This window comes from Notechis scutatus, chromosome Z, assembly GCF_049901735.1.
Source record: "Notechis scutatus isolate UNSWTSFEM ecotype Mainland chromosome Z, rNotScu1.2, whole genome shotgun sequence".
In the NCBI taxonomy this organism is placed as follows: Eukaryota; Metazoa; Chordata; class Lepidosauria; order Squamata; family Elapidae; genus Notechis; species Notechis scutatus.
In genome coordinates, this window is record NC_142025.1 from 77,478,830 (window position 1) to 77,604,239 (window position 125,410).

General features: G+C 37.8%; 1 protein-coding gene and 1 long non-coding RNA gene across 7 annotated transcripts; one reads left to right on the forward strand and one right to left on the reverse strand.

The window, feature by feature from the left end:
- Positions 1 to 34,484: 34,484 nt before the first annotated feature.
- On the reverse strand, positions 34,485 to 36,489 carry LOC148128937 (uncharacterized). Its single transcript, XR_015745599.1, has 2 exons — positions 36,152 to 36,489; positions 34,485 to 35,722 (listed from the first exon to the last, which is right to left on the reverse strand). It is a non-coding gene; the product is annotated as an uncharacterized LOC148128937 (long non-coding RNA).
- Positions 36,490 to 58,899: 22,410 nt separating this feature from the next.
- Positions 58,900 to 121,629, forward strand: VWC2 (von Willebrand factor C domain containing 2). Of its 6 annotated transcripts, XR_015745932.1 has the most exons (6): positions 58,900 to 59,636; positions 61,980 to 62,773; positions 66,871 to 67,049; positions 93,477 to 93,606; positions 115,173 to 115,321; positions 117,895 to 117,952. XR_015745932.1 is itself a non-coding variant. In XM_087947078.1 (4 exons), exons 2-4 carry the CDS (start codon positions 62,051 to 62,053, stop codon positions 95,640 to 95,642), a joined length of 864 nt encoding a protein of 287 aa, XP_087803204.1. In that variant the 5' UTR covers positions 58,908 to 59,636; positions 61,980 to 62,050; the 3' UTR covers positions 95,643 to 95,756. The 6 variants fall into 6 exon arrangements, 3 of the variants coding, with proteins under 3 accessions (XP_087803204.1, XP_087803203.1, XP_087803202.1); XR_015745933.1 differs by lacking the exon at positions 66,871 to 67,049 and having other exon boundaries at positions 58,908 to 59,636; XR_015745931.1 differs by lacking the exons at positions 66,871 to 67,049; positions 115,173 to 115,321 and adding an exon at positions 120,127 to 121,629 and having other exon boundaries at positions 58,915 to 59,636; positions 117,895 to 118,229.
- The last annotated feature ends 3,781 nt before the right edge of the window (positions 121,630 to 125,410 follow it).

A 125,410-nucleotide genomic window follows, 5' to 3' on the forward strand; every position in this document is an offset into this window, starting at 1 on the left:
GCCTTTGAAAATCATCCTCTTCTGCATATCACTAACTGGCAGGAAAAATATGGCACTACAGCAAGAATGAGTGAGTATTACTATTGGATTCTAACCATCTTAGCTTCCTATATCCTCATTCATTATAATCTTTATTGAAAAAAGTTTTAAAAGATCACTTTTATAAAGGGACATTTTTATTTAAGGGCTATTTGATCTAAGGGATCAATTCCTTTATTTTACATAAGTGCTGTCTTCCAAATTCTTCCATGCTCTGTTCAGGAGGAAATAGGAGCTAGTCCAGTCCTATTTCAATATTACACTATCCCATTGTTACAACTTCTACAGTTTTGTTATTGGAGCCTTGCTATAGTTACTGAGTTGAGGCACTTAGAAAATTGCTGACTGAGTTCTCTATTGCTATTCATAGATCACTAGCACAGAAATGCAATATCCAGCTCCTTAGAGAAATAATAGCACAATGGTGGCTAACCAGATACCAGAAGAGGATGTGGACACATCAATTTTACATGAATAATACCGTGTTTCTCATATAATAAGGCCGGGTCTTATTTTTTTTTGAGCCCCGAAAAAATGGCTAGGCTGTCTTTTCGGGGGTGACTTAATTCCCCCCCCTTGCATCTTTGGGCGGGCGGGCAGCGACAGCTTGGATGTTGACCTCGGCGTTGGTGAGGCACTTAGTATCGGGATCAACGCAGGCAGCAGCATATCCGGGTGTACAACAAAAGTACTTCCTAACGGCAAGCCCCCCCACCATTCCCCCCATTTCGCATGTTTTAATATAGGCCTTAATTTGGGGGGAGGGGCTTAATTTCATTTCATGCCTATAAAACATGCTAGGACTTCCTATTGGGGGAGGCCATATTGTTGGAGAAACAGGGTAAGCATGAATGAATGCAGAGAATGAATGATGCTCTTCATTCACAAAGTAATGTTGACATAGTCTGTTTACCATGGAACACAGATGCACCCAGATTGTACACCAGAGAGTTGAATAAGAGAAAAGAGCATAAGAAGTACAGTACATCTGAAAGAGACGGAAGAAGATATACTCTGAAGCTACAGTTTAGAAGACTTGCTAACTGAAATATCAAACTGGCCTACAAGAAAGACTAAATGAAGAATAGAAAAGAGACCTGGCAAGGCAAAATATTACATAGAATAGAATGGAATGGAATTCTTTATTGGCCAAGTGTGATTGGACACACACGGAATTTGTCTTGGTGCAAATACTTTCAGAGTACCTAAAAGAAAAGATATATTTGTCAAGAGTCAAGAATCATAAGGTACAACACTTAAGAGTCATAGGATACAATAAGCAATCAAATCATACTAGGAAACAGTCAATATAAATCGTAAGGATACAAGTGACAAAGTTACAGTCATACAGTCACAAGTGGGAGGGGATGGGTAATAAGGAGTGATGAGAAGATTAATAATAATAGTAGTGCAGACTTTGTAAATAGTTGGACAGTATTGAGGGAATTATTTATTTAGCAGAGTGATGGTGTTTGTGTGTAGTTGTTCTGGTGTGCAGTGTTCTATAGCATCATTTTGAGGGTAGGATTTGAAACAGTTTATGTCCAGGATTTGAGGAGTCTGTAAATTATTTTCACAGCCCTGTTTTTGACTCATGCAATATGCAGGTCCTCAATGGAAGGCAGGTTGATAGTAATTGTTTTTTCTGCAGTCCTAATTACTCTCTGGAGTCTGTGTCTGTCCTGTTGGGTTGCAGAACTAAACCAGACAGTTATAGAGGTGCAGATGACAGATTCAATAATTCCTCTGTAGAACTGTATCAGCAGCTCCTTGGGCAGTTTGAGCTTTCTAAGTTGGCAGAGAAAGAACATTCTTTGTTGTACGTTTTTGATGTTAGGTGTCCTTTTTAGGCTTTGAGATATGATAGACCCTATAAATTTGAAGGTCTCTACTGTTGATACTTGTCTAGTGTTGTCTAGTGTTGTAAGAGGTGGTAGTATGGGAGGGTTTCTCATCTTCATGAAGGCAAAACGATTACTGCATATAGGAAAAATATTTAATTTTCTTAGTTCTTGTGTGTGCCAAGTCAAAGACTTTCTATAATTGGGAGAGACCAGAGATCTGGGAAAATCATAACTTTATTCTGACATTTATTCAAACATAACATTTATTTTGATGACATGTAGTTCATCAGTTTAAGATTATTGAAATTTATCTTGCTGATTTCTGCCCATTGTTTTAGTTTGTCAAATGCTCCTGAATCAAAGAGAAAGTGTATGTGTGTCTGTTTGTCTGTGTCAGAATTTCACTAGTCTGTGATAGTGTTGTGTAGTAGTTATGTCAGCACAGTAACATGTTTCCATTACAGCTTGGGAAGCTACAGGTTGGGAAGTTTCTTGATACTTAAATTTAAAGCTAGGTTCATCATAATTTTGTTAAAGAGGAAAGAGAAGGAGAAGGATTAAATTGAGTATACAGACTATGAAAGTCTGTATAGTCTATCAAGTCTATCAAAGCAGTTGTTAGTAGTATGTATGAGGCACTAGAAAAGGTATAAGGATTTTTATTTACTATTGGTTATTGTTGTGGTTAGCCGGCAGCAGGTGCAGGTGGCTGAGGAGAGCAAGGACTCAGATGAGGGGCCAGGACCATTAGGGAGTGGACTGCTGCCTTCAGAGATTGTGGGGGCTGGCAGCAGTGATGAGTTGGTTCCCGAGCAGCCTGTGCCAAGTGTGCGTGCATGCAGGATTGCTCGTAGGAAAGAGCAGTTACAACAGCACGGACGACTCGGGAGTAAGGCTGCAAGGTAATGGCCCCTCTTTCAAGAAGATAAAAGCCAGCTGTGAAACCAACGTACTTTGCAGAAGGCAAAGACGTTTTGAAATTCCAGCCTCTTGGACTTTCCAGTAGCCTGAGCTTGTATTTGAAGACTCTTGTATTGCAAATTATTTCTTGTCTGTTATCTTTTGGCAAGTCTCTCACAGTTTGGCAAGACTTGTGTTTATCACAGCTAATTATTTTTCAGAAGCATTACAAGGTTTCTGTTCCCTTTGGATTGTGTTTGATTTGTTGGAAAAGGGTGTGGGTCAGAACAATTATACTCAATAATTAGGAAACAACATTTGCTGTAAATTTAACATGGCAGCTGTTAAATCTTGGAATTATTTAAAAGTGTTTTTATTCACATTGTATCTCCATTTTTAGTCTTTTTTAACAAACTAAATCCGAGGCTTATCTTTGTACAAATATTTCTTGTGGATCAAAACTTTTAACATGAATGTTTAAAATCTGTTATTATCCATGATAACAGCACAAGCTATATTTTCTAATTTTCTTTCTTTTTTCTTTTGTGTGCTTTCTGCTTTTTAAAAAAATGCTTCACTGAATATGTATATATATGAATCACTTTAAAAATGTGGAGTGATAATATTTTAACAATATACTGGATTTAATTTAAACATTGAGTGTAGCCAAAATAATTTTGGCAAATTTTTGCAATAGCTTTTCCCCTAAACTACTTGTTTTCAAAATAAAGATTTTTCTTAAACCTATATTGTGCAAAAGTAATTAGAAAATCAGTCATTATAAGGTCTATAGACCTTATTTATTTATCATAGACAAATTTTAATGTAACTTGTGCCATTAAAATGAATAGAGAATTTATATTTCTATCCTAAACGATGTAGAAATCATGAACATTGGATAATAACAAGAATTATGTGCCGTAGAAATTATAAAAAATAATAAAGTAGCTATTTAACTATAATTACTATGAGTGATTATAAATTCTGTTATGGTTCTTTCTTAAAAAGTAAACAAGCTATTAAGACCATGAAACTACTTTTGGGCTATTATGGGAAATAGAAAATTCTGTAAGGAAACCAAACATGAAAGAAGCTATAAAGGTACCAGGTAATTGAAAGACCGAAACGAACAGATTGGGCCAGAGCAGGCCACAAAAATGAACAACAAGCAGGGTACTCAGAGTCATCTAGACAGACGGAGCATTATTTTCAGCAAGAAATTTTCATGGGAATGCTTTAATGTCTATTACATTTTACTGTGTTGTAAGAGGATATTCTAAGGCAAGATTGGCCAATGAGAATGAAGGGAACATTTTATATATCCAATTATCATTTTTAAATTGTATATACCAATTTTAAACACACATTACAAAGGATTGGACTTTAGGAACAACTTTTTTCTAACCCCTGGAGATATTTAAAAATTTTAAAAATTTGAGCAGGGGATGACCCAAGAATCTTCAAGGTCTCTTTCAATCCTTCCACTCTATAACTTTAAATATTTAAGATTGCAAGAATCTTTTAGAGAATTGACATGACTCTAGTTCAGAAAATCATAGAAAAAGGGCGTTGGTACTTACCTGACATGCCCGTTCTCTTTGAGCTGTGAAGAGCATCCAGTAGTGGGAGGTGCTTCAGTCTCTGCATGTCTAGGCTGGACTTAATTTGTGGAATGCTCCTCCTCCTCCACAGGACTCCTCCCAGCGTTCCCCAGTTTTGGTGAAGATGAGAGAAATAACACCCTCATCCTCAATGCCCTAACATTTCACACAAAACAGGACCCCACCAGAAGGGGAAGGGTGGATTGGATGCTCTTCACAGCTCAAAGAGAACGGGCGGTCAGGTAAGTACCAACGCCCTTTCTCCCATGAGCTGTTCAGAGCATCCAGTAGTGGGACATACCAAAGCTTGGCCTGTCCTACGGGAGGGACTCCGTCTGGCTTGGACTCCCTTCCTGGTCCCTGTGGACCCGTTGCAGAACTCTTCTGCCAAAGGAGGCCTCAGCAGATGCAAACACATCTATTTTATAATGCCTAATGAAAGGCAATGGAGAGGCCCAGGTTGCGGCTCAACAAATTTCAGTTATTGCTGCCTGCATGGCCCATGCTGCCGATGTTGCGGCGCTCCTTGTTGAATCAGCTGTTATACCCCTGGGCACCTATAGTGATTGAGTCTGATACGTTTTCGCTATCACAGCCCATAGCCAATGGCCTATTGTGGGAGCTGAGGCCTTGCATTCCTGAGTGTTGGGCTGAAATGACACAAATAAAGCTTCTGTTTTTCTGAAAGTCACTGTGTGGTGAATATATATGCACAATGCTCGTCTCACATTAAGCCGATGCCATTGTAGTTCCAGCCCTTGGGATGGCCGGGGACAGAAATTAGGAAGTATCAGCTCTTGTGTCCTGTGAAAAGCTGAATTAATTTTGGGTATAAACATAGGATCAGGATGAAGGACCACCTGGTCAGAATGGAAGATGCAAAGGGCTTGTCTGATTGACAAAGCTGCCAGTTCTGAAATACGACAAGCGGAAATGATCGCTACAAAGAAAACTACTCTATATGTCAGAAATTGGAGACTTGACGATTTCAAGGGTTCGAAAGGGTACTTAGTGAGTGCAATGAGGACCTTGTTAAGGTCCCAAGTGGGATAACAGTGAACCACTGGTGGGTATAAATTTGTGGCTCCTTGAAGGAAACTCCATATGTGTGGGTGATGAGAAAGAGACAGTAGACCCTCACAAGTGACAATCGATGCCAAGGCCACCACCTGTCTTTTCAATGTATTAGGTGATAATCCCTTGTCAAACCCCTCTTGTAAAAACTCTAGGATTTGAGCCACTGATGGAGAGATGGGATCAATGTGAGACTTAGTACACCGTTTGCAGAAACTGGACCACGTGGCACTGTCAGCTTGGATGGTGGCGATAACCCTGTTGGAAAACTTTTCACTCTTCAGATGTCTCCACCTCCAGACGGTCAGTTGCAACCATTGAGGGTCCGGATGTTGAAGGGGTCCCTGGGTTAGCAAAACCCTGTCCAGCAGAATTCTCCATGGTGTTGATAAGGATAGACTGCGGAGGTCTGCAAACCACGGCCGTCTGGGCAGTAAGGAGCTACTAGCAGCAGCTCCGCCCTCTCGTCCAGCAGCTTCTGGATGACCTTGGGGATCAGTGGAAGTGGTGGGAATGAGTACAGAAGACCCTGGGGCCAACGGCAGTGGAGCATGCTGAAGTTCTCTGCTCCTTGTGAGGGGTACCTGGAAATGAATCTGGGGAGCTGAGAGTTGAGGGGGGAAGCGAACAAGTCTACCACCGGCTGCCCAAATCTCCTGACCGCCTCTTGAAACAGGGTCGGATGGAGGCGCCACTCTGATTGATCAATCGTGGCCCTGCTTAGCCAGTCTGCCTGTGTATTCGACAAGCCCGAAATGTGCTGTTCTGATGGAAAGCAGGTTGTTCTCCGCCCAATGACACAAGCACTCCGCTTCCCGCATAAGGTGTTTCGACTGTATGCCCCCTGTTTGTTTATGTGAGTTTTTGCTGTTACATTGTCGGTCAATACCAGTATGTGTTGATTGCATACCTGTGGAAGGAAGCTGCAGAGAGCCAGGTGTACTGCTCAAAGCTCCAGCCAGTTTATACTGCACGACTGTTCTTTGGAGGACCAGTGGCCTTGGGCTGTGAGCGATTGAAAGTGAGCTCCCCATCAAAACAGGCTGGCATCGGTGGTGATGGTAAGTCTGTGGGGCTCTTTGAAGAGACAACCTCTGTTGATGACTGGTCTGGTCCACCAGTAGAGAGATATGAGAGCCTTCGATGGTACCTTGGCCTTGTATTTGGAGTTACTTCGGCCGGAGCGCTGGTACAGGAGCAGGAACCACTGGAGGGATCTAGTGTGGAGCCGGACCCAAGGAATAATAGATATACATGACATCATCTTGCCTAACTATTCAATCAACTATTGAAGCTTTTTCTTATCCAATAATATATAAAAAGGAACAGTTAGATATGGGGAGATATTGAATGAAAAGGGTGAACTTAAATCTCTGCAAGCGTTGGAAGAACAAGGTGTAAAAATGAATTGGTTTTCATATTTGCAAATACAATCTAGATTTGATAAAGATGTTAAAACAGAAGGTATTTATGATAAGTTGACTGATTTAGATAAAATTTTGACAGGTACTGATGAAAAAGTAATTAAAAAACTTTATGGACATTTGCTGGAGTTTAAATTAGAGGAAGAGAAAGTAAAAGAAACAATGATTGCATGGGGGAAAATTTTTGGATATGGGATTGACCTAGATAAATGGCAAAAATTGTGGTCTCAGAATTATAAAATGACAATGTCAACTACATATAAAGAAAATTTGTATAAGATGTTTTATAGGTGGCACTTACCCCCGACGAGAATCACGAGGATGTTCAAGAATAAATCGGATAAATGTTGGAAATGTCATCAGTTCATATTACCATATGTAGTGGACATGCTCGGATGCAAAAAGATATTGGACTATAATCCACACATGGTTAGAAAAAATGATAGAACAACACATAGACTTTAAACCTGAGATATTTTTATTGGGAATTATACTGGAAATATACCGTAAAGAATTTAAATATTTGATTGTAAATGTGTTAACAGCGGCTAGAATTGTATTTGCTAAGAATTGGAAAAATGAAAAAATACCTATGCAGGAGGAAATTATTAAGAAAATCATGGACTGTGCCGAAAAGAGTAAATTGACATTTGAAATTAGAGAACAAGAAGATAAACAATTTTATATGATATGGGATTTATTTTATCAATGGTTAGATAAAAAGACATGGTAAAGAAATAGATTAGTAAGCCTTACAATAAAAGTTAATAGATTGATATAGAATACAATATAAAATATACAACCATTGGATGAATGTATAAGATTAAACCATAATGAAATTTAGAATATCTCGTATAAAATGATGGAAAAATAGTTTAGTCAAATGAATGTTTAATAATTGATATTATATAAGCACAAGCTAGATTGATAAGGTGAGAATTTATATAACTTGTGAGTAATGGTAAAAAAAAGGATAAAAGATTGTAACCAACTGACACACTGTATGTATATAATTGAAAGAGGGTTTTATGTTTTGATGTTTTGTTTGCATGTTTGTTGTAAAAAATAAAAAAAAATTTTTTTTTAAAGAATTAGCACCGGACGTGCTTTCTGGATTGTATCTGAGACAATACCAGAATAAGTTATTTTTAAGAAGATAATGGATATTGGGCAAGTTCCTGCAAATATCTTCCAGACAAGATTTTGAACAAATTCTGGGACAGAGCTATGCTTTTCTGATTAGGAGACTGACAATACCTAACCAGAAAACTAAAGACATTTCAATAGATTCTAGCTTGAATGAATTAGCAATTGTAAAGCAGATAAACGATTGCTGAGGGAGAAATATATTATTTCATTTATATACTGTATTATTCAGGAGGGCTGGGAGAGATACGATCAAAATAAAAACCAGCAGGAAATGTACTGAGGCAGAGATAGAGAAATGAGCACAGGAAGATGAATACTTATATCAGAAATTCCAGATTCCTTAGAATAATAGATTCCTTACAAAACAAAGAAAGAGCTTTCATATATGAATATGAAATATAGCCTAAGTAAGGCTACACCTGGAATATTGCCTCCAGTTTTGGTTATTATATTAAAAAAAAAAGTGGAAACTTTGGGAAAAGTGCAAAGAAGAGCAACTAAGATGATTAAAGGCCTGGAGACTAAAAAATATGAAGAACAATTGTAGGTTTGGCTAGTCTAGAGAAAAGACTAGGTGGAACATGATAGCAGTATTCCAGTATTTTGAGGGGCTAGCTTAAAGAAGAGGGTGTCAATTTATTTTCCAAAGCACCAGAGGGCAGGACAAGAAACAATGGATGGAAACTAATCAAGAAGAGAAGCAACCTGGAATTAAGAAGAAAGTTCATTTTTAAAAAGTTTTTTAAAAAGACTGGACAGCCATCTATCTGAAATAATATAGGTCTCCTGCTTGAGTAGGGGTTGGAGTAGAAGACCTCAAAGATCCCTTCCAGCTCTATTGTGATTGAATTGTGTATATCTATTATGAAAAGAAGGGCTGGGGGTAATATTATTGCCATGTTCCAATATCTAAGGGGCTACCACAAAGAAGAGGGGCTCAACCTATTCTCCAAAGCACCAGAAGGCTAGACAATAAGCAATGGATGGAAAGTAATTAAGGAGAGAACCAACCTAGAATTAAGGAGAGATTTCCTGACTGTGAGAACAATTAATTAGTGGAATAGCTTGCCTCCAGAGCTTTTAGAAGCTTAATTATTGGAGGTTTCTAAGATGAGATTGGAATGGTATAAGATTTCCTGCTTGAGAGGGGGTTGGACTCCCTTCCACTTTGTTATTCTGTTATATTTGCAAAGACAAAATGAGGAGCTTTTGCAAAAGGCAGATAAATGTGATGCAAAAGAAAAGCAATTTTAGAGAAATTGGTTGTGGAACTGAGTGTAACACCAGCTTCAAAAAAGAAAGTTCATGTCCAAGAATACAATTACTGAATCAACCAAGAAAAACGTCTCTCTCTCTATCTTGCTTGAAGACAAACAATTGTAATTTCTGTAATTTCAATCTATGTTCTACTTTCTCAGGAAAAATGGTTACTGCTATTATTTAGAATTACAACAATATGCCTTACATTTAGACCCACCAGATGGGCAAGCTTGGCAGCATATCACAACTATTATACTGCTGTAAAAGAGAGCAGGAGATGGATGAATAGATAGAATTATAAAGTTATTTCCTAGAATGGGTTGGGAAGATGTCCAAAACCATGCAAATGAATTACATCCCACCCCCACCATAAAGAACATGATTTTTTAAAATTTAAATTAAGCAGTCCCACATAGTGTAGCTGGCAATATTTCAGGGGAGGATACGCTATGGAACTCTTTAGAGCAAGAGCCATAGGCCACCAACATTAGCCATGGTATTGTTAAGAACTGGGCAGATGAACTGATTAGAAAGCTGCAAAGATATGCATATTGCAGGCAAAGCTCCAGATGTGGTAAAAAGATATATATAAAAAGAAAGGATGGTTTCAATAGAAACCTCAAAGGGAGTACCGCATACAAACCAATCACAATTTTTACAGTGAAAAAAATTCAAGAAGAAAAGCAGGGAACTTCCAAAGAGAAAACAGAAATTTAATACATATATGATGAAGGGCATTATAACTATCATGAGAAAATATCAATCCATTTCATGAGGCTTCCATATTTGATTAGAAAATCAAGGCATCTTTTGTGCACTCATATTTGGAGATTCATGAGGCAGAAGTCCATGATATAGGATAGGAATCAAAGCTCAGCTTCAAAAGGGAGACCAAGGTCCATAAAGTAATATCCAGATAAAAGGGAAAAGAGAATCCAGTCATGTAACTCAGGTTGTACATGGGTATGTATCTTATAGTCATTCTTCTTTTCTCCCCTCCCCTCCCGTTCCCCCTCAGAAGTTTCAAAAGGTGAGCCAATCAAGATCGAACTCTTGACAGTGGGCAGAGTTTGCCTGCAATACTGCATTCTAACCACTACTCCATCATGACTCTTGCATTTTATATTCTGGTATGGTCTCACAACAAGTGCTATAATTATTTTATATAACACTGCTAGTCTAATTGTGGGAATATCCCACAATAGAAATCAGAAATGAAAGAATAAATGTTTGTCAGCAAGTTAATAGCGTAGTGAATTGCAAGTGCAACGCTTAGTAAACCAATTAAGTACCGTGTTTCCACCAATAGGAAGGCCAGGATGTTTTATTGGCATAAAATCAAATTAAGCCCCTCCCCCCAAATTAAGGCCTATATTAAACATGCGAAATGGGGGGAATGGCGGGGAGGGCTTGCCGTTAGGAAGTCCTTTTGTTGCATACCCGGATATGGTGCTGCCTGGGTTGACTTTGGCATTGGTGGGGCACTTCGTATTGGGAGACCTTCCTCCACCGTTGCTTTCTCTTCTCCCTTGCTGCCGCGGCATTTAGAGCAACGCCACGGCATTTGGCGCAGCCACGTGCAGCCAGCCAGGGCTCCTCCCTGCAACTGGAGCCTCGGCTTCAGGCACTCCTGTCGCTGCCTTCCCTTCGCCTTCAAAGGCAAAGCCAATTCTTTTAAAAATGACACCCTATTACTGGTACGACAAAGCCTCCCCTGCCAGAGAGGGCAGCCCAACCCCATGTGGGGAGGCGAATCTCCTGGGGCCCACCCCGGGAGAAGCACCCAGCCACCATCCCTGCCTAGTGCTGGGCAGAGTGCGAAGAGCTTCGCCTGGGATGCCCAGTGCAGCTGACAGGCGGGCCCTCCTGCCCGGCAGCAGAGCTCTCGCCAATGCAGCAAGCGCCTCCCACTGGACCCTCTGCTCATCCCATCAGGGTCGCGCCAGAGCCGTGCAGGCTGGGCAGAGCCAGGAAAGCAAGCCGCAGGTGCATGCCTGCCTGCCAAGCGAAAGAGCTGGGCCGACCCGAGCTTGGCTTCCTTCCCAAGTCCCTCCAGCCTGAACCCAAAGGGGCCACCGGGAGAGGCTGCCCGAGGCAGTGATAGTGCCCACCCATCAGTGGACAGGGAGGCAAGGTGACGGCCTGCACCACGTCCCTCCTCCGAGCTGAGCCCCGCCGAGTCAGCGCCTCTGCCTAATGCCTTTTCCGCTGCAGTGTTTGAGCTGCCGGCGCATTCGGAGATGCGTGGGAACGGGGATGGGTTGGGCGAGGGTGGAAAGGACGGGCGGCTTCGGCTCTCTCCGCCGGGCCAGGAAGCAGCGCTGCCATCACCTTGCCTCCCTGTCCACGGATGGGTGGGCACTATCACTGCCTCGGGCAGCCTCTCCCGGTGGCCCCTTCAGGTTCGCACTGGAGGGAAGGAAGCCAAGCTCAGGTTGGTCCGGCTCTTTTGTTTGGCAAGCAGGCGCGCACCCGCGGCTTGCTTTCCTGGCTCTGCCCAGCCCGCACAGCTCTGGCGTGGCCCTAGCGGGATAAGCAGAGGGTCCGGCAAGGAGGCGCTCGCTGCCTTGGCGAGAGCTCTGCTGCCGGGAAGGAGGGCCCACCTGTCAGCTGCATTGGGCGCCCCAGGCAAAGCTCTTCGCACTCTGCCCGGCACCAGGCAGGGATGACGGCTGGGCGCTTCTCCCGAGGTGGGCCAATCCTGCGCTGCGGCCCCAGGAGATTCGCCTCCCCACGTGGGGTTGGGCTGCCCTCTCAGGCAGGGGAGGCTTTGTTGTAGTAGAGCGTTGTTTTTAAAATAATTGGCTTTACCTTCGAAGGCAAAGGGAAGGCGGCGACAGGAGAGCCTGAAGCCGAGTGTCTCTGCCGGGCTCTGGTTGCAGGGAGGAGCCCTGGCTGGCTGCACGTGGCTGCACCAAACTCCACGGCATTGCTCTAAACGCCGCAGCAGCAAGGGAGAAGGGAAAGCAATGGTGGCGGAAGGTCTCCCAATACGAAGTGCCCCACCAATGCCGAGGTCAACATCCAAGCTGTCGCTGCCCGCCCACCTGAGGATGCAAGGGGAGGGAATTAAGTCACCCCCGAAAAGACAGCCTAGCCGTTTTTTCGGGGGTCAAAAAAAAAAAGGCCCAGCCTTATTTTGTGAGAAACACGGTAGTTTGTGACTAATTGAACACATCTTATACAGCAGATGACACATATTAACCAATTGGGGCTTGGTCAACGATAATTGCATCCTATATTCTCATTAACTGCACAGTTAACAAAAGTCATTAGTTTCTAGGACATGGGTGTCAAACTCACCATGTCACATTGTCATCACATGACGTTTCGCAATGTTTTTCCATTTGTGGAGCTGGGATGGGTGTGGCCTGCATGTGATGCATCCGGGCCTCCATCTATACACGTCTGTCCATCAGAACAATAAATAGAAGGGACCAGATTTACTCTGATAAGAGAAGTAGACAAAAAAAAAAGATTGAATTGGAATGTGAGCTGGCAGAAAAACATCCTTAATATTTTCTTCAATAACAATAGCACTTACTGTATATACCGCTTCACAGTGCTTTACAGCCCTTTCTAAGCGGTTTACAGAGTTACCCCCAACAATCTGGGTCTTCATTTTACCCACATCAGAAAGATAGAAGGCTGAGTCAACCTTGAGCCTGGTGAGATTCAAATCGCCAAATTTGTGGCAATCAGCAGAAGTAGCCTGCAATACTGCATTCTAACCACTCCGCCACCACAGCTTACTGCATCATATTGAGCAGAGTCTCAAAATTTTATTACTGCCTCCACTCTAAGTACCCTTACTCATAGTTGAATGTCCTAAAGAATATCTAATTTTTAAATTTATTTTAATTTTAGATAGTGGTCTAAGTTTCTGTGCTACCTCAACTATTGATTCTAGGTAAGTTACATTCTAAAAACTTTAATATGAATTACTGAACTTGCATCCTGCTAATCTTCTGATTTATTTCTTATTCCTTTTCATGTTCATGAAAGAAGTGAAATTGCTTTTGAACAATTGAGTCCTAAGAATACAATTAAAATACATGGTGAATAATTAGCTCAGGATAAGCAGATCGGTGAAAATCAAATGTACATGCTATGTTAATGCTATATTTTCTTACAGATTTTCATTTCATCTTAATTTTCAGTGATTCATTTGAAGATAAATGTCTCAAAAAATCTATAGATTTTTTGGAAGATTTTAGTTAATGTAAATCAATATCCCCAATACTTTTGCAAGGTGATAGTTTTCTTTAAATTTCCATTTTCTAACTAGAACAATCCTGTTTTTTTAAATTCACAAATGCATATGTTTTAGACATTTATATACATAATTCCATGGATTTTTATTTCTTTTTAATTTGGGAAATAAGGGATAGCCTTCATTGCTTATATAATTATTGTCAGTATAGCTCTTTATTTCTATCCTGACATTGCTTAGGAAGTGATAAGCCCTGCTGCATTTTTAAAACTTTCAGTTATTGATCATCCGATTGAAGCATTTTTGTGCTGCTTATTTTATCTCAATTAAACTGAAACTCCATAAAAGAAGGTGTGATGTTTATTTTAAATATATATATGCATCTTGGATAATATCTGAATGAAAATTCTTGCAATGTGGAACTGTCATTACAAAAATCTAAGCTGAAAATTAACAGGTACTAGAGTACAAAAAGTTTTTTTGTTAAAGTTTTATTCAATTTTCACATATTACAGAAAAAAAACTTTTTTCAGTGAACAGCATGATTCCAGGTTGACACATTTCCATTACAAACTTGACTTTTATTTCCTACTCATCTTTCACATTTAATAACTTGTCTTAATCTTACTTTATATATTTTCTTTAATTTTAATCATCAAGCTTTTTCCATCTTATTTTATGAATTTTCCAATACATTACTTAATCTATTTCTTTAAATAGTGCATCATTGTATATCTTCATATTCATTGTATTTTATATTCTTTTCTGTCAGGTCTGCAATTTACTCATCTATACTTAATTCATCATTCCAAAAATTCACACATTTCCATAGAAAACAACAACAACAAAGCAACACCCCTATTATTGCCAATTTCAAGATATCATCCCTGTGGTTAACATATCACATAATTAATCCTCCCCTAAGATTCCCATAATTTAATTTTGAGTTAACACTTGTTTAAAAAAAAGAAAAATACAATATTAACTTTCTAATAATTACTACATTACATATGTCTCTTTTAAACCTGGGTCTGCAAGTTCCCCTTCTTATTACATAAAAGATATATCCAAATTAAGAAAATTATAAACAAAACAACATAATTAATCCCATCATTTCATAAGAACTAATATTGTTTTCCCTTTAACATTATTCCTGCTTTGTTTGCCATAGCTTATTAATTCATTTAATATTATTAATATCTTTATTCTGGTTACCTCTCTTAATTTTGTACTATAAAGAAAAAACAACAACCAATCACTACAATAATAGAACAATATCACTTCCTATCTCTCATCTTAATAATCTATATTCCACTATTTTCTAAACAAGCTTATTATTTCTTATTTATTTAAACGAGTCCGTATACACTTGCAGAATCCCCTTCTTTTAAATCTCAATCAACCATTCTCTCTGTGTCTTTTAATTAAGCAATTCCATTTCATTTGTATGTGCTTGCCATATTTCTTTTTTTTTCTGATCCTGTTTCATTCTTACCCTCTTTTTATCACTCCAATTTCTATCCCCTTCCTTTTTCATTACTCCCTTCTGAAATTTCCTTTCCTGATGTTTTCTCTCCTTTTGTTCGGTTTTTGACTCCTTTTTAACTCCTCTTATTGACTCCTCTTCCAATGATTTCCAAATTAGTTCCACTTTTCAATATCCATAGATTAAAGTTATGCTTCAAAAACACCAAACAATTCCACAATTTCCCTTTGTTTTCAAATTTCACTTTCACTTTCCAGAGTCCCTATTTTGTAATATCCTAATTCCAGTTATTTTGTATCAAGTAGGTCTTTAACGGATCCAAGTTTTAAAATAGAAAGCAATATATATAAACAATTCCCTTCTCCACTAGATGGCATTCTGTGCTGTATTCAAAGTCAATCTTTTTTCCCCCCTGCTTTTTCTCACTCATTCAAATTTTAAAGTTCTAATATCAATAAATCCAAGCATCAATTTTTTCCATCTTGACACAGCCCAGTCCAGCTTTAATATACCTGCTTGGTGTCAGGGTTATATATTTAATTATTTCAAGCACAAGCTTCTTCTTCCAACTTCTTCCTTTAAGGTACAAAGCCACTTCAGCTATCACATATTTTCTTTCTTAATTTCTTTGTCCGCCGCTTAAATTCACTTTCTTCATGATTTTTTAAAATTTAAATCCAGGGTACCTTATGCCAAAATTATCCTGGTTTCTATCCTGTCCTATTTCAAAGTCAAGTCTTACTTTACTGGCCACCGCTGCAGTTGTCTTTGGAGAGGAGTGGTTGTGAAGCCAAGGAGGGAAGATGTGGCTCCCCTTGACACAGCTGGCTGTCTCCCCCTTCTTTGCCACCTCTACAAGGCAGCTCTGGCCTCCAATCGAAACGATTGGGACCCTCTGATGGAGCACGTACCAAAACTGCACATGATCGTGGATTTCGGTTTGTCTTCGAGGCAAGCCAAACCGGAAGTCTCCCAAGAGTACAAGAAGTTTTGATCAGTAGCTTTTTATTGTAGAAAAACTTCAAAAGCTTTTATGACAGAATTCTAGTAAGGACTATGTCCTGTATGCAAGTCCTATTTAAGCTTCATATCCTTATGACTCTTTCTCCCACTTATGATATAACAGAGTAGAAGCCAATCTCCTCTGAGAGTGATGGTTTCCATTTATTTCCTGTTTTGGTAACAAATTGATTTAGTATCAGTCAAACTTCTGACACTGGTTATCACATAATTCCTTTTCCTAAAGTTAGTTGCTTTTCTGAGATATTTTTTAAAATGTGTTGCACCAATTCCTTGATATTTCAAAGATTACTTCTAGCAATGAGCATTTTAATAACAAAAGGACAATGTAGACTTTATAACTCCAGAATTCTAATTAAATAATATTCTGTAGACCAGATATTATTTTGCCAATTGAACTATCAGCTTCAAAATGCTGTTACCTTACATGGGAAATCAGAAAATGTTCACTCTTCATTCTCTCTTAACCAAGGTTTTTTTTATTTCCCTTTAAAGATTAACTGCTCCTTGTTATTTTTCTGTAGCTGTCAAGCTTTTAGTAATACTAGATCATGCTATTCATAACAGGAGATACTTCTGTTGCTTCACAGTCAGAGTATTTCGGAACAGAAACTGGTCTGTATATAGAGAGATTGAATATAGAGATTTCATTTTTCAGCCTTCATTTATCATCCTTTCCTAGCCTATTCCATGTCCAGTTTTATTTATTCTCATTGTTAGTGCACCAAATCTCATCTCTGCTGACCCCTTCAAACCAATCATGAAATTAACTTCATTGAGTTTGTAACCCATTAGCTATGGAATGTTAACATTGAGGGAAGCATTGAAAACTGTCTTGTAGTGCTAATAATACAATATAAACTCATTCTACCTAAGTATTCCTTTTCCCAAACTGCTGGCTGCAATCTATTTATAGAAAACGAACAGAGGCAGACCAGTCCAGCTAATGCATCTGATTCAAGCAATCGCCTTTTAAGAATCTTCAATAAATTTCTTAAAACATACAGTATTACCGGCAGGATAAATACCTAAATTTTTGTAATGCAACTAAAACATATAAATATTTAAAATAAGCCAAAGCAAAATAATTATAGCATTCAATTGTTAACCACACTTCAAGCTGCATGGCTGATCTAATGTAGCACTACGAAAGTGATAAACAGCAAAACTGATTGTTGTTGTCAACCAATATAATGACATAGTAACATTTGTTGTTGAAAAATGTAAGCCATGGAAAATATATTGAATATACCTGACATTAGAGAGTTGGGGTATTTTATGTATAACATTAACAAAATATTTTGTAAACTGAAAAAGCTATCCAAAAGATGTACTGTCAATTTACAGACATACAGCACATATACACATATATCAAAATTAAAGCAATGTTGAATAGGAGGACATTTTATTGTATTTAACAAATATTTATAGCCGCTTATCTCACAAACAAGTAACCCTGGGCAGTGGCATATTCATGACAATGTAGCAACAATGGTGCATTGGAAGAACTGCAAGAAATACCATTTATCTGCAAGCAAGAATTGCTAGAACCATAAAATAGAAAAAGTAATAGAAAATGAACAAGCCAAAGTGGTTTGGGAATTTAGAATTCAGACAAGCATCTGCCATATAACACCTCAGACTTAACAATTGTTGATAAGAAAGACAAAAAAAAGACTGGATAGTGGATGTGGCAGTACTAGGAGACAGAAAAGAGAAAAATTGCAGAAAATAATAAAATATAAAGACCCATAAATAGAAATAGAATGCTTATGGCAAAAGTGGTACCAATAGTAATAGAAGATTTGTGTGTAATCCCAAAACAACTGTAACACCATCGACATTGACAAAAATCACTATAAGCCAATGGCAAAAGGCAAGTTTATATGGAACAGCTTTCATCCTGTGAAAATATCTTTAACACTATCAAACAATATCCACCTATTCCAGGTCTTAGGAAGGAACTAACAGGTAGACAAAAATGCCAAATCTAGTCAAAACATCTAGCTATGTGATGAATGATAATAACAACAATAAATATGTCTCCACCATAATATAAATCAGAAAAATGCAATAATTGTGAAATTTTATTCAATAAATTAATTCAAAATTTAGCAACCAAGCCAGTAAACAAATGTTAAGACAACAAACACAATAACTAAGCATAATTTAACAGAATAATAATAACAGAGTTGGAAAGCACCTTGGAGATCTTCTACTCCAATCCTGCTCAAGCAGGAAATATCAGTCATGCCCTGAGCTACGTACATTCTCCTACTATTACCATTAAAGCTCCAAAACTACTTCGTGTACTTTAAAAGGCACCTTGATAATTGAAATATTAGACAACACTTATCTTTTCTGGCACCTCGAAATTGAGGATTTGTTTTTCATTATCTCAGAATATACAGAATGCAGAGTAACAAAGTTGGAAGGGATCTTGGAGGTCTTCTAGTCCAACCTTCAGCATAAGCAGGGCAGCCTATACTATTCTGGACTAATGGTTGTGGTACAGTCACTTCTCGAAAACCTGCAGTGATGGAGCAACCACAATTTCTGAAAGCAAAGCGTTCATTCTACTAATTAATTGTTCTCATTGCCATGAAAGTTTTCCTCAATTCTAGTTCTCTTTGATAAATTTCCATCAGTTACTTCTTATCTTGCCCTCAGGTGCTGTGGAGAATAGATTGACCCCTTCTTTTTTTATAGCAGTCCCTAAAATTTGGAACATTGCTATCATGTCACCACTAGTCCTTCTTTTCACTAGACTAGCCCATACCCAATTCCTGCAAATGTTCTTCACATATTTTAGCCTCCATTCCCCTAATCATCCTTTGATGTTCTTTTCTGCACTCTTTGAAGTATCTCAACATCTTTTTTAATATTGTGATGACCAAAATGGGATGCTTCATGTGATTTTGAGTCTATCCCTCTATAAATGTAGCCTAGGATTGCATTGGCCTTTTTTGGCTGCACACTTTTGGCTTGTATTTAACTGATTATCCACTAGGACTCCAAGTTCCCTCCACAGTTACTGGTATTCAGAAAGTTTCACCTAGTCTGTTCGCAACAGAATACCCTACAGCACCAGACTTGAGATTCTAGGCTTAGACAACCTTGAACTACGCCGACTAAGATTGGACTTAAGCATAGTACATAAAATCATATGTTACAATATCTTACCAGTTAATGAATATTTCAGCTTTAACAACAACACAAGAGCACACAACAAATATAAACTAAATGTAAACCACTCCAAACTCGATTGCAGGAAGTACGATTTCAACAACAGAGTGGTCAATGTCTGGAACTCACTGCCTGATTCTGTTGTTACCTGTTCAAACCCCCACTCCTTTACCCTCAAACTAACCTCTATTGACCTCACCCCATTCCTAAGAAGTCTGCAAGGAGCATGTATAAGTGCATAATCGTGCCTACCGTCCCTGTCCTATTGTCCCCAATTATTAGTTCTTATTTCTTGTATTTAAACTTATGTTTATTCTTGTTTCTGTTCTTTTGACAAATAAATAAAATAAATAAATAAAATAAATAGTCTGTACCTGTACAAATGGTTTTTCTTACCTAAAATCTTACTTTTATCCACATTGAATTTCATTTTGTTAAATAGGGCCCAGTGCTCAAGATTGTCAAAACCCTTCTGTATTTTCTGGAGTGTTGGTTATTCTTGCTAGCTTGGTGTCATCTGCAAATTTCATGAGTTCCCTTTCTATCCCCTAATCTAAATTGAATAGTACCGGGCCTTAGACACAACCTTAGGTAACCAATACATACTTACTTCTATGTATTACTTCTATGTAGATGTAGTTCCATTAAACTACGCTGAGTGTGGTTGGTTAGCCAGTTATGAATGGTGATGCTATCTAACCCTTGTTTTTAATCTTACCAAGTTGGAATGTGACAACTGAATGTGGTTGCCTGGCCATGCCGGCTTCACCTTGGGCCCCCCACTGCAGCCAACTTACTTTGGGCATGCTGGCATTTCCCCCCATCACTGGTTGCCCATTATTTGTTCCTGCCCCTTGTATTGGGCTTTTTGCAGAATAGTCTTTGTGTCCAGCCAATTGGCTGCACAGGACAAATAGGCAGCCAATCTGCTCACTGAAGTGTGAGCCTCTGCCTTCCCATTGGATGTGGTGGTGCTGGGTGAGGGTCAGGCACTGGGGAGTCAGTAGTTTCTGTGCAGGGCAACTAGGCCACTCCTCTCCATCAGTGAAGAAATAGTATAAGGTCTCCTACATGAACAGGGGGTAGGAGTAAAAGACCTCCAAGATCTCTTTCAATTTTGTTATTCTGTTATTCTAGGGATGGGATTCAAGCAGCATTACTACCAGTTCGGTGATTATGTTTTGCCTGACGCACGCTGTGCGTGTGTGTAAAAAACCTTAAGCTGTGCTGCCCAGACAACTGAAAAGCGCTATGCACAGGTGTGCAGCATTTGAAAAGCCACTTTTTTCCTGCTTTTTTTCCCCTGTGCCACGCAAAGCAGCTGAGATTGAAAAAGCAGGAAATAAAGGACAGGTAAGAGCCCGGGCAGGCGGGTGGGCCAAACAGCAACAAACATAGAACCGGATCGGTGTCTGCTGTTCTTCAGAGTTATCGGTTCTATAGAGCCGGGCAAAACCGGTAACATCCCACCACTGGGTTATTCTCTTACTTGCTATGGCATATACTTTAAAATAGTAATGTAAGGTAGGAGGCATATCCATAATTAAAATAAATGAAGTATTAATCTATGATATTTCAAGGTCAAATAATGTATTAATTACTCTATCTGTGCCAATAACCCATAATTTAAATGGGGACAAACATGTTACTGGCTGCAGATAAAAGAGCCTGTAAAGCTGCTTTTAGATTCTTCTATATAAATGCAAAGCTATGTATGACATAAATTCAACCTTATGTAGAAAAAAAAAATCTAGCTCTGCATTTGAGGAAAATATTGCAATTGGAAAAAAAAACTTGCTGATTCATCAGGATGTCAAACTTCCATTAAGGCATAGTTTCTAGAGAGAAATGTGCCTCTGGGTATATAGCAATTACAGATGTTCTCCAGTTAGAGAAAAAATTCAGTCAGTAGCAAATTAGGACACTTCTAGACAGATTTTTAAAGATAGATCTAATATGACTAATATTTTAGCTGGTTATAACTATTTCCTGGAAACATGTATTGTGTTGTTTTAGATCAGGAATGTCAAACTCAAGGCTGCAGGCTGGATCCAGCCTGCGGAGTGGTTAGATCTGGCCTTGGGCCAGCCTGGAAATAGCAAAGGATCGGCCCACGGTGACTCTGCTAGTGAAAACTGGGCATCGGGGGTTCCACAGGTCTTCCCCGGCCCATTGCTGGCCAAAACAGAGCCTCTGTGGGCTGGATCCAGCCCTCCAAGGCTCTGTTTGGCCCTCCACAGGCATCACCTGACCTGTTACAGGCCAAAATGGAGCCTTGGAGGGCCTCCCCCAACCTGGTACAGGCCAAAATGGAGTCTCCATGGGCTGGATTCAGCCCTCCAAGACTCTGTTCAGCCCTTCGAAAAAGTATTTACATCTTCAGACTATGCCTGCTTTGCTAGCATCTCAGATTCCATTTACTCCTCTCCACCCCATTTCCCATAGCTTTACTGTACTTACTTTTTGAAGAGCTCTAGAAGAGGCTGCCCCATGTGGCAGAGGAGCCAAAGTCTTTAATTCAGAAGCCCGTGAACCTGTAAGAATGTGAGATGTAAGGAAAACAGCTTTTCCTATCTGAATAAAAGACTGGCTTCTCTGCCATGAGGGCCTGCAGGCTTAGTTTGGCCCAGTCTGGCCAGCCTCCTGCTTACTGCTGACTGGCTAGTTCGAATAAGCAGCTTCAGGGATTGGGGCGTGGCAGCCCATCAGCAAGGGGATTGCAGTTCAGTCTGATGAGACAAAGGAAGCAAGCTCCTTGTTGATTGGCTGCTGTTGCTGCCTCAGTCCCTTAAGCCAGGGGTGTCAAATTCAAGGCCTGTGGGCTGGATCTGGCTCAAGGGGTGCTTATATCTAGCCCAGGGGGCCAGCCTGGAAATATGAAGAGACCAGCCCTCTGCTGGCTAAAACAGGCTGCAAGTGGGGAGCCCTCACCTCGTTTTCACCCTCCATGGCCTCTTGCAGCAATTTGCCAGCTGAAACTGGGCAGAAAAATGGGCCAAAATGGGCAGAAAACAGGTGGAAAAACAGGCTCAAAACAGGCAGAAAGGTCTAAAACAGGCTCAAAATGGGCCAAAAACAGACTGAAAACAGACTGAAAAATGAGCCCTAAACAGGCTGAAAAATGGGTCCCAAACAGGCTTAAAATAGGTCCAAAATGGGCCCAAAACAGGCTAAAAATGGGCTGAAAATGGCCAAAACCAGCCCCAAAATAGGCCACACAGCCTGTTTTGGCCAGCAGGGTGCTGCAGGAAGCATCTGTCCTGCCTCTCCCCATCCCGCCGGCTCACAGAGGAGAACTTCAACGCTGATCTGGCCCTCAGAGAAATTCAGTTTGACATCCCTGCCTTAAGCTGTCCTGAAGCAGGAGGCTGCTGTGGCCCTGCCCAGGCATTTTCTACTACCAGAGGCCTGCTGCCACATGGCCCCAAGCCAAAGTCTTTTACTCAGAAGCTGGCGAAAATGTTTCCCTTAGATTTCACTTCTTATAGCTTTGCCATCATCTGAATAAAAACTTTGGCTTCTCTTGGACCAGCTTCTTCTAGAGCTCTGGAGATCTTCAAAAAATAAGTAATCCATGGGAAATGGGGTGGGAAGGAGGAAGTGGAATCCAGGATGCTAGCAAAGCAGGCCAAGTCTGTGGAGACCCGGCAGGGCAGGATGTTGGGGGAAGCAATTGTGGAGACCCCAGGGAAGCATGAAGTATCTCAGTGGATTGGGGGAGGCCTTGGATGGCCTGTTCCAGCACTAGGCCCGCATGCTGTTGAGATACCTCATGTGCATTTAATGACCTGAGCATTCGATTATTTGGAAAAGCAGGAAGTGATCATGTTCATTTAATGTGATTCAATCAAACAAATCCACAGCTTATCAATGTAATTGGCAAGCTCTATTACAGTTGTAACTCAAGGATTACCTGTATAATTAGAGTGAGTGAAGGTCTCAGGGAAGCTGGGGTAAGCGTGACATAGGACTCACAGGTGACCCTCCCTATGAATCCCATGTCACGCTCACCCCAACTATACTCACCCCAGCTATGCTCCCCCAGCCACACCCCAACCCCCCCAGCCTTCCAACCCTGATGCGGCACTCAATTAAATCAAGTTTGACACCCCTGTTTTAGATGATAGATAGATAGATAGATAGATAGATAGATAGATAGATAGATAGATAGATAGATAGATAGATAGATAGATAGATAGATAGATAGATAGATAGATAGATGGATGAGACAGAGACATAGATTGTATTCAATGTACATTTTACAGAAATACTAAATGCAAACTATTACTCTGAAACCGGGTCAGTGTTTTAGCTGAATAGGCTAAGAACCTATTGCAATATGTTTTGTTTTTTTAGATATAGCTTTATTAAAATTTTAAGAAGAGATAAACCAACAAGAACTAATATGTAAAACGAAGAGAGGGAGGAAAAGAAGGAAATAAGAAAAGAACAAAGTCAAAGGTGCAAGAAAAAAAAGAAAAAGAAAATATAAAAAATGACTTCTGATTTTATTTTACAACACATACTACTATAAGTATAAATTAAGCACTTACTCTATGATTATCCCATTACTTAACATTAATTTTATATTCTATTTTTTAAAAATATCATAATTTTATTATTTTTTCTATTTCATGGAAAATGGGGGCAATTTCCCATCAGCATTAGACAATGTCTTACTTCTAATTAAAACTCAATTTGGTCATCTCAGCAAGTTCCATTACCTTAACCCTCCATTCCTCCATCATAGGTACAAGTAGTCCTAGACTTACAACCATTTATTTAGTAACCATCCAAAGTTACAATAGCACTCAAAAATACCTGACTTATGACCATTTTCACAACATATAACCATTGCAGCATCCCCGTGGTCACATGATCAAAATTCAAATGCTTGGCAACTGGTTCATATTTGTGACTGTTGCAGTGTCATCTGATCACATTTTGAGACCTTCTGACAAGCAAAATCAACAAAGAAGTCAGATTCACTTAACAACCGTTTTAATAATTTCAGTCCTTTCAACCAATATTCTCCCATTATTCTATTTCTATATTATAATCAAAAATTTCAATCTATTTGGCCATATATTCTTTCATTAATTCTTCTATTTCAAATTTCAATAAAGGTTTACATGTTCTAGCAATAATCTGTTCTTATTCTACACAATTCTATTTCAAAGTCAAGTCTTACAATTTTGAAAACCTAAGGTTATTTTACCTAATTTAAATTGTACATAAGAAAGCCATTGATATGTCTTTACTTCCATCTTCAGCATTTTTCAAGATTTTATTCTGACAAAAATATAGTATATCAGATATATTTATGTTGACATTTCTCTTCCATAAAATGCTTCTAAAATTGAAAGTCACAAAGGTATTTTTGGATATATCCTAGATTTATATTTGTTCTATAATTTCAGTACAGCATGTCTAACAAAATTATTTTTAAAATCTAAATTAACGTTAGCTTTGTCATTTCATACATATCCATGCCATCCAAATCTCAAATCATGTTAACTTGCCCAAATAATAAAGGGTGTTACATCAAAGGAGTTGCATGTTAGATTTGGTTTTTGTCTCATGGCAGTGATACTGAGAACTATTGTGGGAAAATGTTACCACTAATCTGTTGCCACCTTTCTTTGGTTTCCCTCTGGCTTATTGGACCACCTGTCATACCTGGCTCAGCTTGGTCCCTTAGGAAAGAAACACTTTCAACTCCCTTTGTAGCCAAAATGTTACTTTTACTAAAGCCAAGGGTTTAGAGGAAGCAAGGCCAGAACTAAGAGTTTGCACATGAAGATTCCCAAGTTAACTTTCCCTTCACCTGTTATGCAGATCAAAAAGTATGGCTCTGTAAAATAAAAGACAGAATCCAGGTGTATGTAATGATAAGCTAATGAGTTTATTCAGCTGAACAAAGATGGATCCCTCCAAAAGGAAGGAATGCAGAGCATAGTGCAAGGCAGTTATTTATACATTTCTTTTATTTTATTTTATTAGCTAGTATGCATCTGGCATCCTATAGATAAGATATGGAAAATATAGAAAGCATAAAAATAGTCAAGTATTCACTTGATCTCTCCTAACCTGGAGACAGTTCCTGGAAGGCAGTAAAATCCCATTCGAAGTGTGACATCACAAAAAAAATAGAAGAATTGAAGACTCCACAGAAGCTGTGTCCTAAACAAGGACGTGGGCTCAATATTTCAATCGCTTCAGCTTCACTCTCCGCTACATATGGTGGTTATCTTCTTGGTAGATGCTCTCTTCCACATGCCACAGTACAACAGTACCCCACAGGAAGTCATCAGCTCCATCATTCCATCCCATAAAGGAATCATAAAATTGTCCTTTCAAAGAAAAATCAAAGGAAATTATTTTATAATGGAACATTCCCAACATCAAGACTGAAATTTTCTGAAAGGTTTGTGTTGTATTTATATAGCAGGGTTGTAGGGTTGTGTTTTTGTTTTTTTTAAGAAAAAACATAGGTTCTTCAGCTCCCATTACATTTTATTTAGCATCTTATCCCAAACCATTCATCAAATTTAGACTCTGCATTAAATCACATTCTGTTGGGAACAGTGGCAGGTCTCTATATATATCCATTCTTTCCTGACTCTCAGCTTTGTTTATTACAGAGCAGCTGGTAATACATCTTTAGACTTGACAAAGGTTCTACTATAGAATTCCTGTTGCTCTATGTAGCTGATATACAGCTGATGTCCTGTTTAGAAGGAAAAGTTTTGTTCTTATAAAAATAGCAATTTTTAAAATCTGGATACTTTCTGCTCAAGTCCAATCTGGTAATAAGGAGTGGACTCACCATCCTTCATTCACGACTCTGTTAGCAAGTGTTATGGAGGTTTCCAAAATGTCATCATTAGAAAAGAAAATTTGTGGTATATCAAATAAAAGACTAAAATTATTAGATTCATTTCATTGCTATTATGTAAATTAATGCTAATATTGCATATCAGTTCTGAATGACACTTATCCACTCATCATTTATTTCTAATGTAAGGTCCCAAAATGTACTTGAGTCACCAGAATGCCAAAGAGAGAGACTCAAGAAGAGGCTTGAAATGTAAGTTTTTATTTTGCAAAACAAAATCCTGGGTGGACAATTTTTCACCACATACAGGCAAAAATCATGCAAGAAAAAAGGCACACTTTGGGGAAGGCATGACATACTTACATATCTTCAGAGATATCAGCCTACTACCCAATTCTGCCCCCCTGGCCCATGCCTTCCTTGTAGCCCTGCATTGGCTGTGCAGCAAGGAACAGGAAGGGCTGGGTGCTTAGCAACACAGATCAAAGATGTAAGTTAGAGATGAGGTGTCAACAAGATACCCCATATGTGTCCGCAACGTGAACCCTGGCGATGATGTATGCAGCTCAGTGGTGGGATTCATACTTTTTTTACTACCGGTTCTGTGGTCATGGCTTGGTGGGCATGGTGTGGCTTGGTGGGTGTGGCAGGGGAAGGATACTGTAAAATCTCCATTCCCACCCCACTCCAGGGGAAGGATACTGCAAAATCTTCATTCCCTCCCCACCCCACTTTCCAGCTCCATTCTCCTGTTCAGGACAACAAAAGAAGACCCAGCCAACCAGCTGGGACTCGGGAGACAGAGAATAGATGGGGGCAGGGCCATATAGAAGTGGTATTTGCCAGTTCTCCAAACTACTCAAAATTTCTGCTGCTGATTCTCCAGAACTGGTCAGAACCTACAGAATACCACCTCTGATACAGTTCCAACTTAAGACAGATGACAGGCTCAGGATGATACAGAAAAACAAGATAACAGAAATTATGACAGAGGCAATTTCAATTCTTACAGAAGCAAAACAGCAAGTCAAACCAATTCTACTGAATCTATTATTCTGTCCCACTAATTCTACTTATTCTATTATTATGTCTGTTGAGGTATTCCTTGTTAGGAAAATGAGTGCACTCAGGGAAATGTAGTGAGAGTGGTGAGGAACAACACACAACCAGCACACAGATACACAGAATAGTAAAATGTAGGTTTTACTTCCTGTAAATGGGTAAACAAAGTCCAACAAACAGTCCAAATCATACACGGTTAAAGCAGATAGTATTCAATACAATCAGTCCAGGGATAATCCAAAAACGAAGTCCAGTATCATAAACAAAGTTCAGTAAATGGAGTTTGCTAACAGTTTGCAAGACTCACAGCAATCCAAGCAGAACGACGATCAGGCAAAAGGCAATAGGGAAATGCAAGAAGAACAAACCAGGTTTCTGGCTCCATCTTATGGCCATCAGAGGATGGCCAATCACAATTACAGCATTCTCTTAAAGATACAACAGTATTAAATAACTATCCTGGTTTATATATTGCCAACACAACTGTTAGGTGACTATCGTTCCTAACATTCTCCCCTTTGGGTAGGACAATATATAAAACCTTATAGTTTAAGTCCATATTCCTCACAGCAAGCCTTATGTTTTACAGAGCCTTGGGCTTTTGTAAAATGATCTGCAATGTTATTATCTGACATGCAGTACTCCAGTATAATCATTTTACTTTGAACACATAGTCTCACATTCAGATATCATAGATCTGTGTTTTGATCTTGTCTTTACAGCGAGATTGGAAGCCATCTGAATTGCTTATTGGTTGTCTTCATATACAACAATAGGTTCCTTTACATTACTTCCCATGTCTATCATTAGTTGTTTACAACATACTAAGTCTGTACATAATAGAGACAAACATGAGAATTCAGCCTCCATTGTCGACAAGCTTAGATGTTTTTGTTGAATAGACCGCCATCCAATTAACACCTTTCCTAGTAACACTACAGTACCTGATGTTGATTTACATGTAGGTACATCTGTAGCGAAACTTGCATCATCATATGCAGTTAAATTTAGTTCATCCTTAGGCTGCAAATATAATGCATAATGCATCGTTTGTTTAAGATATCTCAACCCCAGCTTAGCAGCTTTCCAGTGCCTTTCAGTTGGCTCAGTATTAAACCTGGCTAATTGGTTGACACTATAAGCTATGTCTGGCCTAGACCAATTACTAAGATAGGATAAGCTACCAATCAATGATTGATAAATGTCTTTATCAAAAACAGGACTTTGCACATCACTGTGGCTAAACTCCTTGCTCATTGGCGTCTTAGTCAGCTTACAAAGTTCCATTTTAAAGTTCTTCAGTGCCTGGTTAATTTTATGTGTCTGTGAGATTATGTAGCCTCCCTTAGTTTTATCTATTTTCAAACCAAGATACTGTTTAATCTCACCTAAATGTTTTATTTTAAATTTCTTTTCTAACAGTGAAATAATCTCAGTAGCTTCTTGCTCAGTCTTAGTGATTAATGCTATGTCATCAGTAAACAATAGCAACAATGAAACTACACCAATACTTTCCTTTTTGAATAAACATGGATCAGCCATGCCAGCTACAAAACCTATCTTTGTTAATTCCTTCACTATGCATTGGTTCCATTCATAGCCTGATTGCTTCAAGCCATAAAGACTCTTTTTTAATCAGTTTTGTTATCAGTTTTTATCCCCAAAGGCTTCTTTAAATATATAGTATGTTGAAACGCATGAAGATATGCCGTCTCCACATCTAAATGGTTTATTGTGTATTTATTTTTTTAGCTGCCCACACTAATGCTGCTCGTAATGTGGTAGCCTTCAAACTAGGAACAAACACCTCATTGTAGTCGTTGGCTGACTGATCGAACCCTTGTGCTACTAACCTGGCTTTATGGGTAACAGTCCCATCCACACCTGTCTTAATTTTATAAATCCACTTACACCCTATGGCATGCTCACCTGGTGGTAACCTGACATTTTCATATACCTCCTAACTTTGTAAAGATTTCAGTTCCTTATCCATTGCTTCCTGCCAAGCAGCCTGATCCTTAGCAGGATACAGTTTCAGCTCATTATAGTTAGTAGGAACTATATTTACTTGGCATACTATACTAGCCTGATATCTATCTGGTCGTCGTGTTACACGGGTTGAACGTCTAGGCAACTCAGGGCTTACTGGTGGACTCTCCTGTGCCACCTGCTCCTGTTCTACTACCTCCTCTTGTGCCTGTTCTTCCTCTTTAATGGCAATTGATGGTTTAACTACCTCATCATTAGGGACTATTTGGGTATTGATAACAACATCATTGTTGGATTCTTGTTCTAGTTTATGCCACCCAACATGCTCAAGAAATTTAGCACTAGTGCTACAGTAAACATTAGCTGTGCCTGGATCCCAGAATCTAAACGATCTATGGTTGGCCTCGTAACCTATGAAAAATAATTTCCTGGCTCTATGTTGCCCTTTAAGTCTTACTTGTGGGGGTATATGCACCCATGCTGGAGCTCTGAATGTGTGTAGATAACTTAAATTTGGTTTTCTGCCATGCCAACGAGTGAATGGCAATTCACCAGTTGTTGTGTTCACCACATTGTTTAACACATGGTTGCTACACATTATGGCTTCACCTCACAGTGTTTCAGGCAAACCTGAATCAGATAACATAGTTCAAGCCATGGCTTGTAACGTTTGCCCTCTTTGTTCTATAAACGAATTATGTTGTGGCCTGTAAGGTGCAGAACGCTTATGCTCGATACCAGCCAATTTCAACATCGTTTGGAATCTATTATTAATAAACTCAGTTCCGTTATCTGTAAATAAAAGTAATTACCTTATGTCTCACTTTCCTTTCTGCAAACCTTAGCCAGTTAAAGAAATGTTGGAACGTTTCTGTTTTGTTTTTCATTAGATAGCAGAAACTGTACCGTGAGTAATGATCCATTATAGTATACTCAAAACATAGCAGGCACCTCCCAAACTGGGTTTTTTTAGGACCAATTATGTCAGCAAAAACAACCTCTAAAGGTTCTTTGGTCTTAAACCCATTCAATCTGTTTGCTGAAGTAACCTTGCTTTTCTCCTGATTACAGGCATTACAGTTTAAGTACTTGCTACAGGGTTTTAATTTTACTCCCAATTTAACAGTTTGTTTCAGCATTTTGAAATTAATGTACCCCAGATGTCTATGCAGTAAATGTATACATTCGTCATGTGTCTTGACATTATTATAAACAGAGTTAGCCATCTTCAACTGGTCATCATGTATAACATATAAATCATTCTCTAAAGTAGCAGTAACACTTTTACCCTCTTTCTCTATTATACAGTTATCTCCCCTAAAGGTTACTACATAACCAATATTAACTAAAGTCCTTACTGATAACAAATTAAATTTCAGTTTAGGTACATATAACATAGATAAATGCTCATTTACATGAACAATATGCAGTAACTTCACCAGATGCTTTCATCTTCCATCCATTTGCCAATGATACATGTTGCTTACTTGTGGACATTTTTACAAACCTCTCTCTATTTCTAATAATGCACTGCAATGCTCCATTATCAACAACCCACAAATCATGGTTTACAGTTGAATTGCTAGACATAGTTAAATTAACATTCTTCTTAGCCTTCTGGTGATTACCAGTATTCCGTCATTTTCCCTTCTTACAGAATCTAGCTATATGCCCCCTAGCTCCACAAGAAAACATTTTCTAGCAGTATAGGCAGTCGAAAACAAATCCTCTTCTTGTGGTTGTTTCTCTCTCAGTTGGTCTCTATCCTGCCTTCTTCTTGCCTCTTCTAACAATCGTCTGGTTATGTCAGTCAATGTCAGTTCATTTCTGGTCAGGACTTCCAGTGAAGATATTTAATCATCATAACTTTCATCCAATGAAAGCTTCACTAGAATTAACACAAACAATATAGGTTTGGGGACAGTTAAATGGACAACAGAAAAAGAGGTTCTGGCAATTTATACTAACAGTTTTGTAGCTAATGTCAAGCTGCAAACTCTTTCATTCATAGTCCAAGCTCAGATACAGAATACATGTTTCCTTGCCTCAAACAGAGAATCACATCTTCCTGGAGGAGGTATGCCTCCAACTCTTCCTTCTCTCCTAGAGAATGCTTTTAGAATGAGGCACCAATTCTTGGACCAAGGCTGGAAAGTAAGTGCTACATACCATTTTCCCAGACTCTGATAAACAGGTGAGGAACAATCTAGAGCAGAGTCCCCTAACCTTTCCACCATTGCAAACTGGCTGGAAAAGAGATGGAGGGATGGTTCTTCATGACTGGTGGGAAAGCACATATGCATGCAGCTCCACTGGCACAAGTGGTGGGCACTGCTTATGTAAACGGAGTGCATATGCTCACCCCCTGCTTGCACAAGTGGAGAGATGCACATGCACACACATATGCTCATTCCCCACTTTTGCAGCTCGGTTCCGAATGGCTCATAAAAGTAATTTGGAATCTCTGCTGAAATTCTAGCTGGAAACAAGCCATTATTAGCAGATGGAACAATTCTGCTTTTATTGTTTTGGATTTTTTAAAAATCTCTATTTGCAAATCTCATTCATTTACCTCCACTTACTATTACATTTTTTTGCATTTAAGTACTAACTTAATAACTTACTTAAGTTGTGAATCTTAAGCAAGAAGGTGGGCAAGGATATGAAGAGCCAGGGGGTTTCTGACAGAAGAAATAAAAAAATTCTAGGGAATTAGCTGTGTCTACTATAAGTGTTAAACTGAAACTCACTCTAGCGAAGTAACCTGTTTTTTAAAAGTCTTTTTTCACAAGCAAAATGGAAAGGGGAGAGTTGAGGAAGGTTATAAAGAGAGACTTGCTTTGTTTGACCTTTCTTCATTACCAATGATTTGTAGGTTTTTCTTTGTGTTCACCTTATTTATCTTTATATAAAAGCAGTTCCAAGGACTTCTTTAAGTATTTCCATTCCTTATTGCTTCCTACATTTCATACTGCCACTCTACTTAATTATTAATACTTTTCCATTTTAATATATTTATTATAATTTATATTTTTGGCATAATTTATTCATTAATCCTTATGAGAAGTCAGGATTAATTGGTCTATGCCTTTGAAATATATATATATAATTTGATTCCTTTTTTCTGTGACCAAATTAATGCTTTGGGAGTAAGGAGAATGGATTAAAATGTTATAGTATACAATTTTGTCATACAAAAGGTATAGAAGGCAACTACAGGGCAGAAAGTGACATTTCTGGGTCTCCACTGCTGGGTTGGCCTGGCCATGTCTACCTGGCTGGCTCATCATTGCTGGGTCTCCACCACCAGTCCGCTACTGTCGAGTCAGCTCAGTTGGATTGGCCTGGTTGAGCTGGCCTGGTTGGGTCCCCCTGAGCAACTCACTGTTGGACGACTCACCCTGGGTGACTTGCCCTGTGGGACAACTCATCACAAGTGAGACAATTTTATTAGGGTTCCAGTGTCTCATCACGGACTGGCAGGAGCAGGCATCTCCCTTTGCTGCCTCCTCCTTTTTTTTTTTTTTTTTTTTTGTAAATTTTATTTGAGTTTTCACAAAGAGAAAAAAAATACAAATAAAACATCTTTTTTTGAAAGCGGCATAATCCCGGGTTACATTTCTTCGTACAGACACAAATTCAGGTTCATGCTCATTTTTTATATTCTATTCCATATCTTATTACTATTTTATATTTTCTGCATAGCTTCTCCCCTCTTTTAATTTTCTCAATTTTATTTTAATTATCTCATCTCAATTCAAATCATTATATTTATATTTTTTGTCTGTCCTGTTTCAATTATCTATTATCTTTTCTCATTAAACAAAATTTCTCCTGTAATTACTGATTGGAGTATGACGCCTTTATATCTTTTCCCTAAAGTTGTAACATTCAATATAATATATAACTTCCATTCGGATTCTGCTTGGTACATTCTTAAAATACACACTGTATTCTTAAAAAATAAAAAAAAATATAAATGTATATAATTAAAACAACATTCCATTCCAATTCAATTCTATCATTAATATTAATATTCATTAAAGTCTTAACATCTTTAACATTACTTTTCAATTAAATATCATACTTCTATGGGAACAATTATAAGCTTTCCATAGTTAATTCCCCCTTCACTTATATTTTATAAAACATTAACTAATTAAAATGTTCCCGTTCCTTCCTAATTCAGTTTTCTCTCATTTATTTTATTTCACTTATTTTATTCACAAACATTTCACTAAATTACACTATTTTATCCCTCATTTTAATCATATGTTGTTTCCAATTTTCTAAAGTTATTTCTATTACTAATATAACAATACAATCTTATGTACCTTTACAGAATCCCTTTTTCAGTTAGATTTTCACCCATTATCTCTAAATAGATCCTGTTTCTCTATATCTTACTCCGGTCCTTTGTAACTTCTTTTCCTTTCCTTCTTCCCTCTCTTCTTCTCTCTCCCCTTTTTACCCCCTTGTCTCTCTACCTCTATTTCTCTCTTCTGTATTCCCCTTTTCTGTTGCTTTCCAGTATTATACTTATTTTTCAAATTATTTTTCTTTTCTTTGGTTGTTTTTTTAAGTCTTAAATTCTCCATTCTCTTTCCCCCCTTTCCTTTTTCTTCCCCACATAGAATTACTTGTTCATTAAAGATTGTTAAGTTTGGAGAATAATGGAGACCAGACATCTGACCAGTGACTTCAACTCTTTAATAACAGCAAATAGAATAGAACAGAGCAAGCTATGGGTAGCAGTAACCCCTTTTATAGGGTTGGCTGCTACCCTATTAACCAATACTAAGTGCATCAAGTTCAAACTAATAACCAATAAGAAGTGTCCTAAGCTTGGCCAATCAGGGGCTTGTTATGAACCAATCCTTGTTCATTGTTTAAGGACCAATCAAATGTGCAGGCTTCCAAAACCTGCTTTGCATTTAGGCTTAGTAATTTTATTCATTCACAACAAAGATGGCTTCTTCGTTGTCCCAGTCTTCTTGTTTTGCAGTCTTTTCTTGTTGTTTCTCATAGTTCCAAATCTCAATTTCTAAGAATTGAAAAATGAAGCCAAAAGAACCCTTCCCTTCTGTGCATCTTCTTTGTACTTTTTAGGTTCCATTTTCTTTCTTTTTTTTAAACAGACTTTATTCAGTTTTCACATTAAAAACAAAAATCTCTTTTTAGTGGACAACATATTTCCGGGTCATCATCTTTACATACAAATATGACAGAAATTATACATTGATATATGCATACTTAATTCTATTATTACCTTTTCCATTCCAAATTTTCAGTAAGGAGAGAAACAAACACATTAATTCTAGCCCCTTTCATTAATTTCAATCAATTTTGTTTCATTTCAATTATTTCAAATATAATCCTTTAGTATTTGTTTTTAAACATAAAGATAAACAATATATATTTGCCTAATAAATAATAATAAGGTTTAATTCTAAATTCTTTCATTAATCCCAATCTAAACATTTTTAAATTTCATTTCAATTATTTCAAGTATAATCCTTAATATTTATTTTAAAAATAAAAATAAACAATATATATTTGCCTAATAGTTGTAATAATGAAGTTACCAATGTCTCTCCTTGCTTTTAATAATCTATATTAAACTTATTAAGCTTATTAATTTAGCTGGTTCTTTAGTCTGTCACATTCCCTTTCCATTACACTTTTTTTTTATAAATTCTAAATTAATACAGATCTTAACACACCCACACAAAAGAAAAAAGAACAAGTATAAGTTTCCCCTCTTTTACTATTTTGAGTGTGACACCTTAATGATTAGAATATACCTTTATTCCCTCATCTTAATTCCCAATAAACCATTAGTCATTACATCTTCTCAATTGGATTCCACAGCATATTTCCCCCCCTTTAATAAGAGTTATCAGTATCTATATTACCCTATTTTCTAAATATTTTTAATTGCAGAAATATTCTTATTACCCCTTGTCACCCTGCAGAATCCCCCTTTTAATTCATCAACCATTACCTCTGAAAAGGCAATTTCTTTTCAACATTTTACTAGTTCTGTGTTTCTCTCTTTCACATGCGTGTTTCTTACTGCTTCTCCTCCCTCTCTTTTCCCCATAACGTTTCTCATTCCAATTTATCTCCTTAATATCTTCCCTTCCCCTTTTCTGCTGAATCTTCCTGCCTTTTCTAACTTCACAATTATTCCCTCTTTTAATTGCTTTCTTGAAATTCAACTTTTTTAACCTTCCTTCTTTCCCCACTTCTTTGTAACGTTCTTTGTGTTAATTGTCCATTCAAAATGTCTTCTCCTTGAGTCAATTCCTGCTCCTCTGAGAATCTTTCTTCTTGTTCTTCAATCGCCACTTCCATTTTTTCTAGCACAGAGCAAAGTGATTCGCCTCTTTCCTGTAGTAATTCTCTCATATTTTTAAGTTCCATTTTTAAATCCCAGAGAGATATCATCATTCTTATATTTTATGATCCTTAAAGTCCACAAAAAGAAACCACTTTTACTTTCCTTCTTTCTTCTTTCAATTTTTTAAAGTTCTCAGCTATTCCAGTCCAGGGTTTATACCAAAAACATCAATCAGTCCCACAAACAATCTTTCCTTCCTTGCTTTTTCCTTTATTCTGGTTCTACTTTCACTTTCTAAAATTCTTACTTTGTTTCAATATTTCTGTAATGTTATATCCATATCAGTTCATTCAAAAACAAAATGTTTTCCTTTTTATTTGAACTAAATTTTTATCAAAAGGTGACACTCTCCATTATACGAAGTCTTCACTTTTTCCCCCTGTATTTTTATTTAAGGTTTTTCGAACCTCAATATTCCAACATAATCCAGTCTCCAATTTGTAAACTTTATTATTATTATTCTTTGACAATCTTAAGTCCAGCTTTAATTTTATACTTGATTATTTCCAAATTATTTTAGTCCAATTTCATTAAATCTTTAATTCCAGCTTCTTCCTTTCCCGGTTCGAAGCCCCATTTAGCTGTCAAAAATATTTTCCTTTTTTTCTCTGTCTCTTTGTAATTTCGCCGCTCACTTTTCTTTTCTTAAAAATTCTATGTTACCTTAATCCCGGGGTACTTTTATTTGGTTATATTGCCCAGTTGTCCCGGTTCAGATGTTATCCACCTCTTTCTTCCCTCCTGCACAAATCTTAGTCAAACTGAGTCATCCTCTTCAGGATGGCCATTTTAGACCATCGCTGCAGTTGTCTTCGGGAGGAAAAAAAAAAACAAGCCCGGGGGGGGGGGAGATGCGGCTCCCCACAAACAGGCTTGCTGCTTCCTCTTACTTCGCTGCCCCTCCAAGGCAGTTTCAGCCCCTAATCAGAATGATTAGGGCTCTCCGACGAAAGAGCACAAACGATAGCCGCAGAGAGTTGCGATCTACCGCCTGTCAGCGAGGAGGCTCCGCCTTCTTCCAGCTTTTTAGGTTCCATTTTCAATTCATCCAGAAGTGGTGCCATTGAATAAATTTTTAAACAACCACCCGATTGATTTTAGTCATTCAAATATAATAACCAAAAATCCAAAGATCACCAAATAATCCAAATACACGCAAGCTGTTTCTTTTTCACTCTTTTTTTTCACTTTCTCTTCCTGGGGTTACTATTTAGTTGCAAAGTTTCAGTTAAAATGTATCTTGTTGAAGTTTTACTTTAGATTCTTTTTAATTCCAGGCAGTCTCCTCCCTCTTCCACATCCTGCCCTTATTCTTTTTCTCTCCCTTCCTGCTTATGAAAAAAAAAGTTTTTAATATCCAGAAATCTTTATTATCCCTTTGGCACTTTGTTTTATTTTCAGCTTAATTGCCTATTGATGTCAAAGCGGATTTTTCCGATTTCTTATTTAAGTCTCTTAGTTGTTAGTATAGGGAAGGAGAGAGAAGAAGAAAAAAGCCAAACCTTTCCCTTTTCACTTTCCTTCACTGCTTCCAACTCTTCTTTGGGAGCAATGTTATTTTTTGTAAGTTTAAATTCCAGGGTACCTTGGTTGTTGCTTTTACAATTTAACCCGGTCAGCCAAAACTTTCACTTCTCATCTTCCTCCTGCACTTCCTTTTCCGGTCGAGTTCTTCTTTGTGGTGGCCATTTCTGACCACCACTGCAACCACCTTTGGGAAAGGGAGTAATGGCCAGCTGAGGAGGAGAGATGTGGCTCTCCTCGACCCTGCTGGCGGTCTCCCCCCTCTTCACCACCTCTACGGGGTGGCTTAGCCCCGAAACCAGCCAGATCAGGGCACTCCAGTGGCAAGGCCAGATAGAAACCACGCATGATCGCGGATTTCTGTCTGTCGCCGAAGCCCTTCAAAACGGAAGTTCCTGCTGCCTCCTCCTTCTTGTCTTCCCACCACTGCTGCTTTACTTGGGCCAATAGCAGGTTGGCAGTGCAAAATAATGGTGGACCAAACTCTGCTCTTGGGGGCCAAAGTGGAAAGAGGATAGGTGGATGAGAGGCATGGATAGGTAAAAGCCTGACTGGCCTTTGCTGCCTCAATCTTCTCCAGACCCTGCACCAACCAATTTCCCCAGGGAGGGGAAGCTCCTGAAGAGAACCTGTCATCTGACCAGAACAGAGTGCAATGTGAGCCCAGTGGAAGCCTTCCTTTGCTGATGGCTTAGCTTGTAATCCCTCTTCCATCAGGCTCACCTGGAGCTGGAGGTGGTGTAGCTGGAGACTACACTGGCAGATTTCCCTGGGGAGGGGAGCTCTTGGAGCAAGAGCCCAGTACCCAGCCAGTTTCTCTCTGAAGTCCAAAGCCTCGCAGTGTCAGACTGGACATCAGAGAATTGGAATTGACAAAGGCATCAATCAAGATGCAGCAGATATTTTCCTTCATATCAAAGGCTGAAGATGGAGCTAAGCTGGGTTGAGTCCAGAGCGGAGTGATGACACTAGCCTTGATAGGGCATTTCCTATCATTGGCAAGACAGGGAGGGGACGGCGCAGTCAGCAAACCAGCTGGAAATTAAACATTCTGGAATTTTTCTTCTGGACCAAATTTCTCTCCATTCAGCAAAGGCAAGCCTTTGTTTTTCTGCATGGACATGGCTTTCTCTTGCACATAAGAAATATCTTAACGTACGTGCAATATTTATGCTTTCTGGGCTGTGGAGTAACTGCTCTTCCCCCCTACTTTAAATCTAATGTCCCTGCATCTCTTTCTCAGGCCAGTCTACTCCATGGGTTTGTTATTTAGGAAAACCAGGAGGAAATGTTACTCTCAAGTACTTGGGGTAGAGGCTCAGTGGAGTGGGTAGACCCCTAGCTCCTGGTCAATAGCACTTCCTTTTGAGGGAGAACAGGGATGTATCTTGGCACCTTCCCTTTTCAATCTTTACATTGATTCCACGACTGACCTTCAATCTTCTTAATTTAGTGCAATGCAAAATCTTGATTCTTCTTTATGTTGCTGATGTTGCTACTATTTCTCACACACGCAATTTATTTTGAAGAGTCTTTGGAAACTATACAAACAAAATTCCTTTGATCTGTTTTAGGTGTACCTAGCAGAACATCAAACATCCAGGTGAGAACTGAGACAGAAATGTCTCAAATTCAGGTACGGGCATGGAAAATGATGATAATTTACTGGTTGAAAATTCAATTGTTCTCAGAGGGCTTGACCCCTTTAGTCCTGAGAGATAACTTCCCCTCTCCCTGAAAACAGGCATAGAGCACAAGCTTGCCTTCTATGGGCTTTCCCCACTGTTTTTAACCACCCTAGGCTATGATAAAGCCAAGCAAGTAGTTACCAATAGTATAAGATACATGGAGTTCCATCTAGCACTCCATGTCTCTTATTCTAGCAGAACATTCTTCAAAGCAGAAATCAGATTAAATAGGGGTATGTGGGAATCAGCAAAGTATCAGAAAGGCCTGCATTTTCCTAAGGGCAGGTATGATAAAACTCCAACAGCTGAGCTAGTGTATATGTGGCAATGGGGAAGTTGAATAACAGAATAACAGAGTTGGAAGGGACCTTGGAAATTTTCTAGTCCAACCCCTTGCTCAAGCAGGAGACCATTCCAGACAAGTGGCTGACTGGTCTCTACTTAAAAGCCTCCAGTGATGGACCAACCATAACTCCTGGAAGCAAACTGTTCCAATGATTAATTGTTCTCATTTTTAGGAAATTTCTCCTAGTTCTAGGTTGTTTCTCTCCTTGATTAGTTTCCATCGTTTGTCTTGAATTCTGGTAATTTGGAAAATAGGATGACCCCCCTCTTTTTTGTGACAGTCCCTCAAATATTGGAAAACTGCTATCATGTCACCCTAGTCATTTATAGATTATAAAAGCCCAGTCCAGCACAATACACTGAAAAATCTGACAAAGGTTCTATCACATAATTCCTGTTGCTCTATGTAGCTAATGTACATTCCTGTTTAGAAAGAAAAATTCTTATAAAAATAATTTTCTAAATCAGGATACTTCCTGCTCAAGTTCAAACTGGTATTAGATGTTCATAATGCTTTACAGCCCTCTCTATGTGGTTCTCAGCCAGTCCTTGAGTATTGAAGATTTGTCTTTAAATGAATCCAAACTCCAGCTCCTCTTTAGGACAATGATGGTTTATTCAATATAGCATCAAACAACAAATACTCTAACCAGGCAAAAATGGCTAAAAGCCAGGCAAGGTTAGAGTTGGGTTTGAGTTTGCCCCCTTTCCTTTTATCACCATTATGAGACACACCCTACCACACTCAGGCCTATACTCAGTTCTAATTCTGGGCATGCCTAACCCATTATCTCTAAATGCTATTAATCCTATAACATGTTTACATCCCTATCCTATTCCGACCCTCACTAACTGATCCCTACCTGGTGCCACCTTCATCATGTTTTAACCTAAGTCCTAATTACCACCTATATGTGCCCCAGCCCCCTTGAACAATATGCACCACATCAATAAAGAGCCAGTTCCAGCAGCCCCGCAGTTGTTGCAGAATCCATCCTCAGCTCTGCTGAGTCATTCCAAAGCCATCTGCCAGTACACAAGCAGAAATACAGATCTGACAGCAGCAGAGATAAAGTGACATGGCCAGCTGACTTGCTGCGAGGCATATTCAGAGCTGATGGGTTCTGGGTAAACTCGGAGCCTGACAGGGGTTTACTGAGTCAGCATATTGCTCCCAACAATCTGGGTACTCATTTTACTGAACTCAGAAGGATGGAATCAATCTTGAGCCAGTCAGGATCAAAATCCTGGCAGTGAAAATTCAGTTAGCATGCAATATTGCATTCTAACCATTGTGCCACCATGGCTCACAGGATCTTGATTTTACCCCTCTGTTAATGCAACCTAGAATTGCATTGGCTTTTTTTGCCATTGCCTACACTGCTGCCTCATAGTTATTGTCCACTAGGACTCCAAGTTACTGCTATCACGCCAGGTTTCACCTAATGTAACATAATAACACAAAATAACCTTGGAGATCTTCTAATCCAACTCCCTGCTCAGGCAGGGAAGCCTATATCACTTCAGACAAATGGCTGTTCAATCTCTTCTTAAAAATCTCCAGTGTTGTAGCACTCACAACTTTTGGAGGCAAGACATTCCACTAATTAACTGTTCTAACTGTCAGGAAATTTCTCCTTAGTTCTAGGTTGATTAGTTTCACTCATTGCTTCTTATCCTGCCTTCAGGTTCTTTGGAGAATAGATTGACCTACTTTTCTTTGTGATAGCACCTTAGATATTGGAACACTACTATCATGATTCCCTAATCCTTCTTTATATTTGGTTTCCTTGCTTAAATGTACAAACCTGCTTTTTTCTACATTAAATTTCATTTTATTAGATAGGGATCAGTATTCAAGTCTCTCAAGATCCATCTGGGGTGTTGGCTATTCCTGCCAATTTAGTGTCATCTGCAAATTTGATGAGTTCCCCTTCTATTACCTCATTTAAATCATTTATGAAGATGTTGAAGAGTACTAGGCCTAAACTGAACCTTGGGGTACTCCACTGCTTACTTCCCTCCATGTAGTTGTAGCTCCAATAAGGACTGTGCACTGAGTATAGTTTGTCAGCCACTTATAAATCTGATGGTGATGCTCTCTATCTCACATTTTTCTAGCTTAGCAAAAAGTAGGTTGTGGTCTACTTTGTCTTAATAAATGCCTTATTGAAATCCAAGAATGTTATAACCACAGCATTTCATTCATCCACTAATTTTGTCACTTTTTCAACAATGAAATAAGATTTGTTTGGTGTGATCCATTTTTGATAAATCCATTTTTGCTTCTGGTTATAATTTTGCTTGCTTTTAGGTGTTGCAGATCTAGCAGATCTGTTGCTTGATTATGTTTTCCAGGATCTTCCCAGGCATTATGTCAGGCTGATTGGTCTGTAATTTTCTGGATGTTTCTTTTTCCTTTTTCTTTCTTTTCTTTTTAAATTTTAAAAAAAACTTTATTAAATATTAAAAAAGAATATATTCAAAAAGCAATACAACTCATTAAAACAGAAAATAGTATCAAAAACATTATAAACATTACAAATTATTTTGATGGTGCTTACATCCTTATTATTATTCCAATACATATTTCATATTTCTGGTTATTCTCATACATTTATCCTTTTTAGACTATTCCTTCCTTATTTATTTGTTCGCTTATTTCTGTCATTTATCCATTTGTACCAGTTTTCCCACACTGTATAGTACTTTGAGTTTTCCTTTTCCTTTAATTTTAGAGTAAGTTTATTCATTTCAGCGCAATTGTAGATTTTTTTTATTATTAAATTCTCCTTTTCCAACATTATGCAAACACCAGTCTTGCTGCAGTGACTATGTGTAAAATTAAATATTTTATCTCTTTTGTGTAGTTTCCTTTTATTATTCCCAATAAAAAGATTTCTGGTTTGAGTTCTATTTGGAGGGTCGTAATTTCTTTTATCCATGTTTGTATTTTTATCCAATATTTCTTAATTTTCAGGCAAAGCCATCAGACATGGAAGAAGGTGCCCTATGCTTGCATTTCCAGCAGACTGGGCTTAAATTGGGGTATATTTTAGCTAATCTTGTGGGGTCAGATACCACCAATAATTGGTTAATTAATTAGTAATATTCTTTTGTAAATTGATTAATAGGGTTAGATACCAATAAATAGCAGTCAATAAGAATATAAATATAAATAAATAACTATCAATAACTTTTAGTCAATATATGTCTATAAAGAGAAAAAATAAACATATTCTATATTATTAACGACAATAAATAACTATCAATAAAAATATAAATATATAACTATCAATAAGTTTCAATGTATATCTATATAAAATAAATATATCTATATCTTTAAATAACAATCAACAAGCCTATGATTATATAACTATTACTAAGTTTCAGTCAATGTATATATATATAAGAGATAGATGTAAATATAAGTAAAAATCTAAGTATAAATATAGGTGTCAATATGAAAATTAACTGAAGAAAAAGTTGATTTACATAGAAAATTTCAGTTAGTTTATATAGTTTATAAAGTTCAGAGGTAGGCAGTTCTTTAAATCTTACTGTGGGGTTAAAGAAACTGACAGTCAGCTGTTTGTATCTTCAAAATGGCAGTCTTATTAAACTCTCTTCTGCCATTAGAGCACCAAATGCTAAGGGAAGACATTTCAGCACCTTTGTTCCAGTCACACCACTCTCTCTCCATCCAGCAGAGCACTTTCAGTTTATTCTATTTCACTTGTCTTATCTCTTCCTCTCCGTATCTCTGCTTCTGGTCTCTTTCGCCCTCCGCCCTGCTCTTCCCTTCGTTTTGCCACCCATTACCACTCAGAGCTGTCACAGCTGTTTTGATGCTCCTCTTCACACCTCCTCAACATTGACAATAAACTCCAGACTCGAAAATTTATTCTTCTCCCACCGCTTTTACTGCACTGTTTGCACTCTCCTCTTCCTTTTTCTGTATTGCGGGATGTCAAGCCTCCAATTCAGCCATGAAGGCTGGCCTCTTTGGCGTCAGGATTGAAGGTTTCTTCCTAGTGCAATGAGGGATTGCACCTCCCCATGTCACCTCCAAAGCTTCCCTTCTTTCTTGCCGATCCTCCCAGAATCGGACCTCGCCTTGAAAAGCCACTGATCGCCCAAATTTGGGCAACCGAGAACAGACCACTGTTTCTCTGTATCACTCCGACTCCACGTCACCACTGGAAATCCTTTTTTCTTTTTCTTTTTGATAATGAAACCAGTTCATCTCTTTTCTAGTCCTCTGGTAGTACCCTGGTGCTTCAGGATCTTTGAAAGATATGGTTCAATGGTTCCAAGATCACATCTGTCAGCTCCTTCAGAACTCTGGTATATAATCCATCAGGTCCAGATGATTTGAACTCATCTAGAGTGTTCTTTTACCATTTTCTTGCTTACTTTACTTTACCGATCAGATCGTGAAATCCATAATGGTTTTTTTTGCTATCTTCTATAAAAAGTCCCTACATCTAAAAAACATCCAAGTTATCCAAGAGCTTGCTATTCATGAGACCATCATCTGTGAACTGTCCTTAAATATCACATTTCGGTTCTTACTATGTTACAGAGCCCCTAATTATGACATCAAACATGCAAACAAGCTAAATACATTACTAAAATGGGCACCATCCTGCCCACACGCTTTTATCTTTCTTGGTGACTTCAATCTACCTCATATTAACAGGACCCTTAACGAATGTACAGCTGAACCCACACATGCAACTTTCTACAATGCAGTAACAGACCTGGGACTAGAGCAACTAGTAACCAACAACACTAGAGTTAACAACTGTCTCGATCTCATCTTCTGCAATAGTTTGAATTCAATTTACAGAATACAAATTAAAGAACCCTTTTCCAACAGTGACCACAACATGATTGACTTTTGTCTCAACATATCTCCACACAAAAATCATCACGACAGAATCCCCAATTATAACTTCAAAAAAGGCAACTCTGATCTTATAAATAACGATCTCTCATCCCTTGATTGGCAATTTCTATTCTCTGGATGCAATACTGTAGAAGACCATGACAAAATATTTTTACTTGAAGTCAAAAGAGTCATCAAACTATATGTACCATTAACAACTCCCAAAACCAGAAAAAACAAATTACCCAAAACAATAAAGAAGCTTCTGTTAGGAATGTAAGTCACCTAACAGTTGGGTTGGAAATATATAAACCAGGATAGACATTTTAAAGGAATGCTAAATTGTAATTGGGTGTGGTTCCTCAAATGGCCATAAGATGGAGCCAGAAACCTGGATTGTTTAGTTCCGTCCTGTTGTTGAGAGTGTTGCTGTTCCTGCATTTCCCTATTGATTGTTGCTGATCATAGTTCTTCTTGGATTTGATGTAAGTCTGTTACTGAACTGTTTTTGATACTGGAGTTTGTTATTGGATTATCCCTGGACTGAAAACTGACTGCTATAACCGTGTATGACTTGGACTGTTTATTGGAGTTTGCTTAACCATTTACTGGAAGTAAAAACCTACATTGTACTATACAGTGTTTCCGTGTGCTGGTTGTGTGTTATTCTTCACCACTCTCACTACGTCTCCCTGTGTGCGCTCATTCTCCTAACGCGGAATTACCTCAACAGCTTCAATCCAAAAAGAAATCACTTTGGCGGAAGAACAAATCTGGTCACGTTGCTAACTTCAAAAGCCAATACAAAAATTTATGCCACCAGATAAAAACTGAATGCACCAATTATCACATTAAACAAGAAGAAAACCTTCTACGCACCAATTCCACCTGCGCTTTCTACAATTTTGTAAACAACAAACTAAAAGACTCAAGGTCCATCCCACCCCTGAAAGGACCTAATGATAAAGACTGCAATGACGACACTATTAAAGCCAACCTCTTTAACACATTCTTTGGCTCAGTATTTGTAAACAGCAATGGATCATGCCCAGTATTTCCTTGTTGAACCACAGACAACTACAATGATCTAATACATATCGATTTTACAGAAGACAATGTTGAAAAAGCACTGCGCAATCTAAAACCATCTCTATATATTGGACCGGATGGAATATGTGCCTACTTTTAAAAAAAGCTATCCACTGCCATAGCCGAACCTCTAAGCATAATCTTTGAAAAATCTTTCAGGACCAGCTCTTGCCAAAACTATGGTCACAAGCCACGGTCATCCCCATCTTCAAAAAGGGAGGCCCCAGCCTAGTTGAAAATTACAGACCAATCTCTTTATGCTGCGTCACCTGTAAAGTCATGGAATCAATTATTAACCAATCCATCATCCTCCACTTAGAAACAAACAACCTACTCTCTAATAAACAATTTGGTTTTAGGAAAAAACTATCATGTAATCTGCAACTCTTACACTGCAAAAACATATGGACTACACAACTCAATCAGGGCAAAGAAATAGACGCAATCTGCATAGACTTCTGTAAAGCCTTTGATTCAGTGGTACGTGACAAACTACTCCTAAAACTAAAGTCTTACGGTATCTCTGGACACCTGCATAACTGGATAGAAGCATTCCTGTCAAACAGACAACAAATGGTCAAAATTGGGAGCATCCTATCAAATTCTGTACCTGTCAACAGTAGGGTCCCCCTAGGCAGTGTTCTAGGACCAACTCTTTTCATACTCTACATAAATGACCTCTGTGATCATATCAAGAGCAACTGCGTTCTCTTCGCTGATGATGTAAAGCTATTCAACACCACAGACAATACTGCTGCTCTTCAAAAAGACCTTGACTATGTATCAGAATGGTCAAAGAAATGGCAACTTCAAATCTCAACAAATAAATGCTCTGTCCTACATATTGGCAAAAAAAATCAGAAAATAAAATACAAGCTGAATAGTCAAGACCTTGTTGATGATTCAAACTCTGTCAAGGATCTTGGAGTACTCATCTCTAATGATCTAAGTGCTAGAGTCCACTGTAACTACATAGCCAAAAAGGCGTTAAGAGTTGTTAACCTAATCTTACGTAGCTTTTTCTCTGGTAATATTTTACACTAATAACTAGAACATACAAAACGTTTGCTAGACCAATACTCAAATACAGCTCATCAGTCTGGAACCCACATTACTAAATTAATGTGTTAATCTAAAATTAACACAGTTGAGAAAGTCCAGAAATATTTCACAAGAAGGGTTCTCCACTCCTCTACTCGTTGCAGAATACCTTATGCCACCAGACTTGAAATTCCAGACCTAGAAAACCTAGAACTACGCCGCCTTCGGTCCGATCTAAGTATAGTATATAAAAATCATACAATGCAATGTCCTACCTGTCAATGAATACTTCAGCTTCAACCATAGCAACACAATAGATACAAACTCAAGGTTAATCGTACCAAACTTGATTGCAGGAAATACAACTTCAGCAACAGAGTGGTCAATGTCTAGAATACTCTACTTGACTCTGTGGTTTCTACCCCAAACCCCAAAAACGTTAACCTTAGACTGTCTACTATTGACTCACCCCTTTCCTAAGAGGTCTGTAGGGGGTGTGCATAAGCACACCAACATGCCTACTGTCCCTGTCCTATTGTTTCTTTTATTTTTTATTTTTCTTATATATGTATCCGTGTATTCATAACTATGTTTTTACTTATACCTATTATCTTGTAAGCAATTGACAAAATAAATAAATAAATAAGTGTATGGTGTGTATGATTCTGTGGGTGTTTTGGATCCTTTCCTTGATTGAATCCTGTGGGGCAAGGAGCAACTATAGTTGGCAAACCTTGTTACAAATTGGACGGAAATGTGAAAAGGCTATTACGGACGATTTTATACATTCTCATAACATACCAAAGGAGGCAGTTAGGCCCCTGGGGGATCACGATCCCTGTAGAAAGGAGGAAGAGGTAGAGAAAGAAGCACAGGAAGAGGAAGAGAAGATGCCGTGCTGGGGTTTTCTTTACGCTGAGTAAGTTTCCATACAAGCCTTCAATTCCAAGTATATTTCTTACCAATGCAAGATCTCTGACTAACAAAATGGATGAATTAAGGCTACAGTTTGCAAAGACTAAATTCGTCAAGAACTGCTGTGTTTTGCTAATCACAGAAACTTGGCTTCATTCACTCATTCCAGATGCAGCTGTTGAGCTGGAAGGCTACATAGCTCACCGGCAGGACTGGAGTAGAGATTCTAGCAAGATCAAAGGGGGAGGTTTAAGCCTTTATGTGAACAAAAGCTGGTGTATCAATACAAAGACTGTAGACAGCCACTGCTCCATGGATCTGAAGTATATGACACTTAAATGTAGACCCATATATCTTCCATGGGAATTCAGCCTGGTTTTGATTACTGCAGTCTATATCTCACCTGATGCCAATATTACCATAGCTTTGGGATTCTTGTATAACATTGTTAGTAATCAGCAGAATAAGTATCCTGATGCTGTGCATATCATAGCGGGGACTTTAATCAAGCTGATTTAAAAGAAGTGCTGCCTAAATTCTATCAGCATGTTAAGCGTGCTACTAGAGGAGCAAACATATTGGACAAAGTATATACCAACATCAAACATGGCTATTAGGTTATACAATTACCACATTTGGGACAATCAGACCATATGTCACTGCTTTTAGCACCAGCTTACCAGGACCATCTCTTGGGAGATGGGCTCTGCCTATAATAAAGACAATGAAATCTTGGCCAGAAGATGCTTCCCAACAACTTCAGGATTGTTTTGTGAACACAAATTGGGACATCTTTTACCACCCTGACCTAGAGGTGCACACTGCCATTGTTCTGTGCTATATCAAACACTGCACAGATACTATCACTGTGGATAAAGGTATTAGGATCTATCCCAATCAGAAACCCTGGATGACCAAGGAAGTCCAGAGCCTCTTGCGTGACAGGACCAAGGCCTTTAGGTCCAGTGATGGGGCAAGATACAGTGTTGCCAGAGCTAATCTGAAGAAAGGTATTCGGAAGGCCAAGACTGATTATAAGAGGAAGATTGAGGATAATTTTTATAGCAATAACATGAGGCAAGTGTGGCGAGGGATTCAACAAATTACAAACAATCCACTGACCAATTGGCAGCGGAACTGAATCATTTCTTTGCTCGCTTTGAAGTGGAGACATCAGAGACAGATAAAACACAACTACCAGCCAATTGTAGCCCCTACCTCATTGTGGAGGAACAGGAGGTGAGGAGCATTCTGAGGGCTGTGGACCCTAGGAAGGCTGCTGGTTCTGACGGTATCTCTAGCTGAGCGCTTAAAGACTGTGCTGATCAGTTGGCTGGTCCTCAATCGGTCTTTATCCCAGTCCACTATTCTATCTTGTTTGAAGGCTTCCACCATTGTTCCGTTGCCAAAGAAGTTCCCTATCAATAACCTCAATGATTACAGAGCAGTGGCACTCACTCCTATCATCATGAAGTGCTTTGAGAAATTGGTCTGCCGGCACATCATTTCTGGTCTTCCGCATACATTTGATAAACACCAGTTTGCATACAGAAAAAATAGATCTACAGAGGACACTATAGCCATCACTCTTCACACTGCTCTGACTCATCTAGAACAGTGGGAGGGCTATGTGAGGATGCTTTTTGAGGATTTTAGTTCTGCATTTAACACAATTCTTCCACATAGACTAGTGTCTAAACTTCTGGACCTTGGGCCTTCAATCTGCTTTTGGATTATGGATTTCCTGTCTGGGTTGTTCACAGAGGGTCAGATCAGGTAATCATACCTCTTCAGCCCTTATTCTTAACACTGGTACATCACAGGATTGTGTGTTGAGTCCCTTACTCTATACTCTTTATGTGCATGACTGCACTCACGTTAGTAATACTATTGCTAAATTTCCAGATGATACAACAGTGGTAGGACTTATCTCTGGGTGGGATGAGTCTGCCTACCGAGATGAGGTGGACTGGTTGCTTTCGTGGTGTGGGGACAACAACTTGGTCCTCAACACCAATAAGACCAAGGAGTTTATAGTGGATTATAGAAGGAACAGATCAGACATCCAGCCCTTGCTTATCAATGGAGACTGAGTGGAGCAAGTGGCCAGTTTTAAGTTTCTGGGTGTTACCCTAAAAGAGGACCTGACCTGGGGTGCCCACATTGCAGCCCTGGTCAAAAGGGCCCAGCAGAGATTATACTACCTGAGGCTTCTCAGAAAACAACAACTGAATGAGAAACTGCTGGTGATCTTCTACCGCTGCACCACAGAGAGTATTTTAACATACTGCACCTCTGTATGGTTTGCCAATTGCACAGTGGCAGATAGGAAAGCACTCCAGAGGGTTAATGTCATTGCCCAAAAGATCATTGGTTGCCCTCTCCCCTCTTTGGAAGAGCTTTATAGCTCCTGCTGCCTTAAGAAAGTTCAAAACATTCTCAAAGATCCATCTCATCCTGGGAACCTTTTTTTTGAACTATTACCACCTGGCAGATGGTACAGAATAATAAAAACAAGGACAAATAGGCTGAAAAACAGCTTCTATCCCAGGGCAGTAGCTCTTTTGAATTCTGCTGTATAGTGCAGTGTTGGTGTGGTGTCGGTGGTTTCCGGTTCAATGTGTGAAGAGTGAAGGATGTATGTTTATTTTCATGGTCATGGTGTGCACTGAAGATGGTGTTTGATTTCGTTGTACGAGGTGCAATGACAATAAAGTAAACTAAACTAAAATATATCCTATCCAGAAAAGATACACTATACTCTTAACTATTAAATATACTGAACCCTTCCATCAAAATATAATCTTGCTTGACAGAGATTAATCATAAATAGTATTCAGTGTACTACTGTGCCATTGCTATCTCACCTCGACTCTGTTATATGGGATGAGCCATGTTGTTACTATGCTTGACCTTGCAGGTAGCAGATGTAGTTTTCATTGTTGGAAAAATAATTTAAGTACAAGGAGACAATTATGGAAAAGAATTTACCAGGCAGGATGTGATAAAAACCAAGCAATGAAAGCAATAATAATAATAAAAGGTTTAAAGAACATGTGATTATTTTATCAAAAGATTGCTAGGAAATTTGAGTTAGCATATATAATGTACTGTTTTGATTGGTTACTTTTGGTTACTCTACATGATTACCTCCATTTTTGCCTTCCTTCTTAGAAGGACCACCTTTCCTTTTTATTTAGAAAAAATAAATCTTGCTATAACCATTTTGATTTAGTTCTTAACTCTCCAGGCTAAATAGACTCAATTGACAAATCCAGGCTATGTGCAAAATGTTTGAAAAACTATTCAATCTAAATTTTTCCTTAGTAGTAAGAAAAGAAGAGAAAATAAAAATTCTAAGCCAGCCACTTACATGCAAAGACAGCAGCTCCAGGACAAGCCTCCCAAAACCTTTCTTTGCTTAACCTCTCCCCACCCCAGACGCTTTTCCTAAAAATGCCCCAAAAGGTTCAACTCAAAAGAAAAAAGCAGTTATAACACAAATATGTCATGACAGAAGCTATGTCCAAGGGAGACAGACAAGCAGTTTTTTTCTTCAGCTCCTCAAGGCAAGCAAACAGCAGAAATTTTTCCTTTGTAACCTACAAGTAAGTTACAAAATAACTTATTTTATCTTGCAACTTAGATAACTAGCTTACAGATTTTATCATCCTCTTGCCAGGCAGGCAGTATATTTAACCAATTAATTGGTTGATAGGGACTGAGATTGGAGGGCAGAGGTAGGGAGTAAGTTTTAGCATCTAATTGGAAGTGGTGGTCGAAGAAATATCTGCAGGTCTGACCCTCCCAGCACTTTTTTTTTTCTGCTTTCTTTAATGAAGTGTGGGCTTCTGGGGGAGGTTTAAGCAAGGGAAGGATTTGGGGAAGCTTGTCTTGAAGTTGCTGCCTTTTGAATGCAGCTTTTAAAGACAGCAAAGTTCACATTCCAGATAGAGACCCCCATTGGTTTGAAAGAGGGGTAAAAGAAACCATTTATGTGAACGTTTTGCAGCTCACTCTCAATATAGAGGGAGGGATAAGATGCCACTTATCTCCAATCTACAACCCAGCCCTTGCAGAAGAAGATTCCACCCCATTTGCACTCTGATACAGGTGACTCTGTATCAAAGAAATATGATCCTTCCAACCCCCCCAACCCTCATCCTGTCAAAACTAATCCTTCCATCGCCCCCACCATCCTGCCAGAACTGATGGAGCTTCTTGGATGAAGCAGGACATAGGCCCAGTCCACAAGCATAATGATTTGTTTGGAAGCCTCTCTGACACTGGAATACACGCTAGGCCCTAATCTAGCTGGGCTCCCCCCCACTCCACTGGGTTGTTTTTGACTTTACAAAGCTTTTTTCTGTCTTTTATGGACCAGCTGGGAGGCGGGCTTCCCCTACCCATGAGGTACCCCATGTTTACTTAATGACCTGTGCATCTGTTAAATGGTAGGAACAGGGAGAGACTGTCTCAACTTAATGGTTGTCGCTACATGCTACCATAATGGGCAGGTTCACTATGTCCCATAATGAGTAGAACATAGATTGAGGACTATCTGTTTAACCTACTGGCTCTAACCCTGCTTTCTTGAAGAATATGGAATGTGTCTATTCATTTTTCTATGTAATAGTTTTTCAACTATTTCAAGACTGCTGCTGTATCTCTCTTCAGTCTCCTCCTCAACAGGCTAAACATAACCAGGTCCCTTAATCATTACTCATAGCACTTCCAACAATATAGTTAAGCCCTATATTCTTATTTGCTCCAATTGTATAAAGATAGACAGACAAGACCAAATGACATGATCTTGTTCACCTTCTATGTATTATCTCTACACAATGAACATATGGTTGAATGGTTTATCTGTAAAACACTGGCATAAACCTCAAGCAAAAATTATTAAGAACTGAGAATTAGATGTCAGAATACCTCTATTGTTTTCGGACACAGGATGACTAAAATGGCTTTAATCCCAAATTTAGATTTGAGATAAAGGTGTGATGCAGCAACATAATTATCAATGTCTCACAAAAGTCTTTTAGCCTTTTCATACTCTTTAATATCTTGCTAAAAATTAAGAAGAAAAATAAAAAATAGAATGAGACAAAGACACTGGCCTATTATTGCCAGATTAACAAGATTTAAAAAGGATTTCTTGAAGTGAGAACTGATTATTGTTTCCTTCAAGGCATTTAGAAAATCCCTTGAAAAGATATATTGTTCTGACTATGTTTGGTAGCACTCACTGGTCGGTGAATTATCAAGGAATCATTCAATTGAAAATGTTCTTATTCTATATATTTAGACTGAGTCAAATACATGATCAGGATAGAAAACTAGAGTAAAGCATATCTGAGAGAAAGATGTCCAACTTTTATATACAAAATACAACAATGATATGTCCACCATATTTCTTTTTAAAAAAAATACTTTATTCAATTTTCAAAATTTAAAAACATAAAATAAAACTTTATACATCATTATACCAATGTCAAGACATCTTTTACATTTCCTTATCATCTTTCTATATATATACTTTACAATTCCATTACCATTACACATTTCTTTCATTATTCAATTTGAAATTAATATATAAATAAATATAAATAGATATGAATATAGATATAAATGTGTTGGAAATAACTCAAAGCCAACCCCCCAAAAAGAGGATTTATTAAAAAGAAATATTAGACGGTTTGCAAAGTGCCGGTGGTCTTTAGAACCTCAAGAAACAGGTTCAAATCAAAATCCACACCTTTAGAACCTCAAAACATACTTTATATACTATATATTCATCACCCAAGTTCCCTCCTTCTTGAGACTCATTCCCTCCCAAGTTCAGACTCATTGGATTTGCCCTCAGGTGTTGCAGCTAATCCCAGGATGTCTCCAGGGAGAATTGCCTCCTTTCGTTATGTTCTCATCTGTACCCCTCCATACTTTGGCTGCCCACGTGGCATCTTTCCTTAGCGTTAAGGAATGTAGAATCCCCTCATCAGGGCCTCTTTCTAAGCTCATCATATACTACCATTTTTCCAAAGAGATTATAAAAAAACCCCGAACATAATAATTATATAAAAGGCATATACATAAGATAAAAATATAAAAAGGCTCAACAATGGAGCATGTCGAAAGTATAAAAGCAAAGCATGTATATACAGGGATACATATTTCATTTGATAACAGATTAATAGAATTGGAAGGGACCCTGCAAGGTCATCTAGTCCAACCCCCATTTGTGAAATCTTTAAGATCTTATATACCATTTTATTTTTGAATTTACTTATTTCTAACAAGTATTTACATAGTTTCTTATTCTTTACTTAATTGCCATCTTGATTTCTTTTTATTCTTAAACCATTCATACCAGGCATCCCTGACATAGTATATCGACTCTTCTTTATCTCTTAACTTCATTGTTAGCCTGTCCATCTCTGCACAGTTTAATTTTTTTTTTAATAACAACACCCCCTGATGGTACATTTTCCTGTTTCCAAAATTGTGCGTAGGAAATCCTAGCAGCTATTAAGATATGTAACATAATGTATTTGTCTTTTTTTATTATATTTTTCTGTTATTATGCCTAATAAAAATAGTTCTGGTTTGATTTCAATTTTCTGTTTTATTACTTCTTCGAGCCACAATCAAATTATATTCCATTTTCTGTTTTATTACTTCTTCTAGCCACAATCGAATTATATTCCAATATTTCTTGACCTCTGGGCAGGTCCACCACATATGAAAATAGATACCTTTTTCCTTCTTACACTTCCAACAATTTGGACTTAAATTAAACATTTTTGCTAGTCTAGCAGGGGGAAGGTGCCACCTATAAAACATTTTGTATAGGTCTTCCCTGTATGTTGTAGACATAGTTAATTTGTAATTTAGTCCCCACATTTTTTCCCAATGTTCCAAATCTATATTGTAGCCAACATTTTTTTGCCCATACCACCATTGTCTCCTTTATCACCTCCTCTTCCATCTTAAAACCCAATAGAAAATTCTATATTTTGGATATCATTTTCCCCGGTTTCTTGTATAATTGCATCTAATTGAAATTCACATATTTCTTGGTGATGTTGTTACATTCAGGGAATGTTTCCTAATAACTCAACTAGAATCTGACTTTCTATAAATTAAGTGGATTATTCCACTTAACTATTAACTATATTGGATGGATGAACATCTGAAAGGGAACAAGAAGCGTAGGCAATTTTGAAAAATGAGATTATAAAAGCACAATACACTGAAAAATGAAAATAAACGATCCAAGAAGAAACCAGTACAGTTGCATAAAGAGCTCTCTGATAAACTGAAAGATAAAAGGGACAAGTATAAAAAAATAGAAAGAGGGATAGATAATAACTAAGGCAGAATGCCAGCATATGGTCCAAATCTCAAAGATGTCAGGAAAGTTAAAGCTTAACAGTACTAACAGTGGATTAACAGTACTAACTGTGAAAGGGATCTAGGAGTCCCAGTGGACAACCACCTAAGCATGAGGAGCAGTGTGCTGTAGCTACCAACAAAATCAATGCAGTCTAATGCTGCATCAACAGAGGAATAGTATCAAGAAAATGTGAAGTATTAGTGCTGTTACACACTGTGCGTGTCCACATGTCAGGCTTGCCCAAGCTAGATATCTACCGTAGGAAACAAAGACCTTCAACTCCATTTGGTTGAAGTGACAGGTTATTTTACTAAGAATTAGTGGTCGCAGCAAAAGCAGGTTAGAACTAAAGTTCCTGCACAAATAGTTACAAACTTTTCCCCTTCATCCTGGCCCTCTCCCCTTGATTGATTTGCCTTTGATTAGTGGTGTCCCATAGATGTGACATTCTGTCCCCCTTTTCAGAGATGTTAGTCCTGCAGAAAAACCCAAGCAGGAGAGGAAACAGAGAGATACAAATACAAATGCAAATTAGACTGATGTTCAATGAAGTGTTCCAGGTATTGTTGGTGGAACTTTTAAAAGTAATTTAGAAACTCTAATGTGTTGCGAATCCACCCATTCTGTTTCAGATAGTGGACTTTCCATTTCTCAAACTATTGGGTTTTCCCGTGGTACATGCATGACTCCAAAATGTCTTTGATTTCAAAATGTTGCTCCCCTTCAATACAAAGGGATCTGGAGGTGGTTTAATTACTGCATGTAGGAGAGGTGGTTGTTGGTTTTAGTAGACTGCAATGAAATACTGAGTAAACACATCTGAGGATTTTGGCAATTCAAGCTCAATAGTCACCAGGTTAATAACTCTTATTATAGGGAAATGGCCAACATTGGACCTAGGTTCTTTGACAATTGTTTAGAATCCAGTCTCCTGCTTGGGCAAGGGGCTGGACTAGAAGACCTCCAAATTCCCTTCCAACTTTGTTACTCTATATTTTCTATATTCTGAGATTGTAAAGAACAGATCCTGAACTCCTAAGTAACAACTTTCCAGGTACCAAAAAATATAACAGGATTGTCCAATATATGAATTCTCAAGGTCTTTTTTTGAAGTACACAGAGAGGTTTTAAAGTTATGATGGTAATAGTATATAATACACAGCATATATAATAAATAAATTTACCTATTAATATTAATAATTACTATTATAATCAATAATTATATTTACTAATAAATATATACTTATTTATAATAATATCACACACACACAATTAAAAAAACTATAGTAGTGGCAAAAATGAATTGGTGGTAGATGTTCAGAAGAAAAATGTTTCTTAGATGAAAATCAAATTTTAGTACGGTTTAAAGTTATCATATTTTATTCAGTAAACAACTGCTATAAATATGCCACAGCAGGTGGCAGCATCTGCTAACCTTGGCTGTTCCTCCCCAAAAACTAAATGGAGAGGAGGGAGTGTTGGATACCAGGAGTCAATTTAAGCTCAAGGGACTCTTTAGGATAATAAATTAATGCCTGTTACTTCCAGCTTTTTTCTTGAAATAATATGCTTATTACACAACAGCTGTTTTCTGTTTTTATCTGCAAAAGTCTAAAGCATGCATATAGAAATGGAAGAATGGTATTTAGATGGAATTCCCAATGGTGTGCAGACTGCTACCACCAGTCTGAGGATCAGGTGCTGGGGACCCCTATTGTCCAATATCAATAGAAGCTACGAAAATAAAACAGAATAATAGAATTGGAAGGGACCTTGGAGGCCTTCTAGTTCAACCTTTTGCAAAAGCAGGAAATCCTATTCCATTCCAATTCCAAGTGTCTCTCCAGTCTCTTCTTAAAAAGCTTCCAGTGATTTCAAAATGTTGCTCCAGTCTCTTCCAGTGATTTCAAAATGTTGCTCCCCTTCAATATAAAGGGATCTGGAGGTGGTTCAATTACTGGATGTAGAGGAGAGGTGGTTGTTAGTTTTAGTAGACTGCAATGAAATACTGAGTAAACACATCTGAGGATTTTGGCAATTCAAGCTCAATAGTCATTATTTATAATAATAACTTCTAAAGGCATGACATTCCACAACTTCTAAAGGCATGACGTTCCACTGGTTAGAAAATTTCTGCTTAGTTCCAGGTTGCTTCTAGTTTCTTTTCATTGTTTCTTGGCTTGCCTTCTGGTGTTTTGGAAAAATAAGTTGATCCCCTTTTCTTTGTGTTTTCAAGTTTGCAATTGTAACACAGATAGTTTATATATTTACTAACTAAAACTAAAACTATCAAGATGGAGCTGCAAGAATTTGAGGAACCAGCAAAGGGCAACACTGAGATTATTTTCTTGGTACCACAGAGTGGCTATCTGGATTTTTGCAGCTCAAACCTGGTAGCATTGAGCAATCTAACAAGCATATTAAATTTGTGTAGATAGATTCCATTGTATCTTGGACAAAACAAAAAGTAAATTTGGACCGCACAACATTTTATTTCCTAACTTACATCATCAATCCACATCTTTATTTTTTATATCTTAGTGTTTATAATGTAGACCTTGCACTTCCGAGAACTAGTAAGAGCAGATCCTTTTCATTCAGATTTCAAAGCACATACTGGCCTCTATTGGTCAGTCCTATAAGCTAAAATGTTTCCAGATATCAGTTTTCCCTGAACATCAGTCTTCTTAAACTTATATATCTGACATTTTCATTTAACATAGGAAGAAACAACTCCAAATGATTATTTTCCTAATCAATCTTAGTTTTTTTCACTAGAGTGCCTAAAATTAATTTAAGTTTTACAATGTATGTTCATCCAGGGAGATAAAACTGTTTGCATAATTAAATATATCTTCTTATGTGTATATTTTTTACTAAAAAATGATTCTACTGCTCAAAGCAGAAAACAAAATATGGGCCTGATATAATGGTTGCTTCAAAATTGGTACAAGCACATGTTTCCCCCATTATCATTAGCTCTAGCATAAACGTGCCTACCGTCCCTGTCCTATTGTTTCTTCTTTTTTCTTATTCGTATCCATTTCATGTATTTATAACCATGTTTATACTTATACCTGTTATCTAATAATTTTTTGACAAAATAAATAAATAAATAAATTAAAAAAAATCCTTAAGTGGCAAGTATTGCTACTCTAATAGATACAATCTTGTGTTAAAACATTTGGATACTGTATAACTGAAATTTAGCCAAAAACTATGTTAAACTCAACAAACCTACACAGAGTGGCTTGAAGCAGAATCCCCACTTAAGACTTTTTCTGCTGCTGAATGCTTCCATCCTTCCATCTTGGAGCTGGAAGGAACCCATCAGCTGACACCTGACACCCCTATTCCTCATTCTACCCTGCTTGATTTAGCAATAGCAATAGCACTTAGACTTATATACCGCTTTACAGCTCTCTCTAAGCAGTTACAGAGTCAGCATATTGACCCCAATAATCTGGGTCCTCATTTTATCGACCTCAGAAGGATGGAGGCTGAGCAATCTTCAGTTGGTGAGACCCAAACTGCCAAACTGCTGGCAACCGGTGATCAGCAGAAGTAGTCTGAAGTACTGCATTCTAACTACTACGCCACCACAGCACTGCACCACCACGGATTTCAAGGTAGTAGACATTAAACTCTAACATATTTTTACATTTTAAAGCTGCCTTTGCAATTGGGAAAATACTTTGATGAAATTATGAAGACAACACTAAGTATTTCCAGAAAGTATTTGTGCTAAAGGTATAAGCAGGGTAAGATTCACAATTTAGTAACATTTTAACTATTTTGATCCAACATTAACACTTACTGAAAAGTACACCCTATCTTAAAATTGAATTGGGAAAGGTAAGGAAAGTGTACTTCTCTACACCTGTTTTCAAATACAGGTAGTCTTTGACTTACAACAATTCATTTAGTGACTGTTCAAAGTTACATTACTGAAAACAGTGACTTATGACTATTTTTCACAGTTATGATTTTTGCAGCATCCCCATGATCATGTGATTAAAATTCATGTGCTTGGCAACTGATTCATATTTATGACATTGCTGTGTCCCAAGGTCACGTGATCCCCTTTTGTGACCTTCTGATAATCTGGGAAATCCAAATTCACTTACCAACAAGGTTACTAACTGATCAGCTGCAGGGATTCACTTAACAACGGAAGCAAGAAAGGTTGTAAATGGGGCAAAAGTTGCATAACAAATGTCTCATTTAACAACATAAATTTTGGGCTCATTGTGGTCATAAATCAAGGACTACCTGTACTTGCATATTCTTCCCAGTGCAAAGGAAGGGATTAAAGCAGGAAAATTACATTACCTGCTTTCCCTACCCAACACTCCTCGTTCACTTGGGGGATATTTGGTTATTTTTTATTAAATGCAAAATATGGAGATCAGCATAGTTTTGTCCTGAGGGTAGACTGGGTTAAAAGAGAGCAGAATTTAAAGAAACGAATGAATTGGGATTAGCATTTTACCTACAGTACCATCTGAACTGTTATATGCAGGTTAGGTGGCAGCACGCGTGTTTCTCATACTGATTTGTCTCTCGCTTCCAACACAATGTTCCTTCTTGCAAAAGCAGTAGAAACGCCATTGTCCGGGCTACCTCCTTTCTCACATTTCCTTCGGGTCATCTTGTGCAAAGCGCTGTATAAATTAGACGACGATTTTATCATCGCCAAAAGTCCCGGCCAGAAATAAGCCTCCTCCTGCCGCTTCACGAAAGCGGGAACAGAGCAGGAGATAAGGAAGTAACCACACAGCCATTGCAGTTTGAAGTCTGCTTGCGAGGACTCTCTCACCCCTGGCAACCCCGGCCAGTCACTCTTCCATGGGGCAAAAATGACGTTTCGGCAGCAGGCAGCAATTCCGGACGTCGGGCAAGTGTCCGAGAGAGGGACGGGGTCACTCAAAGCGGAGGAAAGCGCGCTTCAGGCTACCGTTTTTATGCGGATCAAGGAAGGAGGCGGCAAGCGTGGCTGCGAAGAAATCGCAATGTGAAAACGTAAGGGAGGAGCCCGTCTTTGCGGTCGGGTAACAGGGGTTGAGGCTTCGCTTCTTAAACGAAGAGAAGTGAGCAGAAAGCGGACCCAATCGCTGGTCTGATATTCTCCCTTCCGGACGGAGGATGGAGACAAAAGACGAGCTGCTTGCTTTCTCGAGCCGAGGAGCAACCGGCTGACAGGTCTGGAACGAGAGGAAGGAAAGGATCTGCCTAGTAAAGGCTATGCAGTGGAAGGTAATAAGAGGAAGAGCTCTTCCGGTCCTTTGGGGCGCCAGTAGTAGCGGGAACTTTTGCACTGGGGACAGGGAAGGAGACTGGAAAGTTGCAGTGTATGTGTACTGTATGTGTGCAGCGATGGAGGCAAAGCGCAAAGCTTAACCAAGAAGAAGCTTATTGCTGCAAAGCTATCATAGACGGCTGTATCCTTGAATTGTTTTACGTTAAGCTACAATCCATGTAACTGCACTGATATATATTGTTTTCCATTTTATCCTTGACTCTGTCTGTTTGCCCAACCCCAAGCTTCCTTGAACTAAGTATTTGGTGGTATTTTTGTTTTAATTTTTTGAAAATGCCATGTCGATTGTGCTTTATAATGAAGATGAATACAAAATGGAGGGGGGAATCTTCACAGAGGGTAAGACATGAGCATTTGATTTATATTATTCGCTAGATTTTCTGTCCTGTTTCTATGATAATGAAACACACAGTACCTAGTTCTCAGATAAAAATCAGCAGTCTGGCAGAGTCTTTCCAGAATATGCATTTTACTACAAGCTATAAGCTTTTGAGAAACACATTGCATTTCCTCAGGCACTTGCAAAATCCAGATTTAACTTCAGCAAATGGCCTAGATGTTAGCATTTGAACATAGATCTTTTTAACATTTATATTTTTTGTGTTTTACTGATCTAAGTGAAATATTAATATATTTTGCTAAGCCATGTATGATATTCCATATATTATTAAATAAATAAATAATTTCAGCAAAGTGGTTGGTTTATATTTTGTGTGTGTGTTTGTGTGTGTGTGCATACGCGTGTACATGCTTATTGTTACAATATTTTATGATCCTAACAAATATGGATTATTTCAATGTTTAGGTGCAAATTTTTCTGTCAAATCCATGAATGTTCCACTAATTTCCCCAAGATATTTCTCCTCAACCCCCTCTTGCCTTTGAAAAACTGAATACCTCAGTTTGAAAGACTTGTTGAAAATAAAGACTCTTTGAAACTTCCTTCTTCAGGCTAGGGAACTGTTTTCACACTGCAGTAAATATTTTTGTCTTTTAAGTTTTTGTTTCTGCATATAGTTGCTTAGGAATAAGTTTATGGAACAATATAAACAATATTAATTTCTGAGTACATGATACTATATAATGCTGAAATCTAGAACTTGAAGATAACATTCTTAAATGTAGTACTATTTACTATGATTATTTAAAATCATTCCTTGTCTTTTCTCAGCATCTATTTATATGTAATAAGGTTTGCTTCCTTTTTTGAATGTTAGACAATAGGATTTTTCTGTACTAAAAGACGTTTTGTGGATTTTAAAAAATATTTATTAACTTAGATGTTCAATGAGAATCTATAGCATAGAGTTTAGCTATATAGTGTAGAAAATATTGCCAATATTGATTCAAATGATTATTTTTGAGTATATTGATTTTTTTAAAACATATAATGAGTTTTTGAGGGGAACAGTTTGAAATAGTCTACCATGAAAAGTAGTGAATAAACCTATAGTTGCTTTTTTATTAAAATATCCATTGAGATAATTGGTTTTAGAAGAAAAAGACTTAAAGTTTTATGAACTAAGAAATAGTAGGGTGAAATACATATAAAATCAAATATTTATTTTGCTCCTTGACTTGCATAACGAGGTGGGGGGAGAGAGATGACATTTCATAACTATGTTTTGGAGTTTACAAAAATCAATGCACAAGCAGAAATTTTAAATATTGATGAATTTATGGTGCAGGTTCTAAATTCTTCTATGCTCTGGATAATCTTGTTTCTTTGTTGTTTATATACAATTTGCAGAAAGGCAAATGATTACTTCTCTCTCTATCTCTCTGTCCCTCAAACACACACAGACAGACACAATAAAACCAATATTTCAAAGATAAGCTCATAATCTTACTTAGAATTTACTACTATTATGAAGCAATTATATCCCTTCCTCTTCTCTCAGTTAATATACTTTTTAATTTTTTTGTATTGACATCTAAGTATTATATTGATTTTCTTCCCCATTGATTTATAATCATTAAGAGGGCAAATTTCTCATCATGCTTCTTTTAAAAAAGTTATTTAGTTAGCTTAAGTTATTTATGTGATATAGATCCTTATTCTGCTCTCAGATAAGCGAACTGAAATTGAAAAGCATCAGTTTATTCAAGAATGGCCAATATATCCATAATTGGGCTATAATTTGAAACTGAGTCTCTAAGATCCAGTGTTTTTCTTGGCCTGCTTTTCATTTTTACACATATTGGATAAAGACTATATATACTGCTTTCTATATAAAAATGCAGAATTATTTGAAGTATCCTAACTCATCTCTTCCCAGGGACTGTGTATTGACTGGCCGACATCCTTTGATTTGAATGAAATATGTTTTGTCCATCTGAGATGTCTTAGATGATGCCCAATAATACTGCAATGGCAATTGGGGCTCTTTCTAGTTCCCTTCTTGTGACATGCTGCCTGATGGTTGCTCTGTGTAATTCTACTACACCATTGCAAAAACTATCCAAGGCTCAAGACAAGCAGGAGATAAAAACAAGTGACGAAAAGAAATATCAACTGTCAGTCCAAGAAAGACAGAATCATGGACCAGGGAAAATGAATGAAAATACTATGAATGGGAGAGAAGAAGGCACCAGGGACTGGAAAAACAAAGGGAACAGAAATTATTCTAATAAAGAATCTTGGACAAAGCAAAAACAAGTTTTGAGTATTCAGGCAACAAGTAATAATAAGTTTGGGAACCTTGAAGCTCATAATCAGATCAAAGATATTCAAGAGGAACTTCCTGCTGCTGAAGATTTCTCTGTCTTAGATATTATTGCGGGTACCACATCTGAACCCCCAGAGGAATATGTTTATCCAGACTACCGTGGAAAAGGCTGTATGGATGAGAGTGGCTTTGTTTATGCAATTGGGGAGAAGTTTACTCCAGGACCCTCTGCATGCCCTTGTCTTTGTACTGAAGAAGGCCCGCTATGTATTCAGCCAGAATGTCCTAGACTCCACCCTCGCTGTATTCATGTTGATACTACTCAGTGCTGTCCACAGTGCAAAGAACGTAAAAATTATTGTGATTTCCGTGGGAAAATCTACCAGACACTGGAAGAATTCATGGTAAGACAATATTGATTGTGATGAATTAGAGGCTGTTCATTCATTGTTGATTGGTTCTTCTTGTTGACTTATGTATGAGGTTACCTCAGTTATGAGGTTATTATCACATCTTTCTCTTTTTGCATTTTAAGTACTACAGAAACAACATACAATGTTAAATGAAATAATATATTTAACAAGGAAGTTTGTAATCAGTTTCAATTACTTGATTTTATACACTACCAACTACTGAAGTCACATAATTCTAGATATGTCATTCATAGTAGTATCAGTACCTTATAGAAGTACCAGAATTTGTTTAAAAGTATTAAAACATATTGCTCTGGGAGGAGAATTTTTTACTTATTCTAGAAATTTTACAAATATTCCACAACAATTTCCCACAAATAAAGTTGTGGAAAAAATGTATTTAGATAAACATTATATTGATTTATTTTATCATTTTCTTCATAGAATATAGAATTCTTTATAGAATACTTTATTGGCCAAGTGTGATTGGACACACAAGGAATTTGTCTTGGTGCAAATGCTCTCAGTGTACATAAAAAAAGATACATTCGTCAAGAGTTAAGAATCATAAGGTAGAACACTTAATAATAGTCATAGAGTACAATAAGCAATCAAATCATACTAGGAAACAGTCAATATAAATCGTAAGGTCTGGGATGTGAGGGGTCTATAAATATATTCACAGCCCTCTTTTTGGCTCATGCAGTGTACAGGTACTCAATGGAAGGCAGGTTGGTAGTAATTGTTTTTTTGTTGTTGTTTTTTTGCAGTCCTAATTACTCTCTGAAGCCTGTGTCTGTCTTGCTGGGTTGCAGAACCAAACCAGACAGTTATAGAGGTGCAGATGACAGATTCAATAACTACTCTGTAGAACTGTATCAGCAGCTCTTTTGGCAGTTTGAGCTTTCTGAGTTGGCACAGAAAGAACATTCTTCGTTGTGCTTTTTTGATGATGTTTTTGACGTTAGATGTCCATTTTAGGTCTTTTGATATGATAGAACCTAGAAATTTGAAGGTCTCTACTGTTGATACTGTGTTGTCTAGTATTGTAAGAGGTGGTAGTATGGGAGGGTTTCTTCTAAAGTCTACCACCATTTCTATGGTTTTAAGTGTGTTCATTTGCTCCAGTTACACCACGAGGCAAGTTACACCACGAGGCATCTGTATGAGGATTTGTTGTTGTCTCGAATGAGATCAGTCATTGTTGTATCATCTGCAAACTTCAGTATTTTAACAGATGGATCATTTGAGATGCAGTCATTGGTATATAGGGAGAAGAGAAATGGAGAAAGCACACAGCCTTGGGAGGGCCCTGTGCTAATTGCACAGGTATCAGATGTGATTCTGCCTAGCTTCACCTGTTGCTTCCTGTCTGTTAGGAAGCTTATGACCCACTTACAAGTGTGTTTAGTTGGTTTAGTTTTGGTTAGAAGAATGTCTGGAATGATGGTATTGAATGCTGAACTGAAGTCTACAAAGATGACCCTTGAGTCGGTATTTGGAGATTCAAGGTGTTGTAGGATGTAGTGCAGAGCCATATTAACAGCATCATCTGTTGATCTATTTGCTCGGTATGCAAACTGCATGGGATCTCAGCAGATCCATGATGGTTTTCAGGTGGGACAGCACTAGCCTTTCAAAGGTTTTCATAACTACAGATGTTAGAGCAACTGGTCTGTAGTCATTCAGTTCCCTGATGGAGAGCTTCTTTGGCACTGGATGTTAGTAGAGCGTTTGAAGCAAGAAGGAACATAGCACATCTCTTGTGATTTATTGAAGATTTAGGTAAAGATGGGGGCCAATTGGTCAACACAGACTTTTAAGCAAGAAGGAGTTATCTTGTCTGGCCCTGGTGTTTTTCCTGGCTTTTGTCTGTGAAATAGATCTTGCACTTCTTTTTCTGTGATCACCAGAAGTTGTGAAGCCAATGGGTTGGGGTCAGTTGTAGGAGGCTTGGCTGTTTTTGTTGTGTTTGAGATGGGGGTTGTGGAGATAGGTGGTGGTAGTTTTCTTTCAAACCTGCAGTAAAACACATTCAGGTCATCTGCTAGTTGTTGATTTCCTTCTGTCTGGGAAGGAGGTTTGCTGTAGCCAGTGATGTTTTAAAGAGTTTTCCACATGTTCATTCATAAATGGGATGGCAGACTTTTATAATCTCTGTCATACTTATTATGGGGTTTGTAGTAAATATTACCATTAAACTGAGGGAATATGGAAAATATAATCAAACTCAGCATTTATAGCTAGTAAAACTTTCTATAGAGACAGTATTTTAATTATCCTGGAAAAAAATGTAATCTATACTTGCAGGCATACTGAGTGATTTCGATTTGGGGTTCAATCAGAAACATATTTTAGGTCAAACTGTGTTCTTAGGTAATCACATTATTTAGTACTGGAAAATATAATTTGTTTGTAGAGAATTGTGTTGTATGTAGGTTGCTTTAAGGGCATGCATCTAAGTTTAAAACTATATATACTACCCTATTTTTTTTAACTAAGAACAGTAATGGAATGACCAGTCTTAGTAGATTGCAGCAAGGGGAGAAACTGCTGAGCTCTAAAGAGCAAAGGAGCAATTATGGAAGCACAAGAGTTAGAAATGGACCAAGGAATAGCAGACATGTAAAAGATGGATTGCATAAAATACTAAAGGGAATGAGAGAGGGAGAGATTCTGGAATAATGTAGAGTACAAGTATCAAAATTTGCTGCATCATTTCTTCCCTTCACGGAACTGGGGAAGGTGTGGCCTGCATGTGACATAGTTTGACACCCCTGGTCTAGAGGGAGAAGGAATAGGGAAAGTTATATGTTTACATGATAGGGAAATAGAATGCATGATGATGTCTATGTAAAGGGATGGTGTCAATCATGGTATGATGTGAGAAAAGCTCTAGCCTTTTTTTGGGGGGGGGGCAGCAATTCTGAGAAATCCTGAGAAAGAAAGACAAGAAAAACTTGAAAGGTAATCCCCCAAAAGTAGTATTTGTATTAGACAATTCTTGGAAATAGTAGTGAATGAGAAAAGGAATTTATCATAGTTTGTTTACAAATTCTTAATGGAAGATAAAACACTCTAGTTGGGTGATCTTGAGCCAATCTTGAGTAGAATGGTTGTCAAAGTAGCTTGGTTTTATTGAGTCTATTTTCTGTGAAATATGTATCTAGCTTAGCAATTCATGCTTAGATTCAGCCGCCACCTTAAACCTGTTTTCCTCAGCATATATTTCTCCTTAAGAGATCAGAATTACTTATTGCTGAAGAACTAGCTGACACTTTTATTGTGAAGATTCTTCCAATATAACCAAATATTTTTTCTGATGAATTGTCAAAGGTGCAAACAAGAAATGTGTGAGTTTTCTGAAATGAGCAATATTAAGGAAATAATGAGACCCTCTTTACATCAGTTTTCCATTTTTGTGAATTATAAATTACATTATATAATTTAGATATTAAAGGCATAATATGAATTACCCTCTGTAGGAAGTGAGAAGAATGTGTTCAGTAGGAGCATGGTAAACTTGATTAGAAAGTTTTAAAACTGAATGCTGTTGGAAGTTAAAAAAAAATAAAGCAAAACCTCCTAATATTGCAGAAGTAAAGAAGAGTGATGGTACTAGAATCCATTAATGCTCTTCTTAATTTTTCATTGAAGGATTTAATTCAAAATTCATAGTCATTTATAGTGGCTTCAATATATGGAATATAAACAAGTATCTATTAAAAAAATAATAAAGCCAATTTAGTGTACTGGCTAAGGTTCTCCCACCTTAGATAAGGAAAACCAGTTGGGTGACTGTTGATCAGTCATTCTCTCAGTCCAAACCACCTCTCAGGGTTATTGTTCTGGGGAAAATAGGAGGAGGAAGGAGTATTGGTTGCTGCCTTGAATTAAGTAGGATAAAAATCTAAAAAAAATATTGATCTTCATTATAAAGACTAAGCTAGATTCTAGAAAGAGAGATGGATGAAACTGGCTGTTTTGTTACTCCTGAGAAAAAATGACAAAGTTAGTGGATATGAAAACATTCAAAGTAGTTGAAGAGTACAAAAAATGGCCATAACCTGTTCTCTGTTTTCCCAAAGTACAGGACAGAGAACAGTGGTCAAGTTACAGGAAGGCAAATTCCAGTTGAGATCAATTTGACAATGGAACCAGTTACTGAGGGATATGGTGAGTTCCATTTCACTGGATGTATTCAAGTGGAGGTTGGACAGCCATTTACTCAGGATTCTCTAAATTGGATTCATTCACCGAGGCAGAGGTAATATATATTATAATTTGTCAGCTTAGGTCAGATTTTCATTAAGAATATAAACAGAAATAAACTCAAATTAACAATAAGAAAAATGTTCAGTAATTATCTAGAAAGCTCATAATTTGTATAACTGAAACACTTTACCATACTAAGTTTGTTTTGAGATTTTTGAGTTCTAAGAGAAATCAAACTGCCTAATACAGGGGTCAAACTGGATTTCTTTGAAGGCTGGATCAGCATTGTACTTCTCTGTGGGCCAGCTAGGGGGGAGTTGGGAAGGAGACGGGACGGACGCCTTCTGTAGCATTCTGCTAGCCAAAACGGGGCACGAGGTGGCGCACATGGCCTCCCATGCCACATTTTGACTGCCAGAGGCACCGTGGGCTGGTCCTTTGCTATTTCCAGGCCGATCCCTTGGGCCAAATTTAAGCACCCTGTGGGCTGGATGCGGCCTGCGGGCCTTGAATTTGACATCCCTGGCCTAATAGATGTGACAATTGTTTCATACACCCAATCAGTAGATGAACCAAAGCACATGGGGCACTTTTTTTTTAATGATATTGCATGCCATCTATTATTTCTGTTCAGCTGTAGATAACCTGCAATATTGAATTGTTTGGTATTAGTAAGAATTTGAAAGTGCAGTAGCAGCAAATTTTTAATTTAGAATTACCATCTTGAATAAAGAAAAATATATATGCTGTTTTAAAGAAAATAATTTAGTGTCCAATATTATCATTATTTGCAATCACTCTTCATAGCTTCTTTTCCACTACTAATAGGGTCACTGAGGCAGAAGTTGAGGATATTTCATTGCAAGGGTGGGATGCTACTGGTTCGGCCCAGTTCTATAGAACCGGTATCTCTGAAGAGCAGCAGATACCGAACTGGTTTGGTGTCTGCTGCTCTGTTTCGCCCAACCGCCCGCCCGGGCTCTTGGCTGTCCTTTATTTCCTGCTTTTTCAACCTCAGCTGCTTTGTGCAGCACAGCTGAGGCTGAAAAAGCAGGACAGAGGAGGAATTTCAAACACTGCGCGCCCATGCGCAGCACTTGTTAGTTGTCCGGGCAGCACAGCCAAGGTTTTTAGGAAATGGTTTACAGGCGTGTACAAAACGTAGTCTCACTAATGGTGGGATTCTCCCTGCTGGAGAACCAGCAAATTGCGCCACTGGTTGGACCCGGCCTGCCCACTCACTCTTTACCTGGCATGCGCACCATCAAACTTTTCTTCTAAGTTATCATTTTTCTTTTCTTTTTTTCCCGACCATCAGCTGTTCTTCTGTGCTGGGTGATTTAGATTTAGATCGTTGGATTTCTTGCTTTCTAGCTAATCTAAAAGCAGAGCTGAGCCTGAAGCTTCTATTATTCAATGCAGACTCAGGTAGCAGATGTCAGAAACACAGATTAATTGAATCTGTGGTTCTGTGAGCAATTCAATTTGCCTGCCTGCTCTGCCTGATTTTGGCTAAAAGTTGCACCTTTTTTAAATAAAAAATTAAATATTTACATACATTGTGTGTTGTGAGTTAATTTTGTGAGTTTGCTTGCTAGCAAATTTTATGAGTTTGCTAGCAAACAAATTTTATGTGACAGACCCAGGTAGATATTGCAGAAAAATAGATCTCTGAATGAATCTGTGATTCTGTGAGCAACTCAATCTGCCTGCCTGCTTTGCCTGATTTTGAGTAAAAGTTGCTCTTTTTTAATTAAAAAATCAATATTTATTTAATATTTATAATATTTACATGCAAGCCAAGCCCAGCCAGTCACATGATCAACAAGCCATGCCCAGTCATCAAGCTACGCCCAGCCAGTCACAGGACTAGCAAGACACACCCACAAATTAGGCCAAACCCACAGAACCAGTTGTTAAGAAATTTGAATCCCACCCCTGTTTCATTGTCTTTGGTTTTGAGAGAGAAAGAGTAATTTGGTATATGGGAGGAATACTGTATGTAGAATACATGAGAAAATGAAAGGCATATGAGAGAATAAAAGGAGATTCTATGAATTTTTAATTTGGGATGATGGTTATCATAACTAATAAAGAGTCAAAATGTTTCTTTACTGTTAGTTTTAATTTTATTTTAATTGCATATGCTTAGATTTTTTTAGATTACTTTATATTATTTTCTTCCTGGTAAGCTAGAAAAATGAAGGATAGATAGCATCATTACCAGATGGATTTGTAACTGGCTGATAAATCACACTCAATGAATAGTACTTAATGATACTATATCTACATGGAGGGAAGTAAGCGGGGGGGTACCACAAGGTTCCATCTTAGGCCTAGGACTCCTCAATATCTTCATTAACGACTTAGATGACGGGATAGAAGGGGAACTCATCAAATTTGCAGATGACACCAAGCTGGCAAGAATAACCAACACCCCAGATTAGAACCGGGCTGTGGAAGCGGTGGGTGCTTGCGCTCGCATGGGAAGCTCCAACTTTATTGTTCTATATGCTGTAGTTCACTTTTGTGAAATAGAAATTATGTTACTGAGTATGGATCAAAAATACAACGGCTTGATTTTTATCAAGATTTTTAGTATGTGGATAAATTTTGCATTTTGTGTGGCACAAAAAGTGGTTTAGATTTAAAACATTTTATGTGATACTGTTCCCATCAATCTTTTGTGTTGCTAGTGGTATAGGTAGTCCTCCACTTATGACCACAATTGACTCAAAATTTCTGTTGCTAAGCAAGCAGTTGTGAAGTGAATTGCATCCATTTTAAAACTGTTTTGCCATAGTTGTTAAGCAAATCACTACAGTTGCTAAGTTAATCATGCAGCTGTTAAGTAAATCTGGCTTCTCCCATTAACTTTGCTTGTCAGAAGCCAGTTGAAGAAATTACAGCTGATGATCAGATGAACCCAAGATGCTGCAAACATCATAAATAGAAACCAATGGCCAAGTGCCAGAATTTTAATGACTTGACCATAGGGATGCTGCCACAGTTGAAATGAAAACTAGTCATAAGTCACTTTTTTCGATGCTGTTGTAACTTTGATTGATCACTAAATGAATGGTTGTAAGTTGAGGACTATCTGTGTAACTTTCCAAATTATTTTTTAGCATTTTTACTTTGATCTCCAGCCAAATGAATGATTAGTGAAGAAGCAGTGTCAAACTCTAAAAATAGAACTTAAGAGGGGAAAGTTATGAAGATATTTTTTGACAATTACATTTATGAAAGTTCTAAATTCTAATTCCTTATGCAAAGAATGATGTGGTAAAATTGAAAAGCAAGTTGGCTGGATGTAAGGGTCTCTTTAGATAACAGATATAGTTGGCTCTATCTTCTTGTCCAATCTTTACGACTCAACTGTGTCCCAGCCCAACTATGAACCAGTGACTACTGACTGCATGCTTAGATATATGTATGAGTGCAGGTATATATTTATGTATGTATTTAGCATATGTATATGTGTGTTATGTATATGTTTGGGTGGATATATTCTTTCTCTTGAGAGCAGGCAACAGAATTTCATTTTTAATGCGGGGCCAGTGTGATCACAATTTTAAAAATGGCAATAAAGTTAGCTTATCTAAATTAGCAAAGATTTATTTCTATTGTTATGCGCTCTTTCCATATTCATTGTTGGCTATAATTCCTAACTTTGTGGAAAATCTGCTTTAATAAAGAAGATTAACATGCATAGAAATTATAAGGGTATCTCTATACTATATAGTGTAAAAGTGGACCCTCTGTTAAACTGTCTCCATCGTCTCTAGCTGTGCTTACTGGGAATGGGGTTTCTTAGGATATGTAAGAAGAATCTGAGTAAAGAAAGAACTTGGGTTAAAAAGTAATTAGATGTGAAGTATTTGTCTTAAACAACAGAAACAGATTTGTGACTCTTTGGCTAATCTAACATTAGCAGTAAGATCCCAAAAATTTAAAAGATAGCAAAATGACTGAAATAAATTTAATCCTGTAAAACAAGATTTTAGGAGCCATTTTCTGCAAATAACGCTCAGTATGTGATCAGGAAGTAGGGTAATACTACTGTAGTTAGTCAGCATTGAGGTGGGACAATGCAATATATTTTGCTTTCATGAATGCCAGTTTGGTTAAAGCAGCAGACTAGAAATCAGGAGACAGTTCTAGTTTCACCTTAGGTAGGAAAACCAGTTAGGTGATTTTGGGCTTGCTGTTTTTCTCAGCTGAACTCACCTTTATATGATTATTGTTGTGGGGAAATAGGAGGAAGGAGTATTAGGCATGTCAGGGTAATGATGATTTAATAGCTGACCAGCTGCTGTAGTGTTATAATACTGTAATGTTATGATGATGCAATGATAGCAATCAGTGAGCAGGGTTATTCGACTGCTACTATTTTAAGAGGCTGTAATATAAGAGAGACCATGTGAGGGTGTATCTCTCTCTCCATGTGTGCTTCCGTGGTGTAGCTGATTACTGATTGCTGTTTGTTCAAGGCCTGTATCGAAGTACTTGTGCGTGTGTATGCTTTTGTAGGGATAAAACCACTATATGTAAATACAAACCTGTGTGCTCTATTTGCTCCTGGGTTGTCTCACCTAGTCACAATGTGTGCACTCTGGCAGGTTATGGGCCCAGTTCAGAGAGAAGCCCAGAGTGACTAGAGAAACCAGAGAGAAGAGAAACCCAGTGAGAACTTGCACCAGACCATAGGGCTTCTGCATCATGGTTTATTAATGGTTATTGCTTGTAAAAGAAACAAGCAATATGGTTTCCTTTGGCATAATGGAAAGAGGTGTCGTGGTGTCTTGGCTGAATGAGACAAACTACCTCTCCTGGAGTTTAAAGATGAAGGTGTACTTGAAAAGGGAGGAGTTGTGGACAATAGTTACTAATTCACCAGCAATCCTGGATGATGGGGACTGGAGAAAAAATGAAAAGGCATTAGCCAGCATAATTCTGGCTTTAGGGGACAATCAGCTGATACACGTGAGGGGTCTCCAGTCTGTGAAAGAGTTCTGGGAGGTTTTACGTGGTGTGTATGTTAGAGCGACTGCGGGCAGTAAAATGTTGCTGACAAGGAGACTGTGTAAAGCACAACTGAAGTCGTGGGAGAGCATGTCCACACATCTGCAGGCTATGAGAAAAACATTCCTTGAGTTAGAGGAAAGAGGAATGATGTTTACTGAGGCACACAAAATATATGTGGTCCTCAGTTCGTTGGACACTTCATGGGATGTTCTTTACCTTAGAATCCATGCAAGAGAGGGACTTAACCATGACATATTTGACTGGTTGATTGTTGGAAGAAGAACAGAAATGGCTGGAGAGTCTACTAGGAAAGGGAGGAGATAATGCTCAGTGCAAGCCAACACCTGCAATATCCCAGGATGCCGGTAGAGCAGCTGAGACTGTTTACACAGAGGAGAAACAGAGGAGCAGCGAAACAAGGATGTAGGGCTATTCAACACATGGAGAGTGGTTCTTCATCGTCGTCATTTTGAGTTGTTCGGAGAACTGGCAAATACCATCTCTCACTGGCTGCCTGCTTGCCGCTCACCCCGCCCATCAGCTTGCCCCACCCTGCCCCACCCTGCCCTATATATCTCACCTTTGCCATGGGGCCCAGCTAATCTCTACGCCTGCTTTGCTCACAAAAGGTAAGCATTCCCCCCCGTTTCACCTTTGGTCGGGGCCCAGGGACATGCCATTTCCCGGCTCCGGCCTTGCCCCAGAGCCTCCGCTCAATCGTCCTTCACCTAGGAAAAACAATAATAAGAAATATATTATGTAAATGTATGAGAATAATAGAAAGTGTAAATGCTAATAAGAAAAAAATAAAGTTGAAATTTCAAAATCCTCTATTAATAAACTTACTGTGATCAACTTGTAAAAAATTTACCAAGGTTTCAGTCCTCAATCATTCCAAATATTCATCCTAATCAATACTGACACCCAAACACATTTGTTTCTTTATAACATCTCTTATCAATTGCTGATTGATTAAATACCATAAGTCAAGTTTCCAAACCAATCTATCTTCCCCCCAAAAAACAGATAAAATTGTTCCTCAATTAGATGCATTTCCCACTGTCCATCAAACCCCTAAAAAAAATTGCCACTCATCCACTCAGAAAATTCTCTGCTATTATATAAAAGCACAGTGTTAAGCTTCCAGAAGGCGTATGTAGTTGGCTTTATGATTTCTGAGTCTATATTACTTCTTGGTCAGATTACACCTGAAAAGAAATCTTCTTGATGTTATTTGTGTTATTTCTGTGCCTATATTTCTTCTTCACAAATCTGCTTTGAAAACAAATTCTTCTTATAGATTTGGAATGTTTAATATTTGTTTTTTTAAGATGGCTTGCGTAGATTTTATAAGTTGATGGACCCTTTTTGAAAAAAATCATCTGAAGATTGCATCCCCTTGGGTGTCAGCTTCCTCCTTCTCATTGTAATACCATCTATTGTTACTTAAAGCAGGGAGAGAGCAGGGAGGCAATGAAGAAGACAAAAAATATATTTCTGAGTATTTTGATCCAAAAAGCTTTTTGCTAATTAATAAAATACAAATCGGAAGTCATGCCATGTTTTCATACGGAGAGTAAAAATTGGTAAGAGCAGTCAAATAAATCAAAGGGAAAAAGCAAAACACAAAATAGAAAGAATCCAGCAGGTATTGAAATAAAACAGCATTCAGCCAGCCAATTAACCTTTAAAAATATGGGGAAAAAACAAAAATTCAAAAAAGGAACTCAAAAATCCCAGCCATTCTAATGATAAAGTGCTGCTGGTCAGAGGATGGCAATGCCCATTGACTTTTCAGCTACTTCCACAGGAAGCTGCAGTCTTCAAGATTTCCCCTCCCAGATGGTCAACAGCTGTCCAAAAGTTGTCTTGGGTCAATCCTAAGTGCCCGTTTTCAAATCCAGGGATAAGGCTGCCAAAAAATCAAGTGTGGGAGCAAACACAGCAGAAAGTGAATAAGGAGGGGGGGGGAATCCCCTTACAGTACACCACAGCAGCCATTTTGGGGAGGACTCTTTGTTAAAATCAGAGTTTAGTGTATCTCATTTTGATCATGAAATTAGAATCTTATCTGTTGTCATCATCAGTAATCATACTATCATCTCACACATTATATTTGTTTACAAGTGATTTTCGTTGTATTTTAAGCACATCTTTAGTCAGGGAGATCGGATTGTCAAAGAGCACTAATGATGGCTGACATTGTCCATGGCCAGTGTCTGAATGTTTAAATATACAGATAGTCCTAATTTAGCAATTACATTAGTGATGAAAAAGTAATCTTACAACTAATTCTTGCTGTTACAACCTTTGAAGCTCTGTAAAGCAAATGAAAGATGAAATGAGATCATAAGCATAGTCATTGTTTTACAGACATGAAAAAGCTATCCATGAAAGTTTCATTGAAATATATTATCCTGGAAGATGGATTATGCTTGTTTTATGGCTAGCATTGAAAGGAATACTTTGTAGAGAGAGTAAACTGCTAACACATCAGTAAATATAGTTCAAACTCTTTAAAGTTATTGCCTAGCATAACATTGCTTATTTATTCAGATTTGTTACAGCTGCCTAACCGCAATAGTGTATAATAAGATAAATATCTCTAACACCTAAATCTATAAAGTTGTCTATAAATAAAATTAATTTCATGTAATATGATATAAAAGTTAATTCAAATTTGCGGTTTTAGACATTAATAAAGATATTACGTTGGTTATATTCCCCTTATGATTTATAATAATGAAGGCCTACATTTTATCTCATATTAAAATAAAGTTTATGATATAATATAACAATAGAAACTATAAAACTAAATAATTCCAGCTAAATAATTGGAATTACTAAACAACCATATTAATGTAAGTATATGATCTAATTAATAAATCAAATATTTATTGTCAGATCAAAACAAGACATGAAATGAGTTGGCCTGATTATAATAATTATAATAGAAAGGTGAGATTAATTATGGTGCTGTGGTAAAATTTATCTACCCCTAACTAGTCTACAGCAATTAATTGTTCATTGATTTTGCATGCTAATAATGCAGATTTAGCCACAACATATGTTATTTTCAGGATCTTGATCTAATAATAGATGTTGAATATAATATTAAGACAAATTAAAGGACTATCTTGACCAGGGATTCCACTAACTTTCTAAATTATAGTACTGCATAGGAGGACATGAACTAAAGATTCACACGGGATAAGGCTGCCTTTATCTGTACCAAATGTAAACTACCAGAAATTGAATTACTCAACAAAAACATAAATGATCTAGAGCAGGGGTGTCAAACTGGATTTCTTAAAGGGCCGGAGCAGCATTATACTCCTCTGTGTGCTGGCGGTGGAGGGTGGCAGGGGAGTGGAACAGATGCCCCCTGCAGCACCCTGCCAGCCAAAACAAGACATGAGGGGTCCATGCACAGTCCCCCTGCAGCTCATTTTTGCCCTCCATGGCCTCCTGCAGCACTCTGCTGGCCAAAAACAGGCTGTGTGGCCTGTTTTTTGGCCATTTTGGGCCTTTCATTTTAGACCCGTTTCTTGGCCAGCAGAGTGCTGCAGGAGCCCATGGAGGGTAAAAATGCAGTGGGGGGGCGCAGGTGGCCCATTTTAGCCACCCGAGGCACCATGGGCCTGTACCTTGATATTTCCAGGGCGGCCCCACAGGCTGGATTTAAGCACTCGGTGAGCCAAATCCGGCCCGCGGGCTTTAAGTTTGACACCTCTGGTCTACAGGCAAGTCTAGTCACTCTGAGACTCAAACAAGATACTATAATTAAAGGAAGATTGAATACAACAAGGAACAAAAAATTGCCATAAAGAAATAACTTTTAGAAATAAACCAGTTGCAATATCACTTATAGGAAAAAAAAACATGATAGCAATACCCCTGCAGTCCAGTCCAGCCCCGCTGTAGCTGAATAATTAATTTCATACCCTTCCTCTGAAAGGAAGTGTGCAGACATCTGAAAAAGGGACATCATCAAGTGTACCAGTGACAAGGAGAAAACTAGACCAGACTTCTCCAAGGGAAAAAAGTATGTATTAGTGATAGGAGACTAATTTCTCAGAGAACTGAATCAGCAATTTGTAAACTAGACTATCAAAGAAGCTATTCTGCCTCAGGTATAGGTACACAGGTGGAGTTTTCATGTATTTCCAATAGAATGTCAACATCCAATGAAGGAATGGAGCATTTCAAAAGTAAACCACTGGCTTAAATAACAGTGCTGTTGAGAGAATTTTGGATTCCTAGACTATGGTCTACATTACTTAGATGAAGGGCTTCTGGCTAAAAAAACAACATATAAATTCGCAACTGATTGACACACATTCAACATGTAGTCCTCAATGGAATTTCATCTACATGGAAGGAAGCACACAGTAGGTTTTCTCTTAGGCCTTCAATATCTTCATAACTGATTTTTACAAGAGAATAAAAGGAGAACTCATAAAATTTGCAGATGACACTAAGTTAACACTTTAGAAGGTAGACTAAGGATTTAGGATGATCTTGACAGGCTTGAGCATTGCATTATATCTAGTAAAATGAAGTTCAGTGGTGCGAAAAGTAAGGTATTGCACTTAGGAAGGAAAAACCAAATGTGCAGGTATAGAATAGGTAGTTCGTGATTCAACAGTATTAACTGATAGGTGTTATAGTGGACCACCATTTACCAGCAGTGTGCTGTAATTGCCCCTAAAGCTTTCCTCGTATGCATCAACAGAAGTATAGTATCAAAATTACAAGGAGTGATAATACCACTCAATACTGTACTAGTGAGGTCACACTTGGAATACTGCATTCAGTTCTGATCACCATGATACAAAGATATTCAGTCCCTAGAAAGAGTGCAGAGAAGAGCAACTAAGATAGTGAGGAATCTGAAAGCTAGACTCTATGATGAATAGTTAAGGGAAGTGGGTATGTCTAACCTATCAAAGAGAAATAGTAGGGGGTACCATGATAGCTGTTTTACAGTATTTGAAAGATTGTTACAGAGAAGAGGAGGTTGACTTACTCTGCAAAACACCTGAAAGCAGGACTAGAAGTAACAGATGGAGGATGATTAAAGAGCAATTCTATCTAAAACACAAATGTCAAACTCGCTGCATCATGTTGCCATCATGTGATGTATCACAATGTTTTTTCCCTTCACAGAGCTGGGTGGGCATGGTCTATGCATGATGTATCCGGCCCACGGGCTGCCAATTTAACACTCTGATCTAGAACTATGCATACATTTTCTGACATTGATAACAGAAATGACTTGCCTTCAGTAGTTATGGATCCTCCATCCTTGTAGATTTTCAATGGATAACCATTTGTCTCAAATGGTATAGGGTCTCCAGTTCAAGCAGGGGATAGGAGAATCGTGTTTCTCATATAATAAGGCTGGGTCTTTTTTTTGAGCCCCCCAAAAAATGCTAGGACGTCTTTTTTGGGGTGAATTAATTTCTCCCCCCGCGCACCCTTGCCTAGAGCACCCCGCGGGCAGCCTTGCCTTGCCACCAGCCACTCCTAATGGCTGATCATGGCGGAGGGCTCCCTACCCCCTCCAAGCACCTTTGCTGCAGACCCGGGTCAGTGGGCGGGAGGTGGTGTGGATGTCTGCCGGCAGTATATCAGCTGCTTCTTGGGCAGGGAGCCGCCTCTGTAACTTCCACGGTTCCCACCGCTGCTGCCGCTGCTGTTGGAGACGGTGCTGGTGAGAGAGGGACAGCTGCAGCTCAGCCTGGGCATGCTTGGAATGCAGGAAAGAGCTGCGCAACGGGATTTTTGGAAACTTGCAGAGCCCGAGGCTGGAGCATCAAGGGTAGCAGCAGCAGAGACACTCGCTCGGCTCTCTTCTCACACCCAACCAGCCGCTTGGGATTAAATGAAAACGGATCGTGCAGTGCTCCCAGGTACCTCAAAATGGTTTTTTCCCTGTTATTGCGGGGATGGGGGAAAAAGCGGGAGTGACTCAGATGCTGTTGTTGGAGATGGCGCTGGTGAGAGAGGCATCTGAGTTTCAAAACACCTCAAGTTTCAAAACAGACTGAAAGACATCCCAGTATAGAGTACATTGCAGCAGTTCAAACTCTTGAGGGCTCGTTAACAAGTTAACATTACAAGGTCCATTTCAGATAGGACTTGGAACTGATGCTTCAAGAGAGGTGAGCAAGGTCTTTTCTTCTCTCTACCACCTCCCGCTGGCCATGGCCTCCATATATGCAAGAGGTAGTTGCAACAAACTCAAGAAAACCCCCTTGTCACAGATTTACTAGAGAGTTACATATTTCTTTAGTATACAGGCCAACCTGAATCTCAGCATAGCAATATGTTGCTCCTGTCACCATTTCAAAATCTAATAATAAAGAATCAAAAAATTGTCAAATGTGATGTTTTATCAAGGATGCGCTGTACAGACTGATCACAGTGGCTAGGTAGATATCTGCATGCTGCTCTTTTCCAAGCAGGGAATTGGTAATTTTTTAAAAAAAATTATTATTTTTTATTTTTTTTAAATATTAAACATAAAAATTTAATGTCTACATAAACAGTGTTTTGTTTGGGTACAGCTGATTTTGAGAAATAATAATAACAATCATATTCATAACAATCATAGTCACATAATAATAATAGTATTTACTTATCTATTTTAGTGAATCTTCTATGTACTTAATCATTCTCTAATGCTTTTAAATTTCCAATTTCTATTTCTCTAATTAGCCATTGATAAAACAAATCCCATGTTAAGTAGTATTCACTTTCTTCCTTCTCTTTAATTTTGAGTGTTAGTCTATCCATGTCTACATATTCTAATATTTTTTTAATTACATTTTCATCTATAGGGATCTCTTCATTTTTCCATTGTGGAAAAATATGCAAACACAATTCTAGTTGCTGTTAATACATGTAGAATTAAATATATATTCCCTTTATTGCATTTTTCTGGTTTTAGATCTGTATGTTGCTTTACTATTTTTTCTAACCATATGTGTATTTTTTTGCCTTTGGACATGTCCACTACATGTGATAATACAAACCCGGTATTTGATTACATTTTCAACACTTGGCTGCAGTGGTGGGATTCAAATAATTAACAACTGGTTTTCTGCCATAATGACTGGCTGGGTAGGCTTGGCCAGGTGGTCATGTGACAGGGTGGGCATGACCAACTCAACATCACTCATTACACCCAGCCCCGGCTCCCGGCTATTCTCGACAATATGACTCTGTGAGTTTGATAACCCTGGTCTGACATGATCTGTTTTTGATAAACCCATGTTGGCTTTCAGTTATGATTTTGTTTGCCCTTAGGTATTATGCTGATTTGTTGCTTATCTTTTCCAGAATCTTCCCAGGTATTGAGGTCAGGCTGATAGATGTAGTTTTCTGAATCCATTTCTTTTTCTTTTTTGAAGATGGAAACTATATCAGCTCTTTTCCAGTCCTCTGGCAGTTCTCCAATGCTCCAGGATCTTTGAAAGATATAGTTCAGTGGTTCTGAGATCACATCTGCCAGTTCCTTCAAAACCTTGCAGTGTAATCCATCTGTTCCTGGTGATTTGAATTTGTCTAAGGTGGATAGGTGCTCACTTACCATTTTCTTGCCTATTTTAACTTGTATTCCTAATCTGTTGTTACAGTACTGTTTTGATAGATTGGACTGTTTTTTTCTTTTGTGTAAAGACAGATGAAAAAACAAGTTAAGCACAGTTCTGCTTTCTCCCTGTTGCTTGTCACCTTCTTGCCATTTTGTCCCATTAATGGACCAATCATCGTCTTGACTTTTTTCTTGTTTTTTACATGTTGAAAGAACCTTTTTTTTTTGTTATTATTGACTTTTTGGCAAGCCTTAGTTCATTTTGAGCCTTAGCTTTCCTCATTCCATCTTTGCAGGCTTGAGTTATTTGCTGATATTGTGCCTTGGTTATGTGCCCCTCTTTCCACTCTTCATACTTGTCCTTTTTGTCTTTTAATTTATCAGAGAGTTCTTTATGCAGCCATGCTGGGGGGAGGGTTGATAGTTGTTATTTTTCTTTCTCATTCATATTGTGTTAGGCTCAGCTTTTATAATCTCACTTTTCAAAGTTTTCCAAACTTCTTGGGTTGGTTTCATCTTGAGGATTCTCATCCATGGGATCCTTCCCAAGCTCAGTCTAAGTTTATTGAAATTAGCTCTCTTAATGTCCAAAACTCTAGTATGACTTGGTTCTATTACTTGTGCTTGCATAATGTTGAATTAAATAACTTCTTTCAAACATATGGTCATCCATGTGGCTGCTTATATATTTGAGTCAAGATTATTTGGGACAGACCCATAGTCATAACAACAAACAACAAATTATTTCAAAAGTTCATTTCCTGAAAAACTTTTGATTATTGTTATAGAGCCTTCAAAGTGACAAATATAATTTCAGAGTAACTGTATTATGTAGGAATCTTCAGAAATACAAAGTTAAGTTTTAATAACTGTAATGTTTTTAGTTACATAATATTTCTGGCATGCTGCATCAGTTCAAGACGGCCAAAAGTGTTTTGCTGCTGATTTTCATTTGTACTCAGTGTCTGATACATCTCACTGCAATCGCCGACAATAGTCAGTTAGCATTGGTAGATTCTAGTAGCCTCAACACTGTTTTTCCATTGTGACAATGTCCTGGTGAAACCTTTTAGTGTGTTTTTGTCACTGATTGAAACTACATTTTCAGGAACGAAGTCCCGGTAAATGCAGAAAATGAATCTTCAGTGATATGTTGCACTTGATGGTCTTGTATGGTATTAGAAGTTTGTCAACCAGCTGAATGATTTTGTGCTAAGAAAATTCTTAGCAACATCCTTGAATGCTTTCCTGACAATTTTCTCTGGCCCTAGTAACAGATCTTCAAACCATTTGTCATTGATGTCATATCTGATTTGTGGACCAACAAAATACCTTCCTTAATCCTGGGATCAGTTACTCTTGGAAACCTGGGCTCAATTAACGAAAACCTTCACTGTTCTTATACACAAAACTTTTCATCAGTCTGAGTTTCATGTAAAGAGAAGGAAAAATATTTTTGTCAGGTCAACAAGTGGTTCATATGCTACATTTTCTGTCCTGGAACCAAATTCCTTCTTAGTAATTTCTTTTTAATGTAATGTGACTCTCTTGCATGTCTATCTGTTCATGTAAGTAGCAACAGTACATGGTATATCTGAGCGGCATCCCAAGCAGCAGAGCTACTACTTTTAGATCTCAACAGATATTCATTGTACTTGGCATATTGCACATACTTCAACAACCATTCCATGTTTTTGTATGTTTCTTTCATGAATGCAGCATAGCTAACAGATACTGAAGGGTGTATACTGCCATTGTATAAAAACAGAAGACTTTATACATGGTATGTGATAAGTTAAATTAAAGGTTATGTTTGTGATTAGCAGCCAAAAATCTATACACCCCAAATTGTTCAGAAAGCAAAATCTTTGTGGTCTGGTATAATTAATATCATGAAATCCCGCACTCTTGTCTTCCTGCAGGGCATGGATGTTGAAGTGATTCAGTATGAAAAGTGGTGATTTGACATTAGCTAAGGGATATTTTGAGCAGGTATATAGGCAACAATTCCACTGAGCAGCAGCAAATTTTCCAACTTGTCTTTGCTGCTTTATTTAACATATTTGTATTTAACATACAGGTATATGTTTTCTTTCACCACAACCTCAGACGCAGAGATCCTGGTTATAAGGAAATTTTCTCTCAAGATCACTGCTGCATACCCCCAATCTTAGTATTCAAATTGCTGAAGGACCTGAATACCTAAAGAGCAACCCCAAGAGAGCAATATTACGCTTATCCATAAGATTACCCTCATCTACCAGGTCTGCAGATTTATGTATTATCAGGCTGTGAATTAACAAATTCATATTTTATACAGTTGTTGTTGGGATCACCAGCGATCCAATCATAGTGACATTCAACATCACTCTCACTATGTTTCCCTGAGTGCACTCATTCTCCTAACGGGGAATACCTCAACACTGGTTATGGGCCCAGGCCATACGAGGCTCAGATAACTGAGAGTTAGTGTGAATACACAGTACCATATACAGACAGCTGTTTATTGTTTAATTGTGGGTTACTGTCCTAGTAAAGATGGCACAAGACACATCAACAAGTCTGTTGAGGTAATTCCCCGTTAGGAGAATGAGCGCACACAGGGAGACGTAATGAGAGTAGTGTAGAATAACACACACACAGCACACAGCTACACTGTATAGTAAAATGTAGGTTTTTACTCCCAATAAACGTTTAAGCAAAGTCCAAACAAGCAGTCCAAGTCATTCACAGTTAAAGCAGTCAGTTTTCAGTCTAGGGATAATCCAAATAACAAAGTCCAGTATCAAAAACAGTTCAGTAACAGACTTACATCAACTCCAAGAATAACAGTCAATAGGGACAGCAACATTCTCCAGAACAGAACAGAACAAACCAGGTTTTTGGCTCAATCTTATGGCCATTTGAGGAACCACACCCAATTACCATTTTAGCATTCGCTTAAAGAGACAGTATTAAAATGCCAATCCTTTATATATTTTCCAACACAACTAACTGTTAGGTGACTTACATTCCTAACATTCTCCCCTTTGAGTAGGACGATATATACAACCTTACATTCTAAATCCATAATCCTCACAGCAAGCCTTATGCTTTACAGAGCCTTGGGCTTTTGTAAAATGAACTGCGATGTTATTTTCTGACATACAATATTCCAGCTTAATCACCTTACTTTCCACACATTGTCTCACATTTAAATATCTTAAATCTGTGTGTTTTGTTCTTGTCTTTACAGCAATATTTGAAGCCATCTGTATTGCTGATTGGTTGTCTTCATAAACAACAATAGAATCTGTTACATCAATTCCCATATCAATTAATAGTTGCTTATAACAAACTAAATCTGTACATAATAAAGATAAACATGAGAATTCAGCCTCCGTTGTTGACAAACTTAGATGTTTCTGTCGAATAGACCTCCATCCAATCAACACCTTTCCAAATAATACTATAGTACCTGATGTAGATTTACGTGTATTTATGTCTGTAGCGAAACTTAAATCGGCATATGCAGTTAAACTAAGTTCATCTTTAGGCTCCAAATACAATGCATAATGCATTGTTTGTTTCAGATAGCTTAACACAGTGGTCCCCAACCTTTTTTGTACCAGGGACCGGTTTCAAGCAGAAACACTTTTTCAAGGACCGGGGAGGAGGCTTGGTTTCCTCCCGCCTCGTTCCTTTCTCAGTCAGCTCTCTCGCTGCTCCACCAGCCCAGGAAGAAACAGCCAAAGAGCCGGGGGTGGCGGCTTTCCTGTCGCTGCAGCTCCTCCGGCGCCCGTTTACCCCCACCCCACCCCGCCGCCCACGTGCGGTTCAACCCAGTGCTCGTTCTGCCTGCCTGCCTTCCTGCCTTAGTTTCTGGTTGTCTGGGAGCAGCTTCGCTGAGAATAATAACTATTCGCCTCTTTTACTCAGCCGAAGCTGTTCCGAATCAACCATTAACGAAGGCAGGCAGGCAGGCAGGCAGAACGGGCACTGAATTGAAGCGCACGCAGGCGGGCGGGGTGGGGGTGACCGGGCGCTCGGAGGAGCTGCGGCAACAGGAAAAGCCACCCCCCCGGCTTCTTTGAAGCAGTTTCTTCCTGGGCTGGTGGAGCAGCGAGAGAGCGACTGAGAGAGGAACGAGGCGGGAGGAAACCCGGCCGCTGAGCCAGAGAGCAGGACAGGCTTCGGTTGCTTCCTCCCTCCCTTCTTTCATTTGTGTCCTTGATCCCCGATCCCAGCAGCATTCACAAAGGCGAAGAAAGCCGCCATTTTTTAAAAAAATTCTTTCGGCCCGGTACAGAGTGCTCCACGGCCCGGTGCACGGTCCGCGGCCCGGTGGTTGAGGACCCTGGCTTAACACACGCTTAGCAGCTTGCTAGTGCCTTTCATTTGGCTCAGCATTAAACCTCGCTAATTGGTTAACACTGTATGCTATATCTGGCCTTGACCAATTACTAAGGTAAGCTACCAATTAAAGATTGATAAATATCTTTATCAAAAACAGGACTTTGCACATCACTGTGACTAAACTCCTGGCTCATTGGTGTTTTAGCCGGTTTACAAAGTTTCATTTTAAAATTCTTTAGTAATTGGTTAATTTTTATTTGCCTGCGAGATTTTGTATCCTCCCCTAGTTCTATCTATCTTTAAGCCAATATATTGTTTAATTTCACCTAACCTTTTTATCTTAAATTTCTTCTCTAACAGTGATATTATATTAGTAGCTTCTTGTTCAGTTTTGGTGATTAATGCTATGCCATCAGTAAACAATGGCAACAATGAAATTACACCATTACTTTCCCTTTTGAACAAACATGGATCAGCCATGCCAGCTACAAAACCTATCTTAGTTAATTCCTTAACTATACACTGGTTCCACTCATATCCTGATTGCTTTAAGCCATAAAGACTCTTTTTCAATCTCCAGCAATCAGTTGTATTATCATTTTTGATACCTAAAGGTTTCTTTAAATATATAGTGTGTTGCAACAGTGCATGCAGATATGCCGTCTCTACATCTAAATGATTTATAATGTATTTCTCCTTAGCTGCCCACACTAATGCTGCTTGTAATGTTGTAGCCTTCAGACTAGGCGCAAACACCTCATCATAGTCATTTGCTGTCTGATTGAACCCTTGTGCTACTAACCTGGCTTTATGGGTAACATCCCAGCCACACCTATCTTCAGTTTATAAATCCACTTACATCCTATGGCATGTTTACCAGATGGTAACTTAACATTTTCGTATACCTCCAACTTTTTTAATGATTCCAGTTCCTTATCCATTGCTTCCTGACAAGCAGACTGATCCTTAGCAGGATACAGTTTTAGTTCATTATAGTTATTTGGAACTGTATTCACTTGGCATAAAATACCAGTCTGATATCTATCAGGTGGTCGTGTTACTTGGGTTGAACGTCTTGGTAATACAGGTCTAACTGGTGGACTCACCTGTGCTACCTGCTCCTGTTCTCCTACCTCCTCCTGTGCCTGTTCTACTTCCTCCTGTTCTTCCTCTTTAATGGCTATTTGTGGTTTATTATTTCATCTTTAGGGACTATTTGGGTGTCAATAATAACATCATCGCTGGATTCCTGTTCCAGTTTATCCCACCCAATGTGCTCAAGAAATTTTGCACTAGCGCTACAATAAACATGAGCTGTGCCTTGATCCCAGAATCTAAATGATCTATGGTTGGCTTCATAACCTACAAAAAATAATTTCCTAGCTCTATGTTGCCCTTCCAGTCTTACTTATGATGGAATATGCACCCATGCTGGAGCTCCAAATGTGTGTAGATAACTTAAATTTGGTTTTCTGCCATGCCAACGAGTGAATGGCAATTCTCCAGTTGTTGTGTTAACTACATTGTTTAACACATGGTTGCTACACATTATGGCCTCACCCCACAGTGTTTCAGGCAAATCTGAATCAGATAACATAGTGCGAGCCATGGCTTGTAACATTGGCCCCCTTCATTCCATAAACGAGTCATGTTGTGGCCTGTAAGGTGCAGAATGCTTATGCTCGACACCAGCCAATTTCAGCATTGTTTGGAATATCTTGTTAATAAACTCAGTCCCGTTATCAGTAACTAAAGTAATTACCTTACATTTCATTTTTCCTTCTGCAAACCTTAGCCAATTAAAGAAATGTTGGAATGTTTCTGCTTTGTTTTTCATGAGATAGCAGAAACCGTACCATGAGTAATGGTCCATTAAACTCAAAACAAAGCAGGCACCTCCCAAACTGGGTTTCTTAGGACCAATTATGTCAGCAAAAACAACCTCTAAAGGTTCTTTGGTCTTAAACCCATTACGTCTGTTTGCAGGAGTAACCTTAATTTTCTCCTGGCTACAGGCATTACAGTTTAAGTACTTACTACAGGGTTTTAATTTTACTCCCTCTGACAATTCAACAGTTTGTTTGAGAATTTTGAAATTAATGTGCCCCAGACGTCTATGTAGTAAATGTATACATTCATCATGTGGCTTAACATTGTTATAAACTGAGTTAGCCATCTTCAACTGGTCATCATGTATAACATATAAATCATTCTCTAAAGCAGCAGTAACACTTTTACCCTCTTTCTCTATTATACAGTTATCTCCCCTAAAAGTTACTACATAACCAATATTAACTAAAGCCCTTACTGATAACAAATTAAGTTTCAGTTTAGGTACATATAACGTAGTTAAATGTTCATTTACACAAGAACAATATGCAGTACCTTCACCAGATGCTTTCATCTTCCATCCATTTGCCAATGATACATGTTGCTTACTCATAGACATCTTTATAAACCTCTCTCTATCTTTAGTAATGCACTGTGATGCTCCACTATCAACTACCCACAAATCATGTTTTACAGTTGAATTGCTAGACATAGCTAGATTAACATTCTTCTTAGCCTTCTGGTGATTACCACTCGAAATGATTCCGTCGTTTTTCCTTCTTACAGAATCTAGCTATATGTCCCCTAGCCCCACAAGAAAAACATTTCCTAACAGTATAGGCAGTTGAACACAAATCCTCTTCTTGTGGTTGTTTTTCCCTCAGTTAGAGGGTAAAAGTGTTACTGCTACTTTAGAGAATGATTTATATGTGATACATGATGACCAGTTGCAGATGGCTAACTGGGTTTATAACAATGTTAAGCCACATGGCGAATGTATACATTTACTGCCTAGACATCTGGGGCACATTAATTTCAAAATGCTGAAACAAACTGTTGAGTTGTCAGAGGGAGTAAAATTAAAACCTTGTAGCAAGTATTTAAACTGTAATGCCTGTAGTCAGGAGAAAGCAAGGTTATTCCAGCAAACAGACTGAATGGGTTTAAGACCAAATAACTTTTAGAGGTTGTTTTTGCTGACATAATTGGTCCTAAGAAACCCAGTTTGGGAGGTGACTGCTATGTTTTGAGCATAATGGACCATTAGTCACGGTATGGTTTCTGCTATTGAATGAAAAACAAAACAGAAACATTCCAACATTTCTTTAATTGGCTAAGGTTTGCAGAAGGAAAAATGAAATGTAAGGTAATTACTTTATTTACAGACAACGGGACTGAGTTTATTAACAAGATATTCCAAACAATGCTGAAATTGGCTGGTATCGAGCATAAGCATTCTGCACCTTACAGGCCACAACATGACTCGTTTATAGAATGAAGGGGGCCAATGTTACAAGCCATGGTTCGCACTATGTTATCTGATTCAGATTTGCCTGAAACTCTGTGGGATGAGGCCATAATGTGTAGCAACCGCGTGTTAAACAATGTAGTTAACACAACAACTGGAGAATTGCCATTCACTCATTGGCATGGCAGAAAACCAAATTTAAGTTATCTACACACATTTGGAGCTCCAGCATGGGTGCATATTCCCTCACAAGTAAGACTTAAAGGGCAACGTAGAGCCAGGAAATTATTTTTCGTAGGTTACGAGGCCAACCATAGATCATTTAGATTCTGGTATCAGAGGCACATTTAATATTTACTGTAGCACTAGTGCTAAATTTCTTGAGCATGTTGGGTGGCATAAACTAGAACAAGAATCAAGCAATGATGTTGTTATCAACACCCAAATAGTCCCTAATGATGAGGTAGTTAAACCATCAATTGCCATTAAAGAGGAAGAACAGGCACAAGAGGAGGTAGTAGAACAGGAGCAGGTGGAACAGGAGAGTCCACCAGTAAGCCCTGAGTTGCCTAGACATTCAAACCGTGTAACACGACCACCAGATAGATATCAGGCAAGTATAGTATGCCAAGTAAATACAGTTCCTACTAACTATAATGACCTGGAACTGTATCCTGCTAAGGATCAGGCTGCTTGGCAGGAAGCAATGGATAAGGAACTGAAATCTTTACAAAGTTTGGAAGTATATGGAAATGCCAGGTTACCACCAGGTAAGCATGCCATAGGGTGTAAGTGGATTTATAAAATTAAGACAGGTGTGGATGGGACTGTTACCCATAAAGCCAGGTTAGTAGCACAGGGGTTTGATCAGTCAGCCAATGACTACAATGAGGTGTTTGCACCTAGTCTGAAGGCAGTTACCACATTACGAGCAGCATTAGTGTGGGCAGCTAAAAAAAATAAATACACAATAAACCATTTAGATGTGGAGACGGCATATCTTTATGCACCGTTTCAACATATATATATTTTAAAAAGCCTTTAGGTATAACAACTGATAATAATACTGATTGCTGGAGATTAAAAAAGAGTCTTTATGGCTTAGAGCAATCAGGCTATGAATGGAACCAGTGCATAGTGAAGGAATTAACTAAGATAGGTTTTGTAGCTGGAATGGCTGATCCATGTTTATTCAAAAAAGTGATGGTGTAGTTTCATTGTTGCTATTGTTTACTGATGACATAGCATTAATCACTAAGACTGAGCAAGAAGCTACTGAGATTATTTCACTGTTAGAGAAGAAATTTAAAATGAAACATTTAGGAGAGATTGGTTTAAAAATAGATAAAACTAGGGGAGGATATAAAATCTCACAGGCAGATAAAATTAACCAGTTACTAAAGCATTTTAAAATGGAACTTCGTAAACTGGCTAAAACATCAATGAGCTAGGAGTTTAGCACAGTGATGTGCAAAGTCCTGTTTTTGATAAAGATATTTATCAATCTTTAATTGGTAGCTTACCTTAGTAATTGGTGAAGGCCAGATATATAGAGTCAACCAATTAGCCAGGTTTAATACTGAGCCAACTAAAAGGCACTGGCAAGCTGCTAAGCTGGGGTTGAGGTATCTTAAACAAACAATGCATGATGCATTATATTTAGAGCCTAAGGATAAACTAAGTTTAACTGCATATGCCGATGCAAGTTTCTCTACAGATGTACCTACATGTAAATCAACATCAGGTACTGTAGTATTATTAGGAAAGGTGCTAATTGGATGGCGGTCTATTCGAGAAAAACATCTAAGCTTATCAACAATGGAGGCTGAATTCTTATGTTTTTCTCTATTATGTACGGATTTAGTTTGTTATAAACAACTATTGATTGATATGGGAATTAATGTAAAGGAACCTATTGTTCTGTATGAAGTCAACCAATCAGCAATTCAGATGGCTTCCAATCTCGCCATAAAAACAAGATCTAAGATCTAAATTTGAGACAATGTGTTCAAAGTAAAATGATTATACTGGGGTACTGCATGTCAGAGAATAACATTGCAGATCATTTTACGAAAGCTCAAGGCGCACTGTAAAACATAAGGCTTGCTGTGAAGAATATGGATTTAAACTGTAAAGCTTTATATGTTCTACATAAAGGGGAGAATGTTAGAAATGATAGTCACCTAACAGTTGGGTTGGAAATATATAAACCAGGATAGTTATTTAATACTGTTGTATCTTTAAGAGAATGCTGTAATTGTGATTGGCTGAAGTTCCTTCAACGGCCATAAGATGGACCCAAAAACCTGGTTTTTTTCTCCTTGCATTTCCTCTTTTGCCGTATTTCCTGATCGTCGTTCTGCTCAGATTGCTGTGAGTTTTGCAACTGTTAGCAAACTCCATTTACTGAACTTTATTTATGATACTTGACTTCATTTTTGGATTATCCCTGGACTGATACTAACTGCTTTGACCGTGTATGATTTGGACTGTTTGTTGGACTTTGTTTACCCATTTACCGGAAGTAAAACCTACATTTTACTATTCAGTGTATCTGTATGTTGGTTGTGTGTTATTCAACATCACTCTCACTACATTTCCCTGAGTGCACTCTTTCTCCTAACGGGGAATACCTCAACACAGTCACTTCTTAAAAATCTCCAGTAATGAAGCACCCGCAACTTCTGAGGGCAAGCTGTTCCACTGGTTAATTGTCCTCACTGTTAGGAAGTTCCTTATTACTTCCAGGTTGCTTCTCTCCTTGATTAGTTTCCATCCACTGTTTCTTGTCTTGCCTTCTGAAGCTTTGGAAAATAAATTGACCCAGTCCTCTTTGTGGCAGCCTCTGAAATACTGGAATACTGCTATCATGTCTCTCCCCCCCCCAGTCCTTCTTTTCTCTAGGCTAGCCGAATCCTGCAACTATTCTTCATATATTTTAATCTCCAGGCCTTTAATCTTCTTAATCTTTTTTGTAATGTTGTGACCAAAACTGGATGCAGTATTCCAGGTGTGGTATTACTAAAGCTTTATAAAGTGGACTTCCCTGTTTTTTGTTTTTTTTTGAAGATGTGTCACTTTTCATCCAAGAAGCTTCTTCAGCTCTGACTTAATGACTCTCTAAAACAGTGATCCCCAACCTTTTTGACGCCGCGACCCGGTACCGCATCAGCTGGGCGCCGCGACCGGTACCGGCATCAGCTGGGCGCCGCCATCTTTTTGATGAAAAAGTGCTTCCGGTGACCTCACCGAAGCACGTTTTCATCAAAAAGATGGCGGCCCAGCGCTGCCCGGTGAGCTTTTCCGGTAGAAATGGCTTTCTACCTGGAAAAGCTCACTGAAACGCTAGCGCCGCCATCTTTTGATGAAACGTGCTTCCGGTGAGCTTTCTACCGGAAAAGCTCACCGGAAGCACTTTTTCATAAAAAGATGGCGGCGCCAGCAAGCCGTGGACCGGTAGGAGTTGTTCAGCGACCGGGACCGGTCCGTGGACCGGTGGTTGGGGACCCCTGCTCTAAAAGAATGCAAATAACCAGCTGTCTGCAAGGAATACAAATCCTTCCATTCCCTACCATCCAATCAGAGCTGAAGAGGCTTCTTGGTTGAGAAGAAAATGTTTTCAAAGAAAAAACAAGAAAGCCCAATTGCCTCCTGAAAAAGCACCTTTGGTACAATCATGATCTGGATGACTGAGAATCTCCATAGACTTTAGCTATGAACTTTGGGATTATCACCATTTTTGGGCTTATGATCAAATTTTCCAGAAAAATTGAGGACTATACGAACCATTTCCACTTCAGTTTGAGATGCAGACAACACAGACTCATGCCCAAGAGCCTGTGCCTGTCTTCAACAGTGCAGGGATATAGGGCAGAAAACATCCTTCAACCAAGAAGGCTCCATATTTATTTTCACTACTCAGGTGACCCTGAGGATACAGATAAACCTCCAAATGGCCTTAACGACTCTCTAAAAGAATGCAAATAACCAAGTGTCTGCAAGGAGTATAAATCTTTCCATTTCCCACCCCCCAATCAGAGCTGAAAAAGTTTCTTGGTTGAGAAGGAAACGTCTTCAAAGAAAAACCAAGAAACCCAGTTGCCTCCTGAAAAAGCACCTTTGGGACAACCACAACCTGGATGACTTTGTTTGTGGGAAGCTAACAAAGAAGTTTGGCTTACCATAGGGTAGTGTATTGGCTCCAACTTTTAAAAAATATTTACACCAATTATCAGCCGTTCCCTGAAGGTAGAAACAACTATATGTATGTTGATTATCAAGCAGTGGTAATACAGACAAACTTTTGAAAAAAGTTTGACTCAAAGACGAACACAATACAGAAGCCTGATGATGGCAGATGAGATTCTGCCAAAACACATTGACAACTTTGAAAGCACAACTATAATGACGTGAAAATACCTGAACAAAGCTGAATACCATACATATAAATACCATAGTGAAAACTTAAGAATAAATATATATATATATATATATATATATACATATGACACTGTGGCTTCCATACTATGATACAGTGTGCATTCCAGATTTTTGACTGCATTTTTGTGTTCATCCAGGCGGGTGCTTATTCTTCTATTGGTCTGTCCAATGTATGTGGCCGGGCATGATGCACAGGGGACTTCGTATATGCCTTGGTTTTCCAGGTCAATTTTATCTTTGGGGTTGCTAAGGATGGCTGCTATTTTTCTGTCTGTTTTGAAGGCAGTCCTGATGTGATGTCTGTGTAGTACCTTACTAATTTTGTCTGTAGTACCTCTTATGTAGGGCAGGACAGCTGTTCCACAGGTCTGTTCATCTTCTGGGTCTCTATTATGTTTCAGTGTGTTTTGTGGATCAAGCTGGTGATTTTGCTTTTGTGGAAGCCGTTGGCTGTCAGTACTTTAGTCAGGGTGCATAGTTCAGTCTTAATGTGTGTCTTGTCTGCCAGGCGTTTGGTTCTGGTAATTAGTGTTTTAGCCACGGAGTTTATCTGTGCTGGGTGGTGGTGGGATTGGGCGTTGAGGTAGCGGTTGGTGTGGGTTTTCTTCTGGTATATGGTGTGTCCTAGTGTGCCATCTGTTTTTTTGTAGATTAGTACATCTAGGAATGGTAGTTGTTTGTTTGTTTCTGTTTCCATGGTGAACTTGATTTTGGGGTGTGCGCTGTTTAGGTGTGTTAGGAAATTGTTTAGGTTTTCTTGTCCATGGGGCCAAATCACGAATGTGTCATCGATGTATCTTAACCATAGTTTGGGTTTGAGGGTGGCATTGGCCAGGGCTCTGGATTCGAATTCTTCCATGAACAGGTTTGCAATGACAGGTGACAGTGGTGATCCCATGGGAGCTCCTTCTATTTGTTTGTATCTTTGTCCTTTGTATATGAAATATGTGTTGGTTAAGCAGTGTTCTGTTAGTTCCATGAGGTGTTTAGCTGGTTGGTATTTATTTTTGATGATTTCAAGGGTCTCTTTTATCGGGACTTGAGTGAATAGTGAAACCACGTCAAAACTTACAAGCAGATCTTCTTGCTCCACGTGTAGATCTTTGATCATTTCCAAGAAGTGGTATGAGTTTTTTACATGAGAAGCTGCTGTTTCAGCATGGGGCTGTAGCTCTTTTGCTAGGTGTTTAGCTAGGTTTTGTAGTGGTGCTCCTCTGGAGCTGACTATGGGTCTGAGAGGTATGCCTTCTTTGTGTATTTTTGGGAGGCCGTATATATATATATGAAAAAAGCGACTTATGACCATTTTTCTCACTTATAACCTTTGCAGCATCCCCATGGTCACATGATTTACATTTGTATGCTTGACAACTGACTCATATTTATGACAGTTGCTGTGTCTTGGGGTCATATGTTCATCTTTTGGCAACCTTCTGACAAGCAAAGTCAATGGGGACACCAGATTCACTTAACAACCGTGTTACTAATTTAACAGCTGCAGTGATTCAATTAACAAATGTGGTGAGAAAAGTCATAAAATGGGGCAAAACTCACTTAATTTCTCCCCCAGCAACATAAATTTTGGGCTCAATTGTGGTCGCAAGTTGAGGACTATCTGTATATAATTTTGCTGTAACCCTTGAGTCACCATTCTGCAACTATATTCTCTATCTCTCAGTTTGGTGGACCTCAAAGACCCAGCAGGAAAAAAAAAGATTGAGAGTTAAATCAAGGATTCTTAGCACCTTGACCTTAATTGTGATTTGATTTATTTTTAGGTTTCATCTTGTGAGAAATGTCGCTGTGAAGCCAATGGTGAAGTAGTGTGCACTGTGTCTGCTTGTCCTCAGACTGATTGCGTAGACCCTGTATATGAACCAGATCAATGTTGCCCCATCTGCAAAAATGGTAGGTAACAGATGCAAATTTTTGTGCTTAAGCACTTCAGCCCCAAACCCATTGTTTCATGCAGTCATTAGCTGCATAATTACATTCCAAAAACATGTTTTGTCTGCACATGATCTAGAAGTATAAAGCTGTACAAATGTAGCATAATTAAAATATGCCATATTCTTAGTGTAAAATGTTTAAAGAAAGAATTGCTTCAGAATAATCTAGGGAAATTAATGATGGAAAAAAGAAAGAGACATGCAGAAGAACATGCCTGTCTAGAACAAAGAATATACATTTTGTGGCATGTCTGACTTGATTTTTAATTCATGCATCTAATAATAGATTATTGATTTAATAGATTGTGTTAAGTATATATTGCATATCTTTCTAGTTTAAGGTGTTCAGTTGAGTGTAAAACCTGGATATGCTATCTGTGCTAATTCATTTAAGTTTCCCTTATTATCTTCCAATATTTTCAATCTTATTTTATCTATTTTATTTTTGCTTCAGTTAATCTGTATTTCATAATACCATATTTTTCAAAGTATAAGATGCTCTGAAATATAAGACACACCTAACTTTTGGGGGAGGAAAACAAGAAAAAAAAATATGCCTCTGCATCCCAGCAATTTGCCTCTTTGCAAGCAAACAGCAAACAGCCTGGTCAGCTTCAGCACAGCCTGATTAGCACAAGCAGCTGATTGTTGGTTGGATCGGCCTTCCGATGATCAGATGTTTCAAGCTTCAGGGATTGCCATCACTATTGCCAGCTCCGCATGTCCTATTTTCAACTTCCACATCCCATTTTCAGCCCCCATGTGCCCCATTTTCTGCCTGTCTCAATCCCCGCCGCCTGGAACAGGCCAAAAATGGAGTGCATGGAGGCTGAAAATGGGGCACGTGGAGGCTGAAAACGGAATGAGAAGGCCGAAAATGGGGTGCGCGGAGGTGGCAATAGTGATGGCAATCCCTGCAGCCTGAAACAGCTGATCGTCAGGAGGCTGATCAACCAACAATAAGCTGCTGTGCTAATCAGGCTGTGCTGAAGCTGACAAACTGTTTGCTGTTTGCTGCAAGGAGCGCAAATTACTGGGAGGCAGAGGCCAAAGGGTGGGGGCCGTGGGTGGGTGGGGCTTCAGCAACATTCGCTGTATAAGATGCACAGACATTTCTACCCACTTTTGGGGGGAGTGCGTCTTACACACTGAAAAATATGGTAACTACTTTTATTACAGGTACTTCTCAATTTACAGTCATAATTGAACCCAAAATTTCCATTGCTAAACAAGACAATTGTTAAGCAAATTTTGCCCCATTTTACAATTTATTTATTTTTTTGGCATAGTTAACGGAATCATCTCAATTAATAAGTTAGCAACACAGTTGTTAAGTGAATCAGGCTTCCCCACTGACCTTGCTTGTCAGAAAATGACGAAAGGTGATCACTTGACCCTGAGTGCTGTAACCATCATAAATATATGATGGTTGCCAAGCATCCGAATTTGATCAGATGTTCTTTTCCTGTTCCAAAGGTTTTTTCGAGGCTTTAACAAATCTTTTTTGTAAGTCCAGTAAAGAGTCATTGTCCTGGTCACTGTTTTGGCTTATCATTTGTATTTCTATTTTAACTGTCATCTCTGTCTTATAATCCATTTTTTTCCTTTTCTAATATTTCATCTTTATGTTCTTTATGTTCTAGTTTTTCAGCATCAAATAAGGCTTGTTTCAATGTAATGGTATGTGGATATCACCTTGAATATGACAAGGGATATTTCCCAAGGAATAATTAGATAAGATGGGGCATAACCCACAGCTGCACAGTAGGCAAAGAAACCTCCTTAACTTTTCAGGTTGTAGAAGAAACAGCAGGAGATTTGTATTATCAGACTTGCAAGATTCTATTAGTGTATCCTTAAAAGTAGAATTGGCTCATCTGGTCATGTTTGCTTACCTGGGAAACATTCAGTTGCTTATCCTGTAGATCTTTTAAGATATTCTTTTTGCACATCAGTCATTTTTAAAAATATATTTTGGGCATAGTCTATCCATAGAAGCAGAGAACATTGCTGACAGCGCAGCTGCTATTTCCTGTCCCCATTCTTCATTTATCTCCTGGAGCATTTCAGCTGTCATATCGTTTCTGTCATTTTGTCGCAATGCTGACCAAAGGCAAAAGGCAAGGCTGTCTCTTTTTTCTTTTATGCCTAGAATCTTTAGTCTTCTGTTGTATCCAATTTCTAGAATCATAAAGTCTTGATTTTCTCTTATGATTTATTTAGAGTAGACAAAGCAATTTAGTCCCCACGAAGAAGCTATTTATTCTTTCTAAAATCTTATGCCAAAAATTTTAATATTCCAAAATTGTCTGGTCCCTTAATTTGTTCATAATTTTCTTGAATTAAAATTTTTGATGTTATCATTTATTTTAGAGACTTTCAATTCTTCAATTTATCATTAAAATTTTCTTTGTACTAGAATGAAGGTAAAGTCACTAGATGTACTTTGATTTGCAAACTTGTCTTTTTAAACATGTTTATTAACTTTGAGATAGCTAGATAATTTCTGAAAGTTATTAGAAAATGAAGTTTGCAAAACTCAACCCAATAGGCTGTGCCACAATAAATAGATGATGGCTTCCCTTTATTTATTTATTTGTCAAACATGTACAAGATAACAAGTGTAAATATGAACATAAACAAGAACAAAGGAAGTAATTATAGATAAATGGGGACAGTAAGGCAGGGATGGTAGGCACACTGGTGTACTTATGCACACCCCCTTTAAGGACCTCTTAGCAATGGGGTGAGGTCCACAGTAGACAGTGAAGTTGAAGGTGTGAGGGTTTGAGGCTGTAACAACAGAGTCAGGTAGGGCATTCCAGATGTTGACCACTCTGTTGCTGAAGATGTATTTTCTGCAGTTGAGTTTAGAGTGGTTTACCTTGAGTTTGTATTGGTTGAGTCTCTTTGGAAGGAACATCCAGCAACAAGTAGACAATCTTCCATTTTCTTCTTATCAGGAGATACTCCATGGGAATTATTTCTTGCTGTTTCTTGTTCATACCCAGATCATCATCTCCACTCATTCAGAGATCTGCTAACTGGTCATTTTCATTAAATAGTAAATATATAAATCTTAATCTTCTTTCACATGGTACTTTCAGATGTTTGAGAAGTATTAAAATATCCTCCCTGTCTTCTTTTCTCAAGACTAAAAATGCTTAATCTTTATTTATAGGACTATTTATTTATTGGATACACAATTAACAAAACATTAAATTAAAAAAAAAAATCAAAAATGTAAACTAAGAAAGAAACAAAATTACATTATATTTTATACATCCAATAGTCACATTTAGTAATGAAATCATTATAATTCTATGCATAGTATATTATTATAAAATATTACAAAATCTGCCATTATAACACATATTGCTACTTCCTTTAGAAAATACTGCCCTTTCCAAAACATTATCACACATGACCAAGAACTATTCCTTTATATCTTCTAGAGTATCAGATTTCCAATTTTTCAATGCGATTCTTCTAACTATTCCCTGCCACACTTGACAATAGCTATAATGCTTGATTAACAAATTCCAAAGTTTTAGTATGTGATGTTAAAATCTTTAATATTTAAAGATTTCCCCATAAATCTGCTTTATTCATTAACATATTGATGGAACAGTGGTTAGAATGCAGTATTGCAGGCTAATTCTGCTGACTGCCAGGAGTTTGATTTTGACTGCACAAAGCTTGACTCAACCTTCCATCCTTTCGAGATAGGTAAAATGAGGATCCAGATTGTTGGAGGTAATATGCTGATTCTTAAACTGCTTAGCGAGCTTGGTAAAGCACTATGAAGGGATATATAGTATAAATTTAAGTGTTATTGCTATTATCCCCAAAAGAAATCAAATAATCACATGACCAATATCATAAGAATCAATGAGTTCTAAACAGTTTACACCTCCTGGAAATAAAATCTGATGTCTATCCTTTCACATATGTATCTGGGTAGTCCAGTACACCCTAAATTCATTTTATTTATCAGCTTAATTGTAGATTTGCTGCTATCATTTTAACATTTTAAAGTTGTTTTTAAGGTCTTTATTGGAGATTCCAGTAAATGTTTAAGAGATCCCAGGAATATCCACTTTAAAAACATTTTTTAACTTTGAAAGAGATGTTATATTTTCTAATTCTGTTAAGGGTTGCTATCAGAAATAATGAAATGGGTAGTTGTTTAAAATGGATTTGTAAAATAGCAACTTTTGGGGGGGGAGGTGAACAATGTGCATATGAAGCTTTTTACCCTTAAGGCAGGGGTGGGATTCTACTGCCTCTATCCGGTTCTATAGAACCCATTGTTAACTTTCTAAGCAGTTCAGAAAACCTATAGTTAGAAGCAATCTCCGTTTGTTTTTTTCCACCCTTATTACATTCTTGGCAGACAGCCTAGACTTCCTGTCTCTGGAGCTTGTGAGGCTTGGCTTTCTTAAAGGGAAAGGGTTGTTTTAAGATTTTTACACTGCTGTTGGTAGGAAATACTTCCCTGGACAATTAGCACTTTGAAGAAATAATTGAATAATGAAGCAAAGCTTTTAGTGACAGGGAACCAAGATGAGTGACATTCAGCAAGGCTTCTTGGTTAGCGAGAAGGATTGACATTCAAACGTGAGTTTACATATTCTTTCTGAGTTTCGGTCTAAAACTGGTTTTTGGTGAAGGTTAATTCTGTGCTTGGTGAAGTGTAATCCTATGTTTATTGATGGGATAATTTTCCCTATTCAGCTTCAACGAGCAACAGCTACTGTTGTGATTTAATTATTTGTATTGTGTTTGAATTTTTTCTTGCCTTCTTCTATTTGGGGAGTGGGGTCTTCCTCACTGCTTTAATACTATCTGGCACTGTCCTTTTGGGGTATACTTACAAGAGGCAGGATGCAAGCTTGGCACTGATTTTTTTTTACTGCCTTTCTGGGGGGCATGTGATCTTTCCTTAAATCTGGGTGATTTCCTTAGGATATCTTGTGAAATGAGTGAAACCAGCTGGTAATTTTAAGTGGTGCAAATGGATCTAAGGATTGCTTTTCCTGGGTCTGCTTTTTCTAGAGAGCTTAAATGACCTCTCTGCTAAAGGGTTTCACTTTATGAGCAAGAGTTGGCTGCTTATAGTTATCACTACATTTTAAATATTTTCATTCCTCAAGGTGCTCGACTACCCTGCCTGATTTGTAATTGCAACTTGCAGGTATTTTTAATCTAATGATTGGTATTTAGGGCAGCTTTTTGCAAGCAAAGAAGCTTTTTGTATTTTTGTACAGGTAATCCTTGACTTACAACAGTTCATTTAGTGACCATTCAAAGTTACAATGGCACTGAAAAAAGTGACTTATGACCATTTTTCACACTTATGACTGTTGCAGCATCCCCACTGTCATGAGAGGCCAGGTGAGGAGAAGCGCCCCTTGACATGAGTGATGTCGAGTTGGCCACGCCTATCCAGTCACATGTCCACAAGCCACACCCACCAACTAAGCCATGCCCACAGAACTGGTTGTTTAAAAAACTGAATCCCACCCCTGCAGGTTATCAATAACTTTATCTGATATTTTAGTCAAGTGAGTAATGCTTTTTGAGTTAGTGATTTGGAGAATAGTTCTAGATAGAGTCATAATATTTGACACTGACAGTCTGCAGTGTTAAGTGTCTGTTCAAAAGCATGAATACCCCTTATTTAGAATTCTAGAAAGGAATAATGAATATAAAAATATTTCTTATGGAATATTACTATTATACAACAACAGCATGAAAAGAAATTAGTATAAATTGTTACGTATTTTCCAGTATTTGTAAACTGAACAAAATATATAAATGTCATTTTGAAAAATTATTCATATATACGTTTGATTGTGTATGAATGTATATATACACATACATACACACAAAGTATATAGAAGTGGTAGGTTTTATTTTAAAAATAGATACAATATTCATATTTATTATAAAACTCAATCATGCAGCTGGTCATTGACCAAATATATAAAATAAAAAGAAATTCAGCAGATTTCTGAATCATGGCTTCATAAAACTAGCAGTTTCTCTAAAATCAACAAGATGTTTAAACAATTGTACTTATTACTTTTTGATTATTTCAGGATTTTAAAGCATTACAGGCAGGGGTGGGATTCAAAATTTCTAACAACCGGTTCTTTGGGCATGGCTTAGTTGGTGGGCATGGCTTGGTGGTCATGTTATTGGCTGGGCGTGGCCAACTCAATATCACTCACATTGAGGCACGCATGTCCTCGCCTGGCCGCTCGTGACTGTGGGGATGCTGCAACAGTCGTATGGGTGAAAAATGGTCATAAATCACTTTTTTCAGTGCCATTGTAACTTTGAATGGTCACTCTACACAAGCAAAGTACCAGGAAAGGAGGGGAAAAAACTTCCAGAGAGGTCCCTGAGACAGGAAGTCAAGTCCTGCCAAGAATGTAATAAGGGTTAATGGAGAGGCAGTTTCTGTAAGCAACACCAGAATGTTTCCTTCCTGCCTTCCTTATAGGATTAGGCCATTAATTTCTTCTAACAACCGGTTCTCCGAACTGTTTAGAATGTTAACAACCGGTTCTAGCGAATAATGCGAACCTGTAGAATCCCACCCCTGATTACAGGCTACATGTAATTTAAAAAATTGTTCACAACAAGAGCATCGTTCTTGATCATAATTCATATTGTGAATCTATTAAACTAAGCTTTGGCAAGATTAGGATTTGGAGGATATTTCTGGAATAAATTAAAACCTCACAAAGAGCCTTAGTTACTGTGTAACTAACTTTTGGTAATGAAGAAATTATTCAATGTATATTGAGCCAACTGGGGTAACTGGGGAAACAAGATTAAATAGCTATATATTTTTCTCACATTCTCTTCTTCTCTTCGATATTTTATGATTTCTTGCATTTCTTCTTAAGTATAGTTGATCTTAGTTTTTGCAGTTTGTCCTCTGTCATGGGCATTTAATATACCAGGAGTAATCATCACTGAACTTTTATCAGCTGAGAGTTAGAAAGATAGTAATCAATTTTGTGAAAACTACATTAGCTGAGAATATGGTGGGAAATGGGAGATATTTTTTTTACAGAGAAAGTGAAATTATACATAGTTTCACTTAGACCTTCTGAGAATATCCTCTTCTCTGTAGTTATTTTCACTATGAAAAAATGACTTTGCAGTCATTTTTTGAAATTAATTTTTAAAAGCTTGCTTGTGAGTTAGTTATTTAGAAAGGAATGTACATATACAGCACATATGAAACACCAAGGACAACATTGAAATGATACCTCAATCTATAACATTAAATCATGGTTTATTTTTTGTTTTAATACATAATACATAGGATGCCTTATTTTTCCATTTTTCTTACAAATGTAGAACATAATGTAAAAAAATGATCTTGCAGTAAATTAAATAAATTTTGACTGTTCCATTAAGTTCTACCCAAATTATGATACTTCTAACTTATGTTTGATATAAAATTTTAATTTTACTGTTAAAAATAGTAAAGTATAGATTACTTGCCTTTAATCAGAAAATCATAGTGGGTTTTTGAAAAAAGTTGCTATGGATTCTCATGAGAATACCTTATTTAGAAGACTAAATCAAGTTTGTATCAAAACTACCAAATGTATATTTATAGATGTTTATTACTATTGTTTGTTTTTCAAATACAGCCACATGCAAGGAAACAATATTTTACATAGCATCCAGTTTGCATTTTTTATTCTGTAAATATAAAAATATAGCAGAAACTATTCACTTATTCTGCACATGTGAAAATGTTTAAAATCTAATCAGTTGTTTAAACATCAGAATTACCCTTATTTTAAGAATGCAGATGTGTTTAGAGCTGACTTATGTATGGGGAAACATGGTGTACATTTGTTAATAATGGCATACAATTCTAAGATGAGAGACAGAGTGAGGACTACAATGATTGGAGGATGAATCTTTTCACTATTTGAACTCTTGTTTCACCCACTAAAGGAATTTTCAGACTCTCAAATTCCCAGATTGATTTTTGCCTGCCAAATATTTAACTGGTTTGGATATATGTACCCTATTAAAAGGTAAAAATCTCACATTTCTGCTCAAAATTTCCAAATGTGAGATATTTTTGTTGGTAAGAATGCTTAAAGTTGCTGCAAGTTTATTACCAGTGAAATGGATACACAGCAGTTTTCATTTATTTCGCTGGAGAGAAAAGGATTCAGTGAAAGGTTTCCCCTTTCTTTCCATCAAGAAACTGAAAATTGGAAGATGGATGAATGTGGAGGTCAGCTGGCTAAGTGCTTCCAAAGGGTCATTAGGGCCTGACATAATTCCCAAGACCCTGGAAGTTGTACATTCTTAGAAGGGCTTTTGTATCGTAAATATTACTGCTGTCTAGAAAAGATAGAATTCTGTTATCTTCCACCAGACCAAACATTTCATTCTGTTTTAAGGGATTGCTTCTTTCTTGATAGTTGGTATATGTGTCCAATCACAACATGTCAACGAAACTTTATTTATTGTGAATAAATAGGGTATAATTAGTTTTTTTAAAATATCATGGAATTATAGGTATATCATAAAGTTATTTTATTTTATAACGTCATTCCTCAGGAAAAATATCAACTCTAAAAATGTGTAAAATTTTAAATTCTATATTTATTAAGATGTTTATTTAGGTATGATTAGCACTTTTTCATGTAACCCATTTTCCATAGTCTTTCAGAGTCAGGTTTTCTTAATATGAAAGAACACTTAACTACTTTTCATCTTGATACTTACATTTTAGTAGTTAAAATGCACCATAATTTCCCTTCAAACATTTCATAGCTATCTTTCATTTGGAGCTATTTCAAATGCAGCTGACATTTATTTTCTAATTTTGATCAAAGTGTCAACTTGCAAAGCATCCCTGAACTGCTCTCGAGTTGCCATCCTCATTTACACTGAGACCACATACCCCTGATCTGCCAGGTACTGGAAAAACCTCTGGTGGCAGACCTGTACGTCAAGCTGTCAAAATGTGAATTTCACCATGAATGACTAGATTACCTGGGCTATTGAGTTTCAAATGAGGGCATAGAGATGGACCCAGCCAAAGTACAAGCCATCCTAGACTGGCAACCCCCTTGCACCCACAGACAACTACAAAGTTTCCTAGGATTTGCAAACTTTTACAGGCAATTCATCCTTTCCTTCATGAGAATTGCTAAACCCATGACAGAACTTCTCAACACAGAAAGCCCAGGGGCAAAGCCCCGCCCAGGGCAATCCCTACAGTGGGATCTAAACTGCCAAAAGGCATTCAAAACACTAAAAGGACTTTTTGCAAAGAAACTGGTGCTGAAGCATCTGGACCCTGAACAACCCTTCATCATCCAAACAGACACCAGCGATGTGGCAGTGGGAGCAGTGCTACTCCAAAGAAATAGCCAAGGAAAATTACAGCCCTGTGCCTACATCTCCTGTAAACTCACGGACACAGAGAGATGATGGGCTGCATGGGAAAAAGAAGCTTTTGCGGTAAGATGGGCACTACTACCCTGCCCCCACCTACTGAAAGGCGGGGAGAAACTGTTTGCAGTCTGGATTGACCATAAAAATCTGGAGGCCTTTAGGACCCAATATTTCAGCCGATTCAACTTCATGCTGAAACACATCTCCAGGGGAAGGAATTTCCTAGCTGACGCCCTCTCCCGCATGTCCCAGTACAAATGTGAAGGGGAGAAGGTAGTAGACTCCATCATCCCCCCATACCAAACAGCAGCCCAAGTGACCACCAGATGACAATACCGCAAGTGAGACCGACCCGCAAGTGATCTAACCACAAAACTCAAAACAAACTGTTAGCAGACCCCTGGTTCTGTGACAACCAGCACATCTTGACAAGAAGAGACGACCTAGTATGGAAGGGGATGAAACTCTACGTTCTAGAGTCCCTATGCACCTTAATCCTCCAACAAAGCCACAATGTCAAATCGGCGGGCCACTTGGGTTCCTAAAGACTTTACACTTAGTGCAGAGGCAATTTTGATGGCCCGGCATGAAAAGAACTGTGGACAGTTATGTGAAAAGCTGTACCATCTCTGTCACTATGAAAAAATGGCCAGGAAAAACCCCTGGACTGCTGTAACTGGTGGCAGAGCCAATGAGGCCATGGGAGGAAATCGCAATGGATTTTATTGTGGAGTGGCCAAAGAGCGGGGGGAGTACGGTAATCTGTGTGGTGATTGACTTATTCTCCAAGCAGGCACACTTCATATCCTGCAGCAGACTACCCTCAGACCACCAGTTAGCCAAACTGTTCCTGAAACATATCTGCACCTGCACTGAGTACCATCTGCATTGAGTACCACGAAGAATCATCTCAGAGGAATCCAGTTCACGGCTAAGTTCTGGAGAGAGTTCCAGTGGTCTATTAGGCTATCCCAGGGCCTTAGCTCAGCTTTTCATATAGGCTACCAATGGGGGTGGGTGGAACGTTTGAACAAGCTACAGTAGAGGTGTTATGTGAACCATCAGCAGTCCGATTGGGAAGACCTCTTGCCTTTCGCCAAGGTCACGTACAATAATCCTGTTCATAGTAGTATGGGGCTATATCTATTCAAAATAGTGAGTGGCTTGGACTTTGTCCCAATGCCAGAATACCCAAGGGATCCCTCCTCCTCAATTAGCTTGACAGACTGGCTGTTGACGCTAAAAGCAGTATGGAAAAATGTCAAGAAGGCACTAGCTAGGGCTGTGCAGACCTATAAGAAACAGGCAAACAAACACCAAGCCCCACAATGACCATTCCAGCTGGGGGGGAAAGTCTACCTTTCTACAAAATGCTTGAGGTTAAAACTCCTCAGTAAGAAACTGGAACCCAAGTTCATGGGGCCATTCTCCATGTAGTGAAGATTATCAGCCTGGTGATGGTGCAATTAAAATTGCCCTGATAGCTAAGATACACTCATTATTCCATAGCAACCTCTTAAAGCCCATGGTCAGGTCAACCCTGAGACCACTACCCCACAAGCCCCTGGACCCAATGGTCACACGGGGGCAAACCCATTATGAGGTGCAACAAATCCTTAACTTGGGGTGGACAGGAGACACCTCCACTATTTAATCAAGTGGAAGGGTTATCCCTTATCAGAGGCATCTTGGGTAAAGAGTAGAAACATCCAAGCTGAATGCCTCATAGCTAAATTCCATGCAGACAGTCCAAACAAGCCTGGAGGAGGAGAATCACAACCCTAAAATCTATATCTGTATTCAAATTGTTTTTGCTTTGTACAAGTCGCCTTCAGAAAGTGAGGGGAGCAGAATGTCAATGTCAACTTGCAAAGCATGCCTGAACTGTTCTCGAGTTGCCATAGGAAAGGGGGATGGGAAAGTGAACTTCTCTGCTGCCTTAAGGAGCTGATATCTCAGTCAAAACAGGGCACATTCCACCCAAATCTCCAAGGCCGTCTCCATGGGAACACAAAGTGGCTAGAGGGAGGGACTTTTACAACCCTCAAAATTGCTTCGTTTTTGAATGTGACTGATGACACATATTGAGGGGAGGGGAAACAGGGTCAGAGGCAAAGCATGAATTCACTGAGGTCAGAGTTGGCTCCACCTGCCCCTTCTGGCATGAAGCTCCTAATAAATAACTGGATTTCTTTTGAAGCTTGGCTTGAGATTCATGAATTAATTAGGGCATCTGTCGGAACCCTGACACAATATTTTTATTTCCTTATTGTCAGCTAAATCTTATTTTTTACTTAATTTTAGAGGTAATTTAACTATACAAATAAATAGTCACTATAATTGGATTCTTTCAGTTTGGAAACCATAATCATGCCATATGTATTATCCTTATATACCGTCTTTCTCCAACAATATGCCCCCCCAATAGGAAGGCCCAGCATTGCTTTGTATGCATGCAGTGAAATTAAGTCCTGCCCCCAAGATTGTGTTGCTATCTTCTATTAAAAGTCCCTACATCTAAAAAACATCCAAGTTATCCAGGAGCTTGCTATTCCTGAGACCATCATCTGTGAACTGTCCTTAAATATCACATTTCAGTTCTTACTATGTTAGAGAGCCCCTGATTATGACATTGAACATGCAAACAAGCTAAATACACTACTAACATGGCAGCATCTTGCCCACATGCTTTTATCTTTCTTGGTGACTTCAATCTACCTCATATTAATTGGACCCTTAACAAATGTACAACTGAACCCACACATGCAACCTTCTACAATGCAGTAACAAATCTGGGACTAGAACAATTAGTAACCAACAACACTAGACTTAACAACTGCCTCGATCTCATCTTCTGCAATAGTTTGAATTCAATTTACGGAATACAAATTAAAGAACCCTTTTCCAACAGTGACCACAACATGATTGACTTTTGTCTCAACATACGTCCACACAAATCATCACAACGACGGAATCCCCAATTATAACTTCAAAAAATGCAACTATGATCTTATAAACAACGATCTCTCATCCCTTGATTGGCAATTTCTATTCACTGGGTGCAATACTGTAGAACAGTGGCCCCCAACCTTTTTTGTGCCGCGGCCCGGTACCGGCATCACAAAATGTTCCGCGGCCCGTACCAGCATCAGCATGCATGACAAGGCAAGGCGAGCCGAGCGACCGGCCAGCCAGCCGTCCCCGCTTCTCCCCGCCACCTTCAACTCCTCCTTTGTACCTTTGTCGATGGGCTTCGCTTCGGGACGGCTTTGGGACGGTCGCTTGGCTCACCTTGTCTTGGGTGCTGAAAGAATCCTCGCACCTTAGTTTCGTTCAAAGCCCCCCCCCCTCTTTGATGAAACTAAGGCGCAAGGATTCCTTCAGGACCCAAACGCTGCTTACCAACCGGAAAAGCTCGCCCGGAAGCACTTTCTTGTCAAACAAGATGGTGGCGCCCAGCAAACCAGCAGCCCGGTAGGAAATATTCCACGGACCGGTACCGGTCCGTGGCCCGGTGGTTGGGGACCCCTGCTGTATACAACATATTTTTACTTGAAGTCAAAAGAGTCATCAAACTATATGTACCAATAACAATTCCCAAAACCATAAAAAAAAAATTACCCATAACAATAAGGAAGCTTCAATCCAAAAAAAAAATCACTTTGGCGGAAAAACAAATCTGATCACGTTGCCAACTTCAAAAGCGGATACAAAAATGTATGCCACCAGATAAAGACTGAATGCACCAATTATCACATTAAACAAGAGGAAAACCTTCTACACACCAATTCCACCTGCGCTTTCTACAATTTTGTAAACAACAAACTAAAAGACTCAAGGTCCATCCCACCCCTGAAAAGACCTAATGGTAAAGACTGCAATGATGACACCATTAAAGCCAACCTCTTTAACACATTCTTTGGCTCAGAATTTGTGAACAGCAATGGATCATGCCCAGTATTTCCTAGTTGAACCTCAGACAACTACAAAGATCTAATACATATCAATTTTACAGAAGACAATGTTGAAAAAGCACTACGCAATCTAAAACCATCTCTATCTATTGGACCGGATGGAATATGTGCCTACTTTTTAAAAAAGCTATCCACTGCCATAGTCGAACCTCTAAGCATAATCTTTGAAAAATCTTTCAGAACCAGCCCCTTGCCAAAACTATGGTCACATGCCATGGTCATCCCCATCTTCAAAAAGGGAGACCCCAGCCTAGTTGAAAATTACAGACCAATCTCTTTATGCTGCGTCACTGGTAAAATCATGGAATCAGTTATTAACCAATCCATCATCCTCCACTTAGAAACAAACAAGCTACTCTCTAATAAACAATTTGGTTTCAGGAAAAAAAACTATTATGTAATCTGCAACTCTTACACTGCAAAAACATATGGACTACACAAGTCGATCAGGGCAAAGCAATAGACGCAATCTACATAGACTTCTGTAAAGCCTTTGATTCAGTGGTACATGACAAACTACTCCTAAAACTAAAATCTTATGGTATCTCTGGACACCTGCATAACTGGATAGAAGCATTCCTGTCAAACAGACAACAAATGGCCAAAATTGGGAGTGTCCTATCAAATTCTGTACCTGTCAATAGTGGTGTCCCCCAAGGCAGTGTTCTCGGACCAACTCTTTTCATACTCTACATAAATGACCTCTGTGATCATATCAAAAGCAACTGCGTTCTCTTCATTGATGATGTAAAGCTATTCAACACCCCAGACAATACTGCTACCCTTCAAAAAGACCTTGACTATGTATCAGAATGGTCAAACAAATGGCAACTTCAAATCTCAACAAATAAATGCTTTGTCTTGCATATTGGCAAAAACAGTCAGAAAATAAAATACAGGCTGAATAGTCAAGACCTTGTTGATGATCCAAACTCTGTCAAGGATCTTGGAGTACTCATCTCTAATGATCTAAGTGCTAGAGCCCACTGTAACTACATAGCCAAAAAGGTGTTAAGAGTTGTTAACCTAATCTTACGTAGCTTTTTCTCTGGTAATATTACACTACTAACTAATACATATCATAGTATACAAAACATTTGCTAGCCCAATATTCGAATACAGCTCAATATCAACCCATATTACGTATCTGATATTAACACAATTGAGAAAGTCCAGAAATATTTCACAAGAAGAGTTCTCCACTCCTCTACTCATTGCAGAATACCTTATGCCACCAGACTCGAAATTCTAGACCTAGATTGCAATGTCCTACCTGTCAATGAATACTTCAACTTCAACCATAACAATACAAGAGCAAACAATAGATACAAACTCAAGGTTAATTGCACCAAACTTGATTGCAGGAAACACGACTTCAGCAACAGAATGGTCAGTATCCGGAATACTCTACCTGACTCTGTGGTTTCTTTCCCAAACCCCAAAAACTTTAACCTTAGACTGTCTACTGTTGACCTCACCCCCTTTCCTAAGAGGTCTGTAGGGGGCATGCATAAGCGCACCAACGTGCCTACCGTCCCTGTCCAATTGTTTCTTTTTTTTTTTATTTTCTTATATGTATCCATGTGTTCATTACTATGTTTTTACATGTACCTATTATCTTGTAAGCAATCGACAAACCAAATAAATAAAAATAAATACATAAATAAAGTTGAGTAACATCAAGATACTAATGATATCTCAACCCATAGTAACTGGATCTAAACCTGCAGCTTCATGTAGATGTTTAAACAGGAGCAAAGAGAGTACCAAGCCCTGCAACAGCTGCACAGAGCAACTGGGGAGAGGGGAGTGGATCTTTCATTCCGTATCAACACTAATTGGGACCAGTCTTGGAGAAAGGAGCCAAACCAATGCAGACCTGTGTTAGCTCGCCCCTAACCCTACAGTTGACCTTAAAAGTATATCGTGGTCGAAGGTAAGTTTGACACCCCTGAATTAGAACAATTAATTAAGGAACAGATAGCTGTCAAAAGTTGTGGATGTTCCATCACTGGAGGATTTTAAGTAGACACTGGATATTTGTCTGAAATGGTATAGGCCAGTGTTGGCGAAGCTTTTCTGCACTGAGTAATGAAATGGGTGCATGCGCGCGCAAGGAACCACCAGAAATCAGAAGAACAACTCCCCAACGTGCAAAGACCAACTAGCCGGCACGCATGTCCTGGAAACCAGAAGTTCAGATTCATGTGTGCAGCAGAAAGCTGCTCTTCCGGTTTCTGGCACTCCTGCACGCGCGAAGAGCACCTGGTCTTTGTGCATGCATGTGCCAGAACCCAGAGGAGCAACGGGTGACAGCTGGCATGCCCGGAGAAATAGCTCTGCATGCCACTTCCAGTATGCGTGCCATAGGTTCGCCATCACAGGTATAGGCTCTTCTGCTTGAGCCAGGGGATTAGCCTAGAAGATATCCCTTCCAAATAGGTTATTTTATATTGTTATTTTTTTAGCTTTCTAAAATATCCAGTTTATCAGTGATTTGTTGAAGTTCTTTTGTAAAATGTCCTATAGATTCTTCTTTCATCTTCTCTCCTCTTTCAAAACCTTTTTTCCATTCTCCCTTCAAATTCAACCAGCTCAATTTTATTTGATTTCACAGATTCAGATATTCACTTTCCAACTCTTCAAATAATTAACTTCTATTGCTTAAATAAATTTTCTAGCAAAGCCCATCTGTTCCAGCAGTAATAACATGAATCGCCAATTCACATTATCAAATGCCTTCTGTGCATCTAGAAATATCAGAGCCATTTGTTTTTCAGGATGTGCCTCGTAGTATTCCAAGGTGTCCAAGATTACTCTCATATTATCTTTAATTTGTCTCTGGCAGAAATCCATTTTGATCAGGATGAATAAAATTATTTAGATATTTTTTAAGTCTTTCTGCCAATATTGAAGCAAAGATTTTATAATCTGCATTTAGTCAAGATATAGGTCTATAGTTCTTAATTTGTAATGGATCAGCCTCCTCTTTTGTAATAAGTGTAATATAAGCTTCTGACCATGATTTAGGTATCTTCTTCTTTAACATAACTTCAAGCAATGGAAGATTCAACAATTCTTGTAATGTTTTGTAAAATTCTGCTGGAAGTCCATCTGGGCCTGGTGCCTTTCCATTATTTTGCTTCTTGAGTGCTTCAGTTAACTCCATCATCGTTATATTGCTTTCTAACATTGTTTCAATCTCTTTAGGTATCTGAGGTAAATTAGCATTCTGTAAGTACTGTTTAACTCTTTCCTCATCAATATTCTCTTGCATGTATAGTTTCCCATAGAAGTCTCGAATGATTTCCTTCTTCTCTTTACTACCATAGCAAACTTGGCCTTGGTCATCTGTTAATTGCAATAATTCCTTGATTCTTTCTCCATCTGGTGTGCTTGTGTCTTCAAAGTAGTTCTGTTTAACACCTCTAATTTTCTGTGCTAATTCTTCTTTTTCTATTTGACCCATTTTATGTTTAACTATATCCATTTTTAGCTTGATGTCCTTTTTCTGTGGCATTTTCTGTAGCTCTTTTTCAAGTCTTTTATACTCATCCTCTAAGGCCTTAGAGGCTAATCTTTTCATAGTATTTCTTTTCCTTGTATAGTCTATTATCAACCCTCTAACATATGCCTTCACTGTATCCTATACATTCTGAATTGATGTATCTTCTTTCTTTTTCTTCTCTAAAGAAAAAAGCCAATTCTTTCTGCATCCACTGTGTAAAGTCTTTTTCCTTTAAAATAGTATTATTTAACGTCCATCTAGAAGGTGCAGTAGGTGGAAAGGTGGAAGCCAAAGAACAACGTGAATCAAGATCTACAAGAGCTGCTAAATCTAACTACAAAATATAACCATGGAAGAGAAAAAACTGATTACAATTAATATAAATGGACTTAACTCAGCCGTTAAAAGAAGGAAAACCTTTCATAAATTAGAGAAATTAAAATTTGATATAATTTGTCTACAAGAAGTACATATTAAAAAACAATATGAACAATTGTTGATACAGCCAAAACTAGGGAAAATATTTATTTCCTTTACACAATGTAAGAAAAGAGGAGTGGTTTTATATATTAAAGAGACTATCCCAGCAAAATTGATTTATACCGATGATGACGGAAGAATACTAATGGTGGAAATAATGGACAATAATACAAAAACACTCATGATTGCAATCTATGCTCCGAATGACAAACAAGAAGAATTCTACAAAAAATTACATATGAAAATAATTGAACTGGACTATGCTAATATAGTTATGATGGGAGATTTTAATGGAATTGTAGACAATAAATTGGACCATACAGCACAGAAAACAATAAAGCAAAACAGAAAGACTCTCCCTAAATCTTTTTTTAAAATGGTAGATGAAATAAATTTAAGATACATGGAGAGAAAGAAATGCTAAAACTAAACAATACACCTTCTATTCAAATAGACACTTATCATGGTCCAGAATAGATATGATATGGATGTCAACAGAATTAATAACTAATATTCAAGAAATAAATATTGAAACAAGTACTTGGGCAGATCATAATCCAATGACAATTAAATGGAAAGGACAAAAAAGAAGATCTAGATGGAATAACTTTCTATTATGTTGGTTTCTTTAACCACATGAAAGAAAGTATCAGCTAATGAAATTAACTGCAAATCACACTGAAAAAGAATAGACCTCAACTGTACTTCAGCTGTCTTGGAATCTAATTGGGTTAGGAATACAAAGAAGATGTCTTGTGTTGAGCTGCCTGAAAACAGCTGCAAATAAAAAGGAGTCAGTGCATTAAGGACAATTGACAAAACAATTGAAAATAGCAAACAAAAGTTTCTTTATAAAATTTATATTTAATTCTTATCTTTTGTATTATATTCATCAGATATCTCCAAAGTAATATAATAGCATAACATAAAAACATATTTTAGAAATAGATAATAAATAGCATCTTCAACATACAAGGAATTTTTTAAAAAATGATAATCTTTCCATTCAGAAGAGGTAGAGACAAGGTGCTTTGGATGTTTTTTCATATATTTCAGTAGCTGAAAGTTCACTTCAAGTTTAATGGAACAACACTCCTAAGCCTATTTACTTGATATTTAATCTTACAAATTTCATTTCAATAGTTGCTTGCTAATTTTCAATCACATTAAATGGAAGATTCAAATTTCCTTCTTAATTTTTGTGATCAATGCATCCTCTTACTTTTCAGGTAATGATATAAAATAAAATCATCTTTATGTCATTAAAATCAGTTTTTTTAATGGAAGGTATGACAAATATAGAATAAAAGGCAATGTTTCTTAAACTTGGGTATATGTACTTCGACTCCCAGAATTTCCCAGCCAGCTTTCTTCACTAGGAAATTCTGGGAGTTGAAGTCCACACATTTTTAAGCTCCTACGGTTGAGAAACTCTGGGATAAGGCTTACTGAACTCCTTGCCCCTTCAAATTTCTTCATAATTACTGAAAAGAAACGTCTATATGCTCATTTCCTTTCTTTACCTAATCATTATCTTTAACAATCTCACTCTCCACTTTAATTCTTGGGTGTCAACCAATATTTAACATCTGTACTTTAATATGTTAATTGGTTTATTAGACCAGTACAAGAAATGTGTCTGAGTGATTTGTGAGCTCTTATAAATCTGTCCTAAGAAATCAGTAAATCAAATTAAAATACATCTATAAAATACTCTGAATGAAGTCCAAAATATGTGATCTCTAGAATTACATAAAAATTGATATCTCAAATTACATAAAATATATCTATGTAGCAAGAGCTTAGCCTTTCAAGAGCAAGTGGGTCTTATATGATGCTGCACAAAATCTAGCCATATGTGCTATAATAAACGGCAGTTCATCTGTAATCAGGATCTGAGCAATCAGAATATCTGCTGATCAAATGAAGGATGAATCTGGTTCAAATGTCTTTATAAAAGAAAAGTACGTTTTGTGATTTCTGTGTCTCCAGAATCAAAAGGGCAATGTGTTTTATCCAATGCTCCTTTTCTCTATTTGCCATTCAGAGGAGAGAACATGGCACTGGATGAGAGACAAAGCTTTCTGATGAGTGGTGTTTCTAGCTTTGTGAGATAGCCAACAACAGTGATAATACAGGTAGTTCTGGTTTCACAACTCCAACTAATTCAGGCAAAACAGTCACCAAGCAAACCATGTGAATGAGAGACTGAAGACACTAGATAAAATTTCCTGTGCAGTAATGTCAGTACTTTCACTCTCATGGCATGTGTTATCAGGTACAGAAAATTATATGCGCACATTTTAGTTGAAAAATTATTTTTTTACTATCGTTTATTGTCATATTTGCAAACAGTTGCTTAATGAGGTAGTTGCTTAATGAGTATTACTGAATATCTATTGTTTGCTGATGATAGGAAGGTTGAGGCCTTCCCTAGATCTTTCTGATGCCAGTAACCCTTGATACTGTGTTTCAGGGTTTGTTTCACCTGATCATTCCATTCTTGAGAACCAAGGATATCAAGAAACCCAGACTTAGGGTTTAAACAGCCTTAATCTAGATAGCTTGAAAATTGCCGTGGAATCAGTGGTGCTTGAAGATAAAAGTTAAGCTTTGCCAAAAATGTACGGAAGCATGTCACACTTTTGCCTCAACTTTTATCAAGCCTGTTTCCAGGCACAAGCATTTGTGACACAGTGGGATATTCATTCCTAAGCAGTAAAAGAAACTGGAGGACCCAAAGAAGAGTGGGGCTAATGTCTTAGCATGAAATAAAGTCTTACACATGGCTGGGATGCCACATCTTCTCTTGAAGTGGAAAAAATGGAATAGCATTGGGAGATTATGTCCAGTGACAATGGCATACCTGTAGTGAGCTTTCCTTAAACCAGTGGCATGCATTGCTATTCCTAAATGCTTGAAGTCTGCCTTGTGACCATTAATATTCTATGAGCAGAGTATCATCCTCTTGGAAAATTTCATAGTCTTTTTTTATAGTTTATCGGCAATGGATTATTGCTGCAAAGTTGAAGTTTTTTTTAAGGCCTAATGATGTTCTGGGAAGAACCACAGAATCTTAGGACCGGAAGGGGCTTTGGAAGCCTTCTAGTCCAACACCCTGCCCATGGCACTGCAGCAGCATCTCCATAAAGCAGCAGGGATGAACATTTGAATCATTTATACATTTCATCATGCCACTGATATAAAACTTAAAAAACAGAGTGGCCAGAATGCATCCGTTTCGTCATTTTGCACTTGTAACTGGCTTTGTAAGAAACCCTTGTGTGTTGCACCTGACCTTAAGAGTTATATTGGGAATTCTGGATGGGGAAAATTGTGAGCTAACATGTCTTCAAAGAATGGACAAAAATCTGAGGTGAAGACTGGTGAATGTGTGACTCCATACAGGGAGAAGCCAAGAGTTTGTGTGTGTGCTGCTTCTCACAAGGAAACCAACAGATTCTAGAAAATCTATGGGCAAACTTCAAATATTGTAGAAAAGTCAAGAAAGACATTTCGAGCCCCCAGCCTCAGATAGAGCCTGTCTTCCCCCCTTTTCATTAAAATTTATTATAATATAATATTCAAATAGAAACAAACAGCAGAAAGGGGGAAAAAAACAAAGGTGGGTGAGAAAGTGATGATATAAAAGAAAAAAATCAGTGACATGGCCTTTTTCAGTGCAGTAGAGTACAAAATAAAGCCTTTTTGCTTTATAATTCTAGATGCAAGTCATTTCTATAACAACAAAGTTAATCTAATAATCAAAGCCTAAATCAAAGTCATTTTTTTCCTTTTTCGAACATGAAGTCCCAGAAGTGGTTCTCAAGTAGAAACAAAACTGAGTAAGTTCTTTAATTAAAACAGTCAATTTTGCCATCTTTGCTACCTCCATCACATTTTCCATCCATTCTTCCATTGTGGAAATTGATATTTCCTTCCACTTTTGTGCCTACAGGGTTATCAACACTGTGAACATAAATAATATGTTCCAACTTTTCTTTCTTTATCTAACAGATCTAAAAGAAAAAATTATGGTTTCAATATTATATTTTAAAAATCTTTTGAAGATAAAGATCTGGTCTTAATATTTCCTTGCTTTATCACAAGATCAACAGCAATAACTGTGACAGGGATCTGGGAGTTCCAGTGGACAGCAACTTAAGCTTGAGTGAACAGTGAACTGCAGCTGCCAAAAAAACCAAGCAGGGATAGTATGAAGATCAGGGGAAATGTTACTACTGATTTATACTGCTCTGGTAAGACCATATTTGGAATACTGTGTCCAGTTTTGGTCACAAAAAAAATATTGAGAATTTAGAACAAGTGCAGAGAAAAGCAACAACAATGAATAGGGGACCAGAGATTGAAATATTTGACAGTTACAAGAACTTGGTACTTCTAGTTAAATAAAGAGGATTAAAGTTGACATGATAGCACTCTTCAATATTTGAGTGGCTGTAACAGAGAAGAGGATATCAACCAATTTTCCAAAGCACCTGAGGGCAAGACAAGAAGTAAAAGATGGAAACTTATCAGGGAGTACCAACCTAAAAGTAAAGAGAAATTTCCTGACAGTGAGACAGTTAACCTATGGAATGGCTTACCTCTAGAAGTGGAGGTTTTTAAGAAGACATTGGACAGTCAATTGTCTGGAATGGTATAACATCTCCTACTTGAGTAAGGGATTGGAATAGAAGAACTGCAATGTCCCTTCCAATTTTGTTACTCTGTATTCTGAAAATCCAGCAGAGACAGTACTTAGCAATAGCACTTGGGCTTACATACTGCTTCACAGTGCTTTACAGCCTCCCTAAGCAGTTTACAGAGTCAGCATATTTACTGACTTTGGAAGGATGGAAAGCTGAGCCTTGAGCCAGTCAGACTCAAACTGCCGAACTACTAGCAATTTAAAAAAAAAACTTGTTAAAAGTGCGAATTATAAAATTTATAATGGGTTTATTATGGCTTAACCCATAATATTTGGAATATTATTTATTTCAAAGGACTTGAATTTAATTAAAAAAATATCTTCACAGGAAAGTAGACCATTTATTTTTCTTAACAGGGCTAATTGGTGGATTTTCTTAAGAAGATGAGTGAATTGTGACAATAGAGTAATGGAGAGCTGAGTGGATATAGAGTTAAGAAAAAAGTTCACATTTTTGTTGCTTTAATTTTTTTGATTACAAATTTAAGGAAAGAAATGATTAATATTGAGGAAAAAAATAAAAGAAGGAAGGAAAGGACTGTCAACTGAACAAATCTGACTCAGAGAACCGTACAAAGGATGATGGACAAATCTGAAAATAATATTTATTTAACAATAAAATTTATATAACTGCCCATTTACTGACAGCAACATTACTGTGGCAGCTGTAGTATCATTGACTGAATCTATTCAGAGAGACTTGATTTTATTTGAAGGGAGAAGGGAAAATATTTACAAATACAGAATAAAAGAAAAGATAAATATAAATTTGAAGAATCTGCAATATAAATGAGACAGAAACAATAATTCAAGAGATGAAAAAAGATTTAAACAATGTGACATAACTGGATTTAAAAGAAAAAGGATTTTACCTGAGACTGAGAATAGCTATAGAACAATCTAGTGAAGACAGAAAGGATAGTGTTGTTGAAGCCCTATTTTTTTTCCAGAATGAGAAGACATGGATGTAGAAGTATACAGAATTAACACAAAGGAATGAAAAATTAAGATTTGTACTAAGAAATATACTGTGGACTTTATCAGGAAGAAGACAAGAAGCCAGTTTCTAAGGAAACATCTTAACATTAAGCTAAGGATATCAGAATAAGAAAATAATTTTGATCGGAGATAATACTGTATGCCCTTTATAAAACATCATAAACCTTTTGTGGACTTTTTTTGCTGAAAGTGAACAGAAATTATTTAATGATTTTTGGATTTGCCATTCAAAAGGATTAACTATGGAAAGAAAGCATAATGTAATCTTAGAGGATGGAATGATACTAAGTTTGTAACTATGCTAAAGATCCAAAGTCATTTTTAAAAAAACCTTTCCATTTCTCTTTTTTAAATTTTCTTCAATTCCTATCTCTTTTCTTTCTTGCTTAATCTCATTTTCTGTACTTTTTCATATTTTTCTTGGGTAAAAATGTCTACATAAATTTGCACAATTTCCCCCAAAATTCATTTTTAATTTCTCATTTATCACCATTTCCTGGAAAGCATTAATTCACAAGACATAACTACCTTCAGATTTCTTATATCATTTTCCTTTTGCTTAATTTAAAAAAGTCTGTTTATTAATTCATGTTATCCACCATTTACTTCTCTTACATAATCATAATATTTCATATGCTCTGATCATTAAAAGCAAGGGCATGAATCACTGATGCTGCTGTGGTTAGTTAAGCATTCATATGATACTTTTAATAAGATAAAGAATAGACTAGGTTATCAGCTGAGTCAGTATTTAGACCAGTATGTCAGTGAAAACCTACTTTTCACACCATTGTATTCAGGGATTTCTAAACTAGAGATGATCTTGCAAGCTAGCATATTGTTGCTTGCATCTTTTCAATAAAGGAAATATATGGAAAACTAATATGCATTTGAAGACACCACATCCTGAATCATATGTAGAAGTAATTTCATTAATATTTTAGTGTACAAGTGTATTAATCCTTACAACTTTCTAACATAGGTGAAGCAGAAAACCTGATCTACTTAAGGCCACACAGCGAGGTTTTGGACATGAAGGGATTTCAATTCACTTATCTATATATGCCAGCCAATCTCATGGAATAAGGGTCATATGAAACACCTCTTTTTCTTTTGTTTTAGGGCCCAATTGCTTTGCTGAGACCATGGTTATTCCGGCAGGTCGAGAAGTGAAGACAGATGAATGTACTATATGCCACTGTACTTACGAAGAAATTACTTGGAGAATTGAACGACAAGCTATGTGTACCAGACATGAATGCAAGCAAATTTAGATCTACTAATCTAGGGAATCAGGATATTTTTATAAAATATTTAAATCCACCAGATGATTTGGTGAAAAATGAGAGTCAACTTCAAAGAATACTTTTGTTGAAGATTAAGTAGGCATCAAATATTTTGTTTTTGACAGAGGGAAATATATATGTCAGCATTTGCACCTAAAATATTATGTTATTGTAAGTGTTATATTTCCAAGTGAGTACTTTACAATAGGCTCACAGATTATATTATTTCTACCACTAGTTTAAATGTTTTATATAGATGATACTAATTAAAGTAACAAATGGTTGACTGTCTTCTTGCATATCTGACCATGCATAAAATAAATAATGTTTGTTATATTATATAGACTATTTTTATGAAGAAACAACAATAGGCATAGAAAAGGTAAAAAAATTAATAATATTATAACCACTTAAATTTGCAAGGAATGAGGTGTTTACCTATTTAATGCAATAGGACATTTGTTATTGACTTTAGTAATTTTTATCTGCACAGAAATATGAACACAATATGTGCCAATATTTCTTTATTATTAACATATACTGGCATGAACATACAGTAATCTGAGAGAAACTGGTCTACTTCATAATCTGCTGGATAATTTTTATATTCTGTTATAAGAAATTCAGTTCCCATCGGTAGTCTGAAAATATAACTCGTATATTTACTGTGATTAAGCATTTAATTCATATGAATAAATCACATAATTTATGTTTTTTCTATCTTAACTTAGTTGAAAGTACTTTTCCTGATAGGCAAATAATATATGACAAAACATATCCTGTTTCAACTGTAAAGTACATAACATGACATGTGGCATTATTTGTGAAAAGGCAGATTGTCGATCATTTTCAAGTCAATTGCTCATGACATCATTTTCAAGAATTCAAGAAACAGAATGAAAAATATTACAGTTCTTATGTTAGAAGATTATTAAATTCTGGGAAATCCTCGCAACTCTTGCTCTACAAAAATGGCATTTTAAACAAAACCGAATTAAGAATTTTTAAGCATTTAATTAATTTAGGCATCTTTCCCAAATATCTTAAAATACTTTATTGTAATTGAAACAGTTAAACCCATAGCAATTAGTATTTCTTTTCAATTTCAAGGCTAAAGAATTGATACAATTTCAGTGAGAAATAGCATCTTTCAAATATACCTCAGCTCTTGACAAAAAAGTAGAAAATACTTGTTTTTTTAAATTTGCTTATTAATTAGCTTACTCATGACTGTTTCATAAATAAATTTATATTCAGTATTTCAAATATTTTTGAAAATTCTAAGATGCTTCGTATTTATTGTATTTTCATGATAAAGCAATGATACAAATTTTCCAAACAATTTACCTAACAAATTCAAAGATTATGTTAAAAGAATGCAATAGCAACAGGTAACATTCCAGACTTGTGGCCGTCCAGTCTCTTCTTAAAAGTTATAAGGCACCCATAAATTCTGAATGCAAGCCATTTCATTGGTTAATTATTCTCACTGTTAGGAACCTTAGTTCTAGGTTGCTTCTCTCCTTGATTAGTTTCTATCTATCGTTTATTGTCTTTCCTTCTGGTGCTTTAGATTAGGTTGACTATCTTTTCTTTGTGGCAGCCCCACAAATATTAGAACAGTTTTCATGTTACCCCTAGCCCTTCTTTTCAGTGAACTAGACACACCCAATTCCTGCAACTGTTGTTCCTATGTTTTAGCCTCCATCCCCTTAATCATCTTTGTTGCTCTTTCCTCCACTCTTTCCAGAGTCTCAACATATTTTTTTATAATATGGTGACCAACACTGAATGCAGTATTCTAAGTGTGAATACTAAGGCTTTATAAAGTGGTACTAATACTGCATGTGATCTTGATTATATCACTCTATTAATGCAACAGAGTATTGCATTAGCTTCTTTTGACTGCTGCCACACACTGCTGGCTCATATTTAAGTGATTGCCCATTAGCACTCTCACAGTTACTGCTATTTAGTCAGGTTTCACCTAATTTGTAGTTATACATTAGGTTTTTCGTGCCTAAGTATGAAGCCTTACTTTTCTCTACATTGAATTTTATTTTGTTAGATACGACCCAATGTTCAAGTCTGCTGAGATCCAGATGGATTTTGAGACTATCTTCTGGGGTGTTGGCTATTCCTGCCAGTTTAGTGTCATCTGCAAATTTGATGAGTTCTGATGATAGGTAAGTAGGTAGATAGATTCTGTTTACCTTTTAAATCAATTTCTTAGATGACAACTTGAAAAACAAAATGAGGCATTGCTTCACCTTTCTCTTCTGATTTTTCACTCTCCTGATAAAGAAAAGTTATTAGTAAGAATATGTGATAGACTAAGCATTATACCCAGTCAACTGTAATACTACTGCAGGTATGGATAAAAGGCATTTTAATATTCATTCATTAAGAAAAACTGCTGAAATCTAGCAAAATTGACATCTTGATCTAGAACTTCTATTTTGAGAGGATTCTCTCAACTCACTTCTGCTAGTATACCCTGAGTAATCACTGATTCTTATGGATTTCAGTCTGTTTAGCACTCCTACTCAGGAGCCCAGGAGCACTTAGTTGAGCTCTTTTCACACATTATCCACAGAGGTTCTTACACAAGCAGACATTTGCTCTACTCTTTTAATGTTTTCCTGACTTCAAGTTATACCTTCCTTCACCTCTGGTTCCAGAGAAATCTAGCTTTGCTTCTACCATAGTTCTCCTGCACAAGCTTTCTTCTAAAAACTAGTTTACCAAAACCATTTGGTTGGTTCCAGTTTTCATCTTGCTTACATTTTTTTAACAGCATATCTTTCTTTCTCTTTCAGATATCTTCTTTTTTATCTCTTCTAGATAAATTATTTAAATGATGCTTTCTTTCATATATCACCTTCCCTTTCTCTCTTTTTGTCTCCAGACAAGTAAGTTTTCCCTACCATGAAGAGGGTGGGGCTGAAAAGAACTTGCTAGGTATGCCCAAGGAAGTTTCTTCTTCCCATTCCTTCATCTCAAGGGATATGTTTTGTAGTTAATATGTACTTTCCTGCCCATTACTCAAATCTGGAATAAATATAGGCTATCTGGTTCAATGTTGTAGAGCAGGGTTGTCAAAAACACATTGTTACGGCAGTGTCACGTGACACATTGGGACTTTTTTTCCCTTTGCTAAACCGGGCGTGGATGTGGCCAGCATATCTGGCCCACAGGTCAGGAGTTTGACAGCCCTGTTGTAGAGGAAAGAGCTGCTGTATCTTGTCTATATGGGTAAGTGGGAGACATATTCATCGGAGACCTTATAAAATGAATGTTCTCTAATATAATTACATTGCAATCTGTCTGACAGTAATCCTTTTGTGCCCAGGACAAAGATTTCAGGAAAATATACTGTATTGTATGTTGATGGAGACTTTCATGGTTATGAGCTTCCAGATTAAGAACCATAATCTAAATTTATTGGATATCTTGAAGTTTCACCAGCAACTATGACTGGCATTTTCAAAGGTGAAAGTGGTTAGCTTTATAGAGCATTCCTTGGTAATTCAGAAGCGTCTTAATCCTGAAGCTCATTGCCATTATAGTCTTAATCCTGAAGCTCATTGCCATTATAGTCAAGGAAAGTTGGAGTTATCCTGTCGTACAATATGTTCCTACCACAGACTGAACCTTAATGTTAAGTATACATTTGTTTTTTCCTGCTAACTTTTTAGATGGAACAACATCACAATGCAGATACTAAATGCAGTTTTCTTATTAACACCTTCATATAAATCTACAGTGTTAAGAAAAATATCAGGAATTGCTCTGATCCCCAACCTCGTTAATGAAGAATCAGAGGAATAAACTTAAAGAAATGATTAAGAAAATGCGAATAAGAGACTGAAAAATGGAGGGGGGGGGGGGAACCAAAGGAAACTAGATGTCTGAACAAACTGTTGCCAAGAAGAGAAGAAAAGCCAAAGGAAAGAAAGAAAACTCAAAAATGAACTAAAGACTTATTTAAGAGTTTCAGAACTGTTAGAAAGTAGTATTAGGCTAATATCTGCAAATAACCTGAAAGAGACAGGAAAACACAAAGAAAGGAAGTCAAAAGGAATTGTTATGATTACTTCATAGAATTGGTCCACTAGTGGGCCAATTCTATGAAGTAATCATAACAATTTGGCATTGGTGGAAAATTGGTCAAAATGTGGAAACTGCAATTCAGTGTTTCTAATGTAAGATCATGTACTTAAAGGAAAAGAATCATCTGATAGAGTACGATATTGGGACTACAGTGTTAGACAGTACAAAAGAAGAAAAACATTTAGGTGCATACTCATAACAGATGAATGCAACGTGAGAAAATAATGTGGCCAGGAGGCTGTGGAAGATAAACAAAATTCTGGGGTGAATATGTAGAGGGATAACCAGCAAGAAAAAGAAGATCCTAATCCTGCTATATAGGACTCCATTTGGAATACTGTGTCCTGTTCTGGAAACCTCATTTAAAAAAAGATATTGATAAGATTGAGTGAGTCTAGAGATGGGCAACAAAAATTGTGGAAAGTCTGAGGATACAATGTATCAGGAGAGAGGAACTATGTATAGGATGGAAGGGAAAGGGTGACATTGAAAACTTTAAATATATTAAGGTTGTGATAAGGTTTCAGAAGGCAGTATTTTCATTATTAAGCAAAAATCAAGAACACAGGGGCACAACTTCAAACTGATAGGAGGGAAGTTCAAAAGTAATGCTAGAAAGAATTAAATCAAGAAAGAGTACTGGAAGTTTGGAACCAACTCCCAACAGATAAACACTTGCCTATCGTCAAAAAATTAAAAAAAATTTAAAACATAGTAAATACATAAAAAGGACATTGGAAGAATATGTGAAGGACAGTGAAGAAGATTGCATTGATGCTAGTATATGTGGAAGTCTGAATATTGTAGAGACCAAAATGGCCTACAAGATGGACCAAATGAAGAGCAGAAAAAAGGCATGGGAAGATAAAATAATACATGGCTACAACAGGTACTCCTTGACTTATGGCCACAATTGAGCACAAAATTTATGTTGCTAAGTGAGAGATTTCTTAAGTGAATTTTGTCCCATTTTATGATTTTTCTTGCCACATTTGTTAATTGAATCACTGCAGTTAAATTAGTAACACACTTGTTAAGTAAATCTGGTGCCCCCATTAACTCTTCTTATCAGAATGTTGCAAAAGGTGATCACATGACCCTCGGACACTGCAACCATCATAAATGTGAGTCAGTTGTCAAGCATCCAAATATAAATCATATGACCATGGGGATGCCGCAATGGTTGCAACTGTGAAAAATAATCATAAGTCATTTTTTCACTGTTGCTGTAACTTTGAATGGTCACTAAGTCAACTGTTGTAAGTCGAGGATTAGCTGTACATTAAAAAAACACAGGTAATGCAGATACTAACAAGACCTGGCAATGTTTAAGAGCAGGAAAATTGAAGATAGAGACAGAGGGGTTAATTCTGGCAGTACAAGTCCAAGTCTTGAGAATAAATGCATACAAAGCCAGAATTCAGAAAACCACAACAGATAGTAACACTTCTGCAAGAGGTGAAAAAACAGTGGATCACCTGGTTAGTTGTTGCAAGAAGCTCACACAGACTGACTACAAACAACAGAATGACAAAGTAGCTACAATACTGCTTGGAACATTTGCAAGAAATGAATTTGTTTGCAAGCAAAAAGTGGTAGGGCTATAAAATAGAGAAAAGAATAGAAAATGAGGAAGCTAAAATGTTTTGAGACATTAGAATTCTAACAGACAGGCATCTCCCACATAACATGCCAGACTTAACAACCATTGATAAGGACAAAATAGTCTGGATAATAGACATGGACAGAACCTGGAGACAGCAGAGTAGAAGAGAAGGAATTAGAGAAAATACAAAAACCTGCAAATAGAAATAGAACTACTATAGCAAAAAGAACACAAGAGTAGTATCAATAGTAATAGGCACCTTGTGTGCAATCCCAAAACAACTGGAACAGCATTTGAATACCATTGGCACTGATAAATTCACCATCAGTCAATTGCAAAACGCAGCTTCACTTGGAACAGCTTCCATTCTATGATATCTTTAATACCACAAAACAGCTGCCTATTCCAAGTCCTTGGAAAGGACTCAATAGGTGGAAATAATTTCTATTTCTATTTGTACCTAATAATCTTTGTGAACTGTCACCATTTTTATTTACAAAATTCATTATATTCTTTCACATTCTTAGACCTTACTGAAAAAAAGAGGTGAAAACCCCTCTCTTTTTACCTTTTTTTTCCTTCAAAGTACTTTCTTTTCATTCTTTTAAAACAAAAAACACTTTTTTAAAATAAAAACTTTCTACCGTAGTACATATTTTTCTTAACCATACAAGCTTTAAACTTCAGTATTACATTTAGATCCCTTCTTCTAAACTATCCTTATAGAATACTTTCTTCTATAAACATTCTTTTTAACACAGTTTTTCTTTAAACTGGCACATCATTTTCTTTAACTTTCTCTTAGTACAGGTACTCTCAAATACATTTTCAATAATGTTTGCATACTTTAAGAATTACTTAAGCATTATATATGTAAAAATATTTCATTTTCAAATTTTGAGTTAAACTTTTCTTTCAGTTGCACGTATCAAGCACAAGAAAATTCATCCTAATTCCAGTTAACTCATTAAGTTTAAGTCACTCCTCCAAGCTTATCTTCATGTAGTAAAATATTTTTATTCACTGGAACGTAGAGATCTGTTTTTTCTCTCTGCATATTTATAAGGATTTACAAGGATTAGTCTTTATTAACTAAATAATCATGAATTAATTGAATATGAATTTTGTATGTATTGAATGTTTCTGAGAAAACTGAGTCAACTTTAAAAAGTTGTTACAACTATCACTGGAAGATTTTAAACCTTTACTGCCTAGATCATGGCGGGTGTCAAACACAAGTCCTGCGGTCGGATCCGGCCAGTGATGTGCCTGGGATCCAGCCCATAGGGCCATCCTGGAAAATGTAAGGAGTCGTGTGATGTGGCATTGGCCTGGTCTACCCAATGCGAAGAGGAAACATTGGGCCAGCGTGACTTCAGCCTAGTCTACCTAATGCAAAGAGGAAACATGCCAGGAGTTTGGGGAGTGGCGTCACCCAGTTGGCCACCCCAACCCAGTCAGCCATGCCCAGTGAGTGGCATCAAGCTGGCCATGCCCACCCAGTTGGCCACACCCACCTGGCTCCCAAAGATCAACCACAGCCCTGATTCGGCCCTCAATGAAATTGAGTTTGATACCGCTAGCCTAGACCATAAACTTTATTGCCCTGATAGTAAATTTTATTGCTTTGAGC

Bases quoted from the DNA above. Each gene is read 5' to 3' on its own strand.
- VWC2 (XM_087947077.1), top strand. From the start codon at position 62,051: ATGATGCCCAATAATACTGCAATGGCAATTGGGGCTCTTTCTAGTTCC. The intron at 62,774-93,476 runs GTAAGACAATAT...ATTTATTTTTAG, and splicing joins AGACACTGGAAGAATTCATG to GTTTCATCTTGTGAGAAATG. The intron at 93,607-117,894 runs GTAGGTAACAGA...CTTTTGTTTTAG, and splicing joins TTGCCCCATCTGCAAAAATG to GGCCCAATTGCTTTGCTGAG.